We start from the raw sequence: 128,045 nt of genomic DNA, 5'->3' as shown, positions 1-128,045 counted from the left end.
GCTATACCCTTCCTCGTCAATGACAATTTCTCGGTCATAAGTTCCTTCTGTCAACAGACAACATCTCTGTTGACAGAAGGAACTTATGACAGAGAAATGGTCATTGACGAGGAAGGGTATAGCAGCATAGGGAATTACCATAAATGCATCATCTTGAAAATGGAATCTGTAGTTGGGAAAGAGAGCAAGGAGCGATGGCCAGTCCCAATTTGCACGAAAAAAACAGTCAAAAACACAAAGGACAAGAGGAGAAGTTCACTGGTGACTGGTTTTTTCGTTCAAGTATGTACCAACTGGCCCAGATTTCAACCCAATTTGCACGTTGAACAAATAAAGAATACAGTCACAAGACTCGAGGAAGAACTTGGGAAATGGCCAAGCAAAGAGTGAGAATATAATGAGATTCTAAGTGTAATTACGACAGATACGGAAAGAGAAACATGTTCGCTGGAAAGGAAAAAATCACCGACGATTACGTTACTTCCTAATGCGAAATTTGAGCGCAGCAAATAAGCTGTTTCACCTTTTCGATAGATTGAGGCAAAGAAATCGAGCAACACATGTATGCGCTATCACAGAATTTTTTTTTATTTTTCACACGTATTCCTTTAACAAAGACTCCACTAACAGTTCTTGACAGTCATGAAGGAAGCTTTGTGGTCGGAGAAATAGACGATGAGCCTCCGCTTCGGCGGCGCGAACGGCAGGGTCTTCTCGGCGGCGGCGCTTAGCCTCTGCTTCGGCGACGCGTACTCCTGGATCATCTCGACGGCGGCGACGGTAAGCTTCTGCTTCGGCGGCACGCACCTCTGGATTCTGACGGCGACGGCGCTGGGCCTCTGCTCTGGCAGCTCGTTTAGCAGCAGCAGCAGCAGCAGCAGACGGAGGACTTCCATCGGTCGTCTCGCTCATGGCTCAGAAAGAACTGGCAGATAATTTCGCAGTGGCGAACGGCAGCGGCAATTTCGGCTCGGGCGGTGCACATATACAGATCCGCCGCCACCGATCTGGCTCTCTGATTGCCACCGCACAGGGCGAACGGCAGCGGCAATTTCGGCTCGGGCGGTGCACATATACAGATCCGCCGCCACCGATCTGGCTCTCTGATTGCCACCGCACAGGGGTTGCATTGGAGGAGGAGCGAAGAAAGGAATTAAGTTCGAGCCGGCGCTTTGACAACCGGAGACTCGCAGGAAGAGGGGGGGAGGGGGGCGGCGTGTACACCCAGCGGCAAACGATGGGGGCAGAAGCGCGCGCAGCAAGCGGACAACACGATAAAGGGAGGAGGGAAGAGATAGCAGCGACTGACTGATGCCGCTGACGCCGATAGTGAGTCAACCCCAGCTGCAGAGTTGGTTTCAGGGACAACGCCGCCGATGCCGACACAAACAATATGATACCCTCGCTTCCGCAGCGCTAAGAACCAGGTCTAGCCGTGGGAAGGTGGTCACGTATTCGTCGATGTGCCGGGGCCTACGTGAAATAACCGGCGCGTCGGCAACTGAAGAGCACCCTATCCGCCACACAAGAACAGGGGGGGGGGGGACCCTTTCCTCCTCTTTCTGCATGGCGGCGACGGTGTTCTATGCAGTCACGTTATCTAGACTCTCTAGCGGCGTCAGTGGCATCCAGCGGTATCAGTCGGTCGCTGCTAGCGCTGGGGGGATGAAAGGGGGGCGGAGCTGGTTACGAGGCCGACGACGACGCGAAACCCAGGAACGGACGCCAAAGAGCTGCGCTCCAAAAAAGAAACCGAAAAGCTGGTGGAACCGGGCGATACGGGAAGCGATCGATGAACGACAGGAAACATCCCAAGAGCACTGGCAGGCAAAAAAAGCGCAGTTGCCGCAGGATGGAGTATCCAAAAAATGGGAAACGGTACCGGAAAAAAAAGGTCTTATGTTCAAATACTGGTGCAAGCAAATATAGAAGCTGAAAGGGAACGTTGGTTGTCAAAAATACGTGCGATAAAGAAGGCCGCACCTAGCATATTTTGGGACCCGATAATCTTATTAGGAAGGAAGTCTGGAACAATACAACATATCCTAGACGAAGATGGAAACAAACTGGAAGGGGATTAGGCATTAAATTATACCCGCAAAGTACCAGCCGAATCTTTCCAAGGCAATGACGAGGTTGTATTTGAAGAAAAAAAGAGCATGAAAGAGAACCAGATCGAAAAGGAAGATGGTGCTGACAAATTTCAACTGGAAGAAAGCCGAAGAGAATATTCCTAAGCGCACAACCACAGGGCTAGACGAGGTTCCCGTTAGGCCGATTAATGAACTAAGACCCCAAAGTAAAGAAGTTCTGTTGAAAGCAGAAGAAAAACAACCTTAAAAGATAGCCGAATGCCAGACAGTTGGCGGTAAAATAGAATGAATTTAATTTATGGAGGTAAGGGGGAAAACGTAGAATTCACTCGTATAGACCGTTGACAATTACGTCAGTAATATACAGGTTAGCAATACATGCGATTAAATTAAAGCTGCAGGCATGGCCAGAGGATAAGAGCATATTGGGAGAACTTCAGAATGGCTTCAGAATCGGTAGGCGTATGAGTGATCCCCACTGCTGTTTATGATCTTCATGGTAAGGATAGAAAGGGCGCTAGAGGGAAGTAACATCGAGTTTAATCTATCGTAAAATAAGTAGGGCACAATAGTAGAGCAGCAGCTTCTATGTTTGGTTAATTCTGACGACATATTGTGTTGCTAGTTAACAAGCAAAGTGATATGCAACGTCTGGGTAATATCTGTGGGCAGGAAGACGAGAATTTAGGTCTGAAATTTAGCGTTACAAAATCGGGTGTTATGGTATTCAATAAAAATATTGAACAGACAGCGTCATGCAATACACGGGCAGAAAATACCTCGGATAAAAGAATGTAAATTCCTCGGTATATGGATAAACGAGGACAATAGATATATGGAAACAAAGGGAAACAAATCACCGCCCAAGCACTCCGTACAGATGGTTAACCAGCAAAGTTGAAACGTGCGGCCCCAGTGTTTATCACTGTGTTAATCCCGACGGTTCAATAAATGACGGCTTGGTAGGCTGCCGAATTCTCGGTACGCAGTTGCTGCTTGCGCTCGGCTGCGCGAGCCTGTTGTTCTGCCCGGGCTGCGGCATCGGTACAGCATATAGACGAGCTCGTTCCCGGTTCTGCTTGCGCCGTTGCTGATCGGAAGCTGCCTGCTCCTCAGGAGTACGTATGACGCGTGGCCTACTAATTTCGGAGCCGGAGAAAAACTGCTGCGCGCTCGCTCGGCTGCGATGGAGAGCAACGACTCACTTCTGGCGAAGCCAATCACGCGCCTCTCTCTTTTTTTTTCGTGCATGTACATGGGGTTGTGCCGGACGAGTCTTCGGCGCACAGGCGACAGATGGAGGGACGGACGGACGAATCGGCTAGCTATATACAGCTTCGCTGTAGGAAAAATAATAACAGCATAGGGGAAGAGAAATGTGGCCATAATGAAACACAGAGCACTATGGGGTTACAACAGGTACGAGACGCTCCGGGGTATGTGGAAAGATGTAATGGTTCCAGAGCTTACATTTCGAAATGCGGTTGCTTGCTTAAAGTTAGAGGTACAATCAGGACTCGTTGGCAAGCAAAGGTCAGTGGGACGTACGTCTCGCATTGGGCGTTCATGCGAAGACTACAAATTAATCTGTGCAGGGTGATATGGGCTGGACAAGTTTTGATGTGAGGGAAGCTCACAGTAAAAATTATTTGGAAGAACGATCAAAGAATATGAAAGAAAGTAAATGGGTTGCGAGAGTGTTCAGATATTTTTACAGGAAAAACATTGACTCACAGTGGAGGAAAATAACTATAGAAACCTTATCAGCAAGTATGTGATTAGTATAGTAAGCAACGTGGCAACAAATCAAGCTGAGACAATCTCATGGGTGGCGGCAATGGAGAAGAAACCTGCTATGAGTAACTCACCTAAGAGGAAAAAAACAAAAATAAGGAAAGTGAAAAGTTATGATAACTCAAAGGAAAGCTCATAACTTTTCGAAGCGAGACCGGGATGCCTTAGAGCACGCATATATAAAGCGAGACATAAGAAGGAAGAAGAAGCATGTGCTTGCTGTGGTAAAGCTAGGGAAACTATGGAGCATGGGCCCTATAACGTAAAACTATTCCAATATGTTTCTATTCCAATTTCCTGACGTCAAATTTGCGTAACCACCGACGCAAGCACCGGACGGTCACCCATAGGGTTGTCTGAACAGACCAATCAAACGCTCTCCTCGTTCATAGGACGTCCCTTTTGTTTGCTTGAAAAACGAATAACATTGCCTACACTGAGCGGCTTGTTGTATCTAATTGGCTCACAAGAAGCGAGGAGAACGCTCAAGTGGAGAGGGATTCGATGTGGCCGAGCCACTGCACTGAAAACCGATAACCGGATGAAGAGGGTGGTGCTGGCGTCTGCGATTGGTCGGCTTTCCCTTACTTAGCTTGTGGTGGCTGGTCGAAAATCGCGGCGGCATGCAACGGAAGCTTAAGAATGACGCTAAAATTGACCCTCAGCAAAGAAGAGTTGGCAGAATGAGGTAGTAAACGTGCCGAAAGTGCTTGAAAACGTTACACGGTCACGCAAGAAGTTTTATTATACGCAAATACACCCATGCTCTCCGGCAGGTACGAGTAGCCAGCGTCTCAGCGATCGGCGGCAGCTATCTTTTATTCCTTTCGGAACGGGGCAGCCTGCGGCTATTCCGGAAAAAATTCAGTTTTGTTCGGCATATTAATGCATCTTTATCGCGTACACGTCACTTTGACGCGGTGAGTTCGTGCGGTTTTGTGACGTCGCGTGACAGGCAGGTGAAGTGGGTGCAGCCCGAAAACTTTTCACCAATAGCCGAGGGCTAATGGCGAAAAGGGGTCGAATCAGAAATAACTGTTTTTCTTTTTTCTGTCAAATCATGCATAATCAGTGTGCACACATCATATCAGATGGGGAGGTATTGCGGTTTTTGTAACGTCGCGTGACAGACAGGTGAAGTGGAGGGTGGTCGAAAAAAGTTTTTGACCAATCGCGGAGGGCTGATAGCAGAATTGGAATAGAAAAGTTTGGAATAGTTTTACGTTATAGCGCCCCATGTTTTATTAGAATGTGAAGACGTCTACCCAGTGGTCGATTTAGGCACCGCTGGCCTCCTTGAAGCCCTTGGGCTCAGGGTAGCAGGTGGAAAGTAAACATGTCCGCAGTAAAGATTAGTAAGAGGCGATTGAAAGATTGGCGGAAGAAAAGGAGGCCAACGACAAACAACGGAGGCGTACAATAACAAAGCTCCCAATAGGGGTTCAGAAAGTTCGGTCATGGGAATTCTTCGTGGGGTTTTTTTTTAACGTAGGTAGGATATTAGGCAATATAATGACTACAGCTTGGTGCCACAACCCACCACCCCGTTCCGAAGGGGACGAGTTGCGGCACCTGTCCCCTTCAGTCCATCCACCCGCACATGGCCTCAGCGAGAGCGCGCGAATACAAAACCATTACCGCTTCTATCTTGCTCCTGAGCGATCATCTGTCGGAAATGCAACTGAGTCTTCTATAACGCACCGTGCTCCAATCGTGCTGCAAATTGTGGAGCGGTGGATTGAAGGCGTGTGCAAGGCTGGCTGCGAAAATAGCGACTGGCATATTAAGGAATAGAATTAATCTGTGTGACCAAGCTCACGGACCGCTGCTACATGAGGACAGCCTGTGTTGCTGGCGCATCGCGATGCACGACTTTTCTCGAGAATGAAGGACTTCACTCATCGACCAGCGTTGTATCGCCAACCTCCCAAGAGAGTACTTCAACACCGGAACGTCGGCAAGAGTGAGTACCGCTCGTTAGAGAATGACAAAGAGATTAGCGCTTCTTCCTGCCATATAACGTTTCGCGCAGAGTATACCTAACACATCCACCCCAACTGGCACGCCGACTTACACCCACTCTGTCGCCAACGTATCGAGAATAAGGGAATGAGCGCACACTTGAATGCATGCGGAGTTTATATACGCACAATAAATGATGGACTACACCCACAGCACACGAATGGATGAAGCTGAATATTTCGTGACGGTCCACATGGATAAGCGAGTTACTAGTGATAATACACTTGTGCTACAAGGCATTACAATGTACAGAACAGCTAGAATACGCCTTGTGCCCAGTAAGGACAAATCTAACGTACAGTAACGTCTGTTGCCGGGCTAGTTGGTACATGGCTTTTAGAAATTGCCTGGCCTTACGTTCTAATCTGTTGTCCACGTCTTACTTTTTGCGCCTAAAACCATTTCTAAATATCTATCTGAGCACAACCGCGAGGGATTAGGCAGAAAATAATCAGATAGTGACCGCACCGAGGGGACACAAGCGTGACAAGCCGCTGCTTCAAATTATTTACCAAATAAAGAGCGAAGAGCAAAAGACGCTGATCCTGATTCAATTTACGAGTGGAAAGTTTGGATAACTTGGAACACACATTTAGCCCTGCTTTTTGAACAAGTACCATATACGCTACTTACGCTCTTTGGACATCGCTTAATCAGCTCCGAAAGCGCTTTTACATGTTCTCTGAAGTTGTGGCCACAGCTGTGTGTCGTACACCCGTCTACGATATCCCGAGTCACCGTCTACAATATCCATGGAAACAGAGGTTTGATAAACCGCACCGGCGTCATGCACATCGACCGTAAACTGGGAGGCAACGGAGGCAGCTGAGGCAAGCACTGAACGCGTCACCACGTGCTCAAGCATGGCAGCGCCCACGGGATCACCGCGAAAAGGGTCTGTACAAGCTAGTCGACCTGTGCGCCGCCACCCCGCTTTTCTTTTTTTTAAAATCTGAATGATGAATCTGAAGAACGAGGGAACCTGAACGGAAAAACTTCATTCCACCGAAAGTTGTAGTTTCTCCCTCTCCACGAAAAGTCTCGCTCTTTCTCTGTCAGCGGCGCTGTTCGTCATAAATAACTCTGTTCCACCACTCACTGGCAAATTCGTTATTCGGAAGACCCCATGTTGGACAGCAACGTGTAATGAATTCTTCTGATATTTCAGCTAGGGAGCCAATGAACTTATTCAGGATATCATCCAAATGGAAAGGCGCCATGACCAGTGATGTCTGGAAACACTTTGGCGACCTCGTCTGCGTGAGGAACGGTAAACAAAGAACGATTGGAGACCAGCAGTTCTGCGCCCTATGCCTGGAGGCTGCGAGGCTCAAGGATGAGGAGACACCATTCCGGGAGTACGTACCATGTTTCCCACTTTGCTCATTTCAATGCTTCTCAACGTGCAGATCGGTGGCGTGCCATTGTGGATGCTAGAGAAGGTCCTGTCTCTTCTAGATTGTTTGCATCCGTACCGCACACTGCCGCTGGGGAGTGACGGATAAGCAAATTCTATTACGCTATAGTGGTCTTGGTAAAAATAGTTTATAAGTGAGGAAGAAAAAAACAAAAAGAAGCGCCGATCGATTGTTTATGCTAAACCACCCCGGTGGCGCAGGTGGTTTATGAAATCCCCCTGCCTTGTGGAAAGTCCTATATAGAACAAGCAGGCCGCTGCGTCAAAGACCGAATGAGGGAGCTTGCTACTAACCTGAAGGACTTCACTGTGCATCTTTCGGCGCACTGTAAAGCCTGCCTTTGTAAGCCGGTATTTTATGACGTGAAGATCCTGGCAGAAGTAAAGATAAAACGGCACGTGAGCTATTAGAAGCGTTTTACATAAAAGAAAAAAAGTTGTACGTAAGCCAGACTTTTGTTGTTATGTACAACGCGGAGCTTACTTTCTTTGGGTCTACCAAGGGATCTTGCCAGTCCTGATAATCGCCCTCGGTAGTTGTAGGTGCGCCTGCGTGTTGGGAACGGTATGTGCACTCTTCTCGCTGTCTTTCAAATAAAGTTGTGAGTAGCGCCCGTGACGCACGTGTTCTGTCTCTTCCTTGTAATTCTGCCTTCGCGTTACATTATGTCAATAGTGTGCTTTGTTCAGCCTTTATAACAGCACAACAAAACAACCGCTATCGTCACAGTCGACAATTCTACGCCCCAACTCGTAGACTGCAAGCAAGTATCTTCAATATCCTTCAAAGTTAGCACGCCGCTTTCCCAAGTCAAGTCAAAATTTCCTGCACAATTTTGAGGCTCACAGCTTGAGTGATCTGGTTTCGAAGAACTCTCTAGCACCATATTCTACAGCTTTGACGTCTCTCTTATTTTTCTTTCTTGGTCTTTGAAAGATACGACGATAGGGTGGGGAAACGTTGGACTCTCCCTTCCACGGGACTCCACTAATTACTGCTAGCGATTCCTACTTCTGGGCAGCTGGCAAGGTGGGTGCACGTCTTCGAGGTGTCCTCGGCATTAAAATGCATATCGCGCACTTGCGATTTGTCTGACAGGCCAGACGGGGAATGGTGCGAACCAACGCAGCGCAGAAAGCCGGATTACGCGGATCCCAGAGAAGTACACAACACGTCAGCATTGCGGACATCCAAACGTCTAGGCTCGCTCAAAAATAGCAAGCAGCAATCCCCAGCATCTTTTGCCTGTGGACTGCAAGAATCCACACCACACAACGCACTACCGCACTTGTTTCAGCACGCCGGATAAAACTTGCTGGAGCCTGGTGCGTCTACAACGTTGCGCAAAACCGCCGAGTTTGAAAACTGAAGGAGGTTCTATAAACGATGGCCGTAGCTGCTGGTTGTGCTTATAAATTCATGCGCCAGCGAGTGACGGCTCTCTCTTGCTATCAACGACACATCTCGAACGGAGTAATTTTGCTCACTGCGGCTGACCAAAAGTATACGCTCTACCGAAAGCAACGAGCGAGAACACGGAAAGCTACTTGAGAGCCGGTAACATCTCTTGAACACTGCCTAGTTTGCCCAGGTTGCCATAAGTGCGATAATTGGTGACCTATGTGCAAGTCCGCGTTCCAGGTTTCTGAATTGCCGATCTTGAAGGCTATGCTTTTGCTGGTTGAGTGCAGCACACGTCGGGTTTTGTACACTATCCATTGTCTTGTTTTTAAAACAGTTATTAAAACGCTTTTAGTTACCAAAAATAATCATTCATGTTACAATGTAAGTATCATCACGTTATCATGACATGCATACTTAAAGGTGACGCACACCGGTTGAAACTAGTTCAAACAGGGCTGAGCTCATGATCAACATCGTAGAGCTCATGGTAGAGTTAGAAACAATGGTTACTATACTGCTAGACAGGGTTGCCAGATTGGGCTATTAAGAGCCGAATCGGGCTACTATTTGTCTGAGTTGGCACCAGAATTTTCCTTTTGGCTATGTGGCTATTTTTGGGCTACACCTTTTTCCTGTGTAATAGAAAGTAGCACAAATGAAAAGTACGCTGGATTCAAAATGCAGACGACAGCAGGTTAAAGAAATTGAGCGCGTCTGCTACGAAATCAAAATTTGCAAGTTCTATGTTAGAGAACACATATGCATGTGTTCATGCACATCTGCGTAGGCACAGTCAGATGTGCCAAAAGGCACATCTGCCTTTTGATAATTTTAATTAGGAAAGCTGGCCTCAGGAAACGCGTCTCCATCCGCGAACTAACGCTACCCCCGCGCGTGCGCCTGCGAACATAGACTGCTGCTGTCTCCACATGTGAGATTTCGGCGTCCTACGTTTTAAGCATGAGATGCTTTTAGCTCCCGTCTACTGTGCGCCGCGGGTGACTTCGGCGCCAGAACGGAGGGAGCACACCGAGCTCAACCTAACCGAAATTTGCTGCATTTTCTGTCTGCCGCATGGCGCCTACGTGGCAATTAGCTGGGACCCTTCCTGCCCAAATTTCCCCAGCTCCAACGCCAACGTAAAACATATCCTCTTCCATTGCCCCACAGCCACCCGTTACCTACACAACTCCAAACCACGACCGCTCAGTGCGCTCCATTGAGCGGCCGTGTCCAAACCCTACTACTGTCTTTGCTATCACTACCCGTATCAAATGCCGCTGTCGAACGAGTGTTCAGCCAGCTCGCTCATTAAAACCGACCTTCGAAATAGAATGTCGAACGAGACATTGGTAGCGCTCCTCCACATGAAGTTTGGCCTGGCCAGGAACGGAGGCTGCTGCAAGGATTTAAACCAGGCCAAGAATTTTTCTCCCGTTTCAGCTCTGACATTTTGTACGTACCAAGCAGTTCCACTTCGCAATGAGCTCGTGATGCTTAATCATAGCATACTTTTTTATGTCTATATCGTACTAGATTTTGTACCAACCGCCATCTATTGTGTTAGAATTTGTCTTGAAGTTTTTTTTGTAGTTTTTCGTTTAGTACATTGTGTGGTGTTAAGCGAAATTATGATGAGCTGTAAGTAATAATACTGAACGCCTGAACGCATGCCATTGCTTAGCGTGTGTATTGTGCGGTGCTATTTGTGTGTTGTTCTTTTCGTGATTTTTTTTGTGCTCTGGGAAAAATAAAACAGCGCATTTGCAATGAAGACCGCATTTGCCTTGTCATGAATTTGCCTGCATGCCTGCGTCAAGCCTGTGGCATGTGGCGTGTTTCGCGTCCAAGCCTTGGGGTGGCGCCACCATCGAAACGACGACAGCGCACCGCCGGCAGCGGTAATCGAAGCGCCAGCTAAGCCTTTATTATGCAAACTTTATTTGGAACTCATCAAACCAGCACGTACAAAAACTATTTCTATCTGAAATTATAAATCTTCCGAAGCAAATACAGCCTAAATGCTGAAAATTTTTATAACCTGACTTCTCAAATGGTTAACTGCGAGAGAGCAGGCATTCTGGACCAGAAGTCGAACAGTCGCGACAGAATTCGCCCTTGTGAAAACTACGTGTTTTCGCTCAAACAGGAAGCTCTGGCTGAAATCAAGTTGCAGTTTATGAATATTGTGAACGAAGTGACGTGACATCTTCAGCTACAAAAGTGGAGGAACTTTAGCAACATTCCAGCGTGCGACGGCATTATGTGGTCGGATGTGTTTCTTCACTCAACGGCGGACAGCTTGTGTTCACCAGAAATGTGTGGCGAGACTGTACGTAGTATCTTTTTGCCCATAAACAACCATCCATGTTACGCACCAGTATATCTTTGAAACGCCATTCATGTGCTTTTTATTTCATGTAAACATCGATGATGTGCGTTATAATAAAGTTGTTTATTGGGAGCAAGTTTGTGTGATTAGCGTCGTGATTTCTCTCGGCCTATGCAGCAGTGCCAACCTTCAAAGGTAAATAAGAATATATATAAGTGAATATATATCAAAGGTAAATAAGAATATATATACAGTGGGATATACCTGGCCAAAGCAAGCGGGCAGCGCAAAAGCAATAGCAGAAGCAGACGACGCCGGTATCGGTCGTCAGCTCACAAGCGTCATTGCGCTTTCGATACGCATGTAACTTTCTAAGCAACCAGAAATTATTCAGACGTCACGTATAATTTTTAATTTAGATTGTAATGGAATAATATACAAAACATTATCTATTATTAGTAAGTAAACATTTTTCTGGTATCAGTGCAAGTGCCGTTAAATCCAGGCGGCGCTAGCGTCGCCTGCGAAAATTGGCTCCATTGGTTCTATGGGAATCGTAGAGTTTCCTACTCTATGATGGGAATGTCACGGGCATAGAGTTTCTAAATAAAGGTATACTAATATGAAACTCTATGGTCACAGGCTTGCCTGCATTTCCGCACTTGCGCTTGTGCAGCTTCTGTTTTCCGTGCGGCATGGCCTCCGTGACGATGCGCGTGCAGGTCATGCGTAATGCGTAGAAAAACTAATATTTAGGTATTCTTGCCGAAAATTAATTTAATATGCTTAAGAAATGACTTCACAAAAAGATAAAGCTTTTTGGCTACATTTGGGCTACTGCGGAGGCCAATTTGGCCACCTGTGGTTTGAACGGTCTGGCAACCCTGCTGCTAAAAAAGGCGGGAGCGTGCAAAGTTTGTTTTCTATTCTATGGTGCGGCATCCTCGACTCATCACGAAGGTTTGCATCTGCATCATCGGCTGCTTCAAGCCCGTTGAAACTTGAAAGTTACAAAGTGCGACATGCGCGTCAACGCCAAGCGCCTCGCTGATTTCCAGAACGATCTGTATGCCTTGTCGGCAGGGTCCTCCAGGTAGTCGTTTCCTTTTTTTTTTGTCGTTCTTAGTCAGCCGATTGTTTGTGACGATTGGTGCGTGACACTGCTATTACCGTGTAACACCCGTGACACGGGTGTTATACGGTGCACTTTTGATGGCGATCTAGCCCGATCCGAATCGAATTTCTCCGACGCGATCGGTTCATTTGCGCAAGCTGAGGAAGAGTGTCAACCGCGATCAAGAAAGTCGATCTGGATCGGGCCGATCGCGACGATTGGCACGTGTTGATGTAACGAAAAAGAGATTTAGAGATGTGCACAGTGGAAAGCGAGAACCAGCATGGCATGCCGGCAGCATCGACCAGAAAAAAACATCGAGAAATCAATGAGAAAAAACGAGGAGGACTAGTAGCTGCCTTGTTCTGTAACGCCCATCTTTCTCGTCACTTTCTGTATTGCGCGATCTCGCTATTGCCACTATAGCTAACGCATGACACACTGTGAAATGTCGCGCTCCAAAATACTGCTCATCGTTTTACGTCTGCCTTGTTCTATACCGCTGTGCAAACCCAACGGCAAGTCATTCAATATGGTATCCCCAGACAAGAAGGTTGTTCAAATAATCCTGAAGGCGCCAGTGAGTTGGAATTGTTAACCTCTCATTACAAACTCGTTTGGCTTCTATCGACTCTAGTTGACGCTATCAGTGAATCGAAACAGCTGCACCGGCCAGCCGCGGTAGCCCAGTGGCAGTGGCGTTGCTCAGCTGAGCTGGACGTCGCGGGTTGTAGTCCCGGCCGCATTCGTTGAAGGCGAAATGCAAATAGGCTCGCGTGCCAGTGCATGAGTGCACGTTAAAGAAGCCCAGGTGGTCAAAATTAATCCGGAGTCTCCCGCTATGGCGTTCCTCTAAATCATATCATCGCTGTGGCACTTAAAGCTGCCGAATTATTATTTTTCTTCATTTCTTTTTTTAAGTTGTGCATAAGTGTACAATTGGAGGTCTCTGAGCATAAGGCTGCACGAGGACTTTCTATTGGGATCGAGGTTGTATGAAGCACTAGAACAGCATACCATTTAGGAAATACAAAAATTCCAATTATTAGATAAATAAATTACAAAAATGATCTTTGCAATACAAAACAGCTTCATGATGAGCCCACAATGTATTAAAAACTGATAATGAACCATGGCAGTTCACTGTGAATGGAAAGTAGTGCGACAAACAAGAAGAAATAATACACTCCGCAAGTGCTTACCCTCAACTAGACGTTTATTCAGGCAAAACAAGTATTTAAACGCAAGTAGCTCTAAATATGCAGATGCCAATATTGCACGAAAACTACTCCACATGGGTTAAAGTCAGCAAAAAAAAAAAACCAATGAAAAACAGAGTGAATGAATAAAAGAAATACGATGCTCAGCGCTGACACGAAAATTTAATAAAATTGACATTGCTCAGGCTGCTCCAGATCGTCACCGCCTACTGACAGCACAGTAATGCAAGATTGTAGAGCTTTTGTATAAAAATTGTTTATGTTATTTCTTGTGCCAAAAGTGGCTTTCACTATACAGTATTTTCAAACCATGGCAAACAGTTGCAGGACTTGCATTGGGCAGCTAGATGTGATCCATAATCTGTGCCTAAATTGTTCTTGTGCTTCATTACTGGGATACTTAAGCATTCCTCTGTCTGACCTATGTGCACATGCCTGCAATGCTTGGCAATTTGGTACATGACGTTACTTGCAAATAGAACTAATTTTCTGAGAGTCCTTTTGGTGCAGTCCTTATTTCATGGGGCCCATATCTTCTTGTTTAGTTTTTTGTGAATCGCAGCACATACACAGAATTGCAAACACCTTTAGTCTAGAAAAAATCTTTATTGCAAGTAAGCATTTGTGGTATCTCTCATGTTTCTTTTTTCTCATGTGGCCCTCATTTCCCCATAGATCTGCACAAGTTCGCCCAAATGTCAACCTTGCTGTGATAGCTGTCCGTTTCGAAAGTGTTGCTACATATTGAAGCATATATAACACTCACCAAAATGCCGATAGTTTTCCTTGCAAGTGGTACACTGGTCACCAGTTGTGGCGTTGCAGTTTTTTCAATGTTTATGTTTGTGTGTAATGGCAGGTTGCAGCCTGGCCTTCCCTTTCCATGTTAGATATACTGCTGTCATTACTTCACACAGAATGTAGTATCGTGCATTTTAATGGTGATGTATAAGTGCAACTGAGTGCTTCCTGCCTCTTACCTTGGCTAGCAATGTGTAAAGCTGAAATATGCAGCAATCAACAGCCATGTGCAATGAATCACTGCTTGTTGTTAGTAATTCATGGTGCATTAATGACAAATGGTATGTTGAAAAAAATGTGTGTGTGCGCATATGTGAACATTTTTCCTAGTTTGTAGATACATTGATGCGATTGTCATGACATGGAGCATGTATGTGTTCAAAGTATATGGGCCTGTACATCATCAACTTATGTGCCAAGTAGCCAAGTGATAAATATGATCTCGCAGTTTAGGACGACCAACAATTAGAAAAGGACCAGCACTAAGACGAATTCAATGGCTTCTAAGGGAGCTTATTACTGCAGTCACAATCCTGCCTATCGAACACGCCATGTGGTGCTTTTAAAGCAAGCTGTCATAAGCAGATTAGTCGAGCCATGTTCCACAGAGAACACGAGATCATTTCTCTGATCATGAGAAGGAAATTTCCAGAAGAATAAAAATCGGTCGGAGCTCATACGGCGGGCATTGCCAAATCCTGACTGGGATTTGGCAGCTTACCACACACACACACACACACACGCGCGCGCACACACACACAGACAGGTGTTAAATGTTAGGTGATATGTAAAGAGACAGGAAGAGAGCAGTATGGATCAAAGAGCAAAAGGGGATAGCTGATAGTTGAGTTGACAATAAGAGAAAAAAATGGAGCTAGGTGGGCCATGTGATGTGTAGGGCAGGTAACTTGTTACAGAATAGGTGCCAAGGGAAGGAAAGCACAGTCAAGGACAGCAGAACATTAGTTGGTGTGTTGAAATTACGGTCGGTGCTTCACGAACCTTTAAATGCATCACTTGGGACATGTGCTTGAGGCCTCAAAGCCAGAAGGGCAACTGAAAAGCTTCTGTTCACTTGAACTTTGGTTTTGCCTGGCCTGCTTAGGATGTTCAGGGGCTGAAAACAGGTAGTGGCTAAGTGCGAACTTCCGCTGGAACCACGAAGTGGATTTTTTTCCAGGTGAGTGGATGCCACGTAAGGGCTGCATTGTCGCCAATAAAAGCATGCTGACAGGCACTATTCATTACTGGGGCAAAAACATGTGGCATGTGGGCGTGATAAGATCTTATCGCACTTGGACTTTATACAGAGCACCACATCATCATGACGGCAAAAATTCACCTGGAATGTTCATAGAATTGCTTTTGCAATAAAAGCATGATTTGTGGCAGGTCTGCAGTTTGTAAAACCTTTAGCTTTGTTTATTGTCACTCTGTTATAATAGTGGCAGTACTAAAGATAATTGGGCAATAGTGCTTTGTCATACAACAAACAGAGTAGGAACGGAAACATGGTCCCACACTTGAGAAAATTGCACTTTTTCCGTGTGTTCCATAAATAACACATTGGTGTGTCCATATAAAAATACCAATGATAGTTTGTTAGACTGCTCAACGCACAATGACTTGTTTGAGGGGGTATGGTGAAAGAATGGTCCCTGCTGCACCCACTGTCTTTGATCTGCACTACATCTTCACTGTAATGCATACCTTGGTCTGGAGGGCAATTGGTGCTCTGACTTTCTGTGCCAATTTAAAATTTTTAACTCCTACTTAAATTATGAACAGCATGCTTGATTCTGTCACTACAAATCATGGTCCCTTTATTTCCGCCAATGTCTTTGGATAACTTGCTTCGGATAATCTTTAGTAAACCAGCAGCTTTCACCTGCAGTGTTTACCAGTTACTATGGCCGAAGGAATGGAGTACCAAATTTAGGCCCCCAGCTCATGAGCCATGTCATGGGTTCAGTGCTGCTAAGAAAAATAGAAAAGAAATTGGAGTTCTGCTGCTGGGTGTTGCAAGGCAAGATCCTAGCACGGAACACCTCCTGAGGTATCCACATAATGAAAGAGTAGGATATAACGCAAATAGTCTAATCGAGATCTAATTGAAATGCAAATTGAAGTGCTAAAACATGGACCTAAATACAGTTGAGGAAATCAACAACTCTTAGGAAGGCGATAAATTTTCATTCTTGCACTGCAACATTCGTAGTGTTAGCAGAAATATTAACAACCTACAGTCTAGCTGAACACAAATTTCAGTTTGACATGATCGTTCTGACAGAGACTTGGCTTGAACCTGACAAACATGTACTCCTCCCTGGTTATAATATAGTCACTAATTCATGACATAACAAAACAAGGGGAGGAGCCAAACCATGAGTTTAAACCATCAAAGCCAACCATGAGTTTAAGGTCTGTTCTAATCAGACTACGCAGGCATCACTGGAAGACGAGGTGTTATTTATTTAACTTACTTCTGGAACCACAATCGGCATGGTTTGTCAGTCTCCAAGTACTAATGTCCCTTCTTTCCTTCAGTCATTAGAAAATATGTTAGACGAGGTATGCAACAAAAAGAAGACGGTTGTATGGGGTGACATTAACTTAGAGCACAATAATATTTTATATCGGATGCTATGTGATTCATATGGGTTTGTGAATCTCATTACAGTGCCTACACATGTGACAAACACTTCTACAGCGCTTATTGATCATATTCTGTGCAATCTTAATCTACAGATATTACCTCCAATGTAGCAGATACAGATTTATTGGATCGTTTTCCAGTGTTTTTACTTGTAACTACAAAGCGTCAACAGCCTAAACCATGCCGTCAAACCGCTACCTGCGTGGCTAGAATTTTATTTCGAGAAAAGTTATCTGCGATACGCGAGCACATCATGGAAGGCATATATGCAAACAAAATGTATGAACGCTTGAATAATGCAGTGTCACAGTGCATAGTGCTAAGTCAAGGGCAGGTAAAAAAATACTACAAACTGATAAACCATTGGATGATGCAAAGTGCCTTAGAGCTATCCCGTTTCAAGGATTATTGGTATAGAAACCAAAAAGGAAATAAAGGAAACGTTTACTACAGAATTCAATAAAAATACTTCAGGAACAAATTATTAGCACACTTATGCTATTGTAAGAAGCATTACTATAATCATTCCATCATAGCAAATCAAATGTGCCCTAGGAAACTATGGGAAATAATTTGGTCATTAAAGAGATCACTCAGCAATCCAGGCTTCCTGACATGAATCTATACGGTGATCCAAAACAACAATTAGCAAATGAATTTAATGAATTTTTAAGAAGATTGGTCTTAGCCTATCATTGCTATGTATCCGATCCCACACCTGCCTTCAAGTACAGCAAACTCGTTTGTGTTTTTGGATATTATTGCTGAAGAGGTAATGTCTACAATTCTTTCCATGCCGACTTACGATGACTCAGGATGTGACAGTACATCATTGAGCATAGCAAAGTCTAATCTAGATTTGTTGTGCCCTTACCTGGCACAAACTTTTAATTGTGCTTTTTACTCTGGGACATATCCCAATTTACTGAAGAGAACTAGGGTCTCTCCCATTTTTAAGAGTGGTGTTCACAACTGCTGTCCTATTTCAATGCTCCCTACCATTAACGCAATGTTCGAAAAGCTTATAGTCAAGTGAATAACTAAGTTCTTGCTAAAATACAATATATTAACACCGCACCAACACGGACTTTGCCCGAACAAGACAACCAGCACTGCACTTACTTACGTTGTAAGCTATATTAACACTTGCCTGAATAAAAACTAAAAAGTAATTGGCATATTCCAGGACGAAAAAAGCGTTTGACACCGTCGATCATCAGGTCCTGGTAAAAAAGTTGAATTGTTATGGATTTCGAGGTGACAGTTTATATTTCTTTCAGTACTGTATTACCTAGAAGAAAAATGCCAGAGCGAACACTTCGTCAGTCTCTCGTCTGACTTCCTACCTATTACGCACAGCGTTCCACGGAGGACAGTTTTGGGTCCGATACTATTTTTATTGTACATCAACGACCTATCCCAAAGGCTTGATAAGGTTGAGGCAGTAATGTATGCTGAGGATACCATAGGTTTAATCTCGGGAAAGGATAGTCTCTTGGAAACACTGCTAATAGAGAACTAGAAAAAATAAGAAACTGGTTTATGGACAACAAATTAACATTAAATACATCTAAGACAAAGTACATTATATTGTCATCCAATGGAGTTAAAATACCACCAATAACTTTGACGATTGCGTTATCAGCAATTACAGAAGCTCAATAATAGAAATATCTCGGTATAATGTTAGATTCATCCCTTCATTACATTGCACACACAGCAAATGTTTGCAGCCGGCTCAGTCATGCATGTTTTATTTTATATCAGGTGCGTCAGCATTATCCCGCATCTCCACTTCGAATGATTTGCTTTAGTGTATTTTATAGTCATTTAACCTAGTGTACTGAGACATGGGGGCTTACCTGTTCATCTTACCTAGATCCAGTGATCGAGGTGCAGAAAAGAGAGCTCCGAATTATGTCCTTCTCTGGTTATACGGAACACACAGAACTGCTATTAAAAAAAGAACTAACATTATGCCATTCCACATTGTCAGGGACTTCAAAACAGCATGCTCAGTTCATGCTATACTTTCGGACAGTAACCCCCTTCCAAGTACCATTTTCATCACACTTACCTAACAGACACACGAGGTCACAATTGAACGGAAATTTTAACGTACCACCTGTTAGCAACTCGTACGGCAGGCGCAGGTTAGCCTACATTGGAACGAAAATACGGAATAACCATCTTAAGATGATGAAAAAGAGTCCAAGATTTTTGTGGTTCTTAAGCTAGCTATAATTCATAATGAGTATGTTTCAATAATGTTGTATTGGCAGATTTTGCTCTTGTGCTAAAACAGATTTAATAATAATGGGTGAACAACAATGTTAGCGGAATCTGTACTTACAAATCACATTGCCCGAGTTGCAATGGTATTCATTTGCATGGGCCCAGAACTAACAGTATTAATAAAGGCCCATGTGATTTTCAGCAACATTTGTAACCACATATACAAAATTTATGATGATGATGATTATAAAGTCTGAAGGGTGCGGGATAATTGTGGCTCTTGCAGTAAATTGTTTATACAAGCACTTCAAAGTGTTGTATTCATTTTATAAGCTGCATAGAATGTTTGCCAGCAGCTTGGGAGAACAAAGTCTGGCACTGAGTTAACATTATGTAGTGGTTTCTGCTGAGATGCGAATACGTCAAGCGCAGAAGATAGTGAAGTAATGCCACCACCGATTTCACGCTTGAACCGATACCAGCCATGGCTGCAGTCTTACAGTGTTGTGCATTTTCGCTGTAAATATATTTTGTAAATATCCGACCCCATAGCGCTATGGGTAGTGCTATGTAGGCACATCAAGGAGGGTATTCTGTAAGAGTCCACCGTCCATTTCGGCAACTGCCGATTGGATGCAGCTGTATGAGAGAGGAGACGCGTGGCCCTAGCCAATCAGCAGTGGTCGAAATGAACAGTCCACTAGGCGGACACTTACAGAATACCGCCCAGGAGAATGTCGAGGACCAGTGATACTACGTATTGGCTATCCTGAAGAGATGAAAAAGGTAACAATATTTGATCAAAATAAGGGTTATGTTATGGCTGATGTGTTTGCGATGTTTAAGTTTGTGGGATAATGATGGCTTTTGCAATAAGTTGCTGATTGCACTACTCAAAAGCAAGCATCATCATCATGATCAGCCTGGCTACGCCCACTGCAGGGCAAAGGCCTCTCCCATACTTCTTCAACCACCCTGGCTGGTCATGTGCTGATTGTGGCCATGTTGTCCCTGAAAACTTCTTAATATCATCCGCACACCTAACTATCTGCCGCCCCCTGCTACGCTTCCCTTCTCTTGGAATCCAGTCTGTAAACCTTAATGACCATCGGTTATCTTCCCTCCTCATTACATGCCCTGTCCATGCCCATTTCTTTTTCTTGATTTCAACTAAGATGTCATTATCTCGCATTGGTTCCCTCACCCAATCTGCTCTCTTCTTATCTCTTAACATTACGTCCATCATTCTTCTTTTCATAGCTTATTGCGTCGTCCTCAATTTAAGTAGAACCCTTTTCGTAAGCCTCCAGGTTTCTGCCCCGTAGGTGAGTACTGGTAAGACACAGCTGTTATGCACTTTTCTCTTGAGGGATAATGGCAACCTACTGTTCATGATCTGAGAATGCCTGCCAAACGCACCCCAGCCCATTCTTATTCTTCTGATTATTTCAGTCTCATGATCTGGATCCGCGGTCAATATCTGCCTTAAGTAGATGTATTCCCTTACCACTTCCAGTGCCTCGCTACCTATCGTAAACTGCTGTTCTCTTCCGACACTGCTAAACATTACTTTAGTTTTCTGCTGATTAATTTTTAGACCCACCCTTCTGCTTTGTTTGTCCAGGTCAGTGAGCATGCATTGCAATTTGTTCCCTGAGTTACTAAGCAAGGCAATATCATCAGCGAATCGCAAGTTATTAAGGTATTCTCCATTAACTCTTATCCTCAATTCTTCCTGATCCAGGTCTCTGAATACCTCCTGTAAACACGCTCTGAATAGCATTGGAGAGATCGTATCTCCCTGCTTGACGTCTTTCTTTATTGGGATTTTATTGCTTTCTTTATGGAGGACAACGGTGGCTGTGGAGCAGCTAGAGATTTCTTTCAGTATTTTTACATACGGCTCGTCTACACCCCGATTCCATAAGGCCTGCATGACTGCTGAAGTTTTGACTGAATCAAACGCTTTCTCATAATCAATGAAAGCCATATATAAAGGTTGGTTATATTCCGCACGTTTCTTTATCACCTGATTGATAGTGTGAATATGGTCTATTGTTGAGTAGCCTTTATGAAATCCTGCCTGGTATTTTGGTTGACAGAAGTCTAAGGTGTTCCTGATTCTTTTTGCCATTACCTTAGTAAATACTTTGTAGGCAGCGGACAGTAAGCTGATCGGTCTATAATTTTTCAAGTCTTTGGCATCCCCTTTGTTATATGAGTAAGATTATGTTGGCGTTCTTCCAAGATTCTGGTACACTTGAAGTCATGAGGCATTGTGTATACAGGGTGGCCAGTTTTTCTAGAACAATCTGCCCACCATCTTTCAACAAACCTGCTGTTACCTGATCCTCCCCAGCTGCCTTCCCCCTTTGCATAGCTCCCAAGGTGTTCTTTACTTCTTCCGGCGTTACTTGTGGGATGCCAAATTCCTCGAGACTATTCCCTCTTCCATTATCGTCGTGGGTGCCACTGGTACTGTATAAATCTCTGCAGAAGTCCTCAGCCACTTGAACGAGGGTTGGCCCCTCCCGCGTGTAGCCATGCACGGCTTAGCCGTGTCTGGGGAAAGGGGGATCCTGGGGGTTGAGCCGATGCTGGGCGTCTGGACCTTTAAGGCCCCCCGGCGGAGGCAACACACCCCTTTGGCCTTTGCTTCTCATAGACGGCACCCCCGGACTGACCCACCCGGGGGAAATCGGTAGTTACCTTTTCCTGTCTCTCTCTCCCTCCAGCCTTCGTCTTTCTCTCACTTTTCATCTTTCCTGTCTTCGCCTTCCTTCCGCTTACTTCCAAATTTTCCAGGCAGCAATGGTTAACCTTGTGTGATTAGCCAACCTAGGTTATTTCATATTTGGTTATAGTGATGACGTACAGCTGGCGTTTACAGGGCCTGTTCTTACAGTCCCTGTAGCGTCCCCTTGTAGGACTCCATGGTGGGTGGCTGGCGTTATTGCTGAAAATTCAATTCCTTTATGGCAACATCCTTCCCTCCGCTTCCTGATCGCCCTCAGAAAAGAGGGCGCACCGATGAAGTTTTCCAGTTTTTCGCACGGCAAAAAGAATCTTTCCCTCGTTTTCACGTGATCCACTCTGAAAAACCAGATAAACCAGTATGAACTATCTCACCCTTCCTTGTTTCGAAGTCATTGACTGAAGTCTTTGGTCCTGGATATAAGGCGCCGAGGATGGCAAGCGGTGATCTCCTCTTGGAGCTCTGCGATCAAAAACAATATGAAAAATTGTCAACACTAGTTTCATTTGGGGAAACCCAAATAATTATAACCCTGCACCGCACGATGAACACCACTCGTGGTGTTGTCTCTGACGATGACTTGATGGAGCTCACTGAGGCTTAACTCTTGGAGGGCTTCAGTGACCAGAATGTTATCAATGTTAAACGAATTAAGATGAGGCGAGATGGAAAAGAGATAAAAACGAAACACCTGATACTCACCTTCGGCTCAAGTGTCCTCCCCGAGTCCATCCAGGCCGGTTATGTCAAACTTCATGTTAGGCCATACGTGCCCAATCCTCTTAGATGCTTTAAGTGCCCAAGGTTCGGCCACAGTTCACAGAACTGTCGAGGCCGGCTGACTTGTGCCAAGTGCAGTGACAAAGAACATTCCTCCGAAACATGCCAGAACACTCCACATTGTGTCAACTGTGATGGCGAGCATGCCACATACTCGCGGTCCTGCCTGTCCTGGAAAAAAGAAAAGGAAATTGTGACCATAAAAGTAAAAGAAAATATCACTTTCAAAGAGGCACGCAGGCGGGTTTCATACCTGCCCAAGAAAAGCTTTGTCGATGTGACGCGTCAGGGGGCATTGACACAAAGGTTTCCAGCGGCTGTCCGACCCACAGTCAGTCAGTCGGCAGTTACGCCATCTGCCCCCACGGCGGTTGCAGCTAGCGCTGCTCCATCAACCGAGGAGAAGGGACCATCGACCCCGAAGGTGGGCGCAGCCGAGGCTGCCTCAACCTCCCAGGTCCCTTCCAGCGCTGGCAACGGCCGGCGCAGCCAAATCCCCCAGGGAGCCCCATCGACCTCCGGGCTGGTGGGCGCAGGGGTCTTGCCCTCCAAGGCGGGACTCTCCCTGGTAACTTCTTGCTCGCAAGAGCAGGTGTCCGGCGCCTTACCAGAGGCAATGGACACTACACCTATCCTCAAGGGGCGTCAAGCGCCTAAGGAGCGGCGAGGTTCCCTCGAACGCTTCAAAAAGAGCAAAACCCCGGTTACAGGGCCTCAAAAGAGCTTTGTAATCTAATCTCTGAAATCTCTAAATAATATTTCTTTTTCTGTACACACAGCACCTATTGACTTCCAATATGGATACACAAATAATTCAATGGAACGTCAGAGGTCTTCTTAGAAACCTTGATGACGTGCAGGAACTTATCCAAAAACAATCCAAAAGTGCTGTGTCAACAGGAAACACACTTAAAATCGAAACACACAAATTTCCTCCTACAGTATGTTACGTTTCGCAGAGATCGCGATGATGCTCTCGCATCATCGGGCGGTGTTGCCATTGTTATTCAGAAAGGCATAGCGTGTCAACGTTTGCAGCTACAAACGCCCCTTGAAGCTGTGGAGGTTCGCGCTGTTCTCCTCAACAAACTTATCACTGTCTGCTCGCTCTACATACCTCCACATTACAAATTAACTAAACATGAGTTTCAGTCCTTCATAGATGAATTGCCAGAGCCTTACGTTGTGCTTGGGGATTTCAATGCGCACAACTGCCTGTGGGGCGACTCTCGTATAAATGCGTGAGGTCGTCTTGTTGAACAATTCCTTTTCTCTTCTGGTGCGTGCATTCTGAATAAGAATAAACCCACATATTATTCTCTCGCAAACAGAACATTTTCTTCAATTGACCTCAGCCTAGTTTCCCCGTGTATACTGCCCGAACTCGAATGGGAAGTTATCAACAATCCTTACGGAAGTGACCACTTTCCCATACTGCTAACAACACCTACAGAGAACGAATATCCATCACAGGCTCCTAGGTGGAAGATTGACACAGCTGACTGGGAGAAATTCCGAACCCTAACTAGTACATCATGGGATGATATGTCCTCACTAGGACTTGATGCTGCTGTTGAGTGTTTTACAGCCTTTATATTAGATGCCGCATCAAAATGCATATCAGAAGTAAATGGCCTGGCATGCAAACGGCGTGTCCCGTGGTGGAACGACTGTAGGATCGCTCGTAAAAAACAGAACAAAGCGTGGGTGCTACTACGCGCTTCCCCCACTGCGGAGAATCTTGTTGACTTTAAGAAAATAAAGTCCCAAGGCAGGAGAACCCGCCGACAGGCTAGAAGAGAAAGTTGGGAGAAGTTTTTATCGAATATAAATTCCTATACAGATGAGGCCAAAGTCTGGAACAAGGTTAATAGGATAAGAGGGCGACAAACATATTCACTACCTCTGGTAAACACACAAGGTGAAACACTGAAAGATCAGGCAGACTCACTTGGGGAACACTTTGAGAGCGTGTCGAGCTCAAACCATTATTCGCAATCCTTTTTGAAATACAAACAAATAGAAGAACGTAAGCCAATAATACAAAAATCCAGACAGAATGAACCTTATAACCGGCCTTTCAGTATTGCTGAGTTGAGAGCTGCCTTGAACACATGCAAAAGCTCTGCACTAGGACCTGATAGAGTCATGTATGAAATGATCAGAAACTTACATACTGAAACACAACTTACACTTCTCACGCTTTTCAACACTATTTGGGCTATGGGATACCTCCCATCCACATGGAAAGAAGTGATTGTGGTCCCCGTTCTAAAGCAGGGTAAAGACCCTTCCTTGGTGGCAAGTTACCGCCCGATGGCCCTCAAAAGTTGCCTTTGCAAGGTATTTGAAAAAATGATTAATCGGCGACTCATTCATTTCCTTGAACACAGAGAAATGCTTGATCCCTATCAGTGTGGCTTCAGGGAAGGGCGCTCCACAACTGATCACCTTGTACGTATTGAAGCAAACATCCGTGACCCACTTGTACACAAACAGTTTTTCCTATCCATATTCCTCGATATGGAGAAAGCATACGACACAACCTGGTGCTACGGAATCTTGAGAGACCTGTCAGAAATGGGAACCCATGGTAATATGCTAATCCTAACAGAAAACTATTTGTCTACTCGTACCTTCCGGGTAAAAGTCGGCAATGTTCTCTCACGTCCTTTTACACAGGAAACTGGTGTGCCTCAGGGGGGCGTGCTCAGCTGCACGCTCTTCATCATGAAAATGAACACCCTTCGTGCTTCATTACTGCCGGCCATTTTTTATTCTCTTTACGTGGACGACATACAGATAGGTTTCAAATCCTGTAACCTTACAGTATGTGAGAGGCAAGTAAACAGGGCTTAACAAGTGTCGTAAACAAGTAAACAAGTGTCGAAATGGGCAGAAGAAAACGGATTTAAAGTGAACCCGAATAAAAGTTCTTGTGTGCTTTTCACAAGAAAGAGAGGGCTCATTGCAGAACCCAGTATCGAAATGTATGGTCAGCGAATTCCTGTGAACAAAGAACACAAGTTCTTAGGCATCATACTTGATTCTAAATTAACTTTTATTTCACACATAAAGTACCTCAAGGTCAAATGCTTAAAAAAAATGAACTTACTTAAAGTGTTATCCCACACAACATGGGGCAGCGACAGGAAATGTTTAATAAATCTTTACAAGGGCCTCGTTCGATCACGCTTGGACTACGGTGCCGTGATCTATCATTCTGCAGCCCCGAGCGCGCTAAAGATGCTGGATCCGGTCCACCATCTAGGAATCCGACTGGCCACTGGAGCTTTCAGAACAAGTCCCATACAAAGTTTATATGTAGAATCAAATGAGTGGTCACTTCATCTGCAGAGAACATACATCAGCCAAACATATTTTCTGAATGTCCACTCAAATCCTCAACATCCCTGTTTTAATACCATTAATAACATGACATATGCTACACTCTTTCGCAATCGTCCCTCCGTAAGACAGCCTTTCTCGCTGCGTGTAAGGGAGCTTAGTGAAGAAATGCACGTTCCACTCCTCGAGCTTCCCCTAATGCATCCAGCCAAGCTGCTACCTCCTTGGGAGTGGCAGCTCATACAATGTGATATATCTTTCGTGGAAGTCACAAAGCATGCTCCAGAGATTGAAATCCAAATGCATTTCCGGGAACTCCAGTACAAATACTCCTGCACAGAGTTCTACACAGATGCATCGAAGTCATGCGACGGGGTGTCCTATGCAGCCGTCGGCCTATCCTTCTCGGAATCCGACGTACTACATCCGGAAACCAGTATCTTTACGGCTGAGGCCTACGCACTGTTGTCGGTTGTAAAGCATATAAAGAAATCAAAAGTCCAGAAATCAATTATGTATACGGACTCCCTTAGTGTTGTGAAGGCCTTGATGTCATTCTGTAACCACAAAAATCCGGTAAATAATGAACTCTACTCTGTCCTGTGCAAAGCATATATATCTAACCAACATGGGATTATATGCTGGGTGCCTGGACATAGGGGCATCGAGGGTAACGTTCTAGCGGACCAGATGGCCACATCAATTTCAATGCATGCAGTTAACCCTACTGCTTCGATCTCTGTCACAGACCTGAAGCCTTTCTTAAGAAGAAAACTGCAAAACTACTGGGAACGCTTGTGGGATCTGGAAACAAATAATAAACTGCATGTAATAAAGCCACAATTAGGTTTCTGGCCTCCTGTAACAAAATCCCGCCGGACAGATGTCCTATTCTGCCGTCTAAGAATAGGACACACTTTTGGCACACACATCTTTTTGCTCACGGGAAACGAGCCTCTAACCTGTGGTAGATGTGGGGAGAGGCTGACCGTCCTCCACGGCCTACTGGAGTGTCGGGAAGCCGAAGCCGAAAGAAAAAAACACTTTCTCTTAGCATACCGGCACCACATCCCCCTTCATCCTGTTATGTTACTTGGTCCAGAACCACTCTTTGACACCAATGCTGTCCTATGTTTTTTTAAAGATGTTGTATTGCATGTTATTAGCCCCACACGTTCGTAGCGCTTCCTCTCTTCAGAGGATGCCGCTGTGATAAATATTTTGAATAGCACATGCCTCTAGGCCCTTGTGGTTCAAGGGCTCTGGCAAGGCAGTAGTGCTGTAAGCAATTTAACATCTCGCATATTTTAAACAATGCATCATTCTTCTACGATGGATTTTAATGCTCATAGTATTCGTCAGTAGTCATCGTCATAATTTTATAGCACGTAGATTTTACGCACTTTACAGCGACTATTTTTAGGCCACATTACAGCCAAGTCATCATCATCATCATCATCATCATCAGCCTAGTTACGCCCACTGCAGGGCAAAGGCCTCTCCCATACTTCTCCAACTACCCCGGTCATGTACTAATTGTGGCCATATTGTCCCTGCAAACGTCTTAATGTCATCCGCCCACCTAACTTTCTGCCGCCCCCTGCTACGCTTCCCTTCCCTTGGAATCCAGTCCGTAACCCTTAATGACCATTGGTTATCTTCCCTCCTCATTACATGTCCGGCCCATGCCCATTTCTTTTTCTTGATTTCAACTAAGATGTCATTTACCCGCGTTTGTTGCCTCACCCAATCTGCTCTTTTCTTATCCCTTAACGTTACACCCATCATTCTTCTTTCCATAGCACGTTGCGTCGTCCTCAATTTCAGCAGAACCCTTTTCGTAAGCCTCCAGGTTTCTGCCCCATATGTTAGTACTGGTAAGACACAGCTGTTATGCACTTTTCTCTTGAGGGATAATGGCAACCTACTGTTCATGATCTGAGAATGCCTGCCAAACGCACCCCAGCCCATTTTTTCTGATTATTTCAGTCTCATGATCCGGATCTGTGCTCACTAATGGCCCTAAGTAGATGTATTCCCTTACCACTTCCAGTGCCTCGCTACCTATCGTAAACTGCTGTTCTCTTCCGAGACTGTTAAACATTACTTTTGTTTTCTGCAGATTAATTTTCAGACCCACCCTTCTGCTTTGCCTCTCCAGGTCAGTGAGCATGCATTGCAATTGGTCTCCTGAGCTACTAAGCAAGGCAATATCATCAGCGCATCGCATGTTATTAACGTATTCTCCATTAACTCTTATCCCAAGTTCTTCCCACTCCAGGTGTCTGAATGCCTCCTGTAAACATGCTGTGAATAGCATTGGAGAGATCGTATCTCCCTGTCTGACGCCTTTCTTTATTGGGATTTTGTTGCTTTCTTTGTGGAGGACTACGGTGGCTGTGGAGCCGCTATAGATATCTTCCAGTATTTTTACATATGGCTCATCTACACCCTGATTCCGTAATGCCTCCATGACTGCTGAGGTTTCGACTGAATCAAATGCTTTCTCGTAGTCAATGAGAGCTATATATAAGGGTTGGTTATATTCTGCACATTCCTCTATCACTTGATTGATAGTGTGAATATGGTCTATTGTTGAGTAGCCTTTATGAAATCCTGCCTGGTATTTTGGTTGACAGAAGTCTAAGGTGTTCCTGATTCTTTTTGCCATTACCTTAGTAAATACTTTGTAGGCAGCGGACAGTAAGCTGATCGGTCTATAATTTTTCAAGTCTTTGGCATCCCCTTTGTTATATGAGTAAGATTATGTTGGCGTTCTTCCAAGATTCTGGTACACTTGAAGTCATGAGGCATTGTGTATACAGGGTGGCCAGTTTCTCTAGAACAATCTGACCACCATCCTTCAAGAAATCTGCTGTTACCTGATCCTCCCCAGCTGCCTTCCCCCTTTGCATAGCTCCTAAGGCTTTCTTTACTTCTTCTGGCATTACCTGTGGGATTTCGAATTCCTCCAGGCTATTCTCTCTTCTACTATCGTCGTGGGTGCCACTGGTACTGTATAAATCTCTATAGAACTCCTCAGCCACTTGAACTATCTCATCCATATTAGTAACGATATTGCCGGCTTTGTCTTTTAACGCACCCATCTGATTCTTGCCTATTCCTAGTTTCTTCTTCACTGTTTTTAGGCTTCCTCCGTTCCTGATAGCCTGTTCAATTCTATCCATTTTATAGTTCCTGATGTCCGCTGTCTTACGCTTGTTGATTAACTTAGAGAGTTCTGCCAGTTCTATTCTAGCTGTAGGGTTAGAGGCTTTCATACATTGGCGTTTCTTGATCAGATCTTTCGTCTCCTACGATAGCTTGCTGGTTTCCTGTGTAACGGCGTTACCACCGACTTCTATTGCGCACTCCTTAATGATGCCCATGAGATTGCCGTTCATTGCTTCAACACTAAGGTCCTCTTCCTGAGTTAAAGCCGAATACCTGTTCTGTAACTTGATCCGGAATTCCTCTAGTTTCCCTCTTACCGCTAACTCATTGATTGGCTTCTTGTGTATCAGTTTCTTCCGTTCCCTCCTCAAGTCTAGCCTAATTCAAGTTCTTACCATCCTATGGTCACTGCAGCGTACCTTGCCGAGCACGTCTACATCTTGTATGATGCCAGGGTTCGCGCAGAGTATGAAGTCGATTTCATTTCTAGTCTCACCATTCGGGCTCCTCCACGTCCACTTTCGACTAACCCGCTTGCGGAAGAAGGTATTCATTTACCCATCGCCGATTCCGCATCTTCATAAAAGCTTTCGACTTCCTGGTCATCATGACTGCATGTAGCGGCATAGACTTGTACCACCTTCAATTTGTACCTCTTATTAAGTTTCACAACAAGACCTGCCACCCTCTCGTTATAGCTATAGAATTCCTGTATGTTACCAGCTATTTCCTTATTAATCAGGAATCCGACTCCTAGTTCTCGTCTCTCCGCTAAGCCCCGGTAGCACAGTACGTGCCCGCTTTTTAGCACTGTATATGCTTCGTTTGTCCTCCTAACTTCACTTGAGCCCTATTATATCCCATTTACTACCCTCTAATTCCTCCAATTCCTCCAGAACTTTCTAAGTTAATCAACAAGCGTAAGACAGCGGACATCAGGAATTATAATATGGATAGAATTGAACAGGCTCTCAGGAACGGAGGAAGCCTAAAAACAGTGAAGAAGAAACTAGGAATAGGCAAGAATCAGATGTGTGCGTTGAGAGACAAAGCCGGCAATATCGTTACTAATATGGATGAGATAGTTCAAGTGGCTGAGGAGTTCTACAGAGATTTATTTAGTACCAGTGGCACCCACGACGTGTGTGTGTGCAAAGTAGTATTAGTGCGGGATGGATAAGGCCCATCATGACTAGTTAAACTGCCTAATGTATTCGTCATCATCAACCTACTTTAAGTCCACTGCAGGACAAAGGCCTCTATCCCCACTCTCTAATTATCCCTGTTTTCCAATCCCAGCTTGCGCCTGCGAATTTCTTAATTTCATCATCCCACCTAGTCTTTTGCCGTCCTCGACTGCGTTTCCCTTCTCTTGGCACCCATTCTATAGCCCTAATGTTACGCCGGTTATGTAACTTGTAGATTACATCCCCTGCCCAGCTCTATTTCTTTCTCGTAATGTCAATTAGAATATCGGCTATGCCCGTTTGCTCTCTGATACACACTGCTCTCTTCCTGTCTCTTAACGTTACGCCCATCATTCTTCGCTCCATCGCTCTTTGTGCGGCCCTTAACTTGTTTTCGAGCTGCTTTGTCAGTCTCCAAGTTTCTGCCCCATATGTCAGCAGTAGTAGAATGCACTGATTGTACACCTTTCTTTCTAGTGATAATGGTAAGCTTCCATTAAGGATTGAGTATGTTTGCCGTATGCACTCTAACCCAATTTTATTCTTCTGTAAATTTCCTTCTCATGATCAGGGTCCCCTGTGAGTATTTGACCTAGGTAAACATATTCCTTCGCAGACTCTAGGGGCTGACTGGTGATCCTGAAATCCCTTTCCCTTGCCAGGCTGTTCATCATTATCTTTGTTTTCTGAATATTAATCTTCAACCCCACTGTTGCACCCTCTCTGTTAAGGTCCTCAATCATTTGTTGTAACTCGTCCCCAGTGTTGCTAAACAGGACAGTGTCATCTGTAAACTGAAAGTTGCTGAGATATTTGCCGTTCATTCTCAATCCTAAACCATACCAATTTAATAGCTTGAATACTTCCATGTATGCAATGAATAGCATTGGAGTGATAGTGTCACCTTGTTTGACCCCTTTATTTATAGGTATCTTCCTACTTTTCTTGTGCAGAATTAGGGTAGCTGTTTGATCTTTGTAGATATTTTCCAAGATATTTACGTAAGCCTCCTGTGCTCCTTGATTACATAATGCCTCTATGAATGCAGGTATCTCTACTGAATCAAATGCCTTTTTGTAATCTATGAAAGCTATGTAGAGCAGCTGATTGTACTCTGCAGATTTCTCGATTACCTGATTGATTACATGAATGTGATCCATCATACAGTATCCCTTCCTGAAGCCAGCCTGTTCCCTTGGTTGACTGAAGTCAAGTGTTGCCCTTATTTTATTGGAAATTATCTTGGTGGATATTTGATACATTACTGGAAGTAAGCTAATGGGCCTATAATTTTTCAGTTCTTTAACGTCTCCCTTTTTGTGGATTAGTATAATGTTGGCATTCTTTCAATTCTCTGTGACCCTTGAAGTCGTGAGACATTTCATATAAAGGGCCGCAAGCTTTTCAAGCATGATGTCTCCTCCATCTTTGATTAAATTGACTGTTATTCCAACCGCTCCTGCCGCCTTTCCTTGTTTCATGTCTTTTAAGGCCCTTCTAACTTCCTTGCAAGTTATATAAGGAGCCTCTGTAACCTGTTCATTACTACTTTCAATGGAGGTATCCTGGCTGCTGTGGGTATTGTATAGGTTAGTATAGAATTCTTCCACTGTTTTTACTATATCTTCGAAATTGCTGATGGTATTGCCCGGCTTACCTTTCCAGTGCATGGATCTTGATTTGTCCTATGCAGAGTTTCCTTCTCACTTATTTCAAGCTGCATCCATTACTGCTTCCTCAGTCTTTCTCACGTTATGGTTTCGAATACTACTTATTTTCGCCTTGTTCAGTTTTGGTAGTTTCGCGAATTCTATCTTATCTCTTGAGTGGGACACTTTCATTCTTTGTCGTTTCTTTATTAGGTCCTTCGTTGCTTGGGAGAGCTTACCTACTGACTGCCTTGGTGCGCTGCCCCCCACTTCAATTGCTGCTTGAGAAGCCAGCCTAGTTACTGTCTCGTTCAGTACCTCTATGTCATATATATTTCACTGTTCTAGGGCTGCATATTTGTTTGCAAGTACCAGCCTGAATTGGTCCGCTTTTATCGTTACTGCGTCTAGGTTGGCCTGTTTCTTCTTGACCAATTTTGCTCTTTCTCTTCAAATGCAGGTGAATTCTAGACCTCACTAACCTATGATCGCTGCACTTTACCCTACCTAACACTTCTACATCCTGCACTATGCTGGGATCGACCAAAAGTGTGAAGTCAATTTCATTCCTTGTTTCACCATTAGGGCTCACAGAGCACCTTTGTTTAGCTCATTAAAGCTAATACCTGGAACAGAACTATATGTCTCAACATTAGCCACCTGCTATAGAAAGAATTAAGTTTTTTCAGTACATTAGGTTTTTCCAGGTCCTAATGCATTGAAGAAACTTAATTCTTTCTATAGCAGCTGGCTAATGTTGAGGCATATAGTTCTGTTACAGGTATTAGCTTTAATGAGCTAAACAAAGGCACTGTGTGAGTGTCAAATGGTCAATTTGCATAATATGTATGACTTTCTTTTGCAACTTCTACAGCCAAGTTATATTTAAACATGTCATGGTGCCCCATACTAAATGATTATACATTACATGCTAAATAAATAAGGAACTGTCTATAAATTTAATTGGTTTAATATTCTGTTGGTTCTGGAAAGTTTACTGACAACGTTATTTGCCTGTGGATCCCGTTGCATATTTTTTGGTGTGGTTTAATTATGGTCATTAGAAGTAATGCCACTGCTTGAAAGAAAGGGCTTTGCTGGAATTTGGTCTGTGATTCTGCAAGGCTGCACAAATCTGCTGTGCTTTCTTGATGCAACTCGAGATAGCTGGGCTCTCTGTAGTGATGCATTGCACTGTGTTCATGCAGATTCAAAAACCACTGGAGGGCATCATCGAAGTACAGTAAAAGCTCGTTAATTCGAACCGCAAGGGGAAGCCGCTTCAGTTCGAATTAACGAAAGTGAAGGAGGGCAACAGTACACTGCGATTTGGAAGCAGTAGGGCATGTCAGAAATTTGGCGTGTCAGAAAGTGGCACACGCCATCTTCAAGTCGAACCTCTGGGTCCGACTGTGCCACACCACCGATGTCCACCGAAATGAACGTTAGCCGAGGCTTAACACCATCACAATGAATCGCGACGGCCGATACCTCCTAAGCTGAAAACAGAGATGCACAACCGATGAAGACTGCCGAGACAAAGACGCTGAACATGTGAAGGTGGCGAAGGCCCTGATTCGTTGGTCCTTGATTGCAAGCGCAGCTGCGACGTACTTGATTCGCTGTGTTTTGGAGCTTGCCGTGCCATCTCCGCACATTAGCAGCTGTACAAGATCTGCAAAGACTCCGAGATTCGCAACGGGCAAGAAGTCTCGGAGGTTACGTGGAACGGAGAGGGGGCAGCCGCCACTGCCTTCTGGCTGACCCCGCGTTGGTTAGATTTTTTTCCGATTTTGCCTTCTCTCGCCGTTCTCTCCGTTTCGGAGGCAATACAGCCTTGTGTGTAGGCAGTAGGCGCGTTTCTCTGGCCGTGTGCCAGGCGAGCGTAGTTCGAATTATCCGTGCGGGAACCTTCTCGCGTTCGAATTAACGGACTTTTTTATACATAGACTTCTGTGGAGCTTGGCCGGACCAAATCGTACAGTTCGAATTATCCATAAATTCGAATTATTGAAGTTCGAATTAACGAGCTTTCACTGTAATTGGTAAAGTGACTGCTATTGTCTGTGACAGTTATGTGGTCTTTCCACCTGCAGTAGCCGAAAACTTCGGTAAGCACATGCTGCTGTGAAGCCTTTGTAGTCTTGCAGGGTGGAGTTTGTGTGTTTTGCACATGTGTTCTGTATTGTGACTACTCCAGAAAATGACTACAGGTCTTTGCTAACTTTCCAATGTTCAAGAAAGGCTGCAGATATACACGGTTTCGTAATGCAGTGTCAGCACTTAGCATGCACTGCAAGGAACTTCAGGTTGCGTGCCTTATCACTGTACAGCTCAGAAAAAAAGTGTGTTTGTTCAGCATACGATAATCCCTTTTCTGTGTTTTCAAATAAAAGGAATGTGTATTGGGTTCTCAAGCACAAAATTTATCATTTTCTGTGCAATACATGACAAAATTGACTTGTAAATTTGTGATGAGCTGCAAAGAAAAGCTGCTGAATATCTGTGAGCTTCTATTTTGCCACACTTCGCCCACTCATCATTCTTTTTCCTGCCCACTCTGAAGGAAAGTGGAAGCTGGCCAGGATTTCTGCAAACAGAAAAATAGTCTACAGTCATTTGACTCACGTGGCACCCGCGCCTGCTCTGCTGACTTTTGCTGGGTGTGGAAGCGATTGCCTGCTGTCTAAGCGTAGGCCAAGTTCATGTCAGCAAGGAAAGATGTGTTTGCCGTTATGCCTGCTTATAAAGGATGCATCATAACTGCACTGCCCCTATCTCTTCCCCCAGAGTACAAGCACTGAACATGAGTAGCAATCTGGGGAACCTAGTGTATCAATATTTAGTGACAACCATATGAAGGCAAACCATGAGTCAATTTGAGGCTAGGGAGTTCGTCTTGCTGTTGTTGTGTGGCCCAGTTTAGGCGACTACAGCAAAGCACAGGATGATTTCACATGCTGCTGTATCGGCCAATAACCAGAAACGAAGGATGCAGATCGGTTCCGCGAAGAGGGGACGCGGGAGACACCCACGTGTGAAAAGAAATCTGATTACTGGTTGCACTGTAGAAATGGCGCCAGATCTGCACCCGCGCTCGGAACAAAAGGGGAGACGGTCCAAGCTGAAGGGGAGCGTTCGGGGAGACGGGCGTGAAGACAAAAAGGTAGGGGGTGCTTGAGGTCACCGCCACCGTTAATGCCCATGTGCTTCCCACATGTCCTGTCGACCGTCTCGGTCACTAAAATTGGGCGATGCGGCACTGCTCATCTGGTTTGAGTGTCAATGTTTGGCATCCGCACACGCCTTCTGAGAATGCCTTGTGGAATCAGCGGCATCTTTACAACCAGTTAGCCAGCTGCGACCGATGGATGCGTTTGGGTGCGACCGCCATCGGGTCCCAATTATGGTGTTTGGATTTCAAGTGAACCGCCCATAGCTGCATGAGGGACAGAGTTTTCTCAGTACTGGCAGGGCAGCCCACTGTCTGGCAGACATTCAGTCAATAAGCCATGGTTTCATGGAAACATTCTCGCAGCTTGCGTGGCAGCAGCTTGCAGGAGAAAAGGGGAGGATATCAAGGGCCGATACTCGGAGCCTAACATAGGGGAGAGGGTGATGACACGTGTCTTTGAGCAATCCTATCCCCTGGCATGTTGTTAAGTGTGCGACTGTTTCCACCAATGCTGTGTGCAGCATGAAGGTGGTTGCGCGATTGGTTGCAATGATGTGAACTCGCAAGTGTGATTGGCTGGTTTGCGATTTCTTTGCGCAACTAAGGGTTTAAAAGCCATGTTTTGGTTGTGTGGAGAGAGTGGAGTTCGGGCTTGGACTCAGATGGACACCTCGGCGTTTGAATGAAGCGTTTCTTTACCGGACAAGTGCTCTTCCTTCGCGCTGCCACCATGCACTCGACCATCGAGGGGCGCCGGCTTCGGACCTTAAACACCTTCTCTCCTTAAGTAGTATTGAAGCTACCAGAGGACAAAGGGAAAGGAAATTGACTCCATGGAAAGCACAAGAAAAGTTATTTTAGTAAACTGAACTGTTGAATGTGACACTGAACATTTCTCACAAATTCTTGGGGCATATTGAACTCTGCGGCACTGGACAGCGGGCTGGTTGATACGACTGCCTTCACAGGTACATTGTGCCTAGCAAAAGATAAATAGGAGTGCGAGAGGGTGTAGAACTATCCTTCAAATAAGAAGCAGCAGTTATAAGTTATACCCAAAGCTCTGGTCACTTATTCATTACAGTAGACTCGCAATAATGGAAACTCAGATATTTTGTACTTTTGGTTTATTCAAACAAAATTTGAATTATTTTCTGGCAAGTTTCAATGTTGCTTGTTTTCAAAAGCTGCATAATTTAAACTACACAATTTGGTTAACTATTGCTTTTTCCTTCACCTCACTGGGAAATATCTGTTGCCTTTGCCATCACGACCTGAACGTTGGCAAATCAGCTCTTAGGAAGCCTGCAAGGTTGACAGAGGTTCATGAAAGGACAAATTGTCATCCATTTGACTGTAACACAGCTACAAAGGAAACCCATTATGGATTTCTCAAAAGCAAAAGCTGTACAGGTGAAACAAAATTTGTCCTCGTCCGGGGATCAAACCAGTGACCAATGGTTTTCCAGGCCAGTTGCTCTACCATCTGAGCTAACCAGGAGGCTAGCAGATTTCAGATTGAGACCAAATTGATTAACAACTCAAAGCATAAACACACTGAATATGGCAAATCAGTTCTGTGGAAGCTTACAAGGTAGAGAAAGGTTTACAAAGGGGAAAATTTTCATCCACCCGACTATATCACAAAACCCAACACAGGTTTCGGAGAAACCCATAAGATTTTTTTTTCTTTAGCTTCGGGCTACACTCGGGTGTATGACTATTTCCCTTTCATGGCTAAACGTTTTGTTCTCATATCACTAAAACAATCAGAACTAAAGCAGATTACCTGCTTGCACTTGTAAAAGCAGTCGAAACTACATGCACCACTTTGGTGCAAAACCCCGGGAACACATGATCATGTGTTGACACCAGTGGCACCATGGGGGCGGAGGGGGGAGACGCCTCAGGTGCAGCCTGCTGAGAGACAGCTGTGCGGCAGTCGTCACTCGAGCCTTTATTTTGTCTGTGGCACGTAGCCAAATGCGCTAAATGTCTGTGTGCTGGGCAGCTGAATGGGCCAATAAAGAGTATGAGCTGAACCAGAGAAGCACAGACAGAGCAAGGTGCATGGTGTAAGCTTCCAGGCGTTTGCATACATGGCACGAGATTGTAAGGACACCAGCAGCATCATATGAGAAGTGACATGCACGCGTGACTTGGAGTTGCTATTCTTTAGTTATCATTTTAACAACACTCCGCTGATTTGCTTATGATAAACAAAAGCATAGGGTGGAATAGAGATTACAAATCCAACACTCGCTTGTCTCCTTCTGTAAAGAAGGAAGTTTGAAAGTGTGAGACTTATGAAGCTTCATATTTTCTGGCGCGCCTACGTGCACTACGGACGCGAGGAAAGCACATGCCTTGTTCCCCTCTTCCCGTGCGGGGACCAGATGTGGTGCAACCCTCTTGCAAACCTAGAGTTACTCCATATGCTCCCAAAGGTAGCAGAGTTGTGGGAAGGTCCGCCATCTTTCGGTCCGATTTTGTGAGGCAAAGCTGCAATTTTATTTATCGCTGACATTGGTGCCGTCCACCTACCACAATACTTTTGGAAATTTACATTTGTGCACACAAAAGCAGTGTATCATTGTGCCTGTCCTTTGTGAAAAACCATGCTGCACACGCTGTTTACTTTTTTAAAGACATTCCGGGACTTGCCGAAGCTATGGTTCGATTATGAGGCACATTATGGTGCTTGTTGGACTAATCAGGGAATGTTTTGTGGCATTCAGCATGATATTTTTGGTTTCATATTGATCAGGCATTTGCGTGCAAAGAACATCATGCTACTTGATATTTATAAAGATTCTAGCAAAACAGCATATTCCATGTCAAAATGCATAGTTGACAACTCAGTTCAAAAACTATAGCTCATTGCTGGAACATCCTTTCATGATTTCTAGCCATGCACAATAAGAATTTGTAATTTAATTTTGCATGCAGCACAGTACGCTGTACCTACACATATTGCTCAGAAATGCAGTTTTCAGCTGCGAGCACTGAAGCTGTGTGATTATTACGTCTGTTTTCAGGAAAGTGAAATTATGTTGTTTAATATAGTGGAAGGCTGATGATTATTTTTAGCATCTGGGTTTTTTGAAGAAGTCCCAAAGCTCTACACTAAAATCACGGTACAGGAAAGTTCTTGAATTTGGCCTCCATGACAAAGCAGTTTTTGCAGTGTGCAATAATTTCAAACTCTTCTACCCATCTTTTATTTCACACAGAACACAAGTAATGCAAAACAACTTTTTTTATTGCACCACACTGCATAATTAACAGAGCCCTTGGTAGCGTAGTTTTGGAAACAGTTCCAAATCTACTGAGTAAACCAATTGTCAATAAAACATGCTAGCTCAAGCAGAAGGTAACACATGTTCTGTGGCTTGCCATAATGTCAAACATTTGTGCTCATTCTTTTTTTATTTCATACAGCACACAGCTGGCATAAAATAACATTTATTGCAGCACAACAGCGCGGTAAGTCATCTCTGTTTTTTTCTTTTAACAGCTTGCCTAATGTTAGCTGAGATGCCCTATATAGCAGAACGCATTGCCGCTCTCGCTACAATTACTACACTAGGGTGCACTGCACCTTGTCATACAGGGACAGCACAGGAGGGTGTTAGGTGACTCATGAAAACAGCAAATGTAATCGCACAAAAGTTGTGCACATGTCAAATCATGCAGCTGAAACCAACGGCTTAAACTGCGCTGTGGTGATGGCAATACCACGGGTATTGGCGAGACGAGAAGGAAGGACACGTCGCAAACTACGCGTAGGGCTGGCTTCTCTGTAAAATTTCGGAGTTCTGCGTGACTGTGCTGGGCTAATGGCAGCGGAGCAGTATGTGGAAAACAGATCCACAACTTTGGTGCCCTTTGGGAGGCATATACAGCAACTCTAGTTGCTGTATATGCATGTGCTTTCATTTGCAAATGTAGACTGTCATGTGGCTGCGGAGTCCCGCGCCTATTGGCTCAAGCAAACAACAAGGTGTTGTTAAATCAGCATGGCCAGTAAATGCCGGAAAACAGAAAACTGCAAGCCACGACAAATGAAGGATCCCAGGTAAACATCTCGTTCCTGTACTTTGTCACGTTCTGCCTTTGTCTCCCACACGACCCTGGCAAATGTCTCTCTTGTAACTAGCCTGCTTCCAAGCGAATCCTCTGGAGCAATAAATGCTGTTGTGTTTGTTATTCAACAGTGTGTTGTGTTTCTGCTTGTCCTGGTACTGCAGAATTAAGCCTTACGCACAAAGACGGCTTGAGAGGACCCCCGTGTACAACTGCAACCACGTGAATTCTTGTTTCCAGAGGCATTTGCGCAGCCGGCTCCTGCAACATGGTGACAAGCTCACAGTGTATGAACTTAACGATCTCATGGTGTTTGCCAATATTTGCAGCCAAGCTAAGGAAAACTCTTGCCATGCCATCACAAATGTGGGCCATGAACACATGTACTGCGCTACTGCTCAAGCATCGAGTACTTCTTCACTTCTTTTGCTTGGGACTTCGGTTCTCTGAGTGCAACACCGCCATGGATGGTAGGGTACCAGGTTACTCACAGTCGTCACATCTCTCTTGCCTGCTGGTCCTTTGAAGTGCACCGACTTCAGTATGCCTCGCTGCTTCATCGTTTCGAGGACAGCGTGGGGCCTGTGAAGGCATTCTTTGCTTGATCAAGGCATTTTCGTACTACTTCCACATCTCCAGGTTGTACATTTGGCGTGTGAGCTGCATGGCGCAAATCGTAGTGCATATTTCCTTGCAGTTTTATAGCTGTTTTTTTCCAGTAACATCTTCCTGCATTCATGAATATGTATCTTCCCCACTATGCCAAGTTTGTAGTCTGCTGGTAGACATATCGTCTTCTTGAAGGCAACAGCCCAGTTCAGCCGTATGGGTGTGATGACTGTGGTAGTGAGGTGACTCTTCAACACCTTCTCTGTGATTGTCCTTGCTGCAATTTATAGAGGTGATCGTTCACAGTCGTGATAGTGTGCTTTGACCAAAGACCTTTAACAGAGGAAATCATTTTAGAATGCTGAGATCACAAGCCATCACAGTGAAGGGCGACGAGGGCACTGTTGCAGTTTTTAAGGACAACAGACTTGGACAAGTGGCTGTAGCCTGAACTGATGTTTATAATACCACAGGGGCTACTGTGCTGTGTGGTGATAGTATGCAATGGCACAGACCGACTGTGATTGTATATCTGTGTTCCCTTTATTCCTCTCTCTCCCTTTCTCTACTTTACCTGCCCCTCCCTTTCTCCCCAGCGTAGGGTAGAAAACTGGATCTTCCCCTCTGGTTAACCTCCCTGCCTTTCCCCTTTCTTCTGTCTCTCTCTCTTCAGCTGCATGAGATTGGTTGTGAAGCGTAATCATTGCCTCAAAGCAGCACCTCCATCTTCCACGAAAGTCTGCGTGTATGGAAATGAAGGTCGTCAAGTTGCAGGCAAGGCACTCTCCTAGGGAATTTTCTTCAGCGTGACACCCTTTTTTTTTGCCCATGGCTGAAGCCTCTCGCTGCAGAATGCAGGCCCATCATCTGAGTCTTTATGTGTCTCAATGCCTCTCTTTCTATCAGGACAATGACACTTGTCTTCCGGGTTTTGCCACAACCATGTGTGTGCACTCGCCAACATAAAAGACTGAGTACCCATCACGGCTTGTCACCCGTTCACCATCGGCGTGAAGTCGTCAACAGGGTATACAAGCCAGTTGGTTGTTCTGTACTCAAGCGAACACCTCGAAGGATTCAGAGTTGGGAGAAAGACAGAGAAAAAAAAATTTGTCGATTGACAATGACACAAAGTTTAAAAGAAACACAAGAACACTAACCCACGTGCACTCAATCTACCTATATCAGTGATAGATACAAAAGAAATACCACAAACAGTTAACAGTAAATATAGAAATTAACACTACGCAAAACACATTTAATGGTGGTCAAGTAAACAGAGTTCAAAAGAAAACAAATGATGGCATTGCATGGCCAGGCAGCTGCAGCAAGTGCATAAAGCGTGGAGTCGATGGCAGAGCTTTCCCGAAGAACGCTGGCAAGCCGATCTCATTGCAGTGGATGCGATGGCTGGGCTGGTTCTCCCGGGAGTCTAGGTCTGACATCTTTCCTTGAGCAAGTTGAGCTAACTTGAGGGGAACTACCGTGAGCTTCGTTGCAGAAGTTGATTTGTTGTCTCTTACGCCAACAAGTAACTTGCAGTTCAGACGCGACAAGGCGGCCCAGGCAATACTGGACAGCACTAGCTCCTTGAAGCTTTTCAGCAGATTGTAGGCTCAGCTTCTAGACTGCTTAGCTCGGTCTAAAACCTGAGTTTCAATAACTTCTCATTTCCCTTGTTCACTGCGTTGGAGGATGGCAGATATTAATGGTGATCCAATCAAGTTCACCCAATTGGATCCCGGCTCCTCCCATGGTCTTGGCCGCACCCCTTTTAATGCAAGAGAACGGGAACGGGTAAGGGAACGGGTGCTTCAACACTGCTGATAGAGTTCGTACACTTGTGTTGCACCACACAAGCACACCCTTGAGTCCGGCGGGCCTCAACTGTCCATTCACAAACACAGCAGAAACTACGGCAGCTGGCCATACGGTGCTGTCGGCACACATACACTGTCAGTACTTCGTGGACACAGGATTGCACAGAGACACCACATATTTCGGAGTATTCGTACCCCTGCTTTCTTATTAAATGTCTCAATGCATGCACAACGTAGAGAATACATAAGGGTTCCTTTTTAAAAAGCTGTCGGGGCATCACGGTCGACCGACGACGCAGGGATTCCTACAAAATGCTGTCGGGGCGTCATGGTCACGCCGACGACAAAAAGCCAATAATCTCTAAACCTGCCTTCGACTTCTTTCAGCCGCTTGCCCGAGTGGACGGCAATAACCGTCTTGCTCACCGGTGCCTATTTGCACGACCTTCTGGCGCTCGTTGATCGGTGCTTCGCTGAAAAAAATAATGCCGCACCGTGACACCATGCTACCCCTTCTTTTTGATATTAGCGAAATTAAGATGGCACAACTTGAAAGCGGACATCTGAGTGTAAAGAAGTTACCATTTGGTTTTGAGTGGAACTTGGCTTTGGTAGCCTGGCATTAATATGTTCTCACATAATTCTTTATAAACTTTCATGTTCTTCCATGTAAAATATGGGACCCACACGCTGCAACCAACTGTCATAAATTGGACAGAGTTCAACGAATCGCCTCCAGATTCACATTTAACAAATATCAGCGCCTGCACTGTCCTACTGAACTATGCAGGCATGCAAATCTCTCCGCTTTAGAACTCAGGACTAAGTTTTACCGACTGAAATTTTTATACCTAATTATTCATAACCAGGTTAAAATTAATTTAGCTGATTTCTGTGTAATTTCACCAGATCAACGCTCGAGACACAAGCACAGTTTATACATACTGCTGCCGGTTACACGGAAAGATATATTCAAGAATAGTTTTTTTCCAAGGGCAATCAAAGAATGGAATGAATTACCTAGTCCACTTGTCATATGTTCCTCTGTCAGTGCTTTTACTGCTGGTTTGGAGAATGTTATCTTCCCGGATATAGATGCGTCATAGCAACTGTTTCTGTTTCTGATACGCATACTGCGAGAGTGTTTTGTCTTTGATCACTGCACGTCACTTTTACAGGTGCTGTTATTGTGTTTTTTTTGTTTCTTGTCCTACATGTACCAATATTTTGTATCTTTTCTTTGTTGTATTTCTATTCACTCCTGTAATGGTCCTTTCTTGGACTGACAGTACAAACAAACAAACAAACAAACAAACAAACAAAAAGTTTCTGAACCTTCCAGTAAGTCTGCCAAAAACTGTGATGTCCACCTGAATGTGGGCTCTCGTATCTGCAATATTTTTGATATGCAGCTTTGGGCCATGACAAACTTTCAGTTCACCAATTCTTGGCCTTGAAGGCTTTCCTAAACACTCACTACTGCTGCATCTCAATACTTGTCTATTTGTGGTATGTGCAGTTTTGATACAGCGTCTACATCTTGACACTGCATCTACATCAGGTAACTTCTCAACAGGTCTATTAGCATCAAATGCAAATGGCTGAATTTCACTAATCCATCTTGCCACTCTTCCCTTCGGTTGTGCAAAGCTCAGGAGGATGCTAAAGCTGGATTGTCTGTAAAGAGCTTGAAATGATGGCCCTCCAAATAACTTCTGAAGTACATAGCGCGGTGCTAGTGCCACTGTTAATGCCTGCTTTTCCAAAGCAGTTTACTTCAGCTTTTGAACACATAAAGGAATAACAGCCAATTACGTGCCTTCAACTGTCAACTATGGGCTTGGGCTACATCTCATTGGTTAATGCTGCTTCTGTGCTATAATGGAATGCATCAGTGCAGAGTTCGAAATGTATGGCAAAATTTGGGAATACAGGGACTGGGTTCGGAGATATGGCATGTACCAGTTCTTCTTATGCTCTGTCGCATTCATCCCTCCACACGAAAGGGACTTCCTTTGGAGTCAATCCGGTGAGACATTTGGATGTGGCTGTGAAGCCCTTAATGAACAGCCTAAAATGTCTTGCCAGTTCTAGGAATGCACATGAGTGAATGTTGTGAGGCTTCTGCATCTTCCCGACTCGTATGGACTGTTTCTTTGTGGTTTTCATGTAGTTGTCTAAGACTCTGCCAAGAAACACAAACTTTCTCTGAAAAAATGAACTTTTTCTTCTTGTATATCTTCTGGCTTGATTTGCTCAGTGCTTCCAACACCTGAGACATCTGGGAAGTTTTTCCTCTTTGTGAGCATAAACAATGGTGTCATCAACGTAAACATTGCAAAAGTTTTCTACAAACTTTTTAAGCACGTTCACCATCATCCCACTATGCCCACTGCAGGGCAAAGGCCTCTCCCATACTTCTCCAGCTACTCTGGTGATGTGCTAATTGTGGCCATGTTGTCCCTGCAAACTCCTTAATTTCATCCGCCCACCTAACTTTCTGCCGCCCCCTGCTACGCTTCCCTTCTCTTGGTATCCAGTCCGTAACCCTTAATGACCATCTTCCCTCATTATATGCCCTGCCCATGCCCATTTCTGCTTCGTGATTTCCACTAAGACGTCATTAACTCACGTTTGTTCCCTCACCCAATCTGCTCTCTTCTTATCTCTTAACCTTTACACACATCATTCTTCTTTCCATAGCTTGTTGTGTCATCCTCAATTTAAGTATAACCCTTTTCCTAAGCCTCCAGGTTTCTTCCCTGTAGGTGAGTACTGGTAAGACACAGCTATTATACACTTTTCTCTTGAGGGATCATGGCAACCTGCTGTTCATGATCTGAGAATGCCTGCCAAACGCACCCCAGTCCATTTTTATTTTTCTGATTATGTCAGTCTCATGATCCAGATCCGTGGTCACTGCCTGCTCTACATAGATGTATTCCCTTACCACTTCTAGTGCCTCACTACCTATCATAAACTGCTGTTCTCTTCTGAGACTGTTAAGGATTACTTTAATTGTCTGAAGATTAATTTTCAGACCCACCCTTCTAATTTGCCTCTCCAGGTCAGTGAGCATGCATTGCAATTGGTCCCCTCAGTTACTAAGCAAGGCAATATCATCGGCGAATCGCAAGATACTGAGGTAGTCTCCATTGACTCTTATCCCCAGTTCTTCCCAATCCAGGTCTCAATACCTCCTGTAAACACGCTGTGAATAGCATTGGAGAGATAGTATCTCCCTGCCTGACGCCCTTCTTTATTAGGATTTTGTTGCTTTCTTTATGGAGAACTACGATGGCTATAGAGCCACTATATATATATTTCAGTATGTTTACATACGACTCGTCTACACCCTGATTCTGTAATGCCTACATGGCTGCTGAGGTTTCAACTGAATCAGACGCTTTCTTGTAATCAATGGAAGCGATATATAAGGGTTCGTTATATTCTGCACATTTCTCTATCACCTGATTGATAGTGTGAATATGGTTTATTGTTGAGTAGCCTTTATGAAATCCTGCCTGGTCCTATGGGTGACAGAAGTCTAAGGTGTTCCTGATTCTATTTGCGATTACCTTAGTAAATACTTATTACGCAATGGACAGTAAGCTGGTCAGTTGTCACGATCGACGACACGTTACACGTTTGTCCCGAATTTGTGCTTTATTTCCGGCTCGCCAACCATGCACACCACACGACGAGTTCCCCCGTCGCCACTCTCTCCCCGCACACTCGCACGCTTGCGCTGCTATCTTCCCTGCACTCACGCCAACCTCTTCACCACTCAGTCAACTACTGTTGATCCCGTGCTTGTCCTCTGAGAACTGTGGCTCCTCATCGCGGGTCTTGGGACGCTTGTCCCGGCCCTTGCGCATCACAACTCCCCTTCCCCCTTGAATCGTGAACCCGTGCTGGTAGGGAGAAGCCATGGCTCATGGTAGAGTGTCAACTGATAAGCGTGGGTGGTAGTTCGATGACGTCCTGTAGTAGGATCGCTCAGAACAAAGTCATTGTCGCCTAATTGTTTGACCACACAATAAGGTCCACTTCGCCGCGGCGCCAATTTTGCCGAAACGCCCTTGGCCGCATCACTCAAGGTATGAGAATGCAGGAGCACGAGGTAACCCTCTTTGATGGTTATTAGCTGCTGATGACGGTCGTAACAGGATTTCTGCACCTTCCAAGCAGCTGCCTGATGTGATCGAGCATACTGGAGGGCCTCTCCAAGGCACTGCTGGAGTTCTGCAGCAAGTGCATGGTGTGCTGCTTTCGAAGGCTCCGTGTCCTTGTCGCTTGCAGGTTCCCATGGGGTGCGCAGCTCGCGGCCGTAGCACAACAGTGCTGGAGTATATCCGGTGACAACGCTCTCGGCAGTACGCATGGCAAGGCCGATCTCGGGTATATGCCAATCCCAGTCTTTGTGGTAGGAGGAGTATGCCCGTATACACTGCTTAACTGTGCCATTGTGACGCTCCAGCATTTGGCCAGCCGGTAAGGCACCGTGTGACGATTTTTGATGCCCCAGTGTTTGAAGAGGTTGTGCCATAGTGTGCTAACAAAGGGCTTGCCATTGTTGCTGGTGGTGGCCACAGGTGTACCATGGCGGCAGAAGGCTTGCACCATGCACTCTAGTATTTTTGCACTTGTTGCTCGTAGAGGGAAAAGCTCTGGGAACTTGGTAAATTTACCAATAACTACCAGCAAGTATTTGGGGCCCCGAGGTGTAGATGGCAAGGGCCCCGAGGTGTAGATGGCAAGGGCCCGATAATGTTGACACTGAGTTCTTCCGTGGGTGATGTTGCCCACTCATGAGGCCTTCCGGTTTCTTGCGCCAAGATTTTGTGCGCTGACAGGCAGTACAGCATTGCACATACTTTGATATGTCCACTCGCATGCCCAGTCACACGAATCGTGCAGCAACACATCTCAGAGTTTTGAAAAATCCAGCATGGCCCTCAGTGGGGTGATAGTGGGCCATTTTCAGTGCCAGCTGCTGCAAGTGATTACGTAGCCACACTACCTTCTTGTTGCCTCTTTGCTGAACCAGCAGACCAATCCCAGCCACGGCAGCCGCATTTTGATGGGGGCGAAATGCGAAAACACCCGTGTGCTTAGATTTAGGTGCATGTTAAAGAACCCTGTATCAGGTAGATAAGCCGAAATGATACGTGCCTGCATGTAGCATCATCGGCGCATGCTCGCCACTTGTGTGCCTTTCCTGTACTGGGTATAAAACGAGCACGAATAAATGCTGGGGTGTCTTCGTTTGCTGAGAACTGGTCCAGGCTGTTACTTTGTCGACACTACAAACGATACATGGTGTCAGAAGTCACGCCCATAGTGCTCGGGCACGGTAAAGCAGCATGGAACTTGTGAAGCCACCAGAGCCGCTACATTTCACCGGCGAAATCAGTAAGCAATGGAAGCTTTTCAAACAAAAGTTTGAACTTTTCTTGGTTGCCTCCGTGCCCGACAAGAAGCCTCGACCGGATGCCTCAAAGATTGCTTTACTGCTAACCGTGGCAGGTGACGACGCACTGGAAATTTACAACTTCACCTTCGGGGACGATGAGAGCCGGGAAAGTTACGCAACCGTCATAGCCAAGTTCGACACCTACTGCGCAGAACAGCTGAATGAAGTGCACGAGCGCTACCTCTTTAGGCAACGCGTCCAAGCTCAAGGTGAGCCGGTTGAACAGTTTGTCAGAGAGCTCAGGAAGATGTCTCGTTCATGCAACTTTGGCACCATGGCAGAGTCGTTCATACGTGACCAAATAGTTTTTGGTACAAATGATGCCAAAGTAAGGCAAAAGTTGCTGCAGGCTAAGACGTTGACCTTGGCTAAAGCGGAAGAAGTCTGCAAGGCTGCGGAAATGACTGCCGCGCAAAACGAAATCTGGTCTCGAGAACAAAGACAGATTGACGCTGTCAAACTACGGGAGCGTACGAAGCAGCAGCAGTGCGATGAACGACCTGCAATGTTCAAGTGCCGCAGGTGTGGACGTACGCACGGTCCAAGAAGCTGCCCTGCATTTGGCAAAGTGTGCAGAAAATGCCAAGGGCAGAATCATTTTGCTGTCCGTTGCAAGGTGAATAGACAAGTTAGGGAAGTGAGGAGCACCGAAGATAGCGAAGAGGAATTTGACATCCTTGATGTATCTGTCAACAGCGTTGGAAGATCGTGTGACCGTGACTGGGTGGTCAGAGCGCAAGTTGCGGACACGACAATATACTTCAAAGTTGACACAGGATCGCAAGCTAACCTCGTGCCATTCTCTACCTACAAAAAACTGCAGCCGAGGGTACCCTTGGCTAGAAGCAACTGTGTCCTACGATCTTACAACGGAGGAGTCATCAAGCATCTCGGAGTCATGACTACCACGGTGGCCGTCGGAAGCAAGACGGCAAAGATTAATTTCTTCATCGTGAAGAAGAACCGTCATGCCATACTTGGACTGCGAGCCAGCGAACTGCTGGGACTGTTCTCGCGCACCGTAAACGACATCGGAACAAGCAACAGCGAGGCAGTTGTCCAAGAGTTTCAACAACTTTTTTCTGGGACTGGATGTATCAAGCGACCATACCGCATGGTTCTTAAAGAAGATGCGGTGCCAGTCGTCCAGACAGCCCGCCGCGTGCCCCTTTCCTTGAAAGAGCCTCTGCGCGAAGAACTGGACCGCATGGTCAAAGCCGGCATTATAGCCAAGCAAGACCAGCCGACGGACTGGGTGAGTCCTCTAGTTATCGTCAGAAAAAAGGACGGAAAACTACGGTTATGCATGGACCCGAGGAAAATTAATGACAACCTCAAGCGCGAGCACTATGAGATGCCGCGTCGAGAAGATATTGAATCGGAACTAGCTGGAGCACGTTTTTTTTCGCGCCTTGACGCCAACTCGGGGTTTCACCAGATACCGCTGCATGATGAAACGTCAACAATTTGTACGTTCGCGACTCCCTTCGGTCGTTACCGCTTTCTGAGGCTGCCCTTCGGTATAGCGTCCACCCCAGAAGTGTTTCAAAAGGCTCTTAGCGAAATATTCGAAACACTGCCAGGAGTGCGAGTGTACGTTGATGACGTCATCGTGTGGGGTGCGACAAGAAAAGAGCACGATCAGAGGTTACGAGCGGTACTAGAAGCAGCACAGAAAGCGGGTCTAACGTTTAATGCAGACAAGTGCAGCATTGGCGTGCGCAAAATTTTTTTTCTTGGCGACGTTATTGCGGCAGACGGCATATGCCCAAATCCTACCCTGGTCAGTTCTCTGTTAAGTATGCCACCGCCGACTGACAAGCAAGCAGTGCAGCGCATGCTCGGTGTCGTAAACTATTTGTCGAAGTTCCTGCCATCAATTACGGACCGAACGAAACTGCTTCGCGACTTGATAAAGAAAGACCGTATCTTTGAGTGGACGGAAAACCACGCGAAAGAATGGAAAATGATTTGTGACAGTCTGAGCAAAGATCCTGTGCTGGCGATTTTCGATCCTAAACGGATTACGAAGATAACATCCGATGCTTCGCAAAATGGAATAGGCTCGGCTCTCTGGCAGCTTCATGAGGATTCTTGGAAGCCCATCGCTTACGCCTCACGCGTCTTAACCGAAGCGCAACGTAGATATTCCCAGATAGAAAAAGAGGCTATGGCTGTTGACTTCGGGTGCGAAAAGTTTCACCATTTTGCGTACGGACGTAACGTTGTCCTCGAGACAGACCATCGACCCTTAATAGCTATCTCGGAGAAGCCGATTGGAGAAATGCCGCCCAGACTGCAGCGATTTTTTCTTCGCTTGCTCAGATACCACTACAAACTCCAATTTGTTCCAGGTAAACGCTTGGTGGTCGCTGACATGCTGTCTCGAGCGTCCGTCGAAAGCCCAGAAGCAAACATCGACGATGACGTGGAAGTTCACGCGGTAAGCGTTTTGTCATCACTTGTCAGCGAGGAAACTTTGAAGCGCTTGGCAGAAGAAACTAGCAAGGACGCCTACTTGAGTCAAGTCATTCATTGCTTGGAAAGCAGTCGTCCAGTCCCTGGGACACTAAAATCCTTCGGAGGTGAATTGGTTGTCTTGAGTGGTGTGTTGCTTAAGGGATGCAAGGTGGTGATACCGTCAAGCATGCGCCCTGAGCTACTTCGAAGACTTCACGAAGGCCACTTGGGAATAAATAAATGCAAATCACGAGCACGTAAGCTGCTGTTTTGGCCTGGTCTCAATGCTGACATTGAAGCACACATCAAGAGGTGTGCAGTCTGCCAGAAGTATGCATATCGGCAGCAAAGTGAACCGCTCATAGACCGCCCAGTGCCTGAACATGCATGGTACCGAGTAGGTGTTGATATTTTTCAGTGGGCCAGAAAATCGTACCTGTGTGTTTTTGACGCATTATCCAACTTTCCGGAGGTGGAACTTCTAAGTGATACAATGACAGCCACAGTTGTGCAAAAGCTCAGCGCAGTGTTTGCACGGTATGGAATACCTATTGAAGTGTGCACCGACAATGGTCCGCAGTTTGCGAGTCATGAGTTTTCACTGTTTGCCAAGAAGTACGATTTTAAACACATTACGTCGAGCCCGCGGTTTCCTCACTCGAATGGCCTCGCAGAAAAAGGCGTTCAAATAGTAAAGCGAATTTTAAAGAAGACGTCGGAGATGAACGATGATTTGTGGCTTGGATTACTCGCTTACAGGAGCAGTCCGCTAGAAGACGGTCAGTCACCTGGAGAGTTGCTTCAGGGCAGACGACTTCGCACAACTCTCCCAGACTTCAACGAAGCTCACAGACAGTCGGTAAAGAAACATGAACAGTACCGAGCCCCAAGACGCAGTCTGGCACCGCTACAAAAAGGCCAGGTCGTCAGAGTACGAGGAGACTCGTGGTCACCGAAAGCAAAGATTCTTAATGCAACTGCCCAACCAAGGTCTTACCAGGTCGCCACCGAAGACGGCGTCGTCTTGCGACGCAACCGACAACATCTCATGGCTACGGCTGAGCCTTTCAGCATTGCGCCTGGTGATGACGACATACCAGACGACAGCCACGAGAACGGGTCCCCGTGCCAAGTCCAACCAAACAATGCAAGTGCTCCCGCCATTACGCCACCGACACGAGAACCAAGAAGATCCCAGCACGAAAGAAGACAACCACAGCGGTTGCGATATGACGACAATTTCGTGCAAGTTCCGTGAGCTCTAAACCTTCTGAACTGCGTACGCAAACTTTAATCGGTGATGGTGCTGTGTATTCTTCTGAGCTCATTTGTTCGTTAAAACGTTAAAATTGTTTATTTTCCTTCCAAGAAAGGAAGATGTATCAGGTAGATAAGCCGAAATGATACGTGCCTGCGTGTAGCATCTTCGGCGCATGCTCGCCACTTGTGTGCCTTTCCTGTACTGGGTATAAAACGAGCACGAATAAATGCTGGGGTGTCTTCGTTTGCTGAGAACTGGTCCAGGCTGTTACTCTGTCGACACTACAAACGATACAAACCCCAGATGGTCGAAATTTCCGGAGTCCTCCACTACGGCATGCCTCATAATCAGAAAGTGGTTTTGGCACGTAAAACACTACAATTTTTAACCAGCAGACCACTTAGCTGCAGTTCCGTTGTTTCTGCCAGATCACGAAAAAGGCGATGGTCAGGGTCCGAGCTTGGGAGCTGAGTCCCTTGGACCACTGCCTTCAGCTTTAAGAGGCATTCATCATCAGCCTGTTCTTGTACAAGCTGTATTGTGTCACTCAATACAAAGAGTCATTCTCCGAAGCAACAGCTACTTCATCAATTGTAATTTTGCCTTCAGGTTCTGGAGCAGGAATGGGGAGCAGTGTCTCATGCAGGTTGTCGCTTGGGTTGTCTGCACACTGGAGAGGGGCTCTACTCAAGGCATCAGCGGGTACGTTTGCCAGCCTCGTCTGTGCTTGAATCGGCAGTTGAAGCCCTGCAGCCGAAGAACCCAACGCTTGACCCTGGGTGAAGCTTGGTTGGTATTAAACACCCATGCCAGGGATGAGTGGTCACAGTGTATCTCAAACTCCGTAAATTCAAGATATGCCTTGAACTTGCCCATTGCCCAGACTACTGCCAGGCATTCCCACTCCTGGACAGTATAGTGTCTCTCGGCTGCTGTAAGGACTCTGCTAATGAAGGAAACAGGCTGCAGTCCATCAGGGCCAGTCTGCAGTACCACAGCTGCAATTCCAATGCCACTTGCATCTATCTCCACCACAAAGGGTCAATTTATATCCGGGAGGCTTATAACAGCATCCTGAGCTAAGGCCTGCTTGAGTGCAATGAAAGTCTGCTCTTGGCACTCCTCCCACTGCCATGGCTCGTTCTTCAAAAGGTTGGTCAGTGAATGCGCCATCAGTGAAAAGTGAGGGTTGAAGCTTCTATAGTAGCAGGCAAGTTGGTCAGCAGTTGCAAGCAAAGGCTTGCAACTGCTTAACTGTGCTGGGTCTTGGGTAATCCAGCACCGCAAGCACCTTCTCCTCATCTGGTCTGCACTGCCCAGGGGAGATGATGTGGCCTAAAAACTTGAGGGGCTGACAGCAGACCTGCATTTTATCTGGATGCATTGTAAGGGCAGCACCCTCAATGCGTTGTAGCACTTCCCTTACATGCTCAACATGGTTCCCCAGTGTCTTTGAGTAGACAAGAACATCACCTAAAGATGCCATAGCAAAGTGGTGATTGATTCCCTGCAGCACCCGGTCCGTTGGTTGCAGGGCCGCCTGCCACACCGAAGGGCATCGTAAACTCAAATGTACCTTGATGGCAAATGAAGGCCGTTTTAGCTATGTCAGCTTCAGAAGCAGGAATTTGAAAAAACCCTTGGGAGAGATCAAAGCTGGAAAACCACATTGCTCGGCCCAATTGCGCTAGCAGCCAGTCTGTTGGAGGCATTGGGTAGGCAGGTACTCGGGTGCATGCATTTAACGGCTGGTAGTCCACAGCGAGCCCGTAGCCTCCAGACTTCTTTGCAACGAGCACTGGGGTGCTAATCCACGGGCTGGTGCTTCGTCTTATAAGGCCCTGTTCTAGGAGGCCATCCACACAGCCCTCGATTATCTTTTACTTCTTCGCATTCACTGGACGTAGCTTGCATCTCATGGGCACACTGTCCCCTGTGTCAATGCAGTGCTGAGCCAGGGTGGCACATCCCGGAATTGCAGTAAACAGATGGCTAAAGTCATCGAGAACTTTACTCATGCTTGGCTGTAGTTCCTTGGTGCCAGCCTGATGCATGTTCTCTATGCCCGGACTGCATCAGGAGGAAGATGAAGACGACGAGCGATAGGCTCGCTTCCGAACGCCCGTCTGTAATTTTGAGTCTTTTTTAGCAAGTGTAGAGCTCATTTTTACTCTTTGTGCCTCTCTGTCACCGAACGCCGGTCTGGGGGTCACCGTCCTGCGAGAGAAGCACAGCAAGCGGCTCCCGAAGCGCCCCGGACCGAAGCAGCGAGGCGAGCCTCCGCCGTCGGCCGCCCTTCGTGATGTTCTGATGGCATCCGTCGCAAGCAATCAGCAATCAGGTCAGCACGTTGCTTCTGTAGACCACGGAGAAGATGAGCAAGCAAGGAAAAGGGTACGTGAAGATGACATCGACACAAGAGAATCTGCAGGAGACAACGAAGAGATGGATCAGACAGCCTTCACTGTTGTCTCTTACAAAAAGAAAAGAGCCGCAGGTGTTCCTGTTATATTCAAGCCAACTCAGCCTGACAGCAGCTTATGGAAAGTAAACCCAAATCTTCTGGCTTCTGCGGTCGTGACAACAGCCCAAGAAAAGATACTCAGCCATCGTCTCAACAAGGACGGAAGCCTCTTGGTGACAGTGTCTACACTTCCCGCAGCCAATCGTCTCCTCACAGTGACAGATCTATCGGGTATTCCTGTAGAAGCTCGAGTTCCATACTCCTACTCTGCCACGTACGGGAGGATACAGGACGTTCCTGTCGAGTACTCAGATGACGACCTCAAAGAGTATTTGAGCGAACAAGGAGTCATATCTGCTAAAAGGCAAGTTTTCTACGTCCCTAACGAAGATGGCGTAGTAACAGAAATCCGAAGACGCTCTGTCATCCTGGAATTCTCTAAGGACGCCCCTTTACCAAACCGAGTGTCGCTTGGATTCTGCAGTTATCCCGTGACGGAATACATGGGGTCTGCAACTCAATGTTTCAGATGTCAAAGACACGGACATATAGCGAAATATTGTAAAGGCCCCATCCGCTGGAAGATATGCGCTGGTCCACATACGCATAAGGAGTGCACGTCACGTTCCCAGCCTCGGTGTGCAAACTGTGGAGCTGAGCATGCTGCGTCATACGGAGGGTGTCCTAAAAAGAAATCAGCCACTCTTGCACGGACGATGGAGCAAATCCAAGGAAAAGTACGGAAACGACGAGAACCACCACCGAATCCCGATGTGATGTATACATCTACAAACCAAAATCAACACGACACGGTGCAGTGCAGCGACACGGCTTTGAAAAAGTCCTACGCCTCAGTCGTGCAAGAAAACCAGCAAAGGCCTTCAACTGCAACGAATCCATCAAAGCCCTCAAGTGATATAACCTCAACCCTACGACAGCAACAAGTGTCCTCAAGGTCGCAGCAGAACAGGAAGAACCAAGAAAGATTGTTAGATGGTAGCACTGCAAATGAGATATCAAGTATGCTGATTCCCATGATGTTCGCTGCAATCAAGGCTATTCTCCGTGCCAGCCCATCGTTTAAGAGCATCCCTGAAGTAGAGGCCGTCCTGGCTCTGGAACCACTAGTGTCGTCTTCTTTCACGGCGCAAAGCCGTGATTCTTCGCAGTAGCAACGATGGCTTCGCCAACAATCGTCTCACAAGCGGTGTCCACCAACAGACACTTCCGCACATGTACTATATTCCAGTGGAACGCTCGCGGATTGCGCTCGAAGTTAGCTGACTTTAAGCATCTTACGCGAGTGTACCGATTCCCTTTTTTAGTCATTTCCGAGTCTCGCGTCGACGAGCACTTTAGGATAAAGGGGTATTATTTTCATCATTCAAGGCGACAAAATGGAATTAGCCGACTGCTCGTTGGATTTCGCAACGACATACCTGCCTCTGCGATTGACGTAACACCACATGACAAGAACGAATATATTTGCGCAACCACAGTGATTGCATCCAAAGTGTTTACCCTGATCGGCGTCTACTTGGAACCAGGATCACCTTTCGACGTGACCAGATTGGAAAACTTGTTGACAAACACTCAGTCTGCACATATTATTTGTGGCGATTTCAACGCACATAACGAGATCTGGGGCAGTTCCCATACATGTGCTCGGGGTGCCAAGCTGGCGAAGCTTTTTGCAAAATACAATATAGAGCCCTTGAACGATGGCAGCATAACATACCTGAAAAATCCGACGACTGTTAGCTGCATTGACGTCACATTCGTATCAAGTCAAGTGGCCCCTATGTTCGGATGGTGTACAGATTTCGAGACTCGAGGTAGTGATCACTACCCGATCCTAATCTCTGCCCTTCATTTTCGGACGTCGCCCAGAAAAGTGAAACTGAAGTCGGTAGACTGGGAAGCTTACACAGCAGCCGTAGACAAAGGAATCACAGCCTCGATTACGAATACAGAAATAATACCGACAATAGCTCATTGCCTCAAACAAAGTACCCGCTCTGCCACTAAGAATTGTAATGTAGTCGAAGGCGTGCCGAAAGGAAGGCTCTACGCACTAAGAATATCGAAGACCTCAGAACTTGTCGACGGGCACAAAGACATATACGACGTTACCTCACCAAACTGGACCGAAAAAGGTGGAGGGACTTTTGTGGGACACTGGACATACGACAACCGCTGAGCAAAATCTGGCGAGTCGTCAGAGGCATTCGCAAAGAGCCGCAACAGCTTTATCCTTTTATCGCCCTCTCATTACATGAGCGCGCATCCCTGAAAGAAGTGGCAGAGCAGTACTGCAGGCTCCTTTCCAACGGGGCACAACCTTTGCGGCAAATTGCAAGTCGTCAGCCTAGTCTACCTCGAGCTACCCTTCCTGACTTAGAATTACCATTCACCAACGAAGAGCTCACGGCAGCAATCAGCGACGTAAACAAGCGATCATCACCTGGCCATGACGGCGTGAGTTATGAAGCGCTCGCAAATCTATGTCACACATCTCGCCTACGCCTTCTGGAGTACTACAACGCCTCATGGATAAATGGGGAGGTTCCTACGGAATGGAAGCTTGCGAAAGTCATTCCTATATTGAAACCATCGAAGCAGCCAACAAATTACGCCTCTTTCAGACCCATATCTCTGCTTAGCTGCGTAGGGAAGCTATTCGAAAAAATGATCTACAAACGACTAAATTGGTTCCTGGAAACTGCAAAAGTTTACCCAGAGGAAATGAACGGCTTCCGGCAAAATAGATCCGCAATTGATAATGTCATTGCCTTGGTCTCATCAATTGAAGAGGCATTGGTCTCTGGCAACATACCTACTGCATTATTTTTAGACATTAAGGCAGCATACGATCCGGTTTATCATACAGCAATACTTGACGCTTTGGAATCCCTTGGTCTTGGAGGACGGCTCTACGCATGGATTGCAGACTATCTTCAAGGACGCCAACTTTTCATGTGTACCCCGGATGGCCCCACGGCGCTTTATGCCGTCGAGAAGGGAGTGCCACAAGGAGCTGTGTTAAGCCCGGTGTTATTTAATTTAGTCCTCATCCATCTGAAAAGAAACCTGCCCCCTGGCGTCAAAATCACACTGTATGCGGACGACATCTGCATTTGGAGTGCGGCGCGTTCCCGCAGTACCACCCAACAACGCCTCCAGAGAGCGCTAGCAAATATATCGGCCTACCTAAATCCAAGGGGTCTGAAATTGTCCCCTGACAAAAGCGTTGCCATGGCTTTCACGCGGAGGTGTATGGAAAAATACCCACTAGTGTTGGGTGGTCGCGCCCTTCCGTACGTCAAGACGCAAAGGTTTCTTGGAGTGACAATCGACAGGAACCTCACATGGTCGCCCCAAGTGAAAAAACTGAGTGAGAAGATTTCCTCGGCGTCGCACGTATTCCGATTTCTAGCCGGATCACAGTGGGGCAGCACCTGTCGATCAATGGTGTTCCTCCATAAGGCCTACGTCGATGGAACACTACGATATTACCTCCCGATCCTGCACAAAATATCTCCCACAAGCAAGAGAAAACTCGAGGCAGCACGAAACAACTGCCTTCGCGTATGTCTTGGCCTTCCGAAGGGGTCGTCCCGCTCAGGGACTGTAGCAGAAGCTGGATGCCTGCCTCTGGAAGTGCTATGTTCGCAGGAGACACTTCGGATACACCTCCGCCACGTCATTCATACAAAGACTCACTTTTTAAAGGATATTTCCAGAACCCGTGCTACATCTAGCTTTGGGCAGGCCGTCGGAAGCATATCTATTTCGATTCCTGCTCAGGTGTCACAAATTATGCCGCGAAACATTTCACCATGGACACTGTCCCCACTGGAAATCGTGCCATACATACCTGGAATCAGTGCGAAAAAGAAAATGCCTCAAGCGGCGACTTATCAGATAGCTTTAGAATATATGCACAAAGAATACGCAGCCGCAACGCACATTTTCACAGATGGCTCTACAACTCCACATCGTTCATCATGCGGACTTTTTGTTCCCTCTACAGGACAACGATTCTCGTTTCGTCTTGAGCGAGCGACATCATCTACTTCAGCGGAGCTATATGGCATTAAGGAGGCCCTTGTGTATATACTTCGACAGCAGCCGCCAAAGACATGGGTGATATTCACAGACTCAAAAGCAGCCCTACAAAGTATGTGGAACAGGCACAAGTGTTGCAATAATCAACCAGCAGCATTTGACATTGCTTATCTTCACCACAGGGCTAAGATTGCTGGGCATTGCATAAAGTTCCAGTGGATACCTGGCCATGCCGGCATTTCGGGAAATGAAAGAGCGGACGAAGCTGCCAGAAATGGACTCCAATACCGCAAGTTCAGAAGAACATATTTTACAAAAGCCGACGCTTCAACCATGGCAAAAAAATATGCCTATCAAGAAAAAGGCCGCATCCTGAATCTGCCGCTTCACCAAGATAACTTCCTACGGTACATTGACCCAGAAATGAGACTGAAAATTCCACGACCACTTCCTCGACACTTAGAGACATTGTACCATCGTCTTCGACTGAACGTGGCATATACGAACAATTATCTGTACCGCATAGGACTTACCACCAACCCATACTGTGATAACTGTCGCAACTTAGAGACAATTGAGCACATATTACTAGAATGCCCCGCGTACCGCGACGAGAGACAATTTTTTGAGCACCAAATGGACATGATTCGCCACGAACCGTTAATGTTACCGAGCATCTTAGGTCCAATACCCGGCCCCTCAAAACAGCGACGGGTTTTGGATTTATTGTTCAGATACCTGACAGAAATTGGTCAAATAGGAAAACTTTAAAAATTGCATCCTTCCTATACAAAAGCCTAAATTTACCCGCCATGTCACGTGTAAAAATTAGTATCAGGTCCACTCGGACATTTCATATTTATTTTTATCCTTTTTTTTTCTCCCACTCTCTTCTGGAATCTTTTAATCCCATTCCCCATCCCTATACAGAGTAGCATGCCAGCGGTTATATACGTGCCGGCAAAATTCTCTGTTTTTCTAATAAAGAGCCCTCTCTCTCTCTCTCTCTCTCTATGCCCGGAACTACAAGCACTTCTTCAAGGAGGCTGTGCAAGCGATATGGCTCCCCATCTTCTATTGCAAGTGCTGTCATTGGGTCCTTTTCGCGCTTAGCAAATGGCACCATGCACTGTGGATCGGTTCCAATAGTCCATCCACCCAGCGATACATGTAAAGAGATGCCTGTTGCTGTTAAAAAAATCTCTACCCAGCACAGTGTCCCGACACAAGTCTGGCACACACAGGAAGCATTGATTGTGGCTGCTTGTGGCCGACTGTATTTGCACTTGAGGGAAGTCGTTGATTGAGACCAACCTGTTGCCAGCGAAATGCAAAAACACCCATGTACTTAGATTTAGGTGCACGTTAAAGAACCTCAGGTGGTCGAAATTTCTGGAGTCCTCCACTACGGCGTGCCTCATAATCATAAAGTGGTTTTGGCACGTAAAACCCCTTAATTAAATAAAAAAGAAAACCTGTTGCCAGGCGGAGTGCTTGTTCCTGTGTCTTGAATTTGGTGCCCGCCTCGACCACTACCCTCGGCTCCAGCGCTCCAAGCAAGCTCACACTCGAGCCTGTGTCCAGTAGGACCTGGAACGTCATCCTCCCAATTCCAGCAGAGGCTCCCCGTTGCTGGCCAAGGCTGCTACTTGCAGCGCAGTCTCGTAGGTGCTTGCCGGTGTAGCACCTACCGTCCCCCGTTTCCCATACACTGAGAGTGGATATGTCCGATCCCATTGCATTGGTAGCAGCGGGGTGGGCCGCCACGCCGACCTGTAGGGCACTCGCGAGTTATGTGACTGATGCCTCCGCAGCGATGGCATGTGAATCGTCCATGGTCAAGCGGTTGGTACCTTTGCAGCTGTGACGGTGCTGAGAGATGTGGCATCCTTGTGGCGAATGCAGCCAATCCGCGCAATTGGTCTCGGTGGTAGGAGGGCTGTATCGCCGCGGGGTGCAACGGCCAGGGGGATGCCGCCAGCAGATACTGGAACGGCGCGGCAGCTGCTGTGATCAAACCTCCGGGTTGTGTTTTCGGCAGGCCGGCCACTTTATAGCCGACTGGAAGGCCAAGTCCTTCGTGACTTGGTCAGTCGGAGGCAGTGGTGGCTTATACTGCATATGCCTCCAGAAACGCTCCATGAGGCCGTCAGTGGCCTTCGCCAACACCGTGAAACTGGTGAACTGCTTTCCCTCCACTAAATCCTGGAGTTGCGGGTGCATCTGCCACAGCACGCGGTCAATCTTTTCCGACTCGGGTACTTTGCCACCACTCCCGTCGTAGTAAAGCCGGGATTGTAGTATATATGAATTCTTCTAAATTTTCTTGGGGATGTTGCGTTACCTTGGAGGCTGACCTGGCTGACCTGTGGAGCGCAGTCTCGTACAACCCGTAGGCACTGCCTCGGCCGCCATCGGTCTTTGACAGCTGCCACGATTTGCTGACATTCTATGGTGGATCCATTCGTCTGCCCCAGCAGATGCTGCACTAATTGTTCGGGAACATTCACTGTCTCCATGACCACGTACATCCCGGATGGGCCCCCACTTGCCACGATCGACGACACGCCTCACATTCGCCCCGAACTTGTGCTTTAATTCCTGCACGCCAACCATGCACACCACACGACCACACGCCGAGTTCCCCCGTCGCCACTCTCTCCCCGCACACTCGCACGCTTGCGCCGCTAAGCCACCTCACTATTTACTGCCTAATGTCCTACCTATTTTAAACAATAAAAAAGAAGAAAAAAACACTATGAACTACCACACCCAAATTTTCTGATCCCCTATTGCGAACTGCGCTTTTGTACGTCTCCGTTTTTTGTCGTTTCCCTACTTTTCTTCCACCAATCCTCCAGTCGCCTCTTACTAATGCCTATTAAGGATATATTTGCTTTACCACTGCTCTTGCTGAGTCCAAGGGCTTCAAGGAGGCCAGCGGTGCCTAAATCGACCACTGGGTAGACGTCTTCACATTCTAATACAACATGCTCCATAGTTTCCCTAGCTTTACCGCAGCAAGCACATGCTTCTTCTTGCTTCTTATATCTCGCTTTATAGGTGCGTGTTCTAAGGCATTCCGATCTCGCTTCGAAAAGTAATGAGCTTCCCTTTGAGTTATCATAAATGGTTTCTTTCCTGATTTCGTTTTTTCCTCTTAAGTAGTTACTCATGGCAGGTTTCTTTTCCATTGCCGCTACCCATGAGATTAATTCAGCCTCTCTGACTTTCCGCTTGACCTTCTTTGTTGCTGTTGCCCACCTCACAGGCCGCATACTTGCTGGTAAGCTTCCTAATTCTTTTCCTCCACTGTGAATCAATGTTTTGCCTGTACAGGTACCTGAACACTCTCCGAGCCCATTTACTTTCTTCCATATTCCTCAGTCGTTCGTCATAATCATACTGACTGTGAGCTTCCTTCACTTCAAAACTAGTCCAGCCCATATCACCCTCCACAGCTTCATTTGTAATCTTCCCATGAGCGCCCAATGCGAGGCGACCCACTGACCTTTGGTTCCTATCGAGTCCTGATTGTACCCCTGATTTAAAGCAAACAACCACATTTCCAAAAGTAAGTCCTGGAACCATTACACCTTTCCACATACCTCAGAGGACCTCGTACCTATTGTATCTGCATTGCTCTCTCTGCTTCATTATGGCTGCATTTCTCTTCCCGTTCACTGTTGTTTTTTCTTGTGTTTCCATATATCTGTTGCCTTCATTTATCCATGTGCCAAGGTATTTATATTCTGTTACCCGAGGTATTTCCTGGCCCTGTATCTCCATTGTCTGTTCACTGTTTTCGTTGAACACCATAACACCTGATTTTGTAACACTAAATTTCAAACCTAAATTGTTGCCTTCCTGTCCACAGATATTAGCCAGACGTTGCAAATCACTTTGCTTGTTTGCGAGCAACACAATGTAATTCGCATAAAATAAACCTGGGCGCTGCTGCACTATTACTGTACCTGCCTGTTTGTATGAGAGATTATACCCGATATTACTTCCTTCTAGCTCCCTTTCCATCCTCACCACGTACATCACAAACAGCAGCGGTGATAAAGGGCACTCCTGCCTCAGTCCCTCGTTGTTATGAACTTTCTCCTCGCTCCTCATCCCTTCCCATTCAACGCAAACGATATTTTCTAGGTAAATCTCTCTCAAAAGCTGTAGACAATCGTCGCCTAAGCCTTCCCCTTCCAGAAATCCCACAAAATGTAGCGATCTACGTTGTCATAGGCTCCAGTAATGTTAATGCCTAAAATGGCCACATATAACGGTCTGCTTTCTAGATTTGATATTTTAATACACTGAGTAAGAACAAATAAGTTATCATCTAAACGCCTGCCTATTTTGAAGCCATTCTCTAGTTCTCCCAAAATGCCATTATTCTCTGCCCATGCTTGAAGCTTTAATTTGATGGCCTGCATTGCTAGCCAATATATTACCGATGTAATGGTCAATGGTCTATACGAGTGAATTCCATCTTTCTCGCCCTTACCTTTATAAATTAAATTCATTCCATTTTGTCACCAACTGTCTGTTATTCGTCTGTCTTTTAAAGTTTTTTCCACTGCTTTCACTACAGCTTCTTTACTTTTTGGTCCTAGTTCATTAATCAGCCTAACGGGAACCTCGTCTAGCCCCGTGGCTGTGCACTCAGGAATTTTCTCTTCCGCTTCTTTCTAGTTGAAATTTGTCAGCACCAGCTCCTTTTCCGCTTGGGTCTCTTTCATGCTCTTTTTTTTTCTTCAACCTCGTCATTTTTCATTGGCTTGGAAAGGTTCGGCTGTTATTTTTCTGATGTAATTTATTGCCGCTTCTCCTTCCAGTCTGTTTTCATCTTCGTCAAGGATATGTTGTATTGTTGTTGACTTCCTGCCTAATAGTTTTATGTAGTTCCAAAATATCCTAGGTGCGGCCTTCTTTTTCTCACGTATTTGTGACAACCAACGTTCACTTTCACCTTTTAATTTTGCTTGCATCAGTACTTGAACCATAGACTTTTTCTCCCGGTATATTTCCCATTTACTGATTACTTCATCCTGCGGCAACTGTGCCTTCCTTGCCTGCCTGTGCTCTCGAGATGCTTTCTGTCGTTCGGCGATTACTTCTCGTATCTTTCTGTTCGCCAGCTTTTCGGTTTCTTTCGTCTTTTCCAACAAAAATGTTGTTTCTCTTTCGGTATTTCTTTTGTTGTTACACTTAGAAGCTCACTATATTCCCACTCTTTACTTCACCATTTGTCAAGTTGTCCCTCGACTCTACTGACTATATTTGTTATTTGTTCAGCTTTCAAATTTGGACTTGTCATTTCGCACCCCTTGCTCTCTTTCCCAACTACATATCCCATTTTCAAAATGATGCGTTTATGGTCACTCCCTATGCTGCTATGCCCTTCCTCATGAATGACCATTTCTCTCAACTTATGAAATTCTTCTGTCATCAGACAGTAATCAATGGTCGTTTGCCAGTTTCCCACTTCCCACGCTTAGGCCCTGTGTTCACGATAGCGAGGTTATGTTGCTCACAAAGGTCTAGCATTGACTTCCTGTTGTTGTCGGTATAGCCATCTAAATCCTGTATGTTTGAAGTTTATTTCTTTCTTCATTACAGAAATATGAAACAAGAGCTAAAGGCCATATGGCCTGACGGGGGCTCTTGCTCCTAAGTGCGTTCGGCTTACATGATGATCCAATGTACGAAAAAAGCAAATATAACAAGAAAAGAGCAAGTACAATGTGGAAAATACAAATAAACAAGATAATGTGTATATTATGGAATGTCTATGTGAAAAAAAAATATTTGCTTCAATTTTTGTTTGTGCATTCCCATTACAGCGCAAATTAAGGAATATATATGTAGTGCATAAAAAATTTTAGTGTGATAGCATTTTATGTATAAATAATTTGATTGTGTATGAGAAGGTTTTTTATAGATTGCTTAAAATTAGGTGCACAGAAATCATTTTTTTGCTCAACGATGTTTAGAAGCCTTGGTATTCTATATATGGTATGGTATATGGTATTCTATATAGTTTATATCCTGACGTCCGAAGGCATTCGACAGAGTCCCTCATTAGAAACTAATATATAAAATGAAACGTCATGGAATACCCCTACAGATCATAAACTGGGTAAATTCATACCTGACTGGTCGAAAACAGTATGTGGAAATAAATGGATCATGCTCCCGGTTTTTGGGGGTAACTTCAGGCATACCTCAGGGATCGGTGCTGTTTAATATTTATGTTAATGACCTAGTTAAAATTGTGGAATCACCTGTTCGTGTCAAATTGTTTGCAGATGATTGTATTATATTTAGCACCATTCGAACTGTCTCTGATCAGCTTTTTCTGGAAGAAACCTTGGATAAGTTGGCAGAATGGTGCAATGAATGGGATATGGTTATTAATTATGACAAAACAGTGCATATGTGTATTACAAATAAGTGAAGAAAGCTAGAATACTTGTACAAAATAAAGGATAATAAGATAAGGAAAGTAGAAAGCTGCAAATACTTGGGGCTAACTTTAACTTCATGTCTATCCTGGGTGCCTCACATGGACAATATAACCTGTGCAGCCCGAAAAAGATTAGGATGTCTAAAGTTTAAATTAGGTGACTCCACATCCTCATTAAGATTGAAAGCCTATAAAACGTACATTAGGCCTCTCTTAGAATATTCGAGTATCGTTTGGGATCCTCACACAGTCGTAGGCATAGAAAAACTAGAAAGAATTCAAAGGTTAGCCGTGCGCTTCATTTATAAGCGCTTCAAGTGACGTAATTCCCCAACGACTATGCTGGAAACCGTAAACTTGGAACCACTAATTGATTGAAGAAAAACTGCCAGATTGAATTTCTTTCACCAGCTTTATTACGAGAAACTAGGAATACAACCAAGTGACTATATTATTAAGGACACATCTCGAATTTCCCACCACAAGCACAGCCAGTATTTAAAACCGATCTTTGCATGAACAACCCTTTTTGAAGAACTCATTTTTTTCGAGAACAATCAATGATAGGAATGCCCTACCTGGAAATTCCTACTGGTTACAATCACCCACTTGATGAATCTTGTTGACTGTATCCCTTGTATATAGTTGTATGTTTTGCTTTTTTTGTATTTGCTCACGTAGGCCCCCCTGCTTGGACAGATGTCCGCAGTATTGTGAAAATAAATAAATAAATAGTATGTGTGAATGATATTGTCCTGATTTGATAACGTAATGGGTATCGAGAAGTGGCCATGCTGACAACATGGAACCTGTGTTTTTTTATATGTAAGAGTAATCTATAATAAAATACTTGATTTGCTCGGATCAGTAAATGTTTGCTAAAGAGATTGTGTGTGGGTAAGCCACGTGGCCAACCATGGTAGTTTTCAAAAATTCATACTACTCGTTTTTGCAAGCTTAATAATTATCATAGTTTTTTTTCTGTGGTTGTTCCCCAAATCAGGACACAATAAGTTAGCTTCGAGTAAAAAAGGGCGTAGTATATTGCTTTCTTTAGCCATAATGGTATTAAATCACCAATTTTATACATACAGCCTACTAGTTTGCTAAGATCATTGCTAAGCTTATTGACATGATTGTCCCAGGAGAGGTTGTCTTGAAACCATACCCCAAAAACTTTTTCGTTGTTACTTGTTCTAGCCTCTTTGCTTGGAATAGAACAGTTATATTAACAGGCAATGGCTTATTTATCGGTTTAAATATTATATATTTGGTTTTGTTGACATTCAATTGTAGTTTTTTTATGTACAGCCATTCAGATAATAAATTTAAATAATCATTTATTTCTTTTTCTAAGCAGTGCAAGGAAGAATTTGCAAAGAAAAGATTAGTATTGTCTGCGTACATGATGATATTAGGTGAGGAAGAAATGTTAGGAAGGTCATTGATATAAAAATTAAATAATATAGGACCAAGTATGGATCCCTGTGGCACGCCAGTCTGTATATTGAGAAGTGAGGAAGTGGCCTGATTATATGAAACAAACTGGTAACGATTCGTTAAGTAACTTCCCATTAAATCTAATGCTGTACCACGTATACCGTAGTCATAAAGTTTGCAGAGAAGTATAGCATGAGTTACACTGTCAAACGCCTTACGCACGTCCAGAAATAAGCCTACCGTGTATAAACGATTTTCCATATTTTGCAGTATTTGATGTTTTATATTTAGGAGCCCATCCTCACATGATTTATTTTTTTTGGAATCCATACTGTGCCGTACTAATAATAGCATATTTCCTTAAGAAACCCTCTAATCAAGCGTTTAGAACAGTTTCAAAAAGTTTCGAAAAAAGAGGTAGTAATGATATAGGTCGGAAGTTGTTTACACTATGGTCAGCACCGCCTTTATAAACCGGGCAAACTGTGGCTATTTTAAGTCTGCTAGGAAAAATTCCGGACTCAAACATTTTATTAATAATATGAGGTAACACATTAAAGATGATGTCAGACACATATTTTATAGGAGGTGCCATGATACCGTCGAAACCTGCAGGACTGTTTGACTTAAAGTTTTTTTATCACGCTTTCTGCTTCACTTGGTGTCGCCGGAAATAACATTAAAGAATTTTGCAGAGTCGGTTTCACAACAGTATGCCCTATCTCTTTTGGATCTGCTGCAGAAATGTTGCTGCAGCATTGAACAAAGTGAGTGTTTAGGATAGAGACGGCTTCTTCTCCTGCAAGAGTGTCGTTAACCGAAGCCATTTGTAGGTCTTGAGGGCTAGCCTTTCCTCCAGGTATTTTCTTAATTTCCAGCCAAACTTTTCTTGGATTCATATATATGCACGAGAACACCTTCTCATAATATTTTTCTTTTGCCTTTTTTTATTCTGAATTTACTTGGTTACGGTACTCCTTAAATTTGGCTAATTCATTCATGTCTCATGTTCTAAGAAATTTATGGTATATCTTATTTTTGATTTTGATTTTTGTAAAAAGCACTATATCTATCCATGGCTTTCTCATTTTTTGGGGTCGTTTTGTAGCACTATGTTGTGGGAAGGCTATGTCTTAGCAAGTGATTAGCTTATCGAAAAATGAATTGTATGCCTTATTTGGTCACTTTCAGTTAGTTCAGATTCCCAGTTTTCTTCCCGAATAAGAGAGCGAAAATAGGCTAGCGTCATTGTATCTATGAGGCGGTAGGAATAATACAGGCGCATTTTGCTTGTATTTCTGTAAACAAGGCAGAAAACAAAAAATTGGAAGATGATTGCTTCTATCAGAGGACATGACACCAGCAGTCACAGAGGAAACATGTACATTAGTGATACAGACATCTAATAAGGTTTGGCTGTGTGCTGTAACTCGTGTTGGCAAGGTTATAATATTTGAGCATGCATAAGATTAAAGGAGCTGATCATATTCCCATGTCATTGTATTTTCAGCCATCATAACTATGTTCGAATCACCTAGTATGGCAAACATTTTGCCGGTGCCGCTGAGATAAGCTAGCAGCTTATCCACAAAGGAAAATAATTCTTTTTTTGTTACCACAGGGTGGTCTGTAGACTACTGAAAACGTTCCTGCTTGAAGACGAATAGTGAGGCAGTCAACGTTGTGATTAATTAGGGAGAAATCTGCAATTTTCTCCGAGTTTAGATCATTTCATACATATGCTGCTAGACCGCCACCTCTTGCGTAGGTACGGTTTAGTACGTGATGCCTGTAGTTTTCGAGCCATATGGGGTAGTCCTTATCAGATGACCATGTTTCAGTAAAAAGAAGAACATCGGGATTAGTGTTGGTATGTTGGAGCAATTCTTCAATATTATCTTGCTTATTTTTTATGCTTTGGACGTTTAAATGAAAGATTGAATTATGTTTTTTGGCAAACCCGCGGATATATTCGCAAATGAAACATAATCATGATAAAAATATTCATCGACTGAAGCTATATCTGGACTTAAACCCAATAAGAGCTATTCTCACGAAATAAAGCTAAATATTAGGTTATCATCTTGCTGATATCATCAGTGCTGAAAAATATGCAGAATAGGAGATGTTTCATTGCACATTGCCTTTACTTTCCCTCCAGTGGTACAGACATATTTCCAACCAACCTCATTCTTCCTTTGTTTCGCAGCGCTTAGTAACTGCTTACCTTGTCTTGTCAAATGCTCATTAATGAATATAGGACGATTCTCATCAAAGCAAGGCATTCTGGTATTAATTTTTTCCTTTCGTGATTTAGTAAGAAAACTGTTCCTTTTGATAGGGCGCACAAATCGAACAATTATGTTTTGTTCATTGTGTTTCGCTGTCGGTACTTTATGGCATGCATCAATATCGGAATCTTGCACTTCCTCTGCAGCAAGTTCGCCAATCTTCTTTATAATAGCTATTGGCTCAGCATCAACAGGAACACTATTGATATCCAAATTGTCGGAACGCTGGTACGTTTCAAGCTCCTCTAGTTTTTGCATCAGCTTTACCATTTTGCACTTTAAGTACCTTGTTTTCTGTTACAATGGCATGGATTACTTCTTTCAATGCTCCTAAGTCCTTAATTTCCTGTTTCAGTTTTTTTAGATCCTCTAGACTTTCTTTTATCTCTCTGAGTTCATCGTATATTTCAGCATGCAATTCGTCCACAGCTTTTTTTGACATGAGGCTTGTGGACTATGACACTATTTCACGCTTGTAAAGTCTAGAATGTTTAACATGCAGTTCGGCAGCAGTGCATAAATTTGAGCGGGAGCAAATCGAAAATGTATAGCGCTCACCTGCAAAGCAGATAGATTTTAGTTGTGTGCCCAAGATGCACTGTTGCCGAAGTGCAAGCCTGGTCGTCGATCCACCGCTTTTTAAGCCAGCCGTGCTGTGCTGCTGCCCTCTTGTGGTAGAGAAGGCGGCAAGGGAACCACGTAGGTGTCCGATACGCGATACAAGGCCAGGGTGATGTAGCTCCGCAATCTTGTAGGCGTCACACCACTGTTCCACGTGCGGGAAATCCAGCGACGAAAGCAATTAGCTTCAAAGCAGATAGATTTTAGTTGTGTGCCCAAGATGCACTGCTGCCAAACTGCTGCTGAACTGCTGCCGAAATGTGGGCATTCATGTCACCTAATAGGACAATTTCAGCACCATTCCCAAAACCCTTAATATCAGCACTTATGCATTCCACTAACTCTTTATTCTTCTCTGTGCAATTATTCCCGGTCCACTAATACGTAACACCCACCCAAGTCTTTTTTCCACTTATTGTACCTGATAACCAAAGGTGCTCTTGACATCTTGAATTTACTCTTTTCCATTTGGTTCCCTGGTGGATGAGCGTTCCGACTCCCTTTCTTTCCGACTTAGTTCTGTTGCACCCTTCCCAAACATAATTCTCAATAATTGGCTTCTCTTCTGAGTCTCTAGGGTGCGTTTCTGTAACCGCATACAACTCTATTTGTTCTCTATTTAACTGCTCCTCAATGTCTGCCCACTTTTCCTTTCTTCTGCTGCCCTGCATGTTTATGTAGCCTAATGCATGGCGAGCTCTCTTTCTCGCTTTCCTGCTTTTTCTGTTATCGACGGCGATGCTCTTCTGAGGTTCCCCTAGGGGACCTTCTTCATTACTATCTACTCTGGCCTCCTGAGCGCCCGCGGGCCCCCTAAAAAAGCAACAGCGCAACCACCAAGTCGGCAGCCCACTTCTCGTGCCAGCCTGTAATTGAAGCCATATTCGGTTATAGTGACGGCGTACGACTGGCGTTGTGCAGACTTGTATGCAAGCTCTGCTGCGTCCCCTAGTTGGGTCCGTGGTGGGCGGTCGGTGCTGTTGCCGAATGTATATATTTTTTCATGGAAACCTCTTTCCCCTCCCTTGTTGATCGCCCTCAGAAACGAGGGCGCACCGAAGGTGTCTTCGTTTTTTAGATGCCAAACCCAGAATTTCCCCCGCTTCCACGTTATTTACTCTGAAAAGTCAAACAAAGCAGTGTGAACCATTTCACCGTTCCATGTTTCAAAGTGCTTCACTGATGTTTTTGGTCCAGGTTACAAGGTGTCGAGGATGGCAAGCGGTGACCTCCTCTTGGAACTCCGCGATCTGAAACAATATGAGAAACTACCGAAACTAGCGTCATTTGGGGAGACCCACATAACAATAACCCCGCACCGTACAATGAACACCACCCGCGGTGTTGTGTCGGATGATGATCTGCTGGAGCTTACTGAAGCGGAACTCCTGGAGGGCTTCAGTGAGCAAAATGTTATCAATGTCAGAAGAATTAAGATGAGGCGAGATGGTAAAGAGATCCAGACCAAGCACCTAGTAATCACCTTTGGTTCAAGTGTCCTGCCCGACTCAATCGAGGCCGGGTACATCAAGCTCCGTGTCAGGCCGTACGTGCCCAACCCACTCTGATGTTTCAAATGCCAGCGCTTCGGCCACAGTTCGCAGAGCTGCTGAGGACGCCAAACTTGTGCGAAATGCAGTGCCCCCAAACACACCTCTGAAGCTTGTGAGAATGCTCTCCACTGTGTAAACTGTGATGGGGAGCACGCCGCGTACTCGCGGTCGTGTCCATCCTGGAAGAAAGAAAAAGGAATCGTAACGATCAAAGTAAAAGAGAATATCTCATTCAAGGAGGCACGTAGGCGGGTTTCATACCAGCCCAAGAAAAGTTTTGCCGATGTGCCGCGTCGGGGGGCAGCGACGCAACGGCCACCGGCGGCTGTCCGACCCACAACCAGCGAGTCGGCAGTTACGCCATCTGCCCCCGCGGCGGTTGCAGCTAGCACTGCTCTGTCAATCCACCAGACGGGGCCACCGACCCCGAAGGTGGGCGCAGCCGAGGCTGCCCCAACCTCCGCTACCCCTTCCAGCGCTGGCAACAGCCGGCGCAGCCAAATCCCCGAGGGAGCCCCATCGACCTCCGGGCTGGTGGGCGCAGGGGTCTTGCCCTCCAAGGCAGGACCCTCGCTGGTAAATTCTCGCTCGCAAGAGCACGTGTCCGGCGCCTCACAGGAGGCAATGAACATTACACCCATCCTCAAGGCGCACCAAGCGCCTAAGAAGCGGCGAGGCTCACTCGAACGTTCCAGAAAGGGCAAAACCCCGATTAGAGGGCCTCGAAAGAGCTCTGTAATCCAAGGCATAACTTCCATTTCCGTACACACAGCACCAACTTACTTTTAAAATGGATACACAAATTATTCAATGGAATGTCAGAGGTCTTCTTAGGAACCTCGATGATGTGCAAGAACTCATCCACAAACACAATCCAAAAGTGCTGTGTTTACAGGAAACACACTTAAAACCAAAATACACACATTTTCTTCGACAGCACGGTACCTTTCGCAAAGATTGCGATGATGCTATCGCATCATCGGGCGGTGTTGCCATTGTATTTCAGAAATGCATAGCGTGTCAACGTTTACAGCTACGAACGGCCCTCGAAGCAGTGGCAGTTCGAGTTGTCCTGCTAAACAAACTCATCACTATTTGTTCGCTTTACATACCCCCACATTACAAATTAAGCAAACCTGAATTTCAGTCCTTCATAGATGAATTCCCAGGACCTTATGTTGTTCTTGGCGATTTCAATGCACACAGCAGCTTGTGGGGAGACTCTCGTATCGATTCGCGTGGTCGTCTCATTGAACAGTTCCTTTTTTCTTCTGGAGCGTGCCTTCTCAATAAGAAAAAACCCACATATTACTCTCTTGCAAACAGAACCTTTTTGTCAATAGATCTTAGTATAGTTTCCGCGTCTATACTGCCCGAACTCGAATGGGAAGTTACGACCAATCTTTACGGGAGCGATCACTTCCCCGTACTGCTAGGAACATCTAAAGAAAATGAATTTCTTCCGCAAGCTCCTAGGTGGAAGATAGATACAGCTGACTGGGAGAAATTTCGAGCTCATCTCATGGGCTGATATGTCTTTTTTCGAAATTGATGCTGCTGTGGAGTACTTTACAGCGTTCATAATAGGTGCCGCATCTAAATGCATATCTGAAGGAAGTGGCTTGGCATGCAGACGGCGTCTCCCGTGGTGGAACGACAAATGTAGGATCGCTCGTAAGAAACAGAACAAAGCGTGGGTGCTACTACGCGCTTCCCCCACTGCAGAGAATCTTATCAACTTTAAGAAAGTAAAGTCCCAAGGCAGGAGAACCCGCAGGCAGGCCAGAAGAGAAAGTTGGCAGAACTTTTTATCGAGTATTAACTCATTTACAGATGAGGCCAAAGTCTGGAACAGGGTTAATAGGATAAGAGGGCGACAAACATACTGCCTCCCTTTGGTAAACACACAAGGCGATACACTGCAAGATCAGGCAGATTCACTTGCGGAGCACTTTCAGAGCGTGTCAAGTTCAAACCATTATTCGCAATCTTTTCTCAAATATAAACAAACAGAAGAATGTAAGCCATTAACAAGAAAAAGTCGAGAGAATGAGCCTTACAACCGTCCTTTTAGTATTGCCGAACTGAGAGCTGCCTTGAGCGCATGCAAGAGCTCCGCACCAGGACCTGATAGAATCATGTATGAAATGCTCAAAAACTTACACAATGATACACAAGTTACACTACTCACACTTTTCAACACCATCTGGGATGCAGGGTACCTTCCAACCGCATGGAAGGAAGCCATTGTGGTCCCTGTTTTGAAACAAGGCAAAGACCCTTCCTCAGTGGCAAGCTACCGCCCGATAGCCCTCACAAGTTGCATTTGTAAGGTGTTTGAAAAAATGATAAATCGGCAACTCATTCATTTCCTTGAACAGAGCAAAATGCTTGATCCTTATCAGTGCGGCGTCCGAGAAGGGCGCTCCACAAATGATCATCTCGTACGTGTTGAAGGGAATATCCGGGACGCATTTATACATAAACAGTTCTTCCTATCGATATTTCTCGATATGGAAAAGGCGTATGACACAACGTGGCGTTACGGAATCTTAAGAGACCTGTCAGAAATGGGCATCCACGGTAATATGCTTAACATAATAGAAAGCTATCTGTCCAATCGTACCTTCTGGGTAAAAGTCGGCAATGCACTCTCACGTCCTTTTATGCAAGAAACGGGTGTACCCCAAGGAGGCGTGCTCAGCTGCACGCTCTTTATCGTGAAGATCAACACGCTTCATGCTTCATTACCACCGGCCATCTTTTACTCTGTCTACGTGGACGACATTCAAATACCTTTCAAATCTTGTAACCTCGCAGTCTGCAAGAGACAGGTACAGCACGTCCTGAACAAAGTGTCAATGTGGGCAGACAGGAATGGATTTAAGATCAATCCTAACAAAAGCTCTTGTGTTCTTTTTACAAGAAAGAGAGGACTTATCCCAGATCCTTGCATAGAACTGCGTGGACAACAGATACCTGTTAACAAAGAACACAAATTTCTAGGTGTCATACTTGACTACAGACTCACTTTCGTCCCCCACATTAAACATCTTAAAGAAAAATGTCTAAATACAATGAACATAATGAAACTTCTATCCCAGACTACATGGGGTAGTGACAGGAAGTGTTTAATGAATCTCTATAAAAGCCTCATTCGATCACGACTAGACTATGGTGCCGTGATTTATCACTCTGCCGCCCCGAGCGCACTAAAGATGCCAGACCCAGTCCACCATCTAGGAATCCGACTGGCCACTGACGCTTTCAGTATGAGTCCCATACAAAGTTTATATGTAGAATCAAATGAGTGGTCACTTCATCTGCGGAGAACATACATCAGCCAAACATATTTTCTGAAAGCCCACTCTAATCCTCAGCATCCGTGTTATAATACTGTTAACGAGATGACCTATTCTACACTCTTTCGTAATCGTCCCTCCGTAAGACAGCCTTTCTCGCTGCGTATGAAGGAGCTTAGTCATGAAATGCATGTTCCACTCCTCGAACTTCGCCTAATGCATCCAGCCAAGCTGCTACCTCTTTGGGAGTGGCAGCTGATACAATGCGATATATCTTTCATGCAAGTTACAAAACACGCTCCAGAGATTGAAATCCAAATGCATTTCCGGGAACTCCAGCTCAAATACTCCTGCACGGAGTTCTACACAGACGCATCGAAGTCACACGACGGGGTGTCCTATGCAGCTGTTGGCCCATCCTTCTCGGAAGCCGACGTACTGCATCCGGAAACTAGTATCTTTACGGCTGAGGCCTACGCACTGCTGTCGGTCGTAAAGCATATAAATAAATCAAAACTCCAGAAATAAGTTATATATATGGACTCCCTTAGTGTTGTGAAGGCCTTGATGTCTTTTTGTAACCACAAAAATCCGGTAATTAATGAACTCTACTCCATCCTGTGTAAAGCATATATATCTAACCAACATGTGATTATATGCTGGGTGCCTGGACATAGGGGCATTGAGGGTAACGTTCTAGCGGACCAGATGGCCACATCAATCTCATTGCATGCAGTTAATCCTACTGCTTTGGTCCCTGTCACAGACCTGAAGCCTTTCTTAAGAGGGAAACTGCGAAACCACTGGCAACGTATGTGGGATGCAGAAGTAAATAACAAACTGCACGTGATAAAGCCACAGTTAGGATTCTGGCCCTCTGTAACAAAATCACGCCTAACAGATGTCCTATTCTGCCGCCTCAGAATAGGACACACATTTGGCACGCATAACTTCTTACTCACTGAAAATGATCCTCCAACCTGCGGTAGATGCGGGGAGAAGCTGACCATCCTCCACGTCCTCCTGGAGTGTCGGGCAGCCGAATCTGAGAGAAGGAAACATTTTTCTCTACCATACCAGCAGCACATCCCCCTACATCCCGTAATGCTACTCGGCCCAGAACCTTTATTTGACACCAACGCAGTCCTAAGTTTTCTGATAGATGTTGTCTTGCATGTCATTAGCCCCCACATGTTCGTAGCGGGTCTTCTCTTCAGAGGATGCCGCTGTGATAGCTCTTTCGTACAGCATATGCCTCTAGGCCCTTGTGTTTCAAGGGCTCTGGCGAGGCAGCAGTGCTCCAAGTAATTTTACCATCTTGTATATTTTCTATTTTGCATCATTCTTCTACGATGGATTTTAATGTTCATAGTATTCGTCATTAGTCATCGCCATAATTTTATAGCACGTAGATTTTACGCACTTTACAGCGACTATTTTTAGGCCACTTTACAGCCAAGTCACATCTTCCATAATACATCGTCAACATTACCACTTGTCATGGCGCCCTTTGGCCAAACCTGGCCCTTGCGCCATAAAACACCACACATCATCATCATCGACGACCTCAAAGCCTTTCTCTCGGTTCATTTTCTATATTGCCTCATTAGCAGCCACTACAGCTCTTTGTATGTGACTGTCATGTACAGGCACCTCCGGCACCGTGCACACCACGATCTGCACTTGAGGGGATAGCTTGCACAAGTCGTCCACCCCCTTCGCCAAGCGCTGGGCTAGTCCTGGCCCTTTCCTGTTTAGGACGTCATTTAGCCCACCTGCTACTATGACAAGGTTGCGCACGTGGGCATTTTCCGCGAGCTTTTCTTTTGCTTGCTCCATGACAGAACCGAGTGTCCGCCCTGTAAATGTCTCTACCGCCACTCTTTTATCGCTTTTAACCCTCTCCACAATTGCTTTTTAGCACCCAGGCAGGTGTGCGTCGCCGGCGATAATCACCCTTTCACTCTCTCCTACCTCTTCCTTCTTCCCTTTGTCTTTTTCCGCATAATTCTGACTTGACAAGGGGCAACTGAGCTCCTCTGTTGGGCTTCTAACTGGACACACTGTGCCATCTAGTAGCGCTGCTAAGAAGTCCTCACAGAGCCTCCGAGTTGAGGAGCATGGGGCACCGGTGCCTGCAACCGCTGAGAATTGTTCCCTCTTGCTGCACATCCAGCGGCACATACCCTGTGCACTCATGGCCCAGCTCACTAACTAAAGCACTGGTATGAAAGACAGTAATTGAAAAGCGGCACATACCCTGTGAATTTGTGGCACAGCCTGGAATAGTATCGGTGTTTCTGTCTTTGAAGAACACTTGTGACATGGTTTCAATTCTGCTCAGCATCAGAGAAATTTAAGGGATCTGTTTTGTCATTCTAGAGTGGCACATTCCAAGTGGCACATAGTTCCTAGTTACCCAAGTTAGCATTGAAGATTTTCATTGAAGACCAGCACAGACCTACTGGTACATATCTAGAGCTTCAAGCTGGCATAAAAATGTTTCTTTGGCTACTGGTACATACCCAGTCTCGCATCTGCAGTGACCCATGTCGGCGTGAAAGTGGTTCGTTGAAGACTGGCACACATGCACACATTGCCACATGCTCAGTGACCCACGTATGTCAGATGGTTGGTTCTGAATCCTGTTCCCTCAGCACAGCAGCCTGATGCACTACCGATTTGACCACGGAATGCTTGTAACCCAGACAGGCAAGAAAACGGTTCGAAACAAACACAGACAGAGAGACAGACACAGGCAGACAGTTGGCCCCTAGGAAGTGCATGAAGTGCCCTAAGAATGTGAATGCATTATTAGTGTTACTAATGCTGTGTACTTGCTGTACTCATTCTGGAGAGGTACGTAAATGTTGTACAAGTCGATTTGTGAGAACCACTGCCATCCTCCAGTACCTTTAATGATCTCGTCAGTCAGGGGCATAGGGAATTGATATACTATCCCTGTTTGGATGATAATGTGCTGACAGCTGGTGCTGCAGCTGAGTCTAAGTCTGCCATCTTTTTTTAGGGACTATAGTTAAAGGCAACACAAAAGACGACGTTGAGGGCCTCATGATCCCAACACCTAACATTTGTTGCAGCTCCTATTATAGCCATATTTTGTTTTCATGGAATATCCTGTAGGCTATCTTTCACACAACAGTCGTGTCACTAGGATCAAAAGGCACTTCTGGAACTAAGGCAGCTGGTGGATATGTATCTAGGCATGCACATTCTGGAAAAGGCATTCGTACATCATTAGTTGATCTGGAAGTCCTCACTTGTGGTAGTATCTGGATGCTTGAAACAGTGGGATTTATTGCTACCTCATCCCTCCAAGAAATGTATGTTCTTGGCTTCTTCATGTCAGCATCAGCTTCATTGCAGTGTCCATGTAGACAGTATAAACAGAAATTCAACATCACGTATGACCTATGACCAGCACTTCTGTGGAAAAGTCTTGACCAGCCATATATGTGGGGTGATCTTTTTTATGCTTTATGGAATTTTTGAAAATTGCCTGTGACATACAGCACAATTTTTGTTTTTGAGCTGGTTTATTCGATGAGGTGGACATTACCAGCACCAGAAATCGGAACACATAATCAACTAATTAACAAAAATGTACTAATGAACTTCTTAGTTCATTAAGGCACATATTGCAATTTACAAATTGTAGCCAGTGAGTTTGCAAGATGTAACCACTTGAAATGAATTTCCAGGACGATGCCAGTTTCGAGATATTATTTCCCAAAGTGTGGAACGAAATACATGAGTGTTCCTGTTAATTTTGTACTTCAGTGCATAAAAGAGTGTTTTGTTAAAGAAGTGCAACAACAGTGCAATTTTTACGGTGAGCTTGATGGCATATATCACTAACCTGGTGTCGTTGTGGAAATTCGTCGTAATTAGATACGCCTTGCGAGTACACCGGCTACAGTTCGTAAATTGCAATATGTGCCGTAATATAAATAGTAGAGAAGTTGAATGAATAAAGCCTTTATTTTAAGGAAGGGGACGGCTCTAGACCGCTGATGGGGATTAGGAGGGAAGGGAATGTGGGTACCCAGACTGTTGGCTGAAACACTTCTTCATCTCAGTCTGGGATCTTCCGCTTTATGCAGGCTCAGGTGCATGTTCAGTTCCGCCGCTCTCACATGGGCTCATCGACCCCTTCTACACTACTCGAAACAGGCCACTTTGTCTGCCATATGTCGCAATGGCTTTCTGTGTGTCAGGGTTAGTTTGTATTGCAATTCCTAGTGTTCTAATGTCTCCGTGTAGTAGATGCTGAATGTTGGATCTCCCTTGCGAAAAAGCTGCACAGCTCCAAATGAGGTGTTGCAAATCTGCTCTGCATGACTCCTGGCAATGTGTACATCGGGTATAAGTCTTCGCAATCGTAGCTTGTCTGGGTTGGTGCCATTTCTCAAGTATGTGTGGTGTGTATGCAGCGTTGGCCATAACCTTATTCAAGAAAACCTCTTCCGAGCGGGTAAGCCCGCCCTTGTCGTCAAACACATGTACTGGTGTAGCTTCTAATAATCTCCATTTACTGTCTGCTTTTATTTTAGTATGAATGTAATGCATCAGTGCTCTGCTTAGGAGTCCCGCCGTGGTTGCTCAGTGGCTATGGTGTTGGGCTGCTGAGCACGAGGTCGCGGGATCGAATCCCGGCCACGGCGGCCGCATTTCGATGGGGGCGAAATGCGAAAACACCCGTGTGCTTAGATTTAGGTGCACGTTAAAGAACCCCAGGTGGTCGAAATTTCCGGAGTCCTCCACTACGGCGTGCCTCATAATCAGAAAGTGGTTTTGGCACGTAAAACCCCAAATATTATTATTATTATTGCTCTGCTTAGGAGAGCCTGCGGCCAATATCTTTAGGTATGGATTTTGGTCTGCGGGGTTTGGCGAGGAAATGGAGTGTGGGGAGCTGTACGCGTAATCAAGCCCACCCGCTTGCGCGGCAGCTGCGTTAGCGGCTGCGTTTCCCCCATCCCTGCCGGTGTGCCCCGGTGTCCATAGGATTTCAACATTTGTCCCATTGTCCTGTATTCTCTTTAGCTTTCTTCTGGTGTCATTGGCCACCGCATCATCTGTCATAGGCCCCGTTACTTCGGCCACTGCTTCATACGAATCAGTAAGGATCCGATAATAATTTCGCACACTCTGCTCTACAATGTCTCCCATGTCAATGGGAATGGTGTTGACCGCTCCCCATATAGCTAAGAGCTCAGCGTGCAAGGTTGCACCCCCAGGAAGCTGACATGTGTGATAGCCATTGTGTTGGGGTGCAGATGTGCTAACCCAGGCCATGCTTGCTATGTCGTTTGTGATTGCAGCGTTCGTGTAGATGTCAGTGGTGTGCTGCGGCGTGCTTAATCCCAATCTCTTTTCAAATATTTTCCTAGCTTCCGCGTTTCGTCTGGCGATAGGGCGTTGTTGCCTCCGTATGCCCAGTGGTGCTTCCCATGGTGGCGTTATGGTCGCTTCCGCAGGCTCTGGCTTCGCATGGACTTGTTTATCCCATGCCATGATCTGTTTTCCTTGGGTCGTGTTTTCCAACCGAGATCGCATTCGAATTTGTGCTTCACTGATTATGTCCCGTATGGGTGGAATCGCTACAAGCTTGAGCAGGTCCTCGTTCCTCGTGTGCTTTGGTAGCCCAGTGATCGTACGGAGGGTGGCCCTGTGTAACTTTTCGATGTTGCCGAGGTCTCGTTCAGAGAATTCGTACAAGGGTGCCCCGTAAAGAATCCTTCCAACTGCGACCGCTTTTGCAACCGTTTGGCACGCTTTCTGACGCGCTCCGCCATACTTGCTCGATATTCGTCTAACCATGTGCAACAGCGGTCTCCATTTTTGCTTTAGTGTCCGAATCCATAGCTGGGGGCTGTTGCAGCTAGCAATCTGTGCTCCAAGAATCCTAATTTGTCCATTGGCCGACGTAATATCGCTTTGGCCGATGTGTAAAGTAATCTGCTTGTTTACATTGGTTGCTTTCTTTCCGTCTACGCTGATCAATTCTGTCTTCTCTGGCGAGAGTTGCAGTCCGAGGTTATCTAAAGTGTTGCTAAGGCTCAGGATCGCTGCTTGCAGCTCAGTTTGCATGCTCTGTATGTCGGAATAATCCGCCGCTTCGGTCCATATTGTTATATCGTCGGCGTAAATAGTAAAACGGGCTAAAGTGTCTCGCTCAAGACTTTCTGCCACACGTGTCATGGCCAGATTGAATAGCATAGGTCCGAGGATGGAGTCCTGGGGCACTCCCCTATCCAAGTAATAGGTCTTCGGACTCCATCCCGGTGCCTTGCCATGGAGCTGAATTGGTCTGCTTTGGAGGAAGCTACGTATCCAATTGTATGTTCTTTGGCTAGGGTACCTGGTTGCCAGTTCCTGTAAGATGGCCTCTTGTTTCACGTTATCGAATGCTTTACGCATATCGACTGCAAGAATATAGTGAGGCATCTGTTTGCGAGACTTACGGTTGATCACTCTGCGGAGCAACCAGAGGCAGTCATGTGTGCCCATGTTCGGCCGAAAACCTGCCTGCGCAGGATGCAAACCCGGTTGTACATATTCAATGTAGTGCTGCATTCTTGTGTGTAGCATTCTTTCTATCAATTTGCAGACAGTTGACGTTAGAGCTATGGGGCGTAGGTTAGCTGGTTTCGTGTGGTCTTTGCCCGGCTTCGGTATGGGGTAGATGAGAGATAGTTTTAGTGAATCTGGCACTAGTCCGGATTCCCAGGATTCATTGATAATTGTTAAGAGCTGTTCTTGAGCTTCATTGCTGAGGTTTCGAAGTTCTTGCCAAGTCACTCCATCGTGCCCGGGAGCTGATTTCATTTTGCCTTGTGCAAGGGCTGCTACGAGTTCACCCAGCGTAAAGGGCGTGTCTGGCTCCTCTTTCGCGTTGTCTATCGTTGCAGAAGGCAGCGGTTCAGGAGGCGCCTCGGCAGCATGTGGGAAGAAAGTGTGGATGACGCGGTCCTCCAGCACAACAGGCTCATCTCGCAAAAAGAGCTCCGCGAGAGGAGGTGCGCCTTTTTTGCTCCCAAGCAGGCTCCTTAAAATCTGCCATGGCCTTTTTAGGCCGGGTTCCCGGCCAAGCTTCGCGCACGTATTGTGCCACGTGTCTGCTTCGAGTTGTTGTTGGTATTCCTTGATGTCCGGTATTGGTGTTTAAGGCGCATTAGATCTTTGTGACGCTTTCCTTTATACCACTATTGCTGTGTGAGGCGGTTGACCTTCCGCCATAGATTTGCAAGGTGCATATCCATGTGAGTTGCAGTGTCATCGCATGGGATAGTTTCCCTGGCCTCCGGTCGTGCCTTCGCTATCATAGCGCTGAATTGTTCAAAGTCCGCAAAAGAGTCCCCGGTAGCCATTCTAAATTTTTTCCAGTCAAAAAGCACCGTTTCTCTCCTCTCTCGGATCTTTTTGCGATTGAGCGTGATAATTATTGGTAAATGGTCGCTTCCCCATGTCGTCGATTCTACGTTCCATTGCCTTATGAGCCCTGGAGTGGCTAGTGTCAGGTCGGGCGTTGTGTCCTGTTGTCGCGCGTGTAGCCCTATGCGGGTTGGTGTTTCTGGTGTGTTGCATATGTCCAGAGTTGACATTTCTATTGCATCGTGCAGTATGCGTCCTCTCGGGTCAGCTTTGGCGTAGCCCCATGTTTGGTGCTTGGCGTTAAAATCTCCCCCCACTAGAATGGGAAGGCCTCCGGCTTGTGCCTGCACCTTACTGAGCCATTGGTAGGAGTCATTCCGGTGCTTGCCCGTTAGGGGTCTGTAGTACGTGGAGACTGCAACCATTGGCCGGTGGCCGCGTGGACATAGCTTTACTGCCACAATTTCTCTAAAATCATTACACAAATCTGGTATCTGCAGTTGGGTTGCGGTGCAGTCATGTCTTACTAAAAGAGCAGCTTGGCCTTGCGCTTGTTGGTTTTCTTTGCCCTGGTGTCGTATCGTAGCCTGCTGAAAGGTTCGGTAACCTCGAATAGTGCATTGTCCCCTTGTCTCCTGTAGAAGCACGACAAGGGGTTTGAATTCTTTAATTTGCTGTCTTAGTGTGGATCCATTCTGCGTAAAACTTCGACAGTTCCATTGGATGCATATAGGCCGTGCCGTCATCTTTCATCTGCTGGCTTGCGCCTTTTAGGTTCGTCATGTTGCTTCTGAATATTTCTCTGAATTTCCGTGAATATCGCCTGCATCTGAGTTTGTATTGCATTCGTTACTGTCTGAAATTCCTCCCGTAGGTTCTTTTCGAGGCGCTGGGTCTCAGTGTGTCTTTCCTGCCTTAGGATGCTCAGCATCTGTGCATACGCCGAGTCTTGGGCTGTTAGTGGTTTTGGCACTGACGATGCCTGGTTCTGCTGGGTCTGTGCAGGTCCTGCGTGTTGCAGCTTTCTAGAGTTTGCCGTGGTTTTCCGACTAATTGATCGCCCGACCCGACTGTTAGAACGCGTGCGTTTTTCTCGGTCTGCTGGCGTCTCTGATTCACGTTGCCGTGGCGTTGGCGGTGGTTGCGTATCTCGTTGCTCTGGTGGTAGTCGTGCGAGTATTTGCTGCAGCATTGCTCTCAACTGCTGATTTTCTTTTTTTAGTTCTTTTATTTGTTGCTCATAGTGAGCGGATAGCGTGGGTTGTGTGGATGTTCCCGCCAGTACTTTTTCAGACCAGGTCACTGTCCTCTGACCTTCTTCCATGTTCTGCACGACTTTCTTAATGTCTTTCGGTGCACGGCTAGGGCATGCTGAGTTTAGCGATATGTGGCCCTGTTTCTGGCATGCGACACAGAATAGCTCTTCGTCGCATTCATTGTCTTCAGGGTGTTTTCTACCACACTGTTTACACACTTCGTCTGAAGGGCAATACTTGGCAATGTGTCCCAAGCCGTGACAATTGTAGCAAGCTATAACCTTCGGTCTGTACTCATGCACCCTTGTGATCCCATAATCGAACACGAGCCTGTTTGGGGGAGATTCCGTATTAAATGTTAGCAGCAGCATGTTTGTCTTCCCGAGCAGACGTGCCTCTAGGATAGTTGCCGTCTCGCATCTCAAGTGATCCTTGATATATTCAATGGTCTGGCCGGGACGCACCTTGATGACCCCCCGACTGTTCCCCACCTTCTGTGTTGGCGTTCTTTCAATTATCACTTCATACGTACGAACGCGACCGCTCATTTTCTCAGCTAATCGTGTCAGCGCCGCAAGCCTCTTCGCGTGTTCTTCATCCCTGACAGTAACCTTTATGCAGTTCGCTGCAGGGTCGTAGCGGAAAATTGATAATTCTGCAAGTTCCCAACTTCTTGCCGTCATCTCTAGTGCTGCTGTTATAGCCTGCTTAGGTATGTCATGGACGTGTACCTTGTTAAGTGGCCTGATCGAGAGTGCGAAATGAGGTCGACTTACCCGCTCGAGGCGAAGCTGTTCGGGCTTGGCTTTTCTGTTTGGTTTCCGCTTGCTGAAAAAGGACCATCCGTTGTACTCCTCGTTGTCTTCGTCATTGCTATCATCGTTGTCATCCACGCTGTCATCCTGAATATCCATTTGGTCGTTCACTTGCAACTCCCTCCTTCTGGCCTCTTCCATCGACGGACGCGCCACGGCATCTTCGGCTGCAGCTCGGCGTTCACCCGGCGTTTCGACGCTCTCTGCGCGCTTCGCTCGTCGCGTTGTCTGCATTTTGGAGGGGCTATTCTTCAACTTTTCGGCGTCTCTAAGCTGAGGTGAGCATGGAGTTCCCGCGCTGGGTCCACTCGAGTGCGAATGTTGCTGTGGTGGCGACATGATGCTGTGCTCACCTGGCCGGCCTTGTCTAGGCCGCACTCGGGCTAGGCCCAGACGTGGTTAGGCTTAGGTCAGCGGGTCGCCGTCGAAAATGTCCTCGTAGCCAGAAAAAAATGTCAACTGGAGCCGTAAAAAAGCACACCACACTCACAGAAAGTGCTCACAGTGTCGTTGCTCAATGTTTTACCACGTAGAATGGTAGTTCCACGCAAGCTAAAAAGAAAACATCGAAGAGCCAAAGTGGAACACGTCTTCCAGAGAAGTTAAATAGTGAATTATTTTTGATTAGTTGAATATGTGGTTTGATTTCTCGTGCAAGTAATGTCCACCACTATGAATAATCTTATTCGAGGACCAGAATTATGTTATCTGCGACAGGTGATTTTTATAAATTCCATAGAGCTTAAAAATTATCAAGCTATATATCGACTGTTGTCCTCATGCGCAGTGTTTAAGATGATCCACCATTACTATTAACCGTTACTAGTCTGCATTGTCGCAACTCATCCGTTTTTACCATAATTTTGTTAATCAGGCTTACCAAAGCCCCTTTGTTCAATAAAGCATTTACTTCTCTGCTGTTAATAAGCATTGCAGTCTGCAGAACGTTCATCCAAATCATGGAAGCAGCCACATTTTTGTTATATTTGGTTGCACCTATGTTTATTTGTTTTTGGGCTCCTTGAGGTCTCAGTTGGCCAGTAGCTTGACGCTGCACTTATTTTGGCTCTTGTCATGTCTGTCGAACACACTTATGGAACTCTCTTTGAAGTATATTATTTTTGCTGTGGCGCTTGCACAGATGCTTTGTGACAAATGTCCTTTAGGCATCCCAGTAGGCCTTCTACTGTCTTGGGTGACCTTATTTGTGCCTGCCTTTGGTTAGCACTTCTTCATATCACAGATGACTTAAGGCACTATATACAATTCAGGAAGCGCAGAATCTGCTGGCTGCAGCAGCCATCTCTTCTCGTAGAAGTAATGAATGAGTGAACCAGAGCGTTGCTTAAAAATTATGGCCCTGTTCCATCGGTTGACTGGGTTTTGTTCAAAAAGTGCAGTGAAACTTCCTTCCACTGATCCCAGGCATCGTCTTGATGGTCTAGTGTTTTGGGGCCTATATGATCTTTTGATGTGCATTAGGAACAGCCTCAGATCCTGTACTCTATCATGTAATGCCATCCAGCAGCTGCTGTTGCATGCTTACTCAAAGAATTTAAGCCAAGTTGTTGTTGACGAGGATGCCCCATCGAATGTGTCTGGCTTCATTAGGTCAGTTTTGGGACCGGCGTTAGCCTGCAGAGTCTCTGTTAACATAGCAAGCAATTGCCTGTGTTGGTCAAGTTGTGACGACTGCATTTGCAGCATCCAATTCATATGCACATCAATGCCTTGACTAGCATCATTTGGAATGGGCTTGTTAGTTACATTCTGTGTAAAATACTTTTCAGGGTCAAACATTTTCATGTTAATCTGCAACATACCTCGATCAACGAGATCCACTTCATTGACGTTTGCCTTGCTTAGTGGTGTATTAGGGCAGGCTCGGTGACGTCACGGACTCCGTGAGTTTCTGTTCTTTATCTTCTGCTTGGTATGTTGTGATGTGTGGCTGCCCCGCTGCAGTAGTACCAACTCGTATCTCTATCCACATCCTGTCAGGCTGCGCCAAATATCAAATACTAAGCCGTGACTGCTCAACTGTTTATTTTGATTTCCAGCTCTTTCTTTTCTTGTTCTCTCTCCACTTTTTTTGTTGTACGGGACACTACAGAACTAAGAGCACAGACCTTTTTTTTGCCACCAGTGTAGCTGTCTATATATACAGTGGCAGTGTGCACAGATGTCATAAACACTTTAGTGTTCTGTCATAACAGAACACTAAATACATGGATACAGGCAAAGCCTGCATCCATGTATTTTTCTGTGTTCTGTTAGCTTTTCGGTGAATTCATTGAAATGAACATATCTGCCAATTCTTCCAAATTTTTCGTAATGCCAATGAATTTTGGCTCATTCTACAATTTCATAAATCTTGTGTCAAATTTTACAAAATGTAAAGTTAGTTTGTGAAAAAGCATCAGTGGTGTTGAGAAATAGGGCATCATAAGAATTTTAAAAAATTCAATAAAGAAAGAAATTGAGATGGTACTTGTATCGGACGCGTGTACTGATTATATCAGCGCGGATGCGCATCTGTGATGCGCAGTTGTACAGCGCGCTGCATTCATGTCTGTATAAGCCACGCTCTCAATAAACCATTGTTCTTTCCTGCACTGACCATGCTGCTGTAAGCATCATCTCCCTTGGCACGTTACATGGTGTCAGAAGTTGCTCCGCTGCCTGTCGACACCTGAGCAGAATCGTACCCGCGAAGAACGCGTTATGGACCTGCTGAAGGCACCACACCATTGCGGCTGACCGGTAACGTCACGGAAAAGTGGAAGCGTTTCAAGCAGAAATGTGAGTTATTTCTGCAGGCAACGGCGACAAAGGACCAGCCGAAAACGGAAGCATTGAAGGCAGCCCTCCTGCTGAGCATGGCAGGTGACGACGCGCTGGACGTCTTCAACAACTTCCAGTTCGCGCTGGATGAAGACAAGACCGACTACAGTACAGTGGCGAGAAAGTTTGATGCTTATTGTGCCGAAGTGAGCAATGAAGTGCACGAGAGATATGTATTCCGTTCAAGAAAGCAAGCGGAGGGTGAACCATTTGAAAAATTTGTTCGTGACCTGAAAAAGCAAGCAGCGCAGTGTAATTTTGGCGTTTTGCAAGAATCCATGATAAGGGACCAGATCGTATTTGGCACGCACGATCCTAGACTACGGGAGAAAATGCTTCGTGACAGCCAACTGACTTTGCAAAAATAAGAGCAAATGTGTAAAGCAGCGGAGACAGCAGCACAGCGAAACGAAGTATGGCGTAGCGGGGAAGACAGAGTCGATGCCGTATCGAGGCGCACGGCGCCACCCTCAAAAGAGTGGAAGCAAGGAAAAGAACAATTTCACTGTCGTAAGTGCAACCGCTGGCATAAACCGAAGCAATGCCCAGCGTTTGGAAAGAGGTGTCGTTTGTGCCACAAGCTGAACCACTTTGCAAGTAGTTACGCGTCAGCGGTAGTCAGCGAAGTCCAAAAACAGCAAGACGAGGACTTCGACATTCTCGAAATCACGACATCTAGTCACGAAAGGGATTGGACGGTTAAAGCCCAAGTTCGCAATCGCGAGATAAGCTTTAAAGTGGACACGGGGTCGCAGGCAAGCCTGTTTCCCATGTCAATTTACCGCCAACTGAGGGGAGCTGAAGAGTTGAAGCCAACGAATTCGGTGCTGAGGGCGTATAACGGCGGTACCATAGCGTGCTATGGAATGTCTACGCAGGAAGTAAGGCTTTGTAATACTTCTGCTACGGTCACATCTTTTGTTGTGAAAAATGGCCGTCAGGCCATACTCGGGCTAGAAGCTAGTGAGGCTTTGGGGCTGGTCCAGCGTAAAGTAGGCGCCGTAGACAAGATTTCCTACGAGGGACTTCTCAAGAAATTCAGGCATGTCTTCGAGGGCCTAGGTTGTTTGCAGCAGGCATACAGCATGGTCCTGCAACCTGAAGCGGTGCCAATCGTGCAACCAGCTCGACGAGTTCCTTTGGCACTGGAAGAGCCTCTAAAGAAGGAACTTGAAAGAATGGTGCGTGCTGGCATAATTGTTAAAGTGAACGAGCCTACCGACTGGGCCAGTCCTTTAGTTCTGGCAAAAAAGAAAGATGGCACGCTACGGCTGTGCATGGACCCCAGAGCTGTTAACAAGTACATAATGCGGCAGCATTTTCCGCTTCCTAGGCGCGAGGATTTGGAAGCCTTTTTAACCAATGCCGCGTACTTCAGCTGTCTTGACGCGAACTCCGGCTATCATCAGATACTGCTAGACGAGCACACATCGAAGATCTGCACTTTCTCTTCATTGTTTGGGAGATACCGTTTTCTGCGTCTGCCTTTCGGCATTTCGTCCGCACCGGAGGTATTTCAACAAACCATGAGTCAAGTATTCGAGGGCCTACCTGGGGTGCTGGTATACATTGACGACATGTTAGTTTGGAGTTCCAGTAAAAAAGAACACGATGAACGGTTGACGGAAGTGCTTAAGGCTGCCGAGAAAGCAGGATTGACTTTCAATGCGCAGAAATGCAAGTTTGGTGTGGAATCAGTCAAATTCCTTGGTGACGTCATAAGCCGAACGGGCATATCGCCTGACCCAAAGCTTATCGAAAGCCTGGCGAACATGCCGACACCATCGTCCAAGACTGACGTCCAGCGGATGCTGGGAGTGCTGAACTATTTCAGCAAATTCGTGCCACGGTTGTCCGAGCGAACGACGCTTTTACGAGAGCTTATCAAGTCCCGCGCAGAGTTCCAATGGACAGAAAACCACGCGAAAGAGTGGCAAATCTTAACGCAAGTTTTGACTACCGCCCCCCTGCTTGCAATCTTTGATCCGCAACGAGAAACTAAGATAACGTGAGACGCATCAAAGGAAGGTGTTGGTGCAGCATTATTGCAAGGCTACAATGGTGAATGGCGACCGGTAGCGTATGCATCTCGTGTATTAACCCGAGCCGAGCAAAGCTATGCACAAATTGAAAAGGAGGCACTCGGAATTTGTTTTGGCTGTGAAAGGTTTCACGAGTTTGTGTACGGAAGAAAAGTGCTTATCGAAACAGGCCATAAGCCACTTATAGCGATCGCGCAAAAGGAAATCGCCGACATGCCACTGCGTGTGCAAAGATTCTTTTTGTGGCTACTAAAATACAACTTTGTCTTGCATTACATTCCCGGGAAACAGCTGGTTCTCGCTGACATGTTGTCACGCTCAACGGCTGACCAGGGCAATGGTCAACTTGGCACCACTTCTGGTACCACCGACAACGTGGAGATCCATGCGGTGCAGTCCTTGGGCTACATGGTCACTTCCGAAACGCAGTGGTTACTGTAGCAAGAAACGTCTCATGACGTATACTTACAGGCCGTGAGGAAGAGCTTAACAAGCGGGCAGCCGGTGAATGGGGAACTCAAGCCTTTTGCGAAAGAGCTGTCAGTCGTTAATGGAATAGTGCTGAAGGGCTCGAAAGTTGTAATACCGAAGAGTATGCGACAAAGCATCCTGAACAGAATACATGCTGGCCACTTCGGGTTGCAAAAGTGCAAAGAAAGGGCCCGAACTCTTGTATTTTGGCCCGGTCTGAACGGTGAAATAGCTGCGCTAGTAGAAAGCTGCGCAACCTGCTGAAAGTACGCGTACAGGCAACCACATGAACCACTTTTAATGCGGCCTGTTCCAAAATGTGCTTGGTATAGGGTCGGCGTAGATATCTTTTCTTATGCTGGAAGTTCGTACGTAGTTGCTTACGACGCCTTTTCAAATTTCCCTGAGGTTGAGAAACTTGACGACACAACTGCAGCGACTACGATCGCAGCCCTTAGCGCCATGTTCGCCAGGTACGGCGTACCTGTAAAAGTTTGCACGGATAACGGACCCCAGTTTTCAAGCCATGAATTTGCCAGATTTGCCAAAACCTACGACTTCAAGCATGTAACCTCCAGCCCCCGTTATTCGCAGTCGAACGGCTTGGCTGAGAAAGGTGTCCAAATTGTAAAACGCATCCTGAAAAAGACTCGAGAGGCAAGGGAGGACTTCTGGCTAGGTTTACTAGCCTATCGCTCAACACCACTGGAAGATGGGCATTCTCCGGGTGAGCTTCTGCAAAGAAGGTGACTTCGCTCTAACCTTCCTGACTTCGGTAGGGTGTCCCGGACCCCTGTGCGGAAGCACCACCAAGCCAAGGCCGGGAAGCCTTTGCTAATACTGCGCAGAGGCACGAAGGTGAGGCTTCAGGATGCGACTGCGTGGTCCCCAAAAGCGAAGGTCATTGGTGAAACTGCTCCACGTTCCTATTTGGTACGAACGCAAGATCGACGTGTTATGCGGCGCAACCGCCAACATCTACTTAGGACGGGTGAACAGTATAGCGGGGAAAGTGATGACGACTGCGAGGAGCTTCCACCATGTGAAAGCTCTGGTGCGCCGGCGCCTGCAGCACCAGCTCAACCAACAGCTCAAGCCACCGAGACGTCATCTCTAGAAACAGCCGTAGGATCAATGCTACCAGCAAGTGACGGCGATCCTTCGCCTGGCATCCAACCGACGCATGCTACTAGAAGGTCGACTCGTGTCGTCCAGCCTCCCCAGAAGCTTCATTATGATGAACATTTTCAGCAAGTGTCATAAGTTTTGGCAAATGTGTATATGTATCTAAGTCTCTTTTGTTTGTTGCCCGAGGGAGGATGTATCGGACGCGTGTACTGATTATATCAGCGCGGATGCGCATTTGTGACGCGCAGTTGTACAGCGCGCTGCATTCATGTCATTATAAGCCACGCTCTCAATAAACCATTGTTCTTTCCTGCACTGACCATGCTGCTGTAAGCGTCATCTCCCTTGGCACGTTACAGTACTTACGTCGCCCTTTTGTGACTTCGCAGGGTGCCATATTTTACAGACGGGGTGGTCCTTTATGAAACAGAACACACGAGTGCATGGCCCGTGCTCTTTGGAGGCTGCTTAGAGCACCAGCAAGCACGCAAAGCACGTCTGCTTTTGATGTCGTCTGTTGGCGGCTAGAATAACCAGGCATGGACGATCACGGCCGGACTCCACTCGCTCGCTCCTCTGCGCTCCCTTACGGCCTTTGAAATGATGGATGCTGCCGCCTGCTGCCGCAGCTCTGTGTTGCCGCTGTCAGCTCACCGTTGTTAGAGTTACTGTATATGCTACCATAAAGGGAGCGTGGAGGTGAGAGTCGAGTCCCGCAGTGGCGGAAGCTGCTTAGAGCATCAGCAACAGGCAACAAGGGGAAGCACGTTTGCTTGTAGCGCCATTTACTGGTGGACAGAATAAACAGACATGGCTGATAGGCAAGGGGCTGTGGACTGCTTCCCACGCCAGGTGGGTGCGCAACAGGCGAGGCCTGCAATGCAGCGTCTGCTGCTATGAAACCGCACTCGGTACGCTAGGACATTGGAAACATGGAAGGACCAACATATGCATGCTAGTTATAGGCACTCCAAGCATATTTTAATGCGTAAGCATTCTTTGGAGAGTACCGCAGCAAGATCTGTCCGCCACGCGAAAGGTGTAATGCCTTGTATCTCCACAAAAAGGCGTAATGTGCGAAGTTACGACATTTAACCATTATAATAGTGTAAATGTAGATTGGTGGTTTTATAAGTGATGAGGAACAATTAAAAAAAAATTAGAATAACCATAGAGATACATAGGGTCCAGAGAAAATGTATTGAGAAGCCCATAGTAGGGCTGGACCAACATAAATTTGGGTGTAGGCCAATTTAAATTTTGGGGTGGGCGAACATAAATTTGGGGGTAGGCCAACTTAAATTTGGGTGTGGGCCAACTTAAAATTTGAAGAAATTTGGAGGTGGGTCAACTTGAAGTTTGGTAGTGGGCCGAGTTGGAATTTGGGGGTGGGCCAATTTAAATTGGGGGGTAGGCTTATGCATACTTTGACAACTCCAGTAGAGTTTCTCCGTACTTTTTTGCAGTACCGAGCCCTGGCTACCCACTCCCCCCATAGCATAAATAAACCACCAGATTCGGAGCGGTTCAGGATAGAAGTGCACTCAAGTGAAACTTTAGCTTAAGTAAATAAATGTAATTATTTTGTTATTTATTATTCAGGCTTAGTTACTTCTAGAATAACGGCATTTGCTTAAAGTTACGGCAAATATGTTTATATGTGTAATTAATAAAGATTACTTAATTAGGTCTAACTAATCTCATGGCACCCGTACTCTTGATTAGGCTTCGTTTAACCTTAGTGACTTTTGATTAGTCTAACAATTTAACATACATTTATTTTAATTAGTCTCAGTATTCCTAATTACCTTCAATTAATGGTCTTTACACTTAACACATTGTATCGTAATTAATCCTATTAGTCTTTATAAACCTTACTTACACTTATACCTCTCAGTACTCATGCGTAGCCATAAGGCATAATCTTATACACTTCCATAGGACCTGATGTATACTTGTGCATGGAGTACATCGTGTCACGCGTTACAGACAAAAACGGATGGATGGACAAAGTTCAGAGGGAAGTAGCCCTAGCATTAATATAGCTACGCCAGGAGTACTTAATAACTACCGGGCATATGTTGGCGCTTCCATGTTTCCAGTGCACTTGCGTATCCAATGCGGTTTTCTAGCAGCAGACGTTGCACTGCAGGCCATGCTCCTTGAGTAACAGTCATGCGAGGAGGTGGGGGGGGGAGGGGTGTTGCAGCTAATTCTAGCAGGCGCTTGCCTATTGGCCCATGTCCAGACTCGACTTAAAGCCCCTTGATAATTTGAAAGTAGCAACACTCTCCTGCTCACAGCACTTTCCTCCTCGATTCTCCACGCCCACCGGCTGCGCTCGGCATGCTTTTTCTCCTGAGCTCCTGCAGACGGGCCGCAGGATTCTATGGAGGCGTGTCATTTTGGGCCAGTTGCGTGCCCCACTGGTGTTGAAAATTTTTAGAAATGCTGATAACAGCATCGATAATGCCGAAGGAAACGTTTATGAGGAGGCTGTTTTTTTTTAAAGCCGTATGAATGGGGTATAGTGATGTAACAGGACCTTTGAGGCGAGTTCCACACTCCAGACAATTTTTCTGCCACATGGTGAGATGCTTTACTTCGTGCTGCAGAAGGGCAGCGGATTGGGCGAGTTGATGTTGCATGGTAACAATAATATTCAAACAGCGCTAGACGACAGGACCTTACTTCTTCTTACTTCGTGCGTCTGATCTAGTATTGCTTGTGACACATCCCTTTGTGCATGGCTCATTAAGCGAAAGCCTTAGATCTCTGTTTCAAGCTCGCATTGTGAGCTACAGAAAATATCACGTTACCGAAGGAAGGCCGGAAGCGAACCAAAGCATGTGCAGCCATGTATAAGAGATGATTACTGATTAGCAAAGTAATGATTGATTAGTGATTCGATTAAGCAGAATTAAGGTGTATTAAGGAAGATTAACATGTATTAAGGAGAATTAAGGTAAATTAAAGTCGAAGGTGGATTAAGGTGCATTAGGGAGGATTATGGTGGAATAAAGCGAATGAAGGAGGGTTAGGGTGGATTAATGAGGATTAAGGTGCACTAAGGATGATCAGAGTGCACTAAGCAAAAAAAGGGGTAAGGCGCGCAGACTCGGACACAAGACAAATGAACAACACGAACGCCGCTCCTCCACTTCTCTTGTGTCCGTGTCTGCATGCCTTACCCATTTTTTGTATTATGAATTCTTACCACCTAGCTCAGCTTTCTGTCATTCTAAGATGATAAGGGTGCGTTAAGCTTTATCGTTGATTAGGGTGGATTAAGGTCTATGAAGGAGTATGAAGGTGGATTATGGTGAAGAAAGGAGGATTAAGGCTGATAAAGGTGGATGAAGGTTTATTACAGTAGGCTTTACAACCTTAATCCTCCTTTGTCCACCTTAATTCTCCCTAAGCCTTGTTCAGCCCCCTAATCCATCTCCCTAATCGTTTTTAATACTCCTTCATCAGTCCTAATTCATCTTAATCCACCTTAATCCTGCATAATACACTCTAATCCACCTTTATCCTCCCTAATGCAACTTAGTTAAATCACTAAGGAGTCGTTAATTAACTTGGCTAATCATTCTATTTTACTGGGGTTGACATGCTTTGAGTCGCCTCTGGCTTTCCTTGGATTGGATTGGACAAACATTAATAAAGGTCCTGCAGGACCATTCTGTTCATTTTCTGTTCACAACGCTACCTTGAAACATAGGGATCTAAAGGCTTTCGCCTTAGAACTTAAAAAAAAAAAGAAAAAACAATGTGGACATGCTAGCGCTCATCACCTGCAATACCGCGGGTATACTTGCCACTAATTTTTTCAGGGCTTGCATTCATTGTATCTGACTGACGCACATATTGACGTAAGCTAGAAATAATAGCTCCTCTATAAGCCGCCATTTCAATTTTCAGTAAAACAGGCAATGGATCCTAACAATCGCAAAAAGGGCAATCGAGAGGCTGTATCTGTACAGTGGAAAGCAGAATCTGTAATGCTGCGTTTCCGACGGAATAACGACATTTGGCGACGTGCCAGGCGCTGGAGCTGCCGCAGAATATTAAGCATACTGAGACAACAGAATTTTTGTGCAACGTACAGATTGCCGCAACAAAAACGCTGGTGAGCAGGCCGGTTGAATGAAAAAAATGCAGCGTTACGGAATGGTTTGCTACGAGCAATAAGAAAGATGCCTCACCTCGCAAACAACGCTATTCTTTGTCGGAACAAAGTTCTTTCGGCCAATGCTATGCAGCCATTGCTTCCTGCGCAAGGCATCACGCTTTCCTTGTGCCATCATAAAAGTGGCATAGCCATCTTCAGGCTTCTTGCTGCAGTTATATGCACAACAGCATGGCATTGCGCTGGCACATAGAGCAGGAAAGACAGCGTACAACGTTCGCTGTGCCAAACTAGAGCACAGAACCAGCCGAGCTGAGGAGAAAAATGGCGCGAATGAAAAAGAAAAACGCAAGATCCACGCGTTTCCATGAGCAATGGCAGAGAGACCAATCGTCGTGCAGAAAAATGGGGGCAAAACTGGTTGCTACGGGGCGGACGCGCAAGAAGCGAGGAGGTCGCATGGCGTCAGCAGAGTTCAAAGAGTGGTGGTACTTTCAAAGTTTCAAGGGACTTTATGTACTATCATAGGAATGATGGGAAGTTTATGGATTTGGCTGATCTTCGTGCTTGTGGATTCAGACATTCTTGTGGCTTTGTATATTACGTTATGTATATCTTATTGGCGCAAGTATCAGCACAATCTGTACTCTTCGAAGTGCAGAAGATGCCGCAAACACGCACAATTGCTATTAATTGTAACAATTGAGTTTGTCCAGGTGGCCAAATCGAAACGTGCCAAGTGTCACAAGGCACTGGCATGCCCGCGATAAATTCAGAAGGGCGTTTCATTCACTTATCGATTCATGCGTCCGTGGTTTATTGGTTTCAATATCAGGCTTCTGTACCTAGAGTTCCTGTGTTCGAATCCTGCCACCGGACAATTTCAATGATGTTCATTTAATTATTTAGTAGCAGTACATTGTTGAAAATAACGAGTTTACAAAGTCACAAAGCCGTTTGAAGCCAAAAGGACGATGTTTAGGCAAATCCATGTACTTCCCATAATTCCTATACCGGTACAACCGCTCTCATTGCAGCTCCCGTAGACACTAGCGCCAAAGTTCCCTCTAGTAATTATTGTAAGAAACTCTATGGCCTCTGCAGAGCGCACACTCAAGCAAAATTACACCCTTTTGCCACACAACAATAATCATCATCTGTCTTGTCCGCATTTTCTTTTTTTAATGAGGTGAGCCTGGTACTCCTCAGTAATGAGCGGAATGCGCGTTATCAGCGTGTCATAGCATTCCCGAGAGGAAGGTAGCGGGTGCTGCGTTTTCAAGAAAGGAAACGCAAGCAAGGCAGATGACGATTATCATTGTGGGGCAAAGATACGCCCCAAAGGTTGTGACTTTGCTGTAGAGTGCAGGTATGCACTCTTACACTCTAAAGAAAGTTTACACCCTTTGGGGCGTGTATCTGCCACACAATAGTAATCGTCATCTGCCTTTCTCATCGGCATTGGCGTTTCCTTTCTTGAAAATGCCGTGCCCACTACTTTCCTGTCGGCAGTGCTATGTCATGCTGATAACGCACACGCTGCTCGTTACTGGGAAGTACCGGGCTCGCAGTGTTACAGAAAGGAAATGCGGACAAGACAGATGACGTTTATTGTTGTGTGGCAAGAAATGACTCAAAGGGTGTAAACTTTTCTTAGAGTGTAGACAAAGGTTCACCCTTTGTCGTGTATATCTGCCACACAACGCACTCTAAAAAAAGTTTACACCCGTTGAGGTGCATATCTGCCACACAACAACTATCGTGAACTGCCTTGTTTCCATTTCCTTTCTTGAAAACGCCGTGCCCGCTACTTTCCTGTCAGCAATGCTATGTCATGCTGTTAACGCGCATGCCGTTCGTTACTGGGAAGTACTGGGCTCGCGGCGTTAAAGAAAGGAAATGCGGACAAGACAGATGACGTTTATTGTTGCGTGGCAAGGTACGACTCAAAGGGTGTAATTTTGTTTTAGAGTGTGGTGGCTACACTGTAAAAAAAGTTTACACCCTTTGGGTGGTATATCTGCCACACAACAATAATCGTCATCTGCCTTCCGTGCGTTTCCTTCCTTGAAAATGCCGCCCCCTGTCGCAGAAACAAGATGAGACAGCTGCGTTCGGTGCGAACGAAATCAAGATTCTTCTTTTTTTTTATTGCTTCTTGTAGCGTGCGCGCCTTTGGAGCCCACTGTCTTCTTTCTCGTCTTGTCCGCTCCATGCATGAGTTTCAACAGCTTCCGGCCGCGAAAAGTTTCCTTCTCATCAACTGTCCGAGCCTCAGTCCGTTTAGTTGGCACGGAAGCAGCATTTGGAGCACCATGGCTCATACAACGCACCTTTCCACTTCGCAGGCGATCTTCGCGTTCTTGCTGCTGCTGTGTCCGTGCACAGCGTATTCGGAGTATGACCCTTCGCAACCACTACTACTATCAAGCAACGCCACAATCTACCAGCAGACCGGCAACTATCTCCACATCGACCCACTACAACTACTGCGCCCAGCCTTCTGCGCACTATCATCGTCAACTGTGTCGTCACATCGCAGTGGCAACTTAAGCGGCTGTCCAAGCGTCAGTCCGTTTATTTGGCACGGAAGCAGCATTTGGAGCACCATGGCTCATACAACGCACTTTTCCACTTCGCAGGTCTGTAAAAACTTTCCGCTTTATGCTAATAAAAGTGACGACCAATTTTTGATATTGCTTCCGTGCCAACAAGTGCTCTGTGAAATTGTCGCAGATTGTTTCTCTATGGCGTTGCTGTTATTGTGCTCAGGTGACGTGGAAACTAATCCCGGTCCTACTACGCATACTGAGGCATTACTCGAGCTGCAGAGTTTGCCATCAAATCCTTCTGAGCAGACGGAAGTTCTTTTCCGGCTGTTAAAAGACCTTCAGGCTCGTTCTGTACAATCTGCTAAGGGTCAGGCCGAGTTGGTTAACGACGTCAAGGCCATTACGGTTGGTCAAAAGAACATCGAGACCAAAATGGAATGTATCCAGAAAAGATTAGGCAACCTTGAAGAAAAAACAAACGTTTTAGACCATCTCCATGTTGAAATGACTGGCATTCAGGCGTCGACTCAAGCCCAAACAACTCGGCTTGACTCTTTACTAATGCGCGTTGACGAACTTGAGGACAGATCACGACGCAACAACCTCATATTTCATGGCATCTGTGACTCTCGGGAATCGTGGGAACAGTCCGAATCACGCATAAGAGAAGCACTAACCGGTGTAATCGACAGCCTGCCTGACACGGCAATCGAACGTGCTCATCGCATTAGTCACTACACGCCTAATAAGTGTCGCCCAATTGTAGTTAAATTCACCAACATGAAAATAAAGGACAAAGTACTTTCTATGCGCGCACAGCTGAAAGAAAAGGGTATTTATACCTCCGAAGATTTTTCGCCCGCCACCCGTCACATCCGTAAAAAACTAATTGAGTACGCTAAAAGCCAGCCCCTACCATGCCCTTTCCAGTTAAGGTACACCAAACTAATAATGAATAAAAAACAGTTCGTCTATGACCCGGCAACAGACACCGTCAACGAGCATGCACCATATGAACCACGAGATAACGGCGGGCATGCAAATTCCCAGCACGTGCCCAGTTAGGAAAACGTGAGGGGATGTGGACGAGAATCACGAGAATCATGCATCGTATCTGTTTTCTTTACAAATATTCGAAGCGTCATGAATAAGCGCAGTTCCTTAGAATCTGCCTTGGAGACTTGCAACGCCGACATCTTTGTGCTTTCCGAAACGTGGCTACATTCACAGATTCAAGATAACGAAATTCTTCAAACCGCACAACATTTTTCACTGTATCGTTGTGACCGTACAATGCGTCAGGGAGGCGGCGTGCTCTTAGCCATTTCTAAAGATATCCCATCTCAGTGTATTCATGTCAATACTGATCTCGAAACGGTTTGGGCCATCATTGAAATAAATCACCAGAAGATAATCATTGGTGTTTGTTACCGCCCCCCAACTTATTCATCTAACTTCGTAAATGAGATGCATGATATCATTAATATTGTTACATCTCGTTATCCTACATGACCTTTATTTTTGCTTGGCGATTTTAATCTACCGAACATAATATGGAATACTGAACCTCCAACTTTACACCCTTTTTCTTCATTAGCCAATGAGTTCTTAGACACGTGCTCTGTCTTCTCACTTTCACAACTTGTTACTCAACCCACACGCACTACCGAATCCGTTGAGAACACACTTGACCTTCTATTAACATCGCGGCCTGACCTAGTTTCCGACATCACCTATTTACCCGGCTTGAGTGACCATTCAGCACTTTCGTTTGACATAAATATTTTGCGGCCAAAAACCGGTAAAAAATTCAAATCTTTTCGAGACTACGCGAAAGGAAATTTTGAAGCAATCAACGCCGAATTATCTGCTTTTCTAGACGTATTTATAAACAACTTCGACAGCCGTACCGTTCAGACCAACTGGGATATGTTGCTGCAAAAATTGCGGAACTAACAAACAAATACATCCCACTGCGCACCATTGCATGTAATCTAAACGCCCCATGGTACAACATCCGTCTCAAGCGCCTGTCTAATAAAAAGAAACGCCTGCACAAATTAGCCAAACGTTCAACTAGCGTAAACCGCTGGACCAAATACAAACTGGCGGCAGATGAGTATGTAGCCGCACTTAAACAAGCAAAAGATCACTTTCTTGGCAATACCTTGCCTTTAATGCTTAAAACTGACACCAAGAAATTCTGGCGCGTCATTAACCCCAAGGCGGACGACATGATAACCTTAATCGACAGCTCTGGAAATGTTATTCCCACTAATCAATATGCGTCCGCGCTTAATGATGTTTTCATGCACAACTTTTCATCAACTACACACATTACTCTTCCATCCACGCACGACTATGATTACCAAGCAATGTTTCCCATAATCATTGAACCAGCAGGCATCGTACCGATTATCTCATCTTTAAAGATATCTTCGGCTCCAGGACACGATTTAATAAACGCGAAATTTTTGAAAAGCACTAGCTGTTACTCTTCAATTTTCCTAGGAATGATCTTCCAACAGTCGCTAGATAAGGGTTCTTTGCCTGATGAATGGAAGATTGGGAAGGTGATCCCACTTTATAAGTCGGGTGCCAAGCATTCTCCATATAACTACCGCCCTATCTCGCTCACTTCCATTCCATGTAAGATGTTAGAACATATACTTGCCTCTAATCTTGCTAGCTTTCTTGAAACTAACTCATTTTTTTCACCATCGCAACATGGCTTCCGCAAGACATATTCATGTGAAACACAACTAGTTTTATTTACGCATAAGCTAAACGTCATTCTTGACCGCTCTTCAACTGCCAACTGTATATTTTTAGACTTTTCAAAAGCGTTTGACAAAGTGTGCCATAACCTTCTAATGTTTAAGCTGCATCGAATTAAAATTGATCCCAGACTGCTCGCATAGCTTGAGTGCTTTCTTTCTAACCGTTCACAGTTTGTCTTTGCTAATGACTCAAACTCTCAACCGAGCAGAGTACAGTCCGGCGTACCTCAAGGGTCGGTACTTGGTCCCCTCCTTTTTTTAATTTAAATAAATGATCTACCCTCTTGTGTTTCCTCTAACATTCACTTATTCGCCGATGATTGCGTAATCTTCAGGGAAATAATATGTGACACTGATATATCTTCTCTTCAATCCGACCTTAGCGCTATTTCTACTTGGTGCCAATCATGGTCAATGGAATTAAATACCAAAAAATGTAAATTTATGCGCATGTCCAAAACTTCTAACCAGCTTCCTTCTTACTGCGTTAATAATCACCCCTTAGACCCTGTTTCCTCCTACAAATATCTTGGTGTCCATATTACTAGAAACCTCTCGTGGTCCATGCACGCTTCCTACGTAATTAAAAATGCTAACCACATGCTGGGATACCTAAAACGCAATTTCACTAAGGCACCGTTTTCCCTAAAATTAATGTTATACAAGTCACTAGTCCGCTCAAAACTAGAGTACGCCGGAGCAGTTTGGGATCCCTTTCAGAAAAACCTAATTCAGTCTTTAGAAATGGTACAAAATAACTCTGCTCGTTTCGTTTTTTCTAATTATAACCGAACTGCCAGCACTTCTGTAATGAAATTAAACCTTGATTTGCCATCTTTAGCCTCTCGCCGTAAAGGCCTTAGACTTTCACTTTTTCATAAGATATTTCATCATCCTTCACTTCGCGACGAACTAATCTCCCCTCCTCAATACATTTCATCAAGGTTAGATCACAATAACAAAGTTGGAATTTCATTATGCCAAACCAATGTCATGTCTCATTCATTCCTTCCGCGTACATCTGCCGAGTGGAATCGCCTACCAGCCTCCACCGCTACTATTGTTGACCATCAGCACTTCACGGCAGCATTAGATAACATTGTATAAAAAGGAGCATTTCATTCGTGTTTTTGTACTACCAATTGTATTACTGTTCTTGTTTTGTATTACCGGAACACTGTATTACTGCACTGCCTGCACCGTATTTAATTTTATTGACCAGCACTCCAGGAACACTCAAATGACATTGTATAACCGAGAACCATCTATTTCTGTACTATTAACTATTTTGCTGCACTGTACTTTTTCTTTTTGTATTTGATGTAACCACTCCCCTCTTTGATGCCTCTGGCCCTGAGGGTACACGAAATAAATAAATAAATAAATGGAAGCAACCTTCAAGTGCGTGAAGATGTTGTGCAGGTCTCCCAACAAGTCTTCATTTCGTTTTTAAGAGACAGGAGTGCAGCTTTGCATTGACTCCAGAATATACTTGAATGACCTTTTCTTCTTATTTCCTTTTCTTTTTTCGTTTTTTTCTTCTTCTTTTTGGAGCGTTTCTTTTTTTTATGCCATTTCTTTTTCTTTGCGTTGTCATCTTCCACGACATACGCAGCAACAGTTGTCCTGAGCGGGTCGCCTGCGTGTTAGCTTTCGCACTGGCGAAATCTTTGTTCACAGTGTCTTGTACAAGTCCTGTTAATGGCTCTAGTAAGAGACAGGTAGAACGCAGACGAACGACGTCCAGCCTGTTGACTAAGCCATCAGGCCTGTTGACATATGCTTCAACTATTGCGTTGAGACCTGGAAATGAAGGAAGTCGCCGCGAGTCAGAGTCATCGGACAGTTGCGATGCCCTTTTTACCCATGCTTCTGAGGAATCAAAATTTGGCATTCGACACTTCCCTGACCGCACAGAACCAGCGAATGTGGACTTTTGAGATCCCAAGGGCCTCCTGTCTCTTCGAGACTTTTTATTCTCGCCTACCAATCTGTGATGGTCAGAATTTGCAGACAATCTCGAGTTTGTCTCGACTGTAGAGAGCCCGGATGAGGCCAGTCTCTCACGCATTACATTTATCATAGGGGACGTGCATGGCTCGCTTTGAACTACATCGTCCATTACTTGAAAGCAGTCGTGGCCCATTCTCGCTACAGTTTCGGCTCCTTCTACCTCGGTGTACCTAGGCTGTGTCGAGCATACTTCAATTTTAATTACGTCGTCCATGACTTGGAAACAGTCCTCGACTATTTCAAGTACTGTTTGGGGCTCCGGTGATTCGGTGTACTTAGATGGCGCGGGCATGCTGGACGTGTCCTCGTACATGCTGTCCACTTCGCCAAATAACAGTGTTCGTCGACGACGCCGCCTGTTCCGTGATGTCGTCCTGGTGGGAGTCGTCAGCATCGATACCGAGCGCAGTCGCAAGGAGATTCAAGACTTCACTTTTCGGCTGTTCTGTTGGAGGTTGCTGGATTACTTGAGTAATGTTGGATGGTGCTGGATTGATGATCAGTGTGATGTTGGATACCTCGGCTTCTTCCGTACCTTCAACTGCATGAATGAAGGGCTTATCTACAATAGTGACGTTAGGTACCATTACAGTTGACTTCTCCATTATTGTTTCTGATATCTTAGCTTAACCTTGTACTGTCCAGCCGAATATGGTTTCTGTTGCTGTCAACCTTTCTTCTAGTCTTCGGATCCCACCTGTCATTACTTGCCAATACTGGTCAGATCCAATAAGTAGTCCGATTTCCATGCATGATGTGCTTATACATAAACCATCAGCCAGCTTGAATCCGTCGTCTTCATACTTCTTTAGCAGTGATACAGGCAGGAACGGTAATCTTTCTTTTGAAATTATGTCTGTCTCCAGTGCTTCCAATAATACTTCTTCACTACTGTAGGCACTTTTCAGTTTAACTTCAACTGAATTCATGACTCTTTCATTCTGACCTCCTCCGAATGATCCTATCGTGAGCCTTTCTTTTCCTTTAACTTTACAGCCAAGTTTCTCAGATAGGCTTTTCAGTATGAATGATCTTTGGCTGCCAGTGTCCAGCAGAACACGACAATAACATGATTGCTTTCTACCTTCTGCTAGCGCAACTGCAGTCTGCAGAAAAACACTTTCCGAGAGGTTCATAAACTGGCAAGTAGATGTTTCCTCTTCCTGATTTTCAATTTCACCAGGAGTAGATGCTGTACACTGTGCTGTCAGTTCTTTGCTTTGGCACATAGATGTCGCGTGGCATTTTTTACATATCTTGCACCTAATGTTTGCCTTACATATTTTAGCAGTATGGCGAGGCCTGGTACAGTGGAAACATCTGTTTGCCTCTTTGAGCTTCATTTTCTTGCCTTCATAAATCATCGTTTTCCTACAATCATCAGTATAATGAGTAGTATTCTCGCAAAATATGCCAAACCTTCCAGCTGTACTTTGAAAATTAACAGTTCTTGCCTGCTGCTTACTCTCCATTCGGTTGTCGTAGCTTTCTCTCATTTCTGTGGACAATTCCTCTCTGCACTCTACCTGATCTTCTATGTATTTCATCAAGCGCCTAAGGATATCTTCTTGACGTAAAGCCACGTTCTGATCTTGTGCTGACGATCTACTGATCACTTCTCTTTGTTTTAACTGGAATCCAATGTAGAGATCCACTGGCAAAGCTCTTTTCAGGATCGGAAGCAAAATCGATGCATAGGACTCGCTTTTCAATCCTAAGGATTCCAATCCACATGTGTGCACTTGCACTTTTTGTGACAGCTTTCTTAAACCATCCTGGTCACGGCACCATGTCGCAGAAACGAGACGAGACAGCTGCGTTCAATGCGAACGAAATCAAGATTCTTCTTTTTTTATTGCTTCTTGTAGCGCGCGCGCCTTTGGAGCCCGTCGTCTTCTTTCTCGCCTTGTCCGCTCCATGCATGAGTTTCAACACCCCCACTACTTTCCTGTCGGCAGTGCTATGTCATGCTGATAACGTGCATGCCGTTCGTTACTGGGAAGTACCAGGCTCGCAGCATTAAAGAAAGGAAATGCGGGCAAGACAGATTACGCTTATTGTTGTGTGGCAAGATACGACTCAAAGGGTGTGAACTTTTCTTCGAGTGTAGAAGTGGAGGTGGGCGCTTCGCAGCCTGCAGTGAACGGTGGAGTGTGTAGCATTTGTTCATGTCAACGAGAGGTGGCACATGCCTCGCTTTTTAGATAAGTAAGAGGCGATTGGAAGATTAGTGTAAGAAAAGTAGAGAAACAAAAAAAAACGAAAAAAGTTCGCAATAGGGGATCAGAAAATTTGTTGTGAAAGTTCATAGGTTTTTTTTTTCTTATTCTTTTATTAGGCAGTATAATAGCAAGAGCTTGGTGGCGCGACCCACCACCCTGTTCCAAAGGGGAGGCTCATAACATCCATTCATCCATCCAGATCTCTCCCTCCGGGCAGAAGCGCAGCACGTACGTTTCAGCTGCTGCGATCGTGTTGTCCTCAGCAAAATTGTGAAGTGTTCTCATGGCGTGAATAACTATAGATAAACCTGTGAAGCTTCAGACACGCTGTTTCGCACCCGGATGCTCGACCGAGTATGTTTCAGCCAGAAAGGCAGGTGTCAAAATGTCTGTTTTTACAGTGCCAAACCACAATGACTGGCTGAAAGCATGGCAGCGGGCCGTTCCTTGTAGAGACAAGCTTCTCGATAGGACTTCAGTTCTGTGTGAATTGCAGTTCGAACAATGGTTCATTGTGAGAGACTACACACACATCGTGAATGGAGAAGAAGTTAAGATTCCTCGCGGTTGCCCGTGCCTTACCGAGGATGCAATACTGACGATCTTCCCGAACACGCTGTGTTATCTCTCGAAAAAACTTCCCCAGAAGTGGCAGTCCAGAACATCGCGAAGAGAAGTGCTCGACAAGAAAAGAAAAACGAATAAGCAGAATGAACCACCTTTGACGGAGAACGACAGCCCTTTGGATGTAACAATGGACGGTGCTCCTGTTCCCGGCGCGTGTAGCGTGGAAAGGCTAGATCACGTGAAAGGCGAGAAGCTTCCTAGTAAATACTGGTCTAGGTGCCTACTTGCGGATGCCCCAAAGATTGTCGCGTTTACTGTTTGTGCACAAGCCGATGAAAGTTTGTGCTTTAAGGAACTTGTGTCATGTTCGGCAGATGATACTTGTTACCACTGTGCTGTGTTTGTACAAGGAGTCACTGTGAGGAAAGTGGACGTGTTTGATGCGAAATCTGTAGAGAGCCTGCTCCATTCTGTCAGTGAGATGAATGTGTGCTCTGGGTTTGAGCAAAGTGCTATTCCTCGAGAGCAACGCCAGAGCTCCACTCAATCAAAGCACAGAGTGCATGGAAATAAGTTGCACAGCAAAAACTGCTCAGGAATTTCTCAAGATCAAAGGCCCTGTATCCATTGCAGATATCTAAGGAGGCAGCTTTTGAACCAAACGTCCCACAGAAAGAGAAAAGCGAGAGTGGCCACTGATTTGCGTACTACGAAGAAACTGATTGAGTGGAGAAGACAGTTGAGATGGCAAAAGGCAAAAGTTAATCAACTAGAAACATTGCTTGCGAAGATGAAGGAAGTTAATTCTGCCCTCCCTGAGTCGAACCTAGAGAAATGTCTGTCTGAGCTGCCTGAGAAGCAGCAGCAGCAAGTACAAACATGCTTTGAAGCATCGAAAAGGAAAGGTACACAGGGAATGAAGTACAGTGTTGAGTGGCTTCTGGACTGCATTATAATGAGGATGAAAAGTCCAAAGTTATATGAGCATATTCGAAAGCACAAAATAATGGTTCTGCCCAGCAAGAGCTGTTTGAATGAATATGTGAGAAACTATAAAAGCAACTTTGGGTTCAATGAAAATGCCCTTGCTGCCATCGCAGAAAAAATCAAAACTGTAGACAAGTTTCAGAGGCACGGAGGACTCTTGATTAATGGGATGAAGTTTTCAGAGAGCCTTCAAATGACAAGCATTAGATTTATTGAAGGCTTCGTTGATTTGGGCAAATACACTTCTCTGGACCAAAGCACACAAACATGGGATCACGGTCTGGTAGTGTTGTACAAGCCATTTTCCGGCAACTTTCAGCAGATCCTGGAAGTCTTTGGGTCCCATGGAAATGTTGAGGCAGATGTGCTTGCAAAGATCATAGTTGATGCGACACCAGCTGCTGAAAAGTCTGGCCTTCTTGTGGATTTTGTGACCACAGATGGCGCATCCTGAAATAAAAGTATGTGGCGACAGTTCGGCATCAAAGAACTTCGAAGTCAATTGTCTGCAAAGTAAAGCACTCTGCAGATCACAGCAGAAGCCTGCACTTCTTATCAGACTTTCCGCATCTTGTGAAGTGCGCCAGCAACAGCGTTGTGTCAACGGGTCTCCAGGTGCCTGAAGGAAGGGTCAGGAATGATGTTGTGAAAGAGGCGTGGAAGTGTGACAATAGGGATATTGTGCAACTCAAAGCAATGCCTTAAGTAACTAGAGTTGCCATCGAATTGAATGGGTTTGAAAAAATGAAAGTAAACTATGCTTTCACTTTTTTTCAGTGATGAGATAATCAGAGGCTTGTATGCATATAGGGAAGACATCGACAGAATATGTGGCACCGGCTCCAGCAAAGCAACTACATGCTTTATCAGAAGAATGGCTAAGCTGATTGCAGCAATGACTTCTCACTATAGCCGTGATGCTATGTACCCAAGCTCACCAGTCTTGGCTGAAGTGAAAGATTTTATTGCATATTTAGATGACTGGGAGGAAGAAGTTGGAAGGCTAGGTTTCCTGAGCCAGGGTTCCGCAGAAGGGCTTCGTGTTACTCTGGCAAGCACCATGTCCGTTCTCGAATATCTAACAGTAAAACTTGGCTTTAAGTTCTTGTTAACTTCACGACTAAGCCAGGATCCTCTGGAGAATGTGTTCGGAATGTTGAGGCAAATGTCTGGAAGCAATGATCATCCGACCCCGACACAGTTTCTACTTTCAGCAAACTGTCTCACGTTCTGCAGTTTGGTAAAGGCACCTGCAAATGGAAATGTGTCGCCATTAATGCTGAAGAGCCTCATACATGGGACATGCAAGGACCAGGGAGAGGTCCAGAAGAAGCTTGACGAGCTCATGGACGCTGGCTGTCTCAGCAAAGTGCATGAAATACGTCATCTGGAATCCCATTGGATCACAGCGCAATGGCTTCAGCCAAAGTGACTCCCGAGTAATTTATTACGTCACAGGATATGTCGCAAGAAGGATAGTCAGAAAAACCAAATGTGATGAATGTGCCAAACCACTCAATCATCCACCTGATTCTGAAATGCCTGCGGATGCCTGTTTAGTCAAAGAAGTAGACAGGGGAGGACTGCTTTACCCATCTCATGAACTGCAGACCTTTATCACATACTAGATGGAAGACTCATTCAGATACTGCTGTAGATGGAAGACTCATTCACATACTGCTTCAGTTTCAGCAAACTGAAAGCAAATAGCATAATGGACCTGATTTCTGCACTTCATAGTGAAAGCAGAAAACAAGGCATGGGAGGGTAAGCGGCAGCGAATGCGCTATTTGAAGCTTCGTCGCGTTACATGAATATGCCTGGACCTATGCTTTCCTCTGATTATGATTTAGAACTGCTTGTTGCACGAGATTTGTGATGTACAAAAATCAACATGCAATCTTTCAACTCTCTGCACTCTGTGTTTGTATATGCATGAGTCGAGATGTAGAAAATCCACCAGACACAAAACCTTTATGGGATAGACGGAAATTGAATAACCGCAAAGTGAAGGAAGTAATAATGTATCCTTAAGTGCTGCATATGCTTTAACACCATAAAAGGGGGTACAACCGTTTGTAAATGTGAGCATATACTCGCTCTTGCGGCCATGTTTGAAACGGTTTATAAAGATTAACGCGCGACCTGATCGCAAAATGAACCGGCTCTTGGATGCTTTCCCATGGATGCTTTCCCAATCTAAGCACCCCCCTATTTGTCAGGAATAGCGCGTAGCCAAGGCCGCCAAGCACGCTTGCTCACTCTGTCATCGAGCCGGAGCTGTCGGAGTCGCCGAGGTGGCACAGCGTTCGCGGCGCGAATATGCCGTACAGCGGGACTGTAAAAGCGCGCGGGCTCGTGACGCCCGTGCACCTCTGCGTTTCAGTCAACAAGCCCTTCAAAGCTGATCTCCGACAGGAGTATGAAGAGTGGGTGTGAAACCCTGACCGGAAGAAGACGCCGACGGGAAAGCTGCAGAAAGCGTCCCCATCAACCATCGCAAAGTGGATTTCGAACGCGTGGAAGCGGGTCCAAGTGGATGTTGTGGTCAAATCGTTTAAAAAGTGCTCGATCACAAACCACTTCGACGGAATGGAAGACGACCTGCTCTAGGATACCGAGAGCGGTAGTTCGAGCGTTGCGACAAACTCGAGTGGCAGTGCTAGTGACTGAGCATCCGACACAAGCGGTGGGTTCACTGTCTGCACCGATTTTTTTTTTGAATATTTGCAAAATAAAATGTTATTTATCTCACCCTTCTCATCATAATGTCACAGCCAAAAGAGGGAGGGGGTCATTCTAGATTTTTCGAATCTAAGCACCCCCCCTTACTTTGGGCATCGCGATCGTGAAAAAAAGGGGGTGCTTAAAATCGAGTAAATACGGTACTTACAGTTTGCGCGTGCCATAAAGTATTATTAGAGAAAACTGTGCTCGGTATAAGCCCTCACTTATAGGCCGTGTAGTTCTCTCGCGAAAACACGGATGCCATCGCTGACACCGTTCGTAACTGAGTAAGTTTATGCTGCTGTACCGGATGCACTGTCTCTACTTTCCCGTTTGATGCAGAGGTAAAAAGTGCTTCTCTGGAATTAAGAAATGTGTTAGCATAACAACAGACACAGACCCACCATCTATACCAATGCGACCGGCAGCGTCCGGAACGGTGGCCCCAAGTACAACATGTTGGCACAGAGCTGTGTCGCCGCTTGCCGTTTATTGTGTATGTCCTACAAATCCCATGACTGAACTATATAAGACCGGTTTCCTTTGTCCTAACTGCTTATTTTCATGTTCAGGTCCATTGGTAGCGGGTGCATAAACGTGACGTGGTGAGGCCTAACCCAACCTTCGCTAAACAGGATCAACATTGGCTCAAACTTCACGTGCACGGCTTGAGAGAACTGAAGCTTGTGCATTTCAACTTCGAAGGCATGTAGACGCATATTGAGCGCAAGAATTATATATACAAGTGAATGAGCTGCAGCTATTGTGTTGTCGGTTCGACGGCTGATCGCGTAGGGTTCCGTCAAGCTATCATATGGTTGGCAGGCTGATTTTGTCGCTGCCGTCGACAATAAAGCCCATCGCGCTGTATAACTCGCACCCGTCTGTTGGGTCGTCAGCCTATTATGATTAAATGGACTCAGTGACACAGTGCTGATAGTCGTCAAATTGTCGTCAGCGTCTTGTCAGTCTCGTATTGACCCAGTGTTACCACGCCTTAAACGAGTATGTGAAGTCAGGCATGCGCTGCCACCACCAGCAAGAGCGGGCCGACTCTGCTAGAAGACTGCATCAGCAACGTGTTTTTGAAGTGTCGCCCAAGTGTAACGCAGGGATTTATCGATAAATTTGACAGCCGTCAATGCAGGGCGGCAACTACGTAGTTCACGGTGCAGTCCGGACGAAACCCTTTTCTGTTTTAAAGTGGAGTTGCAGTCTTACGCTACGCACGTTTTCGGTACCGCACCAACGGCGAGCTACCAGTAGAGTTTCAACACGGCACACAGCAAAAGTGTTCGCTCCAGTGAGCATCCGTACACTTTTTTCTGTTGGGGTACTTTCCCCCGATATCTGGTTGCGTGATGGTGCACGCGTCCCTTCCAAAACGTTTCGCAACTAATCCGCTAGAGCAGGGCGCATGCGTCGTCGTGCCGTGAAAAAGGTGGATTAGGTATGCAACATTTGTCAAGTGAGTGTCGCAAGACTTTGTTGCGAATCGTTGTAAATAACACATATATGATTGAATGCCAACATCCTGACCTCCAGCAAGCCCTCAGTAGCCTAAATAATCCACGTTGTCCCTACCACGTGAATTCGCGGCGCATATCAGCTACAACGTGCAAAGGCCGACAGAGGGCACGAATGATGGCTGCTCTGAATGCTCGAACAAGTATTACAAGCTACAGTGCTGCCAACGTGCGTGCTTGCCAATCTTCTAAGCACGCGCAAAGGCTCAGAAGTGGGTGCTGGTGTTATTATGTTTCTCGTGCCTCAAAGTCTACAGGAATACGTGCGGCCGATCATCGAGCTGGAATTCTGCGTATACAGAAAATGACATTAGTTTTTTAGTATTCGTTTGCAAAGTGGGAACGCGGTAACAGCGCTTCATTTAGGCTCAAACAAGTGCATTATTTTTCCGGTTAGTGACTCATCACGAATAACATTTCATTGTGCGTTAGCTCATCCGTCCACAAAGTGACGTACTTCTTGGGATACGAGTTGCACTAAGGTGCATGCATTGAGGACGGTTGCGCTCGCTCCGAAATAACATTTGCGAGATATGACTTTAGTGAAGTAATGACCGCGCTATGATGCAGCCAGAACTGCGGTAAGAGAAATGATGCAATCATTCATATTGAGGCATCATTTGTTGTCTCATTACATGTGTCTTAGACACATAGTGTTCGAACGAGCAAATGACTAAACCAGCCAGTGAACGAGCGGGCGACCGCACGTTTTCTTTGCGAGTGCTCCACTGTCGCACCTTACCCACACTTTAAAACTGACACAAATTAACACGTACGTCTCAAAGACTTATGATGCTGTCGTTTGGTGATGAACGTGGTTTCACGAGAGCACGCACGCTCTTTCTTTGTATCAAAAATCCAGTGGGTGACCGCCTATGACGAACATGAAAAAAAGAGGCAAACAAAGCTATCCGCTCCAAACAAGGCTAGTTAGCAATCACAAAATGCAGAGTTGCTTTCTTAAGATGAGTTTTCATGCTCCAGCCTCAAATTTTGTCAGAAGGAATGCGCTGAATCCTAAAGGTTTCGTAATCACGTTTTCGCACGCAGCCTCGCGTGCCCGTGAATTCAAGCCTGTTGGTGTACAATACGATTAAGCGCACAAAATACGACCACGTACTGCTTATATAAGCAAAATACACGTCGTATAGGACTGTAGTATGATAGACTAGCAACTCCCTCGTACAGTCGTGTGGAGAGTGTTGGTCTGAAGTTCTCCCTTCCAATTCGATGAATCCATGTCTTTCTTAACCCTTAGCGCTTACCGGACGGTATCGAAAAGAGCATCTTGCTTTTGCTAAAGCTACTTTGGCATCTGAAGGCACAGCAGGTCATGGTCACAGAAAATGCTGCGAAGCGACGTCACACTTTCCACAAAACTTACTTCAAGGCGTTTGCAAATCAAAACGATACAGATGAGCAACGGCGCCAACATGCGCTCCTCGCCACTCCGCTGACGCTTCTCAAGCAAATATGGCGCTGAAGCACGACTGTAAGCAAACGAAGCCAGCACGAGGGCCCACGTGATGCCATTAGGCCAATAGCGACACGGCGTCAGCGTCAGCCAGAGCGCGTGAGGAGGAGGTGGCATTCTTCAAAGCATCGCGCTACTTTACGAAGTTTAAGGGGATTTAGAAAAAAGGGGCGTTTACTCCTCCGAGGCAGATGCACATGAGCATCCACCAATGGGCACGCACTCTGGACTGACGTCATGAGCTGGATGGCCGGTGACCCTGCTGATGGAAAGATGGCCGCCCGCGTTTCGAACTGGGCCACGTCGCGTCAGCTGTGTGCGTCAAGCCTGGGTAGAGGGGGCGCGCCGAGGTCAACATACCGAATGATGCTGGGTTGACGAGTACATGAAGGCTCTGGAACGTGGCACCCCCAGGTGCCAAGTCCTCTTCCCACCTGACAATGGCGCCCCTCGTCAGAGTGAATTTCCGACTTTTTGTGATGGTCTATCATGCCGGAAATATTACTGCCAGCTTACGATGCATCATTTGTGCCGCATGCATTTATTCTGAGCCGTGATCCGGCAAAGAAACATTGCAGCGAGCATCGCGCTGCGCTACGCTTTGGCTGAAAACGGGATCCCGCAGTGACACACCACTACAAACGCACATCCTGCATGCTTGTTCTATGTTGTTTTGTTTCACTCCTGAGTGAGGTTACAATGAGGAAAGTTTGCCAAAGTCTGGTGCTTACTGTTAGCGGTGGGTGGGTTGTGCACTGTGTCAATGCGTTTTTCGTCGGACGGGGTGAAGTGATATCGATCAAAACCATTTTCAGGAGAAATGAGAAAGCTGTGCGTGCATGAAACAAACCTACGAGTGTCTCAAAAATATTTGCAAAAGCAGCCTCCAATGCAAAGATTTGTTGCCATCAACTGAGCTTGAATGATCTTTGTCAGCAGTGAGATAGCCAAGCGTCTAGCGGCGGTGTTCGAGCGTTATGTAGCACTGTCGATTTATTGCTGTCCACCAGTGCTCATTGCACGCGCAAGTTGTAGAAGGCAAGCTGTAGAATGCGTGCTGTGACACAATCACGCATTAGGTGTGTGTCAAAGATTGGTGGTGAGCTATTTGCACTCTCAGAACCGGAGGGGATGGGGCGACAACAAACTCACCCCACGTTCGTTTACTGATGGTTCGACTGCTGACCGGCAATAAGGTCCACGCCTGATCGACCGTGAACCAGAGGCATGAGACGGGAGGCGACATAAAAACACACCCTCAATTTAATAAAGTAAAATCATGTCCGAGACATAATTAAAAAAACAAAAAATTTCAGCAGTGGGTCCTAGCTCGCGGAAGGCGTGCGGGTCACACAATACACGCCCTGACGCCACTCGCGCGTCCCTAAGCCCACCACGTGGGAACTCCTACACTTGCGAAATAAAAAAAAAAGTGCCACTCAAATACAAAATACATGCGACAATGAACGTGGCAGACACTACCCTGACACAACATACAAGAATCAACACGCGATGGATAATTAAATGAAAGATTAAACGCAAAAAAAAAATACAGTCCAGCGAAAAGTTCTGAGAGATGCTGAACACATGGCGTAGGCTTATCTGCAGAGTGTCGAGTAGGACGTCCGAGCTGGGGAGGCGCCGGGCTGCTGGGTCCGTCGTCACCGCACGTCGCTGCCGAAGATCGGAACGGACTTGGGGTCGCGTCTACGGAGGCTCCGGCTACGGGAACTCAGGCCGCCATCCTCACGCCTGCCTGACGTTCAATTCATGTGCCGCTTGCCTCGCCGGTCCAACAACTCTGCCCGCTTGTTGCAGTTCACTCCACGCTCGTTCTCTCTCTCCCTCTCTCTCGCCGCGAGCCGGCTGTCACGTGAGGAACCGGTCTGGATGCTGGCGGGATCTCGGGAGAGCGCTCCCCGCGCTGGGCATGCCCCGGCGGAATCCCTTGGCGCCGGTGTGGTGACGCCAAGGAGTACACGCACATTGTGACAGTGTGCTAGTGCTCGATATGCTTTTCCACAACACAAGTCCATGCTGCTTTTCAATCCTCGTGATTTGTTGCTTTAAATATTCCTAAGACAACGTTAAGATGAACGGTAAAAAAAGAAAAAAAAACATAGAAGGTAGGCACCTGATACCTCTACCCGCGTGTGTTTGGAAGTGTGTGTGTATGTTTTCTTACATTTGTCTAATATTTTATTTCCATAATTTCTTTGTATTTGAGATTTTCTTAGTTTTTGTGTTTGTGTGTGAATAGGAGGTGTGTTCAAAAAGAAACCGAACTTTTGAAATAGCGCGCCAACCAGCAGAGGGAGCGTGCTACGGCTACTGAGAGCATGTAGTGGCAGGTTTAGCTAACAAACTGCCATTTGCCGCATTTCGCTATGACTGTTAGTTGGCAAGCTACAGCCGCTGAAGTGACTACATAAACAAGCTGTTCTTTGGATTGGTGCCAAAGTGACAATGAAGAAATTGGAAGAACAGCGTGTGTGTTTCAAGTCCTGCTACGAACTTGGGAAAACTTTCACAGAGACATTTCAGCTGCTCAGCCAAGCATACGGGGAGGACTGTATGAGTCGCACACAGTGCTATGATTGGTTCGCGCGTTTTGAACACGGCAGAATGTCGGTCAGTGATCCCATTCATGATCCCAAGCCTGGACGACCTTACACACCCACAGATGATGACCACGTTGAGAGAGTTCGAACTGTGATTCATGGAAACCGTCGTTTGACTGTTCGAGAAGCCGCTAACGAAGTGGGCATCAGCGTAGGATCATGTCAGGAAATTTTTAGTGGGAAACTTGGGATGCGTTGTGTCAGTGCAAAATTCATGCCGTGTTTGTTGACTGACAAACAGAAGCAGACCCGTGTTGAAATCAGCCAGGAACTGCTCGCTGCTGCCAACGACGATGAAAACTTTCTTAAGAACATCATAACAAGCGATGAGACATGGGTTTATCGTTATGATGTTGAAATGAAAGTGAAGTCATGGCAGTGGGTGGCCAAAGGTTCTCGTCAAAAAAAATCACGGATGAGTCGGTCAAAAATGAAGGTGATTTTGGTTGTGTTTTTTGACTGCAAAGGCATTGTCCATCAGGAATTTGTGCCCATGGTCAGGCAGTAAGCAAAGAAGTTTACCAGGGAATCCTAGCACGTTTGAGAGATTCTGTGCGCAGTAAGAGGCCTGAATTGTGGGAAAATGAGGCTTGGATGTTGCATCATGACAATGCCCTGGCACACGCGTCGCTCCTTGTCCGCAGCTAATTAGCGAAACACCACACTCCTGTTGTGCCCCACCGACCATATTCTCCGGATTTAGCCTCAGCAGACTTTTTTCTATTCCCCAAGCTGAAAACCACCTTGAAAGGACGTTGTTTCCAAACCATAGAGGAGATCCAGGACAATGCAAGAAGAGACCTGCGCACCCTTCCAGAAAGTGCGTTCCGAGGCTTTCCAAAAATTGAAGAAAAGATGGGAAGAGTGCATTGCCAGTAGAGAGGACTACATTGAGGGGGACAGCACTTAAAATGTTATACCATAAGCAGTGAGGGTGTTATGGCAAAAGTTCGGTTTCTTCTTGAACACACGTCTATGTGCCTGCTTCCATGTGTGTTTGCACTTACTCTTATTTCTGTCCTTTTATTTTATATTAGCATTTGCTTTTGCAAGTTTTCTTTCAGCAAAGTCTTTTTACACATTTTCATTAACTCATCTCCTTCAAAGTACCAATTCCTGTAAACAGCAGGGCTGGCTTCTTCCATCTCATTAAGCCTTTCCCACTGGTCAACCTCGTCTTCTCAGTCTGCCTACTCGCTGTGTTTTCTGTCCTTGCTTATTATGTTGTTGCCGCAGTGTGATTAACCAACTTGCACAAAACAAATTTTGATCACCTATGAAAACAGAAAGGTTTACAGATACATTTTCTTAAAAGCGCCACTTGGGTTGCAGAGTAACTTTGCCTCTTACCGCTGTTCATGTTTATGCATCAGTGCATGCGGCAGCTCACCAGAAGTGCACATGAAAGGGTGCCATATTGTGAAACATTTTTCACGCTTCCAGTCTTAGTAAACAGACGGTTTTGCTGCCCATCACATATGCTGGTAAAATTTTCAACACGAATAACATTGTGCTGTGGGGTGTCATTTCCTGTCTGATACTTTCATCGTTACAAAAAAAAAACATCTTTCACCGAATGTAGCCCAGCAAAGCAGTGTGCCGAGAGCTTTTGCAACTTTCTCCCATTTTTTTACTTCACCTATGTCATTGTCTGAATCTGGTCGTGGCTATGCTGACGGCTTGTGAATTAACAAATTGCCTCAATAAAACACAGTCAGCTTTACTAAGGATTTTTTAGTACTAACAATGCTAGCAGAGCAATTCAGGTTGACTAATTGTGCTTGCATTCTTGTTACTTGCCCGTTCAGATAAACAAATTAAACAGTGGCTACGGCATGACTGCAATTTGAAGTGCAGACTGCTAACAGTGCCTTTTAAGCGTGTCCTCGACTACTGCAGATAATAGCTATCCGAATGAGTATTTTGGGCCTCATTAAGCTAATGATAATTTATAATTGTTCTCTTATTCACATTCCTTGCCTGAGCCAGATAACCAAAATAAATGCAACCACATGAATATGCTTTTGCATGCAAGCTGCTAAATGTGGCTGTCAATTTCGCGTTGAGTACTTGTCGTGTCTGACAGAAGGACAGCGCAACAGTGGAGCGAAACAATATGGCTTTATTTAGCCGTCAACTTAACAACGGCGGGCGACTTCTTAATGCTTCTTAATGCTTTTCAACAATGATGAGTCTGATGGTGCGTTTTCAGGGTGTCTACCAACCGGGAAAACAGGGAAAACCGGGAATCCTCAGGGAATCTGCACAGTCTGGAAAAACTCAGGGAAAACTCAGGGAATTTGTGCTTCTATCAGGGAAAATTAGCTGCAACTTTATTGAAAGGGGACGAAAGTCATGTTGATGCTGGTTCCAGTAACAGAGGAATCACAATGAATCGTCATTCACGCCGTGTCTTCGGCACGATGTTTGCCAGAGTAGTTAACGACCGATTTTCCGGACGCTTTTTCGGACATACCCGATAATTTGCACGGTTTTGCGGCACCACCACATACTCCATATAGTCAATGTATATTGCCCTGACTGCAGGTCTGAAATGGCATTAATCAAAGCCGCCACCGCCGCTATTTTGATTATCTCGCCTCCTCGCACCGGCACACTCGCACGCAGATCCGCTGGCAGCCTTAACCACCACCGCTGCAACGTTAGGCCTAGCTGCTTCTACGTTCGCTGTTAAGCCTCTTGTCGTGCGATGCCGTGTTTTTCATTGAAAGAATTCGCTGCTGTCAGCAATAGCACCGACTTTGCCTTTGTATTCCTCGCGATAGGCTTCGAAGCTCGCAAAGCACAGCGCATTGCGTAATGCCAGCCTCCGAAAATTAGCTTTGCCTCTGTATGGCAGTGGTAGGCAGTGAAGCATAACAAGGGTGGGAAGGGGCAATTGTCACGGGACACAGTATGTATTCCTTAATTATACACGCGTGCACCTTCGTCTCCTGTCACAGTACGAGCATCGATATGCCTAATAAGTGTACTGGCAGGCCTTAAAAGCTTTTTGGACGTGCCTGTTGCAATTTTAGCCCTTAAGGGCAGTTAAAGTCATGCATTCATTGTTTTCGGACTGCCCGATTTTTGGAATGTTTTTGCGGCCTCTAGGGAGTCCAAAAAATTAGACGTTGACTGCACAACTGACCAAGAGGATGCTTCAAATGATCCATGGGGTGAAAGCGTGGCAGAAGGACGATGAAAACAGAGAGGACGGACGCACTGAGGAATTAACGGGAACGGTAGTGGGCCGCCGCCTTTTTGAAGGAGCTTGAGCTCAAAAAAACAAAGTGTTGGCTGACGCCGAGATACAGGTGTCCCTCATCCAAACCAAAATAGACTCTTTAAAGTAGTGAAACCCAACACTGAGATGTTGTGTACGGGCTGAGAGTAGGACAGTTGAGGTTGACTTCTCAGCTGCTGAGAGAGAATCTTAGTTCTGACAAAGTTCAGGCCTCATACCGATGAGCTTGCTATCAGTTGATAGAAATAGGTCATATTCATAAATATTTACTTATGTATGCATCGCCTTTTCATTCGTATTTGAAAATGTTCGACTCAAGTTGGAATGGGTTTTACCATTTTATTCGCTGCGCATTTTACTAACACCTTCCTTCTGTTTTTAAATAAAATAGATATTACTCCTTACTGTTCAAACTGGATTGAGTCACTTTTTTGTTTCAGCATGCTTACTTGAGAGTGACAGCATCAAGCAACATAGTTTCAGCCTGTCTTGACATAAAACAAAGTTCTGGCTCATTCAGGGAATTTTGCAAAGGTGCTCAGGGAAAACCTGGAAAACTCAGGGAATTTGTAAATGCCAACTTGGTAGACACCCTGGTTTTACGATGCGGTTACAACGAGTTTTACAATGTTTGTATCTAAACAAGTGCGTCTGCTTTCGGCTTGCTATAACTGTTCCGCGTCTGGATGGACAAGTAGCACGTTTTGCAAACAGCATTTCTAGTGCGGGATTTGGTACGGCGTCCGAGAGAATAGTTATTGCTGCTCCCGAACAATGAGTGCACAGTGCCGCCACCGCAAACTAACATCGAATTTACGCATGTTTGGTGTTCGCACTGAAATTTGTGCCGATGTGTGGTGTAAGGGAAGTCCCTGTACTCAGTTTAATAGGAAACTCCATGCTCTTGCTGATGGCCGAGTTCTTCCATAGTATGGGGCATACCGCCCCAGATGGTGCGACGTGTTCAGCTATTAGTATCCGTAACCGGAGAACACCGAGGCAGCTCGCCTTAGACGCGGGTGCACTCGGCCGCTATTGCTGCTCTATTACCATGCAACCGAATAATCCTTCATTGAACTGTTTTCTTCTGTATCAAGCCACTTCCTCCTGCCCACAGTGGCACCATTTCATACAACATGATGCAGCAACTCATTTCTCTGTGCTTCTTGCACTCAGCACTCTGTCATGTCTTTCCCAGTGAAAGCTGCATTAATTGATGCACTAGGCATGCTTGAACTTGGTTTTAGCTCTACTGAAACTTTGCTCAAGCAAAGTGCTATCGTGACTGTTCTACTACCATTCTTCCACTTCGCACCCTGCCATCCATTCTGAAAGTGTGACACCTGATTTAGTGTGAACACACGTTGATGAAGGAGTTTTTAATACATTGATGAATCAACAAGACCTTGCTCTACCAAGCTTGAGCAGGCTAAGCTTGGTGTGCCAGTAGAGTGAGCTTGATTTCTTCTCTGCTCATAATGCCGACATACATGAATGGCAGACAGGTGAAAGCTTGGAAGTAAAGAACATGGGGATGTAACTTCTAGGTGCTTGACACATTAAGACACAGCATGACAAACTTACAGGTAGAATGGTAGCATGACATATTATGAGCATGACACATTATCGCAGTATATAAACAGCTGCAAGGACCACTAATGGGACCTTATTGGGACAATGTTAGTTTATTACTTTGAGTGTGATAGTATTATAGCTGAACTTAACCACTTTGAAAGATCTAGCAGAAAATGTAGCTTGATCCCAAAGGCAGTGCAGTCTAACACAGCATCTTCAAAGTACTAGCCGTCAAGAGGGAAGAATGCGAAAAACTGGCACGTTTTGAACGCACCAGATGTTTCAAAGAGTGACTTTGGCACAAGAGAAGTATATGTGCAATTATGAGTTAACGGTTAGAACATTGGGCTGCTTTGCTGGAAGACAGATTCAATCCCACCAACAGTCACACACTGCTTTATAGCATTATGGGTGTACTTCACCCACTTTGGAGGTGGGTTGAGTGTGTACGATTGTGTCACAGTGTGCATGAAGTCACAAGTTTTTGAGAGGTACAAGTTATAGGAACGTCACTTTGATAAATGAGTATGCGCAAGATTGCTCATGCATATAGGTGTCACAATCATCACAGCCTATTGCATACTTAGACAGTTAGCAGTGCTATGCTTTAGTCTAGTTTTCTTAGTTTACTTACGCTCAATGGCTGGAGAAACATTAGCACATGCAAAGGATCCTCGAAACAGAATTCTGTGACACTCTGCACATGACTCATGCGGTTAGGCACGGGGGAAAGGGGTTGGGTCAAGTGCATAGCTTCACCGCAGCATGGTAGGATGTTTAGTGGGGCAGTCAATGAACAAATTTTTGCGCTATGTGTATGTTTAGTGTGCTCTACCAACTCTGAAATGCCAAAGAAAGAAGTGTGTAGTAACTTTCACATGATTATTTACATTTCTTTCTTGATGCAGAGAAAAGGCACTTCAAGCCATACAGGTTCACCTTATGGTGGAAGAATTAAAGTACCTAGAACAGCTACTCATGACCTGAAGCATCCAAACAACAGGGTGATATGAATTTCAATGTGGCAAAGCATGCTGTGTAAGTCTTAGTTTTTATTGGTTAGCTTAGCCTGCAACGAAATAATAAAAAGCCATAAATTCCTAGTAGCTTAAATATGAAATGCTTAAGTTGTGCATGTTTACGTGTTTTCTTCACACCACATTTAATTTGTAGCTTTTCCTCTAGTTGTTTAATAATACAAATGAGCTTTCACATTGCTACTTATTTAATTGAAAATTGTTGCATGCTCAATAGTGTTATAGTGTAGTGGAAGTCAGTATGTGAACAAGGCATGGAAAGGTTCATTTAGGTGTTTTGGGTGAGTGCTGCACACCAAGTTTTAACAATTATTGTGAAATTAACTTGGCATTAATTTTATCCCCCAGATATGTCACACCGTTTCATACCCATTTCATGTAGTGAAGCAGGCTACCATTATATGGCTGTTTTAATGGGCATACATATTTCTCTGCTACATTAAAGTAACATTTAGATGGGGTACACTGTCATACACCATAAAAATGTGCTGTATTCTTTCAGTCAAACAAAATAGGAATAACTTGGAATTAATATTGAGGCCGTTTTCAGGTAATGTTCAAAATGCCCTTCTCTAGACGTTCACTGAACATCCATGTAATATGCACAATTCTTGTAGCGAAATGTCTATGGCATACCCGGAAAATGTTCTAGAAAAAAAAAATAAATAAATGGATGTATAGTGCACGCAAAAATGTGATCTGGATGGCTGAATTGCATTACAATTCTTTAAAGTATGCTCAGATTAAGTACAGGGGCCCAATACTTGATCACCCATGCAACAGGGAAAGACAATCGAACAGTAAATGTGTGTTGTGCTTTTCAAGTGAGTTCATTGCAAAACAGTGTAATCTGGACTTGAGTGTTGGGCTGTTATAGAGTGCTGCCCTTTAGCATGCATTTTTTTTAATGCTGTCGTTTCTGTTCATTTGTGTTTATGGCCAATAAATATTGTCTACAAAGCTATACCTTGCCTCAATTTTGACAGTGACAAGCACCTTATCAAGGAGGAGTATTTAAAAAGACTTGCCTAGGACTTAATCAGCACATACTTAACGTAGTTAGTGCAAAAATAAACTTGTATGTAGGCTAGTTTGTTCTTGAACATGAATGCCAAGTTGTGCTGCATAGCTCATACAAAATACTCCTAAATAAAAATGCCAAGGCACTCAAGATGGTGAACAATCATCTTCTGTGTTTTGTATGAACTATGCAGTGCAAGTTGGTTTCATAGCAGGTGAGTGTTATGCATCTGAAAAAAAAAAAAAAAAGTTATAGCTTATATGCTGCACTGGCCTGTTACATACACAATACCAGCTTTGCAAGAAAATAAATATGTATAATCAGTCTTTAAGTTATAGCTTATATGCTGCACTGGCCTGTTACATACACAGTACCAGCTTTGCAAGAAAATAAATATGTATAATCAGTCTTTTATTGGCAGAACCATTACAGCAAAATATACAAGTGTGATTTTCTATCTTAGACAATAGTGTAATATTTAGATAGAGGTACAGACGCTCCTGATCACTTGATGGTAGTGTGAATGCATGCACCTGGTATATCTAGTGGACCTGTACAAGAGAGGGAAAAAAATGCAGGGGAAGTACAAAGCATTAAAAAGAATCTGCAGCTTGCACTCTGAGATGAACGTGTCACTGAGACAACCTGAGTGCTCCTGTTTAGCATTTTCTTAGTTTGTTGGTGTGCGGGCACAAGTGCCTGTCTTGCATGAAGCTGCTTAGCGCAGCTTCATGACAAGAGTTTTCTCTATCCGCCACCCGAGAACATGCTCTGTAGCGGTCAGGCTCTGCCGAAAGACTTGTGGCAACGGGAAGGTAATGGGGCAATGTCAGTACAGATTTTGGTTGCTAAAGCCATACCAGACCGATGGCAAGCAAATTTTGTAACACAGTTGAAAGCTGAAATACTTGCAACTACTTAGAAGCTGAAAGATTAGGTTTCAAAAGTGCAGAATACAAAGTGAACCTGCTCACATTAAAGCTTCAACCACACGAAACACGTTCCCGACGGGCTGTCGACGCCAGTTGGCATCGTCAATAATGATGAGACGCTAGGGGCGACGCTCTCTAGATGCTGAATCGTGCTCATGTCAAATCAAATAGCTGGCCAAAAATATGTTCGGAACTTGTTCCTTGTGGGTGGGCCTTAGCAATCCCGATGCTGCAGGGAACCATAAAGCAGTTGTACAGCTACGAATTGGTCTATGTTAATGCATTGCTAATGAACAAATAAACCTCTTAACAAAGCTGAAGTGTACAGACAGATTGCCACCGGGGCTCTGGAACAATAAAAAAAAGTTTCACATCTACGGGCTGTGTCAGTGTTTACTGGTAGCGTGTGGATACACTGAAACCCAATTATATCAAACTGGCATATGCACTAAAAATAGTACATTCTAGAAAGCAATTATTTAAATCCAAACCCACCTATAACCAAAGGAAAGCTTTTGTATTGTGCTTGTTCCCCACAAATTTGTTGTCTTGAGTGGAAAAATTATGTCAAAGTTATCTGCTTTTTTGTAAACGCATAGTATAGTATAAACGCATAGTAGACAGCAATCTTTACTCTAACCTTGAACAGCTTGGCAATCACTGAAAATGGCGACTCAATAGGATCTTCCTTGATGTACACTGCTGGTATGCTTCCGAGTATTCTTACATTTATGCACAATAATAAAAAAGCATGAAAAAAGTGCCTCTGTTACGAGCGAGTGTTTTACATGAGTATCAGTCAGCAAGATTTGTATGTGCAATATAGAGGATAATTCACTTTATGCTGGTTTGTTATATTGAGGTTTGACTAGAACTGTTCAAAGACAAGAATGCTATGTACTACGAGTGTGGATCTTTTCCTTGGCAGAAGCCAAACATGACTTAGAGCATACAATTACTTTTTGTCTAATTTGTCTGCTAACTGGCCAAGGCATACCCTGTGAAAGTTTCTTGAACAATATGCACAAGAAATGTCCAGTACTTCTCTGCCATACAGCGGTTGCCTGCATACACAATGCAACTCCTAAATACAATCTTTTGGCCACACACGAATAGTGGGGGAGCTTGTGAGTGGGAAATCTTCCATGTTGCCTTTTTGTATGTATTTCAGCAAATGTGTGCGCAGCATACTCTGACTAAGGTTTAAATTTTCTGGTCTCCTATCTGATGCTAAATAATACATATTTGCAATTGCAAACAAGCCATAGTCAAGCGTGTTGCTCTGGTTTTGTGCCCCTTTAGTGCAAATGGTCAGCGTTGGTGACTGCAATTTTAGCGTGTGACAGATTTGCCTGATGGCATCAGAAGGAGTACCTTGGTCAGTTGAGTCATATACAAAGACTGTTTTCATCAGCGTCAACATTGGTTACCGTAAGCCAGTGATCGAGTTTTCGGACATGCAAGATTTGAATAAAAGGGCTTCTTACTTTGGTATATAGTAAACAATGGCCAAGTAGCACATTCTGAAAACTATCCCAATGAGGAAACTTTTCATGAATCAAGTGTTGTGCTACGTTAATCACACTGTCGGATATCGAGGTGCCCTGTACTAAAGCATATAAATCGGCATCTGAAAGAGAGTAGCGTTTGCAGACATTTAACATGTCTGCTGTCACCATTGCATGGCTTACTACTTTCTTTTGCGATGGCTAAAACTTCCGCTTAGCTGCTTTGATTTTTTTTGGCCATCCTCTTTTTGCTTTCACCAAAAGTACATCAAGCTTTGTACTATTCGACTGCCTGCAACTGCTTGTAACAGTCATTTGGGATAATAGAGCTGGTGTACCTTGTAAGCTAACTGTAATTTGGCTACTAGGAAAGGCAGTTAAATTTCTGAAGAATGCCTCGCATGATGCGAGTTTGTCCATTAGCTCCTTCTCTCCACAATTATAAAATACATTAGCCTCAATCTTGGACATTTCACAAAGTCTCTTTTCTTTTTCTTGAGCAGTGTCGAGCCTCACAGATGGCGGCAGCTGAATTCTGCTTGTCACCACTGGTGTGGCACTTGAGGCCATGCAGCTGTCACTCAGGAAATTATTCTTACACCACCTGTCCGTTATGCATGCTTTGTCAAAAAGGCCTTGCTGGGCAAAATGGCGAGCTGCTAAACTGTGTGCACAAGGCAAACTGTACTGATTATAAAAAAACACACATGCAACGTGTCAGGCATAATGAAACACTGTGCTCGGAACTTGCTGAAACCACTACATAAGAATTAGCAGTGGAAGTAACCAGATAACCTTCTTCTTTAAACCATTCATACTGCTCAAGTACTTTACTTGTGGCCTCAGAAGTGCAATTATGGGCCAAGTGTAGTTCAAATGACTCACCGGCATCATTTACATCTAGGTTCAGCTTCATTTCCTTAAACTTGGAAAATTTTAGAGACAAGAAATCCTTGTCAATATAACTTACTAATGTCTGTATGGCTTGAACCAAATGCATGCTTGAAGTGAGATAACTTTTCATGTTTTTATTGTGACACTCAATTTGATAATTTGTGTTATTACCAAATATAGGAAGTTTTTGTCGGTATGCAAATACTCACATTTATTTAGAGGAGTGCGAGTTCTGCATGTAATAAAAAATAAAATCTTTAGAAGCCATAGCTTTGATCTCAGCAATCCTGCCTAAGTAGTCGTGCACGGTGAAGGAATGAAAAATTTCTTTAAGAGAGGGAGTAACTAATCGCGCTGCAGTCTAGCGCTCATTTACCTTTTGCTGGAAGCATTGCATCACATGCCATGTACAGAACAACATTTCAGAATTAGAAAGAATCTTGGTCAAAATGCATAGCTCGTTAATGTCTTTATCTATCATAACTAATCTTCAAGCAGACAATGAACGAGTTAAAACCTGTGAACTTGGCGAACAGAGCCTGCACAATTTCAGTCGTTTCATTTCGCAAAAAGGCATAACACACAGATCTCCACGACCTCTACCATATTCAACTAAAATAGAGTACAAGATATAGCCTTCAATGTTTACTTTATATGTTCGGTGAATAAATAAAATCTCTGGATACTTTTCCAAAATCTCACGCATGTGCGTGGTCTGAAGTAGCACAAATTGCAGGCTATTACTTTGATTCTTTTCATAATGAATGACCCAGTTTGGGTTATTTGCTAACAAGGTGTCTATTTTTTCTAAAACTATTTCTCCGTGAGCCTGCTCATTGCGAATAGGAATAGAAAACCTTTGCTTGTAATTGTTAACATCTTTTGTAGTTAGTTCTTGCCCGTTTTCTGTTTGACCAAATTTTTAAAATACTTTGGGCCAATATTACATTTGGCAAAATCAAAGAATTCTACCGTCTCTGCATCGTTCAGAAGCCTGCTTTGAGGATACAAGTCATAATACTTCGTTGCGTGATTATGCTTAGTTTGCAGCTTGGTTATTTTGTAGTGAAGAGTAGGTGATTTTCACAGTCTTACCGAAACTGCCATTTCACAACCAGTAACATTGTACACTTGCTTGGGTCGCTTTCCTGTGGTTCTTGGTTTTATAGCACGACCACGAACACAGCTATATGAAATCCTAATGTACTCAAACTCTTTAGATTCTCTTGCAAATGTACATCTGCGAGACCTATCTATTGTGACTATGTGCTTGCCCTCCCTGCACCATTCATCAAAGATTTGCCTTAAAGAAATAAAATTATCAAACGTTGCATTTAAATAAACTTTGCTGCCTCCACCATGCAATAAAGTGAGAGTGTTAGGAATTTTGGTTGTGTTAGCATCAGCTCCTTCACAAACAGCGTGGGCATCAGAGCTGGCAGGCCTGCAGCTGGATGTCAAAGCAGCCTCACAACACCTACATTGCGTGGAAGCAATGCACCCAGCTTTGTTAAGGTCACCAGCCTCTGTGCCAGGATTGCTCGTCATCAGCCTTCCATCTTGCATTGTTTCTGACCTACAGCATTTGCAGACAGTAATCTCATTTGGAACACTATTCATGACAGGTCTGAACTCAGCCATAGCAACTACCAAGCAGTCTTTATTCTACCTTCTAGCATGCTGCAGCTTGCCCAAACTATCACAAATGGCATCACGAGAGCCACTGACTCATCCTTCAAACTTGCTACCAGAGACAGTAGAAAGAGCAGACTCAGACTTTCCACTGTCAATGCATGTCTGTTTGTGGCTTACAACTGCTCTCAAAGGTGAACCGAACTTCAAGAACTTCGCAGCTGTCACAGCAAGAACTTTGCCTTCCCTGTCTGCAGCCAGGTCACAGCTCCATTCTTTCTTGTGCAGTGCCGCAGCCTTCCGCCGCCTCCTCGATACTACCAGTTCCCACTCACTGTTGCCACACTGGGGGACAGCCTCTGGCACAGCTGCTTCTAGAGCAATGGCCTCTCCTTCCCCCACAGGTGAGCACACAACAGGAGCACTCTCATGCTTTTGTTTGTCTCTCCTAGTTCTCCTGACACAAGTGTTTCTTGCATCTTGACCAGGGATCATTGGCTCAGCAGACCTCCCCTCGGCTTTTCCCCTGCTTGGTACACTTGTGCCATGGAAAATAGGAGAAGGCAGGCTGTCGCAGGTGCAACAAGCCTTGCTTCCCTTGCAATGGACACGGACCCCTCCAACAAATGAAAAGCCAGCACCTTGAAGGGTTCTGGTAGGCTGGTTGGTGTCGTGCCTCTGCAAGGGAGCAGTGCTGGCTTTCCAGGTAGGAGCTGGTGCTGTGGAAGTTCCACTTGCTGCTTGAGAAGAAATGAAAATGTGCAAGCCAAGCGGGGGAAAGTCAGCTTCGGAGATGGCAGGGATGCTGTCCTGCCGAGTCCAACCGGTCCACGAAGAAGGTGCCTGGGTCTCCTTGTAGCACTGCTGGATGCGGCTTCTCTCCAGATGGATGGACAGAGTGCAGGCCTCCTGGTGCAGGAAGCCTGCCAGCACCTTTTTACCAAAGCGGCTCGGGTGAACACCACCTCTGCTCAGGCAACTGTGCCTGTTGTCCACGAGACCACCCAGGAATGTGTAGCCGCACTCGTGGCAGTACTGCATCAGGGCAGTGTTAACCTTTATGTAGTTATCATTCATGTCGTGCAACCAAGAGGACTGAGCTTCCCATGAGCTGTACTGATTCTGCCCCCGAGGAAGAATGGCAGAAAAAGCTACATGCACCATGGGATTTCTTTCAATGATCCCCTGAGCGAGCTGGCGATACTTGTCCATGCACTCGCTGACATTGTCAACAGTGTTGTTAGTGCCAACGTGCGCAATGACAACATCAAAACCAGCTAGCTTGTCAGCAATCATTTACAGAAAATGCTCAATCCTTACTCCTCTATGCGTGGCAACACTGGCTGACAAACTACGACACGATGGGAAATACTGGTCCGTGTATTTCACCATCGAGTCGCTGGCAACCAAACGTGTCATGTTGCAAGCAGTACAATCGAAAATGACACCTAAAACAAGAAAAAAAGTCTGCGAAAAAATAAACGTGAGCTTTTTCACAAACAAAAGGAGGCTACCTTCTAGTTAGCACTATATATGTTGAATCTGAGAAATCCGCGCTAGGGTTCAACAAAGCAAGTGGTCGCGAACAAGGACAGCAAGATAGGCAAATACGCGACAAACACAGTCAAAATACCATCAAAATACTTATTAGAATAGGCATAAATAATGTTAGCAAATATAAAATAACCCTGCAAAGCAGCTTTCACGCATATAAAAGGATGATGTTAAAGGCTTGCGAGGATGCAGCAGAACCAGGCCTTACGACTAGCACGAGCGGCAGCAGAAAAGCACGACCCGCAAGCGCAGCTGACGGTATGCATACTAAATGTCACGTGCGAACAGCAAGAAATTGAACCAGGCACCCTCAAAAAAACCGGAAATACGCATGCATGTGACGTTGTCATCTAGTGATGTCACTTCCATTCGTTGCAGGAGTCGATTCTGTGTGGGATCGTCTAGGGAGCCGCGCGTTGCACCAGTCTTTGCCAATGTTTATTCCAGTTTGGTATTCCCAAACAGATTATATTGTCAGAATTTTATGCCTGCTTGCATTGCCTGCAATTCAATGTTCAGAGCTGGAAAAACTGATTCCTTGCTGTCAAAAGGCTGCTTCAATGTCGATAGCAAGCTATAAGTATTCATTTCGAAAGTGTTAAGCAATGACTATATCTCTAAGCTTATCAATGTGTTTTTGTTCCACGAACACAATTAAGTTTTCTTTCTCCCTCTCATTGACAACCATGGAATGAAACTGTTCACTTTCATAAGTATCAGGATGCAAACATTCTGTAGTTTGTCCTGAGCATTTGTCTGCATCCTATTGTGTGCATGTTTGTATCAAGTCCTGGTGTTGCAATCGCAGTGATCGAAGCATATTTTTATATTACAACAAACGAATCTATTGAAATTTGTTTTCAAATCTACAATGTATGCCATGCAGTAACGACCACATTAATAAGCAAAAAAAAAAAAACTGCAGTTCAGTGTACGTGTTGGAATCTATGCAAAGTGAATGTTTTTATCAAGTGGTCAATTAAATGCTGTTAAAGCACCTCCGATATATACAATTTGTCTTATTTTCAACAATCCAACATGTAATCTCTTGCATGGTGTGCTTATGCACCACGTATGTCGCAACCTTAATGTCATGTAATCTTTGAGCACTACACTGTTCACAAACTATACCGAAATGCAAACAGCAGTTAATGTAGATGCATACTGCGATACATCAACACAGTGAGGTTTGCTGAGCAAGGAATGGTGCGAGGGGTATGCAGATGAATGAATGACGTGTGCTTTTGTACTCATTTATTTATATACCTCGCAGGCTGCATGGTTAGAGTACTAGGTGAAGGGGAATAAAAATGTAGTTACAAGATGAAGAAGGGCACAACATTAAGAAAAAAAAAACAGGAAAAAAAGCAGTACCAATACAATGCACCAACTAGCGCAACGTGTTTTATTGGCACAACATTGTACAATACTTAACAAACAATAACAGAAAAAGATTACTGCTCATACACCCTGTACAAATGGCAAACCAACGAAGCTGAAATGTGCTGCCCAAGCATTTATCACTGGGTTAATTCCAACGGTTTATTAAGGCATTTCTATATTATTGGTTATGTCTGTGTTTTTTAATGAGCTTACGCACACGTTTGGCTTGGGTTTATCACATTGCTTATTTGGAGTGCCACACATTGCGCTTCGCAAGATGACCATTATGAAAAGTGCAATCAGTGGTTCATTGTGTTAATCCAGCGGGTCCATCAAAGTCTTTCTGAATTATGTTATGCATTTGTGTTTTGTAATGCATTAATCATAGTATTTTTGACTTGGTTATGCACTGTAGTTACCAAGTGACGCACCGGGGCTGCACATTTCATTTAATTAAACACAGGGACACATTTTTGAACCTATTGGGAAGTCGGAGAGACTGCTGCGCGTGTGCTCTGCTGCGAAAGAGAAACGACGTCACTACCGGTGTAGCCAAATGCCCACCTGACCTTTGCCCTGAGCTAATTATGACATCATGGTCTTGTCTTAACCTCGTCCCCCTCTCTGTCC

General features: G+C 45.3%; 2 protein-coding genes and 1 long non-coding RNA gene across 7 annotated transcripts; all 3 read left to right on the top strand.

Moving 5' to 3' along the window:
- Positions 1–11,968: 11,968 nt before the first annotated feature.
- LOC139051739 (uncharacterized) lies at positions 11,969–126,920 on the top strand. Of its 5 annotated transcripts, none has more exons than XR_011509516.1 (5): positions 11,969–12,156; positions 95,512–95,805; positions 118,363–118,458; positions 124,767–124,882; positions 124,967–126,920. It is a non-coding gene; the product is annotated as an uncharacterized lncRNA (long non-coding RNA). The 5 variants fall into 5 exon arrangements; XR_011509514.1 differs by having other exon boundaries at positions 118,363–118,492; XR_011509518.1 differs by having other exon boundaries at positions 11,969–12,159; positions 118,363–118,492.
- LOC139051765 (uncharacterized) lies at positions 46,951–51,146 on the top strand. Its single transcript, XM_070528764.1, has 3 exons — positions 46,951–48,403; positions 49,503–49,591; positions 50,368–51,146. The coding sequence occupies exons 1-3, from the start codon at positions 47,039–47,041 to the stop codon at positions 50,864–50,866; spliced, it is 1,953 nt and encodes a 650-aa protein (XP_070384865.1). The 5' UTR covers positions 46,951–47,038; the 3' UTR covers positions 50,867–51,146.
- Positions 95,839–96,780, top strand: LOC139051779 (uncharacterized; the record flags this gene model as incomplete). Its single annotated transcript, XM_070528769.1, has 1 exon — positions 95,839–96,780. A coding segment is annotated over one exon (942 nt), but the record flags the coding sequence as incomplete, so codon positions are not given.
- Positions 126,921–128,045: the final 1,125 nt, after the last annotated feature.

This window comes from Dermacentor albipictus, unplaced genomic scaffold, assembly GCF_038994185.2.
Source record: "Dermacentor albipictus isolate Rhodes 1998 colony unplaced genomic scaffold, USDA_Dalb.pri_finalv2 scaffold_14, whole genome shotgun sequence".
NCBI lineage: Eukaryota > Metazoa > Arthropoda > Arachnida > Ixodida > Ixodidae > Dermacentor > Dermacentor albipictus.
The sequence above is the reverse complement of the archived record's forward strand: the minus strand, read 5'-3'. Positions and strand labels throughout refer to the sequence as shown.

Coding starts and splice junctions, on each gene's coding strand:
- LOC139051765 (XM_070528764.1), top strand. CDS start 47,039: ATGGAACTTGTGAAGCCACCAGAGCCGCTACATTTCACCGGCGAAATC. Junction 48,404..49,502: donor AAGACCAGCCGACGGACTGG/GTGAGTCCTCTA, acceptor AATTTGTTCCAG/GTAAACGCTTGGTGGTCGCT. Junction 49,592..50,367: donor ATGACGTGGAAGTTCACGCG/GTAAGCGTTTTG, acceptor ACTCGCTTACAG/GAGCAGTCCGCTAGAAGACG.